Genomic DNA, 144,179 nt, shown 5'->3' with positions numbered 1-144,179 from the left:
GCAAATCAGCCCAATCTTATGCAGGAAAAATGGGTTTGAAAACTTTGATTTGAAATAAAATGATGATGATGATGATTATGATGATGATGAATCAAACAGACTCTGCTCTCTGCTTATGACCATCATCCAGGACTACGACCTGAGTCAGCTGCAGCAGCCCGAGTCTCTGGACCATATTATCAATAAGCCGGCAGGAGTACGCAGGGTGGACGAGAGGCCTGTGATCACGGAGTCGCAGTATCCTGTCAGACCCAGTCTGCCTCACCCAGGAGACATAGGAGACTTCATTAATGATGTAAGTGGGAGAGTGGCGGAAAGTGTCAACGTCACGTCGTTGAGTTGAGTTTATCAGTGCTAATGGCTGACTGGCTGTTTTTTTTTTGTTTTTTTTTTGGAACGTCACACACCAGAATTGATTTTTGCTTCAAAGATCTGAAGTGAGACGTGCAGGGGTTTTACTTGTTTCTCCAGAATAGTATTCCTGTCAGGACGGCCACTGCCTGAAATACGATACATTTGGCCTTAGATTTACAGCTCAATGTCTGGCTCTGAAACACCATCGAGACCGTGTGGGACAGTAAAACTGTAATAGGTGGGTGAGTCAGATTATAACACTTTATTGCAGTTTTTACAGTCTGGCACATCTGATCCTGTTCGTAAGTGAAAATTGATCACAGCCTTTACATTATTGTTGAACCACAATGATTGGCCTACATTCCAGTTTGACCACACCCACCTCCTGAAGGGTCACAGTGTACAAGTCCAACCAATAGACTGCGTCTAAAAATAGATGTCTTTAGGGCTGTAATCGATTAATAAATTATTCATCAACTCATTTTTTAATCGGTTTGAATTTTTTTTTTTTTTGCTTTTTTTTAATAATCAAAACAATTTTGAGATGTTTCAGCTTTTTTAAATATGAATATTTGCTGGTTTCTTTGCTCCATATAACAAAGCAATCATTAAAAATAAACCATTTTGGTTTGTGGACAAAACAAGACATTTGGCAACATCATCATTTCCCAGTTTGGGAAACACTGGTCATGACATTTTCTGGACCAAACGATTAGTTGATTGAAAAAAAAAAGATTGAAAATACCCTCAGTTTTAAAGGGAAAACTCCAGGTGCTGCATTTGAGTGGAAATAATGACACATTTACCCGTATTTGCTTCCTGACTGGTTGTTAAGCCACAACTCAACAATCAGCTGTAAATGAAAGCTTACGTTAGAATTTGTCTTTGCTCTTGATTTTTGTTTTCCTTGTTAGTTGTATTTTCTGAAACTAAGCGAACACCTGCAGAGGACTGAATCCACTTCCTGTTTCCACTGGCACATGCATGCCCAGTCTACCTGACTGGTTATATGGCATATATTTTAGCACTGTTAGAATAGCCTGGGTGAACCCAGCTGAATCTGCCAGAGGTTGATTCAGAGGATGGCGTTTTGGCCAACTTTCAGAAAAGAGGAAACAATCACAATTTGTGCTAGAGACGGGCTTAACATAATAAGAACAGAGAAGCAACATTTAGCAGATTTGGTATATATCCATCCCCTGGGCAAGACGCCATTGCTACATGGCCATCGCTCCCAGAAAACTTCAACAAGCGCATTTGTTGACACATTTTCTGTAGCTCTGCATACATCACTTGGCTCATTGGTCTGATTGGTTGGATCAGAGGCATTTTCACCTCTTGGAAGTGGGAGGTGACTCAACTTTAAACAAGATTGAGATGTGGTCTGTTGTTAACCTGGCCACAGATGCAGATGGCAGTTTTGATTGAAAACAACGTCTCGTCTTTGTGTCCTCAGGGTCTGAGGGCAGCAGACAACGATCCCACGGCTCCTCCCTACGACTCCCTGCTGGTGTTTGACTACGAGGGCAGCGGTTCAACCGCCGGCTCCGTCAGCTCGCTCAACTCCAACAGCTCGGGGGACCAGGATTACGACTTCCTCAACGACTGGGGCCCCCGCTTCAAGAAGTTGGCCGACCTCTACGGAGGAGGGGACGATGACTGAGAACGGAGCTGGGGGTCTGGGCGGGACTCGGGGGGTCGGGAGAGGCAGGGTCAGGTGGATGGATACTCCTCATGAAACCACCGGCCAAGATGACATGACACAGGCTCTACTGGTAGACGTGTGAGGAAAGAACCCTTACATGGGCTGAGTCAGTTTCCTCACAACAACCAGGCCTGAAAAAACACAAATTCCGCTGCAACGCAACTGTATTCTGGCTCTATACTTTTTAGTGGCAAGTTTGTAGTGTGATGTTTTTTTGTTTCTTTCTTTTTCTTTTTTGTTCTCTCAGCTCGCTGGGGGACAAATCAAGGCGAGACACAAGTAGTGAATGTGTGCTTTGATCGATTGTTAAAACAAAATCATCTCCTGCTTTAGTCTTACACTGAAGAGAATGTTTTTTTGGAAAGATGCTCTCTCGACTCTTTCTTGTTCACTCTGTCGACTTGAATTTCCTTAGAACAGAAGCACTGTCGTTTTATAAAGTGCCTTTTGTGGTGTGTTTTTGTATCAGACTCCTGCAATCTCAGGATCGGTTGCCAGTTGTGCAGTAACAGTGGAGGCTCGTTCTCTTGTCAGCCTCAGACCAGCCCTGCCTGTTACTCTACTCCTCTCCCCTCCACAGTGGTGCAAGATGAACAACCCCAGCAGCCAGTCCCACGAGGGAAGGACAAAACCAGGGCAAAAGATTGGATATTGGATATCATAACCCAGTGAAATATGGCCTAAAAGAAGCCAACGACAGATGTTTTTTGGGGTTGAAGGCAACAATCTTCTCCAAGGACCTGCTCAATTTGACTTTCAGAAAGCATCACCTGTCGACACAACGACCACAACTACAGCAACACGCTGACTCTGCGCGAGACCATTTTTTATACTCATGGGTTTTTTTTCTAATTGAGCGGAGAATGCCTGCCTTTTCCTCTGTGGACTCGAGTTAAGGAGCCTTTATGTTGAGATGCTTGCCTGCCCTGTTCAGTTTTGTGTTGCTTTCTCCACAGTGTAAAGCTTACGTAGGCATGATCTGCTCAGTCAGACAGTGTAAGGAAGTGCAACTGGAAATGACACGGAACAAAGACATTGGATAACGTATTTTTTTGTTTTTGTTTTTTGTCGCCTTGAACATTTCCATTTTTTTTATAAGCCAACAAAACTATTCAAAGGTGCATGACTCTTTTTTTTTTCTTTAAAAATGTTTTACTCAAAGCACTTGTTACTATGTGGTGAGAATTTGAAAATAGTCGGCGGAAACTATATGAATATACTCTGTATAAAGACACTGAGAAAATAAAAAAAATGATGTAAGATACCTATTTTCGAAGTATTGATGACATAAAAGTTGCTGCTCTTTTCCTCTAGCTCTTGGCTGAGGGGATTATTTTGGCCTGTTCATTATTGACATGTGGATGTTTTTATTTTTGTCCTCTGTTTAAGCTTCATTCCATTATTTTTTTTAAGATGCCTGTGTATACATTATCATTTGAGTGTTGCTTCTTTTTTTTTAAAGTTTAGGAACGCTTTGTTACATTCCTTTTATACATATGTATGTAAAGAAAAACAAACAAAAACCTTCCCCTCGCACTCCCTGTTGTCCTTGACTGAATTGTTGCTCTTGTTGTCCTCTGGCCTCAGGACAGTGGAAGGTTCATTAGCCATGCCTGCTGATAGTTGTTCTATTATTCACTGTATTGGAATTCTTTTACCCATTCATCTAGATACTGGATGTGTGCTTTAGAAAATAAACAAGACATGTTTTGAAAATGTGCCATCTTTTCCCGAATCTTCCCTTTGTGCATCATGACCGCTTCCATCCATCCATCCATCCATTATCTACCACGTTATCCTCCACCGGAGGGTCGCTGTGCCTATCTCAGCTGACATTGGGCGATTGGGGGTGTTGTGCAGTTCACCAGTCCATCACAGGGCCACATATAGAGACAAACAACCATTCACTCACACTCTCACACCTACGGTCAATTTAGAGTGACCAATTCACCTAATCCCCATATCGCATGTTTTTGGACTGTGGGAGGAAGCCGGAGAACCCGGAGAAAACCAATGCACACACGGGGAGAACATGCAAACTCCTTGCAGAAAGGCCCTTGTTCAGTTGTTCCAAATGGGGCTAAAACCCAGGAACCCGGGTCTTCTTGCTGCAAAGGCAAGAGCGCTAACCACTACACCAACCGTGGGCCCTACAGTGTGTAGGAATTATCTCACAAACTAAGAATAATTGTGTTTTAATTTGTCCATGTCTCATGGTGTGCTCCAATTGTAGTCGTCATTTCTGAGGTTATTGGGTGTTCCCCTGAACTCAGAAACTTGGTTGTACACATGGTGCTTTTCCACTATACAGTTATAGCACAACTTGACTTGGCTCAATTGTACTACTTTTTATTTTTTTTGCTTTTCCATTCGGAATAGTACCTGATACCTGCTCTGGCAAGGTTCCAAGCAAGCGGAGCCAATACAAAAATATGATGTCAACAGACTGCCGGCCACTGATTGGCCCGTGAGTGTCCACACTGGAAGAGTCATGAGCGAGACGTCTGACACAGGAATCAAGCCGAACAATGTGGAAATGTAGATCGGGGGTGATGTCACTCCCAGTTCCGACTTCTGATTTAGGATGTAAATGGAATGCAGCCAAGTCCTGCCCTTTGTGGAGTTTTGTGTAATTGTGACCCGCCACGACCAAGCGGGAACAAGTCGGCCGAGCGCAACACGAGAAAAACGTTTGTTTTTTTTCAAAATTAGGGATTTCCCTTTTTTTCAAAATTACACAAGTTGAAGTTTTGAAGAAGCCACTACATGCTTCAAATCACAGTATTGTGGGTCTTAAAACCATAAACTTTGTGTTTGAATTAAGGTTGTTTTATCGCTGTGAATCACTCCAAGTTTGGGTGTGACGATCTCACATTCCAGAGCCTTTGTTGTTTTTTCAGCCAATCAGCTGACGATCATGGAGAATACACATGGATAATTAATATGCAGCTCTCACTCAGAGAGAGAGAGAGAGAGAGAGAGAGGGGGAGAGAAAGAGAGGGAGAGAGAGAGAGAGAGAGAGAGAGAGAGCATTTCCACTTTATAAATCAACACAATTACAAATATCTACTTCATGAACTACATCTACAAAAAACTACTGGTTGCAGTACCATAAAATGTCTGCAGGTGGAGCCCCAGAGCAGAAAGGGCTGGAAATTTTTTATTTTTTTTTATTTTTTCGGTCCAAAATTTGACAAAAACGTCATAATATATTATGTCGACCAAATTTTTAAAAAACATTTGACCCAATTTTGGTCCAAAATTTTTGGTCCAAAATTTGACAAAAACGTCATACTATACTGTCGGCCAAAATTTTTAAAAAAAACTTTGACCCAAAATGTTTGGTCCAAAATTTGACAAAACCATCATACTATACTATGTCGTTCAAAATTTGAAAAAATAATTTTTACCCAAAATGTTTGGTCCAAAATTTGACAAAACCATCATACTATACTATGTCGTTCAAAATTTGAAAAAAAAATTTGACACAAAATTTTTAGTCTAAAACTTGACAAAACAATCATACTATACTGTCGTTCAAAATTTGCAAAACAAAATTTGACCCAAAAATTTTGGTCCAAAATTTGACAAAAAACTCATACTATACTATGTCGTCCAGAATTATTATATATTTTTTTTTTTACAAATTGAATATAGCATGTATGACCCGCCACGACCAAGCGGGAACAAGTCGGCCGAGCGCAAAACGAGAAAAACAGGAAAACTTTTTTTTTTTTTTCAAAATTAGAGATTTCCATTTTTTTCAAAATTACACAAGTTGAAGTTTTGAAGAAGCCACTACATGCTTCAAATCACAGTATTGTGGGTCTTAAAACCATAAACTTTGTGTTTGAATTAAGGTTGTTTTATCGCTGTGAATCACTCCTAGTTTGGGTGTGACGATCTCACATTCCAGAGCCTTTGTTGTTTTTTCAGCCAATCAGCTGACGATCACGGAGAATACACATGGATAATTAATATGCAGCTCTCACTCAGAGAGAGAGAGAGAGAGAGAGAGAGAGAGAGAGAGAGAGAGAGCATTTCCACTTTATAAATCAACACAATTACAAAAATCTACTTCATGAACTACATCTACAAAAAACTACTGGTTGCAGTACCATAAAATGTCTGCAGGTGGAGCCCCAGAGCAGAAAGGGCTGGACATTTTTTATTTTTTTTTATTTTTTCGGTCCAGAATTTGACAAAAACGTCATAATATACTATGTGGACAAAATTTTAAAAAAACGTTTGACCCAATTTTGGTCCAAAATTTTTGGTCCAAAATTTGACAAAAACGACATACTACACTATGTCGTCCAAAATCTGACAATTTTTTTGAAAAACCTTTTTCTGGTCCAAAACTTGACAAAAACGTCATACTATACTATTAAGTACGTCCTACTATACTGTGTCGTCCATAATGTGACCATTTTTGGAAAAAAAACATTTGGTCCAAAATTTGACAAAAACGACATACTACACTATGTTGTCCAAAATCTGACAATTTTTTTGAAAAACCTTTTTCTGGTCCAAAACTTGACAAAAACGTCATACTATACTATTAAGTACGTCCTACTATACTGTGTCGTCCATAATGTGACCATTTTTTGAAAAAAAAATTTGGTCCAAAATTTGACAAAAACGACATACTATACTATGTCGTCCAAAATCTGACAATTTTTTTGAAAAACCTTTTTTTGGTCCAAAACTTGTCAAAAACGTCACACTATACTATGTAGTACGTCATACTATACTATGTCGTCCAAAATTTGATCATTTTTTGGAATAACATTTTTTTGGTCCAAAACTTGTCCAAAACCTCATACTATACTATGTAGTACGTCATACTATACTACGTCGTCCAAAATGTGACAATTTTTTGAAAAAAAAATTTGGTCCAAAATTTGGCAATAACGACATACTACACTATATCGTCCAAAATCTGAAATTTTTTTTGAAAAACCTTTTTCTGGTCCAAAACTTGACAAAAACGTCATACTATACTATTAAGTACGTCCTACTATACTGTGTCGTCCATAATGTGACCATTTTTGGAAAAAAAGAAATTTGTCCAAAATTTGACAAAAACGACATACTATACTATGTCGTCCAAAATCTGACCATTTTTTTGAAAAACCTTTTTTTGGTCCAAAACTTGTCAAAAACGTCATACTATACTATGTAGTACGTCATACTATACTATGTCGTCCATACTGTGACCATTTTTGGAAAAAAAAATTTGGTCCAAAATTTGACAAAAACGACATACTACACTATGTCGTCCAAAATCTGACAATTTTTTTGAAAAACCTTTTTCTGGTCCAAAACTTGACAAAAACGTCATACTATACTATTAAGTACGTCCTACTATACTGTGTCGTCCATAATGTGACCATTTTTGGAAAAAAAAAATTTGTCCAAAATTGGACAAAAACGACATACTATACTATGTCGTCCAAAATCTGACCAATTTTTAGAAAAACCTTTTTTTGGTCCAAAACTTGTCAAAAACGTCATACTATACTATGTAGTACGTCATACTATACTATGTCGTCCATACTGTGACCAATTTTGGAAAAAAAAAGTTTGGTCCAAAATTTGACAAAAACGACATACTACACTATGTCGTTCAAAATCTGACAATTTTTTTGAAAAACCTTTTTCTGCTCCAAAACTTGTCCAAAACCTCATCCTATACTATGTAGTACGTCATACTATACTATGTCGTCCAAAATGTGACAATTTTTGGAAAAAAAAATTTGGTCCAAAATTTGGCAATAACGACATACTACACTATGTCGTCCAAAATCTGACAATTTTTTTGAAAAACCTTTTTCTGGTCCAAAACTTGACAAAAACGTCATACTATACTATTAAGTACGTCCTACTATACTGTGTCGTCCATAATGTGACCATTTTTGGAAAAAAAACATTTGGTCCAAAATTTGACAAAAACGACATACTACACTATGTCGTCCAAAATCTGACAATTTTTTTGAAAAACCTTTTTCTGGTCCAAAACTTGACAAAAATGTCATACTATACTATTAAGTACGTCCTACTATACTGTGTCGTCCATAATGTGACCATTTTTGGAAAAAAACATTTGGTCCAAAATTTGGCAATAACGACATACTACACTATGTCGTCCAAAATCTGACAATTTTTTTGAAAAACCTTTTTCTGGTCCAAAACTTGACAAAAACGTCATACTATACTATTAAGTACGTCCTACTATACTGTGTCGTCCATAATGTGACCGTTTTTGGAAAAAAAAATTTTGGTCCAAAATTTGACAAAAACGACATACTATACTATGTCGTCCAAAATCTGACCATTTTTTTGAAAAACCTTTTTTTGGTCCAAAACTTGTCAAAAACGTCATACTATACTATGTAGTACGTCATACTATACTATGTCGTCCATAATGTGACAATTTTTGGAAAAAAAAATTTGGTCCAAAATTTGACAAAAACAACATACTACACTATGTCGTCCAAAATCTGACAATTTTTTTGAAAAACCTTTTTCTGGTCCAAAACTTGACAAAAACGTCATACCATACTATTAAGTACGTCCTACTATACTGTGTCGTCCATAATGTGACCATTTTTGGAAAAAAAAATTTGGTCCAAAATTTGACAAAAACGACATACTACACTATGTCGTCCAAAATCTGACAATTTTTCTGAAAAACCTTTTTCTGGTCCAAAACTTGACAAAAACGTCATACTATACTATTAAGTACGTCCCACTATACTGTGTCGTCCATAATGTGACCATTTTTGGAAAAAAAAATTTGGTCCAAAATTTGACAAAAACGACATACTATACTATGTCGTCCAAAATCGGACAATTTTTTTGAAAAACCTTTTTTTGGTCCAAAACTTGTCAAAAACGTCATACTATACTATGTAGTACGTCATACTATACTGTGTCGTCCAAAATTTGATTATTTTTTGGAATTACATTTTTTTGGTCCAAAACTTGTCCAAAACCTCATACTATACTATGTAGTACGTCATACTATACTACGTCGTCCAAAATGTGACAATTTTTTGGAAAAAAAATTTGGTCCAAAATTTGGCAATAACGACATACTACACTATGTCGTCCAAAATCTGACAATTTTTTTGAAAAACCTTTTTCTGGTCCAAAACTTGACAAAAACGTCATACTATACTATTAAGTACGTCCTACTATACTGTGTCGTCCATAATGTGACCATTTTTGGGAAAAAAAATTTGGTCCAAAATTTGACAAAAACGACATGTCGTCCAAAATCTGACAATTTTTTTGAAAAACCTTTTTTTGGTCCAAAACTTGTCAAAAACGTCATACTATACTATGTAGTACGTCATACTATACTATGTCGTCCATAATGTGACCATTTTTGGAAAAAAAAATTTGGTCCAAAATTTGACAAAAACGACGTACTATGTCGTCCAAAATCTGACAATTTTTTTGGAAAACCTTTTTCTGGTCCAAAACTTGACAAAAACGTCATACTATACTATTAAGTACGTCCTACTATACTGTGTCGTCCATAATGTGACCATTTTTGGAAAAAAAAATTTGGTCCAAAATTTGACAAAAACGACATACTATACTATGTCGTCCAAAATCGGACAATATTTTTGAAAAACCTTTTTTGGTCCAAAACTTGTCAAAAACGTCATACTATACTATGTAGTACGTCATACTATACTGTGTCGTCCAAAATTTGATTATTTTTTTGAATAACATTTTTTTGGTCCAAAACTTGTCCAAAACCTCATACTATACTATGTAGTACGTCATACTATACTACGTCGTCCAAAATGTGACAATTTTTTGGAAAAAACATTTGGTCCAAAATTTGGCAATAACGACATACTACACTATGTCGTCCAAAATCTGACAATTTTTTTGAAAAACCTTTTTCTGGTCCAAAACTTGACAAAAACGTCATACTATACTATTAAGTACGTCCTACAATACTGTGTCGTCCATAATGTGACAATTTTTGGAAAAAAAAATTTGGTCCAAAATTTGACAAAAACGACATACTATACTATGTCGTCCAAAATCTGACCATTTTTTTGAAAAACCTTTTTTTGGTCCAAAACATGTCAAAAACGTCATACTATACTATGTAGTACGTCATACTATACTATGTCGTCCATAATGTGACCATTTTTGGAAAAAAAAATTTGGTCCAAAATTTGACAAAAACGACATACTACACGATGTCGTCCAAAATCTGACAATTTTTTTGGAAAACCTTTTTCTGGTCCAAAACTTGACAAAAACGTCATACTATACTATTAAGTACGTCCTACTATACTGTGTCGTCCATAATGTGACCATTTTTGGAAAAAAAAATTTGGTCCAAAATTGGACAAAAACGACATACTATACTATGTCGTCCAAAATCGGACAATTTTTTTGAAAAACCTTTTTTGGTCCAAAACTTGTCAAAAACGTCATACTATACTATGTAGTACGCCATACTATACTGTGTCGTCCAAAATTTGATCATTTTTTGGAATAACATTTTTTTGGTCCAAAACTTGTCCAAAACCTCATACTATACTATGTCGTACGTCATACTATACTACGTCGTCCAAAATGTGACAATTTTTTGGAAAAAAAATTTGGTCCAAAATTTGGCAATAACGACACACTACACTATGTCGTCCAAAATCTGACAATTTTTTTGAAAAACCTTTTTCTGGTCCAAAACTTGACAAAAACGTCATACTATACTATGTAGTACGTCATACTATACTATGTCGTCCATAATGTGACCATTTTTGGAAAAAAAAATTTGGTCCAAAATTTGACAAAAACGACATACTACACTATGTCGTCCAAAACCTGACAATTTTTTTGAAAAACCTTTTTCTAGTCCAAAACTTGACAAAAACGTCATACTATACTATTAAGTACGTCCTACTATACTGTGTCATCCATAATGTGACCATTTTTGGAAAAAAAAATTTGGTCCAAAATTTGACAAAAACGACATACTATACTATGTCGTCCAAAATCTGACAATTTTTTTGAAAAACCTTTTTTTGGTCCAAAACTTGTCAAAAACGTCATACTATACTATGTAGTACGTCATACTATACTATGTCGTCCATACTGTGACCATTTTTGGAAAAAAAAATTTGGTCCAAAATTTGACAAAAACGACATACTAAACTATGTCGTCCAAAATCTGACAATTTTTTTGAAAAACCTTTTTCTGGTCCAAAACTTGACAAAAACGTCATACTATACTATTAAGTACGTCCTACTATACTGTGTCGTCCATAATGTGACCATTTTTGGAAAAAAAAATTTGGTCCAAAATTTGACAAAAACGACATACTATACTATGTCGTCCAAAATCGGACAATTTTTTTGAAAGACCTTTTTTTGGTCCAAAACTTGTCAAAAACGTCATACTATACTATGTAGTACGTCATACTATACTGTGTCGTCCAAAATTTGATCATTTTTTGGAATAACATTTTTTTGGTCCAAAACTTGTCCAAAACCTCATACTATACTATGTAGTACGTCATACTATACTACGTCGTCCAAAATGTGACAATTTTTTGAAAAAAAGAATTTGGTCCAAAATTTGGCAATAACGACATACTACACTATGTCGTCCAAAATCTGACCATTTTTTGAAAAACCTTTTTTTGGTCCAAAACTTGTCAAAAACGTCATACTATACTATTAAGTACGTCCTACTATACTGTGTCGTCCATAATGTGACCATTTTTGGAAAAAAAAATTTGGTCCAAAATTTGACAAAAACGACATACTATACTATGTCGTCCAAAATCTGACAATTTTTTTGAAAAACCTTTTTTGGTCCAAAACTTGACAAAAACGTCATACTATACTATGTAGTACGTCATACTATACTGTGTCGTCCATAATGTGACCATTTTTTGAAAAAAAAATTTGGTCCAAAATTTGACAAAAACGACATTATACTGTCGTCCAAAATCTGACCATTTTTTTGAAAAACCTTTTTTTGGTCCAAAACTTGTCAAAAACGTCATACTATACTATGTAGTACGTCATACTATACTGTGTCGTCCAAAATTTGATCATTTTTTGTAATAACATTTTTTTGGTCCAAAACTTGTCCAAAACCTCATACTATACTATGTAGTACGTCATACTATACTACGTCGTCCAAAATGTGACAATTTTTGGAAAAAAAAATTTGGTCCAAAATTTGACAATAACGACATACTACACTATGTCGTCCAAAATCTGACAATTTTTTTGAAAAACCTTTTTCTGGTCCAAAACTTGACAAAAACGTCATACTATACTATTAAGTACGTCCTACTATACTGTGTCGTCCATAATGTGACCATTTTTGGAAAAAAGAAATTTGGTCCAAAATTTGACAAAAACGACATACTATACTATGTCGTCCAAAATCTGACCATTTTTTTGAAAAGCCTTTTTTTGGTCCAAAACTTGTCAAAAACGTCATACTATACTATGTAGTACGTCATGCTATACTATGTCGTCCATAATGTGACCATTTTTGGAAAAAAATATTTGGTCCAAAATTTGACATAAACGACATACTACACTATGTCGTCCAAAATCTGACAATTTTTTTGAAAAACCTTTTTCTGGTCCAAAACTTGACAAAAATGTCATACTATACTATTAAGTACGTCCTACTATACTGTGTCGTCCATAATGTGACCATTTTTGGAAAAAAAAATTTGGTCCAAAATTTGACAAAAACGACATACTATACTATGTCGTCCAAAATCTGACAATTTTTTTGAAAAACCTTTTTTGGTCCAAAACTTGTCAAAAACGTCATACTATACTATGTAGTACGTCATACTATACTGTGTCGTCCATACTGTGACCATTTTTGGAAAAAAAAATTTGGTCCAAAATTTGACAAAAACGACATACTACACTATGTCGTCCAAAATCTGACAATTTTTTTGAAAAACCTTTTTCTGGTCCAAAACTTGACAAAAACATCATACTATACTATTAAGTACGTCCTAATATACTGTGTCGTCCATAATGTGACCATTTTTGGAAAAAAAACATTTGGTCCAAAATTTGACAAAAACGACATACTACACTATGTCGTCCAAAATCTGACAATTTTTTTGAAAAACCTTTTTCTGGTCCAAAACTTGACAAAAACGTCATACTATACTATGTAGTACGTCATACTATACTGTGTCGTCCATAATGTGACCATTTTTTGAAAAAAAAATTTGGTCCAAAATTTGACAAAAACGACATTATACTGTCGTCCAAAATCTGACCATTTTTTTGAAAAACCTTTTTTTGGTCCAAAACTTGTCAAAAACCTCATACTATACTATGTAGTACGTCATACTATACTACGTCGTCCAAAATGTGACAATTTTTGGAAAAAAAAATTTGGTCCAAAATTTGACAATAACGACATACTACACTATGTCGTCCAAAATCTGACAATTTTTTTGAAAAACCTTTTTCTGGTCCAAAACTTGACAAAAACGTCATACTATACTATTAAGTACGTCCTACTATACTGTGTCGTCCATAATGTGACCATTTTTGGAAAAAAGAAATTTGGTCCAAAATTTGACAAAAACGACATACTATACTATGTCGTCCAAAATCTGACCATTTTTTTGAAAAGCCTTTTTTTGGTCCAAAACTTGTCAAAAACGTCATACTATACTATGTAGTACGTCATACTATACTATGTCGTCCATAATGTGACCATTTTTGGAAAAAAATATTTGGTCCAAAATTTGACAAAAACGACATACTACACTATGTCGTCCAAAATCTGACAATTTTTTTGAAAAACCTTTTTCTGGTCCAAAACTTGACAAAAATGTCATACTATACTATTAAGTACGTCCTACTATACTGTGTCGTCCATAATGTGACCATTTTTGGAAAAAAAAATTTGGTCCAAAATTTGACAAAAACGACATACTATACTATGTCGTCCAAAATCTGACAATTTTTTTGAAAAACCTTTTTCTGGTCCAAAACTTGACAAAAACATCATACTATACTATTAAGTACGTCCTAATATACTGTGTCGTCCATAATGTGACCATTTTTGGAAAAAAAACATTTGGTCCAAAATTTGACAAAAACGACATACTACACTATGTCGTCCAAAATCTGACAATTTTTTTGAAAAACCTTTTTCTGGTCCAAAACTTGACAAAAACGTCATACTATACTATTAAGTACATCCTACTATACTGTGTCGTCCATAATGTGACCATTTTTGGAAAAAAAAAGTTTGGTCCAAAATTTGATAAAAACGACATACTATACTATGTCGTCCAAAATCGGACAATTTTTTTGAAAAACCTTTTTTTGGTCCAAAACTTGTCAAAAACGTCATACTATACCATGTAGTACGTCATACAATACTGTGTCGTCCAAAATTTGATCATTTTTTGGAATAACATTTTTTTGGTCCAAAACTTGTCCAAAACCTCATACTATACTATGTAGTACGTCATTCTATACTATGTCGTCCAAAATGTGACAATTTTTTGAAAAAAAAATTTGGTCCAAAATTTGGCAATAACGACATACTACACTATGTCGTCCAAAATCTGACAATTTTTTTGAAAAACCTTTTTCTGGTCCAAAACTTGACAAAAACGTCATACTATACTATTAAGTACGTCCTACTATACTGTGTCGTCCATAATGTGACCATTTTTGAAAAAAAAACATTTGGTCCAAAATTTGACAAAAACGACATACTACACTATGTCGTCCAAAATCTGACAATTTTTTTGGAAAACCTTTTTCTGGTCCAAAACTTGACAAAAACGTCATACTATACTATTAAGTACGTCCTACTATACTGTGTCGTCCATAATGTGACCATTTTTGGAAAAAAAAATTTGGTCCAAAATTTGACAAAAACGACATACTATACTATGTCGTCCAAAATCGGACAATTTTTTTGAAAAACCTTTTTTGGTCCAAAACTTGTCAAAAACGTCATACTATACTATGTAGTACGTCATACTATACTGTGTCGTCCATACTGTGACCATTTTTGGAAAAAAAAATTTGGTCCAAAATTTGACAAAAACGACATACTACACTATGTCGTCCAAAATCTGACAATTTTTTTGAAAAACCTTTTTCTGGTCCAAAACTTGACAAAAACATCATACTATACTATTAAGTACGTCCTAATATACTGTGTCGTCCATAATGTGACCATTTTTGGAAAAAAAACATTTGGTCCAAAATTTGACAAAAACGACATACTACACTATGTCGTCTAAAATCTGACAATTTTTTTGAAAACCTTTTTCTGGTCCAAAACTTGACAAAAACGTCATACTATACTATTAAGTACATCCTACTATACTGTGTCGTCCATAATGTGACCATTTTTGGAAAAAAAAAGTTTGGTCCAAAATTTGATAAAAACGACATACTATACTATGTCGTCCAAAATCGGACAATTTTTTTGAAAAACCTTTTTTTGGTCCAAAACTTGTCAAAAACGTCATACTATACCATGTAGTACGTCATACTATACTGTGTCGTCCAAAATTTGATCATTTTTTGGAATAACATTTTTTTGGTCCAAAACTTGTCCAAAACCTCATACTATACTATGTAGTACGTCATACTATACTACGTCGTCCAAAATGTGACAATTTTTTGAAAAAAAAATTTGGTCCAAAATTTGACAAAAACGACATACTACACTATGTCGTCCAAAATCTGACAATTTTTTTGAAAAACCTTTTTCTGGTCCAAAACTTGACAAAAACGTCATACTATACTATTAAGTACGTCCTACTATACTGTGTCGTCCATAATGTGACCATTTTTGGGAAAAAAAATTTGGTCCAAAATTTGACAAAAAACGACATACTATACTATGTCGTCCAAAATCTGACCATTTTTTTGAAAAACCTTTTTTTGGTCCAAAACTTGTCAAAAACGTCATACTATACTATGTAGTACGTCATACTATACTATGTCGTCCATAATGTGACCATTTTTGGAAAAAAAAATTTGGTCCAAAATTTGACAAAAACGACATACTACACTATGTCGTCCAAAATCGGACAATTTTTTTGAAAAACCTTTTTTTGGTCCAAAACTTGTCAAAAACGTCATACTATACTATGTAGTACGTCATACTATACTGTGTGGTCCAAAATTTGATCATTTTTTGGAATAACATTTTTTTGGTCCAAAACTTGTCCAAAACCTCATACTATACTATGTAGTACGTCATACTATACTACGTCGTCCAAAATGTGACAATTTTTTGAAAAAAAGAATTTGGTCCAAAATTTGGCAATAACAACATACTACACTATGTCGTCCAAATACTGACAATTTTTTTGAAAAACCTTTTTCTGGTCCAAAACTTGACAAAAACGTCATACTATACTATTAAGTACGTCCTACTATACTGTGTCGTCCATAATGTGACCATTTTTGGAAAAAAAAATTTGGTCCAAAATTTGACAAAAACGACATACTATACTATGTCGTCCAAAATCTGACCATTTTTTTGAAAAACCTTTTTTTGGTCCAAAACTTGTCAAAAACGTCATACTATACTATGTAGTACGTCATACTATACTATGTCGTCCATAATGTGACCATTTTTGGAAAAAAAAATTTGGTCCAAAATTTGACAAAAACGACATACTACACTATGTCGTCCAAAATCTGACAATTTTTTTGAAAAACCTTTTTCTGGTCCAAAACTTGACAAAAACGTCATACTATACTATTAAGTACGTCCTACTATACTGTGTCGTCCATAATGTGACCATTTTTGGAAAAAAAAATTTGGTCCAAAATTTGACAAAAACGACATACTATACTATGTCGTCCAAAATAGGACAATTTTTTTGAAAAACCTTTTTTGGTCCAAAACTTGTCAAAAACGTCATACTATACTATGTAGTACGTCATACTATACTGTGTCGTCCAAAATTTGATCATTTTTTGGAATAACATTTTTTTGGTCCAAAACTTGTCCAAAACCTCATACTATACTATGTAGTACGTCATACTATACTATGTCGTCCATAATGTGACCATTTTTGGAAAAAAAAATTTGGTCCAAAATTTGACAAAAACGACATACTACACTATGTCGTCCAAAATCTGACCATTTTTTTGAAAAACCTTTTTTTGGTCCAAAACTTGTCAAAAACGTCATACTATACTATGTAGTACGTCATACTATACTATGTCGTCCATAATGTGACCATTTTTGGAAAAAAAATTTGGTCCAAAATTTGACAAAAACGACATACTACACTATGTCGTCCAAAATCTGACAATTTTTTTGAAAAACCTTTTTCTGGTCCAAAACTTGACAAAAACGTCATACTATACTATTAAGTACGTCCTACAATACTGTGTCGTCCATAATGTGACCATTTTTGGAAAAAAAAATTTGGTCCAAAATTTGACAAAAACGACATACTATACTATGTCGTCCAAAATCTGACAATTTTTTTGAAAAACCTTTTTTTGGTCCAAAACTTGTCAAAAACGTCATACTATACTATGTAGTACGTCATACTATACTATGTCGTCCATACTGTGACCATTTTTGGAAAAAAAAATTTGGTCCAAAATTTGACAAAAACGACATACTACACTATGTCGTCCAAAATCTGACAATTTTTTTGAAAAACCTTTTTCTGGTCCAAAACTTGACAAAAATGTCACACTATACTATTAAGTACGTTCTACTATACTGTGTCGTCCATACTGTGACCATTTTTGGAAAAAAAAATTTGGTCCAAAATTTGACAAAAACGACATACTATACTATGTCGTCCAAAATCGGACAACTTTTTTGAAAAACCTTTTTTTGGTCCAAAACTTGTCAAAAACGTCATACTATACTATGTCGTACGTCATACTATACTGTGTCGTCCAAAATGTGATCATTTTTTGGAATAACATTTTTTTGGTCCAAAACTTGTCCAAAACCTCATACTATACTATGTAGTACGTCATACTATACTACGTCGTCCAAAATGTGACAATTTTTTGAAAAAAAAATTTGGTCCAAAATTTGGCAATAACGACATACTACACTATGTCGTCCAAAATCTGACAATTTTTTTGAAAAACCTTTTTCTGGTCCAAAACTTGACAAAAACGTCATACTATACTATTAAGTACGTCCTACTATACTGTGTCGTCCATAATGTGACCATTTTTGGGAAAAAAAATTTGGTCCAAAATTTGACAAAAAACGACATACTATACTATGTCGTCCAAAATCTGACCATTTTTTTGAAAAACCGTTTTTTGGTCCAAAACTTGTCAAAAACGTCATACTATACTATGTAGTACGTCATACTATACTATGTCGTCCATAATGTGACCATTTTTGGAAAAAAAAAATTAGTCCAAAATTTGACAAAAACGACATACTACACTATGTCGTCCAAAATCTGACAATTTTTTTGAAAAACCTTTTTCTGGTCCAAAACTTGACAAAAATGTCACACTATACTATTAAGTACGTCCTACTATACTGTGTCGTCCATAATGTGACCATTTTTGGGAAAAAAAATTTGGTCCAAAATTTGACAAAAACTACATACTATACTATGTCGTCCAAAATCTGACCATTTTTTTGAAAAACCTTTTTTTGGTCCAAAACTTGTCAAAAACGTCATACTATATTATGTAGTACGTCATACTATACTATGTCGTCCATAATGTGACCATTTTTGGAAAAAAAAATTTGGTCCAAAATTTGACAAAAACGACATACTACACTATGTCGTCCAAAATCTGACAATTTTTTTGAAAAACCTTTTTCTGGTCCAAAACTTGACAAAAATGTCACACTATACTATTAAGTACGTCCTACTATACTGTGTCGTCCATAATGTGACCATTTTTGGGAAAAAAAATTTGGTCCAAAATTTGACAAAAACTACATACTATACTATGTCGTCCAAAATCTGACCATTTTTTTGAAAAACCGTTTTTTGGTCCAAAACTTGTCAAAAACGTCATACTATACTATGTAGTACGTCATACTATACTATGTCGTCCATAATGTGACCATTTTTGGAAAAAAAAATTTGGTCCAAAATTTGACAAAAACGACATACTACACTATGTCGTCCAAAATCTGACAATTTTTTTGAAAAACCTTTTTCTGGTCCAAAACTTGACAAAAACGTCATACTATACTATTAAGTACGTCCTACTATACTGTGTCGTCCATAATGTGACCATTTTTGGAAAAAAAAATTTGGTCCAAAATTTGACAAAAACGACATACTATACTATGTCGTCCAAAATAGGACAATTTTTTTGAAAAACCTTTTTTGGTCCAAAACTTGTCAAAAACGTCATACTATACTATGTAGTACGTCATACTATACTGTGTCGTCCAAAATTTGATCATTTTTTGGAATAACATTTTTTTGGTCCAAAACTTGTCCAAAACCTCATACTATACTATGTAGTACGTCATACTATACTATGTCGTCCATAATGTGACCATTTTTGGAAAAAAAAATTTGGTCCAAAATTTGACAAAAACGACATACTACACTATGTCGTCCAAAATCTGACCATTTTTTTGAAAAACCTTTTTTTGGTCCAAAACTTGTCAAAAACGTCATACTATACTATGTAGTACGTCATACTATACTATGTCGTCCATAATGTGACCATTTTTGGAAAAAAAAATTTGGTCCAAAATTTGACAAAAACGACATACTACACTATGTCGTCCAAAATCTGACAATTTTTTTGAAAAACCTTTTTCTGGTCCAAAACTTGACAAAAACGTCATACTATACTATTAAGTACGTCCTACAATACTGTGTCGTCCATAATGTGACCATTTTTGGAAAAAAAAATTTGGTCCAAAATTTGACAAAAACGACATACTATACTATGTCGTCCAAAATCTGACAATTTTTTTGAAAAACCTTTTTTTGGTCCAAAACTTGTCAAAAACGTCATACTATACTATGTAGTACGTCATACTATACTATGTCGTCCATACTGTGACCATTTTTGGAAAAAAAAATTTGGTCCAAAATTTGACAAAAACGACATACTACACTATGTCGTCCAAAATCTGACAATTTTTTTGAAAAACCTTTTTCTGGTCCAAAACTTGACAAAAATGTCACACTATACTATTAAGTACGTTCTACTATACTGTGTCGTCCATACTGTGACCATTTTTGGAAAAAAAAATTTGGTCCAAAATTTGACAAAAACGACATACTATACTATGTCGTCCAAAATCGGACAACTTTTTTGAAAAACCTTTTTTTGGTCCAAAACTTGTCAAAAACGTCATACTATACTATGTCGTACGTCATACTATACTGTGTCGTCCAAAATGTGATCATTTTTTGGAATAACATTTTTTTGGTCCAAAACTTGTCCAAAACCTCATACTATACTATGTAGTACGTCATACTATACTACGTCGTCCAAAATGTGACAATTTTTTGAAAAAAAAATTTGGTCCAAAATTTGGCAATAACGACATACTACACTATGTCGTCCAAAATCTGACAATTTTTTTGAAAAACCTTTTTCTGGTCCAAAACTTGACAAAAACGTCATACTATACTATTAAGTACGTCCTACTATACTGTGTCGTCCATAATGTGACCATTTTTGGGAAAAAAAATTTGGTCCAAAATTTGACAAAAAACGACATACTATACTATGTCGTCCAAAATCTGACCATTTTTTTGAAAAACCGTTTTTTGGTCCAAAACTTGTCAAAAACGTCATACTATACTATGTAGTACGTCATACTATACTATGTCGTCCATAATGTGACCATTTTTGGAAAAAAAAAATTAGTCCAAAATTTGACAAAAACGACATACTACACTATGTCGTCCAAAATCTGACAATTTTTTTGAAAAACCTTTTTCTGGTCCAAAACTTGACAAAAATGTCACACTATACTATTAAGTACGTCCTACTATACTGTGTCGTCCATAATGTGACCATTTTTGGGAAAAAAAATTTGGTCCAAAATTTGACAAAAACTACATACTATACTATGTCGTCCAAAATCTGACCATTTTTTTGAAAAACCTTTTTTTGGTCCAAAACTTGTCAAAAACGTCATACTATATTATGTAGTACGTCATACTATACTATGTCGTCCATAATGTGACCATTTTTGGAAAAAAAAATTTGGTCCAAAATTTGACAAAAACGACATACTACACTATGTCGTCCAAAATCTGACAATTTTTTTGAAAAACCTTTTTCTGGTCCAAAACTTGACAAAAATGTCACACTATACTATTAAGTACGTCCTACTATACTGTGTCGTCCATAATGTGACCATTTTTGGGAAAAAAAATTTGGTCCAAAATTTGACAAAAACTACATACTATACTATGTCGTCCAAAATCTGACCATTTTTTTGAAAAACCGTTTTTTGGTCCAAAACTTGTCAAAAACGTCATACTATACTATGTAGTACGTCATACTATACTATGTCGTCCATAATGTGACCATTTTTGGAAAAAAAAAATTAGTCCAAAATTTGACAAAAACGACATACTACACTATGTCGTCCAAAATCTGACAATTTTTTTGAAAAACCTTTTTCTGGTCCAAAACTTGACAAAAATGTCACACTATACTATTAAGTACGTCCTACTATACTGTGTCGTCCATAATGTGACCATTTTTGGGAAAAAAAATTTGGTCCAAAATTTGACAAAAACTACATACTATACTATGTCGTCCAAAATCTGACCATTTTTTTGAAAAACCTTTTTTTGGTCCAAAACTTGTCAAAAACGTCATACTATACTATGTAGTACGTCATACTATACTATGTCGTCCATAATGTGACCATTTTTGGAAAAAAAAATTTGGTCCAAAATTTGACAAAAACGACATACTACACTATGTTGTCCAAAATCTGACAATTTTTTTGAAAAACCTTTTTCTGGTCCAAAACTTGACAAAAACGTCATACTATACTATTAAGTACGTCCTACTATACTGTGTCGTCCATAATGTGACCATTTTTGGAAAAAAATAATTTGGTCCAAAATTTGACAAAAACGACATACTATACTATGTCGTTCAAAATTTGCAAAACAAAATTTGACCCAAAAATTTTGGTCCAAAATTTGACAAAAAACTCATACTATACTATGTCGTCCAGAATTATTATTATTTTTTTTTTTACAAATTGAATATAGCATATATGACCCGCCACGACCAAGCGGGAACAAGTCGGCCGATCGCAAAACGAGAAAAACAGGAAACCTTTTTTTTTTTTTTCAAAATTAGGGATTTCCGTTTTTTTCAAAATGACACAAGTTGAAGTTTTGAAGAAGCCACTACATGCTTCAAATCACAGTATTGTGGGTCTTAAAACCATAAACTTTGTGTTTGAATTAAGGTTGTTTTATCGCTGTGAATCACTCCTAGTTTGGGTGTGACGATCTCACATTCCAGAGCTTTTGTTGTTTTTTCAGCCAATCAGCTGACAGTCACGGAGAATACACATGGATAATTAATATGCAGCTCTCATTCAGAGAGAGAGAGAGAGAGAGAGAGAGGAGAGAGAGAGAGAGAGAGAGAGAGAGAGAGAGAGAGAGCATTTCCACTTTATAAATCAACACAATTACAAAAATCTACTTCATGAACTACATCTACAAAAAACTACTGGTTGCAGTACCATAAAATGTCTGCAGGTGGAGCCCCAGAGCAGAAAGGGCTGGACATTTTTTATTTTTTTTTATTTTTTCGGTCCAAAATTTGACAAAAACGTCATAATATACTATGTGGACCAAATTTTTAAAAAACGTTTGACCCAATTTTGGTCCAAAATTTTTGGTCCAAAATTTGACAAAAACGTCATACTATACTGTCGGCCAAAATTTAAAAAAAAAAGTTTGACCCAAAATGTTTGGTCCAAAATTTGACAAAACCATCATACTATACTATGTCGTTCAAAATTTGAAAAAAAAATTGACCCAAAATTTTTAGTCTAAAATTTGACAAAACAATCATACTATACTATGTCGTTCAAAATTTGCAAAACAAAATTTGACCCAAAAATTTTGGTCCAAAATTTGACAAAAAACTCATACTATACTATGTCGTCCAGAATTATTATTATTTTTTTTTTTACAAATTGAATATAGCATATATGACCCGCCACGACCAAGCGGGAACAAGTCGGCCGATCGCAAAACGAGAAAAACAGGAAACCTTTTTTTTTTTTTTCAAAATTAGGGATTTCCGTTTTTTTCAAAATGACACAAGTTGAAGTTTTGAAGAAGCCACTACATGCTTCAAATCACAGTATTGTGGGTCTTAAAACCATAAACTTTGTGTTTGAATTAAGGTTGTTTTATCGCTGTGAATCACTCCTAGTTTGGGTGTGACGATCTCACATTCCAGAGCTTTTGTTGTTTTTTCAGCCAATCAGCTGACGATCATGGAGAATACACATGGATAATTAATATGCAGCTCTCATTCAGAGAGAGAGAGAGAGAGAGAGAGAGAGAGAGAGAGAGAGAGAGAGAGAGAGAGAGAGAGAGAGCATTTCCACTTTATAAATCAACACAATTACAAAAATCTACTTCATGAACTACATCTACAAAAAACTACTGGTTGCAGTACCATAAAATGTCTGCAGGTGGAGCCCCAGAGCAGAAAGGGCTGGAATTTTTTTATTTTATTTTTTTTTTCGGTCCAAAATTTGACAAAAACGTCATAATATACTATGTGGACCAAATTTTTAAAAAACGTTTGACCCAATTTTGGTCCAAAATTTTTGGTCCAAAATTTGACAAAAACGTCATACTATACTATGTCGGCCAAAATTAAAAAAAAAAAGTTTGACCCAAAATTTTTGGTCCAAAATTTGACAAAACCATCATACTATACTATGTCGTTCAAAATTTGAAAAAATAATTTTTAACCAAAATGTTTGGTCCAAAATTTGACAAAACCATCATACTATACTATGTCGTTCAAAATTTGAAAAAAAAATTTGACCTAAAATGTTTAGTCTAAAATTTGACAAAACAATCATACTATACTATGTCGTTCAAAATTTGCAAAACAAAATTTGACCCAAAAATTTTGGTCCAAAATTTGACAAAAAACTCATACTATACTATGTCGTCCAGAATTATTATATATTTTTTTTTTTACAAATTGAATATAGCATATATGACCCGCCACGACCAAGCGGGAACAAGTCGGCCGAGTGCAAAACGAGAAAAACAGGAAAACTTTTTTTTTTTTTTCAAAATTAGGGATTTGTTTGACAAAGGAAGACAAAGAAAACCGGAGAATAAGTTTGTGTCTGAACTTCTTCACAGAGAAAACACAGAGATTGTTGGTGTGTGGACTGTTAGCATTTTAAGCTAGCGATCTTTATGCTAACGTGTTAGCAGACTTCATCGTCACAAAAACAACAAACAGATGATTATTCAGCGGCTGAAAGAGAACAGGACACACATGGTAGTTGTCTGAGATGATGACGTGACGCCAGCGCCGCCTTATGGGTGAGTTTTCATATACGTAACGTTAGTGTTCAGTCACATACAGGGACGTATTTTCTTGTTATTGTTTCACTTCATTGTGCACGTGTCACCGGCTGTTCTGGCTGTGTGCCTCCAAGTGTGTGTGTGCGTGCAGTGCGAGTGGCGACACGCGTTCCAGTGGAGAGTAAGGGTATTACAACTACACATGTTTTTTCCCTTTTTTTTGCCCCTCATTTTTATTATGGCTGTTCTGATGGTCAATAATGGACATTACAGCCATGTTTTTGAGCCTAAAATGAAGTAGCACAGTGTAGAATAATTTACACCCCCGCATTACTGCTGTTGCTGCTGCTGTAAAAAAAAAAAAAAATGTGGACCTAGACAATCGACTCTAAAAATGTGTGAAATTCCCATCCCTAATTATCAGCTCATTCAGGAACAGACTGATCTTCTTGCTGCAAAGGCAAGAGATACAAATAAGTTGAGTTGAATTCAGAGGAAAAAGTCAGAGCTACAAATGCTCTCTGCATGTGTGTGTATGTGTGATGGTTTTGTAAGTGTGCATGCTTGATTGAACATTAGATGAGTGGGAGCTGATTCTTCCAGCATAGGAGGTTTCTATGGAAGTAAATCTGTGCCATCTGAGTTTGAATTCGAATTTCTAACACTGAATTTTTTTGCATCGAAATTAGACTTTGAATTTTAAAAAACATCAAATTGCAAGCACTGTTTTTTATTTCACATTGATTTTTTTTCAAAGTTGAAATAAATTCAGTGTAAAAAAAATTAAACGTCTCAAAAAATTCAGTTGCAAAAAATTTGATATCTCTAAAAATTCAGTTCAGGGATCGATTGCTTCTCTCTGGTGACCCGGATATTAACTGATGTTTTTGCAAGTGAATTTTTTGCGACTGAATTTTTGCAAGTGAATTTTTTGAGACTGAATTTTTTGAGACATTGAATTTTTTGAGACATCGAATTTTTTGCAACTGAATTTTTTGCAACTGAATTTTTTGACACATTTAATTTTTTTACACTGAATTTATTTCAACGTTGAAAAAAAAATCAATTGCAAAAAAAACAGTGCTTGAAATTTGATGGTTTTAATTCAAAGTCTAATTTCGATGCAAAAAAATTCCGTGTTAGAAAGTCGAATTCAAACTCAGATTGCACAGATTTACTTCCATAGGTTTCAGTATAAGAGGCCTAATCATGCCAACTGCAATGGACTTCCCTTGAACCACTTACAGTCAGACTGTTTGTAGACATTGACGTTTGTTGTTGTACACTTTTACAAGGATGTGTTTAATGTGTTGCTGGTTGTTCTTTGCCAGGTGGGAAGAGGAAGTTCCTTCATTCACTTTGCAATCAGGTTTTCCCCAAGTCCTGGTCATAACAGCAAAAAGACAATTTTATCTTCATGCTACTAACATAAACTTTAGACTCCATTAAATGAAAGCCCAGAGCTCACTCAGCTGTGTGTTTGTTTTCTCTCAACAACTAAACCCCACTGAACTATCAGCTGAAGCAAAAAATGTTCAATTCAAACAGCGATGAACATGAATCCTTGCTGTTTGCAAAGTGAAAACAAAGTAAAAAACAAACTGTCCTGGATCAATTCAAACGTCCATCGATCCCACGCTGTAAGACAATCATTCTCAGACTGAATTGTTACTGACTAGGGAGAATTATTAGAGAGAAGTCTCCAAATAAATTAGCAGAATATAGAGTTATGTGAATACATTTTCAAAAAATAACATTTGTGATTAGTTCAATAATCAGATAAATAAAACTGTAGATACATATTCAGAAAATCATTAGGTGTTACAGAAATGGTTGGTAAAATGCTTTGTTTGTTTGTTATTTTATTTGGGCCTCTTCACCTCATGTTACACCACAAAACTATAAGCAAACTGTCAGTAAAACTATGGTCAGTGGATATAAAACTTCATTACTATAGATGACTGGAGCTTTAACCTAACAGGGTTTTCTGTGTTCATTCATTCATTGTCTACTACTTTATCTTCCACAGAAGGGTTGCTGGAGCCAATCCCAGCTGACATTGGGGTGAAAGAGTGTTCAGTTTACTTTTTGGACTTGTGAGAGGAAACCGGACGAGGGGTAGAATATGCAAACTGCACACAGAAAGGCCGCGAACCAGGTCCCTAACCGGCAACTTACTTGTTGTGAGGCAACAGTTCTCGCCACATTTCCCAACATGTGAGAATTTATCTAAACCAGCTCAAACATAATGGACACGTGGATTTAAAGAATGCCTAATATTTTATTATATTGATATATTTTGTGCAGTGTCACAGACAGGAATTCTGGAAGCTGGAAATGACAGAAAGACAGGGATCAGTTTTTTTTAATGCCAATAGAATCAACTGAACAGATTATCTTCATCATACTCAAAGCTTTTTTACATTTATTTGGTAAGAAAATGAATGTATTTGCACACTCAGACTTTTTGCTTTTCACAGCGGAAACATTTATTTTTAAGTTCTTAAGAGTAGTCATGATGCAGAACAGACTGCCTTTGAATTTACAGCTAATCATTGGATATAACTGAAACCACGATTTTACTCCATCTCAGACTAAGGAGCATTGCAGCAGTGTATGTTGGGTCAGGGAGTATATTTGTGTCCAATCCTGTGATTTCAATTAGTCAGCCAAAGTGCCAAAAAACCCGCTGGGGACTTAAAGGGTTTTAATCCTCTCCGGCTGTGTGTCTATCAATTAGCCACACCATTAATCCCCACGGCGTAATCTCATTAGATAGAAAGCCTTTAATGAGACACCCAGAGAAAAAGCGCAGAGGCAGCCAATAAGAGAGAGAGAGAAAAATGAGGCAGTGGCAAGACACAGGTAGGCCATGTGGAGAGGTGATTAGTAGGATGGAGGAGAGGGTCAGCAGAGGACGACATGAGATTTGAGCACAGCAGGAACAATGCATAACATTTAGGAAGTACTTTTGGGGAAGAGGTGCGGAAAAAAGGTTGATTTGAGGAGGTGAAACAGAGACATGATTCATCTTGTATTGTTCTGTGGCCAGAAATTATAAGATGACAGGTAGAGGTGAGCAGATACTGGAGCGTACGGGACTAGTTAATGAGCAAGGCTTTGATTCCCCCAGTTTAACCCACACCAGAGTATCCCACTAATGAGGACATCCAGTAATAAACCCGAGGTTAACCTTTACAGTAGTGCAATAATGAATTATTTCAGAATTGTGGACCCATGTTAATAAAGAGGGTCATCACAGGTCGGATCTGCTGCTCTGAAATAATAATCACGTTAGTTAAAAAGTCATCTTGGTCACAGTCAGTCGACGGATAAGGAGATTAACTTCAGTGGTGGTTTCTTTGATGGGCTTAAATGAAGTTCACTTGGTTTCCTCATGGCAGACACAGGCAGAAAAGGAAGAAGAACGTAAACTCTAGTTTCCTCCTTGATAAACGGTGTCTATACGTAGACTGAGAGCTTCGCTGCTGGCTCACAGCCAATGCCTTGTGTGTTGTAAATAAAGTTCTCCTCTTCAAACATGTCCAAGCCTGGCTCTTTTAATTTCCTCTCCATATAGCTAGTGGGTCTCTTGGGCCCGGTTGCCGGGAACAATCCAATCTGAAAAACACCAGCTGATGTTGTCTCTGATGCCGGCTGCGTGATCAACTGTTCACGGTTTAGTGTTGATGTTGCTGTTCAGTGGATGAACCACAGCGAGATGGGCTGACTCCGCCGGCTGCTTTTCTGCTGACACAACTCTGAACCTCCTGCTATTTCAGGACTCCGTCTAAAATGAGATCAAAGCAGCAGAATAAATTTGATGTTCCTGCGGCAAGAGGGTGGAAAGAATATCTACTGTTTAATGACCAACTATTTATGGTATGGATGGCTGGTCCAGTGGGAACAGGCTGCTTATCAGTCAGCGCTGAGACGCTCTCTGCACTATAAACAGCCCATGAAAAGAGCTTTTCCTATTCCCTTTCTTTTGTATATGCAGTAAACTTATGTAGTTGTATGTGTCGTATTAAAGGTATAGTTAAATTCTTTTTTATTAGACATTATGTCTATTGCTTTTTTTGGGGAGCAGCCCATCGCCAAGCAGAAACAGAACATGAAGAAAACTTTTATTGTCAGTTCAAGTCCCAACAGGTCAAGGACTGGGCCAACCCTAACCTTGGAGCCCAATCCCCATTGCTCATTGTTAATTAGACATTCTAAACTTACCCACAACCAGTGCACTCTTTGTGCCAGTCCAAATAAATGGATCAGGAAGGGCCAAAGGAAAAGTTTTATTGCTTTCTTGGAATAGAAAAGAACCAAAACATTGGAAAATAAAAACAGACACATGGCATAGAACATAGTTTATCATGTTTAAATGAGCAGAGCATTTTCATAGTAATAGTAGTAATGATAAGGCAGATGCAATAGGATGAGTTAGAAAAATTAATATGTAAATAAAAAATAAGTACACATATACATTTGCACAGTGAGGAATCAAATAGCAGCCACAGTTTGGGAGTCCTGCCCCTGGAGATGGTTCAGTACAGGCTCCCATATCTTGTCTAATAAATCTCCTCTGTCTTTGTCATAAAGATACAGCGTATTTGACATTTCTCTTAACCACGAGTCATATGTAGGCGCAGAGTCAATTTAACAGAAACATAAAATTGCTACAAGAGGGTTGACTACTTAACTCTTAAGGCCTGAGAGTAAATACATTTCCAAAAAGAACATTTGACCAGAAGGAATGAGCAAGATTACTGATAATGGATTTTCATCGTCCACACACAGTTGAGACATTCGGGGTCGAATCATGTGAAGCTTCTCCTGTGAACTCTGGTGTCTATGGAGCATTTTAAACTGTGAAAGGACGTGTCTGGTATTAACTGAACATTTATGAATACTCCGAAGACATTCCTCCCACATCTCATTATTTAGTTCCACATTAAACTCAACTGCCCATGTGCTCAGCGTAACTCGATCATGAAGATACATGAGATAAAAACAGGAAACCGCCCCATTATTGTGCTTTGTGTTTGTCGGCGCCTCAAAGTTTGGTACGTCGTTCCTGTCAATCAATCAATCAATCAATCAATCTTTATTTGTATAGCCCACAGTTTACAAAACATAGTTTGTCTCACAGACTTCACAGGGTTGGTAACATCCTCTGTCCTTAGACCTTCGACCAGGGTAAGGAAAAACTACCCGGGAAAAAACCCTTTTAAAAGGGAAAAAGGGTAGAAACCTTAGGGAGAAGCACAGGTGAGGGATCCACTCTCTGGACGGACAGACGTGCAGTAGATGTTTCCCAAAACATACAATACACAATGACAAAGAATAAAAAGTGAAAAGTCTTTAAATGCCAGGATCCATGTGGATCACTGGGTTTGTCACAGTCTGTAGTGAAGGCTGAGGGTTGAGAAATATCACATATTTATGTTTTATAATACATATTTATGTGTATTATATATGTGCTTGTATCTGTCAACAACTGAAATGTCTGCCTTGTTCACTTTGAATGGGCGCAGCATCAAGCGTGGCCAAACTGCATTGTGGATCCGTTGCGGCTGCAGACTTCAGGGAGATGGAATTCAGACGCTGTGAGCGATGAGACGGTCGAACCCACACAACTCACACATTCTCCTTCTTCTCCTAATACAATCCGGCAGACTGTGCAGCAAGAGGCTAAATGTCGCCCTCCACAGTTTCAAGTCCCAACTTGTTCTTGCCCCTTGAAGCTTGACTTTATCAGCCAAGACACCAGAAAAATCAGATTAAATATCTGATAAACAAGGAAAATATTTCATTGTGTTTCATTTTTCAATGTAGCTGAAGAACTACAACTATGTTGTAGAACATGTGATTTTTTTTTTCATTTCAAATTTGTGTTGTGCAGTTTTTCTATTTTTGATGGATATTATTTTGTGAGGGCCCACGGTTGGTGTAGTGGTTAGCACTCTTGCCTTTGCAGCAAGAAGACCCGGGTTCCTGGGTTCGATCTCCGTTTGGAACAACTTCGGAACAAGGGCCTTTCTGCAAGGAGTTTGCATGTTCTCCCCGTGTGTGCGTTGGTTTTCTCCGGGTTCTTCGGCTTCCTCCCACAGTCCAAAAACATGCAATATGGGGATTAGGTGAATTGGTCACTGTAAATTGAACGTAGATGTGAGAGTGTGAGTGAATGGTTGTTTGTCTCTATATGTGGCCCTGTGATGGACTGGTTAAAATAAGGCATTTAAATTAAGTTAAGTCTTTGGTGTTTGTATTATTCAAAATGTTGAATACTATGCCAAATTAATATCAGCCCTGAAAAAAAACATATAGATATCCTTGAGTATGTCGTCCAAAATGTGAACATTTTTTGGAAAAACATTTTCTTGGTCCAAAATTTGACCATCACGTCATAGTATACTATGTCGTCCGAAATTTGACAAAAACGTCATACCATACTAGGCCGTCCAAAATGTGTCCATTTTTTGGGGAAAAATGTCATGGTCCAAAATTTGACAAAAACGTCATACTATACTATGTCGTCCAAAATTTGGCCATTTTTTATGGAAACATTTTTTTATGTTCCAAAATTTGACAAAAGCTGTCAAATCTTGTCAAGAATCATACTATACTATGTCGTCCCAAAATTGACAATTTTTTGGGAAAAAACATTTGGTCCAAAATTTGACAAAAACGACATACTATACTATGTTGTCCTAGAATTTACTATTTTTTTGGAAAAGTTTTTTGGTCCTAAATTTGACAAAAACTTCATACGTTGTCCAAAGTTTGAAAAACACGGCATATTATTGTATTCCGATTAAGATTTAACCATTGTTTTGGAAAAAAAAATTTGGTCCAAAATTTGACAAAAACGACATACTATACTATGTCGTCCCAGGATTGACAATTTTTTTGGAAACGTTTTTTGGTCCTAAATTTGACAAAAAACGTCATACTTCGTCCAAAATATGACAAACACAGCATATTATTGTATTCCGATTAAGATTTAACCATTGTTTTGGAAAAAAAAATTTGGTCCAAAATTTGACAAAAACGACATACTATACTATGTCGTCCCAGGATTGACAATTTTTTTGGAAAAGTTTTTTGGTCCTAAATTTGACAAAAACTTCATACGTCGTCCAAAGTTTGAAAAACACGGCATATTATTGTATTCCGATTAAGATTTAACCATTGTTTTGGAAAAAAAAATTTGGTCCAAAATTTGACAAAAACGACATACTATACTATGTCGTCCCAGGATTGACAATTTTTTTGGAAAAGTTTTTTGGTCCTAAATTTGACAAAAAACGTCATACTTCGTCCAAAATATGACAAACATAGCATATTATTGTATTGCGGGCAAGATTTGATGATTTTTTGAGGAAAAAACATTTGGTCCAAAATTTGACAAAAACAACATACTATACTATGTCGTCCCAGGATTGACAATTTTTTTGGAAAAGTTTTTTGGTCCTAAATTTGACAAAAACGTCATACTTCGTCCAAAGTTTGAAAAACACGGCATATTATTGTATTCCGATTAAGATTTAACCATTGTTTTGGAAAAAAAAAAATTTGGTCCAAAATTTGACAAAAACGACATACTATACTATGTCGTCACAGGATTGACAATTTTTTTGGAAAAGTTTTTTGGTCCTAAATTTGACAAAAAACGTCATACTTCGTCCAAAATATGACAAACACAGCATATTATTGTATTGCGGGCAAGATTTGATGATTTTTTGAGGAAAAAACATTTGGTCCAAAATTTGACAAAAACGACATACTATACTATGTCGTCCCAGGATTGACAATTTTTTTGGAAAAGTTTTTTGGTCCTAAATTTGACAAAAACTTCATACTTCGTCCAAAGTTTGAAAAACACAGCATATTATTGTATTCCGATTAAGATTTAACCATTGTTTTGGAAAAAAAAAAATTTGGTCCAAAATTTGACAAAAACGACATACTATACTATGTCGTCACAGGATTGACAATTTTTTTGGAAAAGTTTTTTGGTCCTAAATTTGACAAAAAACGTCATACTTCGTCCAAAATATGACAAACACAGCATATTATTGTATTGCGGGCAAGATTTGATGATTTTTTGAGGAAAAAACATTTGGTCCAAAATTTGACAAAAACGACATACTATACTATGTCGTCCCAGGATTGACAATTTTTTTGGAAAAGTTTTTTGGTCCTAAATTTGACAAAAACTTCATACTTCGTCCAAAGTTTGAAAAACACGGCATATTATTGTATTCCGATTAAGATTTAACCATTGTTTTGGAAAAAAAAAAATTTGGTCCAAAATTTGACAAAAACGACATACTATACTATGTCGTCCCAGGATTGACAATTTTTTTGGAAAAGTTTTTTGGTCCTAAATTTGACAAAAAACGTCATACTTCGTCCAAAATATGACAAACACAGCATATTATTGTATTGCGGGCAAGATTTGATGATTTTTTGAGGAAAAAACATTTGGTCCAAAATTTGACAAAAACGACATACTATACTATGTCGTCCCAGGATTGACAATTTTTTTGGAAAAGTTTTTTGGTCCTAAATTTGACAAAAACTTCATACTTCGTCCAAAGTTTGAAAAACACGGCATATTATTGTATTCCGATTAAGATTTAACCATTGTTTTGGAAAAAAAAAAATTTGGTCCAAAATTTGACAAAAACGACATACTATACTATGTCGTCACAGGATTGACAATTTTTTTGGAAAAGTTTTTTGGTCCTAAATTTGACAAAAAACGTCATACTTCGTCCAAAATATGACAAACACAGCATATTATTGTATTGCGGGCAAGATTTGATGATTTTTTGAGGAAAAAACATTTGGTCCAAAATTTGACAAAAACGACATACTATACTATGTTGTCCTAGAATTTACTATTTTTTTGGAAAAGTTTTTTGGTCCTAAATTTGACAAAAACTTCATACGTCGTCCAAAGTTTGAAAAACACGGCATATTATTGTATTCCGATTAAGATTTAACCATTGTTTTGGAAAAAAAAATTTGGTCCAAAATTTGACAAAAACGACATACTATACTATGTCATCCCAGGATTGACAATATTTTTGGAAAAGTTTTTTGGTCCTAAATTTGACAAAAAACGTCATACTTCGTCCAAAATATGACAAACACAGCATATTATTGTATTGCGGGCAAGATTTGATGATTTTTTGAGGAAAAAACATTTGGTCCAAAATTTGACAAAAACGACATACTATACTATGTCGTCCCAGGATTCAAGATTCAAGATTTTTATTTGTCACATGTGGATGTACAAGTACACCCCAGTGAAATGACATTGCAAAACAAGCCCCTCTGTGCAACTGTGAAGCACTAATAAAATAAAATAAAATAAGATAAAGTAAAGTAGAGTAAAAATATAATAAAATAAAATAAAAATAAAATAAAATAAAATAAAATAAAAATAAAATACAATTTAAATTTAGAATAATTTCCAGATAAATATAACAATATTTACAATACACAAGAATAAAAAATAAAAGCAGTAAGATACAATAAAATACAGATCAAATGCACAATGTTCAATATGTTCAATATCCAATATAGCAGCAATGTGGATTTGTGTGTGTTGTGTGTGTGCTGTATTCACGTGGGTGGTAAATGAATATGAAGAATGGGTTGAAATGAGTTAGTAAATCCCTGTCATCCAGCCTGTTGTTACAGATTATATGGTTATTATTGGTCTGTTGCTGGCACGCAAAGCATTCTGGGATGTGGTCGGGATGGGCAAATGTCAGCTACATTTGAAGGAGCCGATGATTCACGTGACAATCGGGACAACCCATGATGCATTTTGACAACATCCGCACGACAAACACACACTTGGAGGATGCAGCCTTGACGACTGTCTCTGACTGAAAACATCGTTTTATGAAGCCTTTGACTTGTGATCCTTCATTTATGTTTGCTGCTCCGTAAGATTCTAATCCAGACACTTGTTATACACATGAAGTGTGTGAGGTTCAGTTGACCTGTCAGAGAGACTATAACTCACTCGCGAGTATAGAGTCCAAGTAATCTCTGTTCCGTCTCGGTCTTGAGGTGTAAATTATGAAAGTAAATATCAGTGTTTACAACCAGACGTCTGAAGCCAGCGGAACATCATTTGGAAATGTTACTGTCCAATCGTTGCGTCTCCCACCACTGACAAGTGAACCATCTAATTGAGAACATTCACACAACTGCTCAGACAGATTTCCATATTCAGGAACACCTGTAATACAATCACAGAGAATGATGGCCGTGCCCGGGGGTTATTTGTAACACGAGCACACAGAAGCTGTGAGCGCTGCTGCTGCTGCTGCTGAGCAGCTCTGCAGAGACGCCGCCTCTTCTCTGTGTGATTACATGCTAGAGTGCTGTGGGATATCCACGCTGCTGCATCCTCAAGCAGAGGTGCTGCTCTAATCAACTGCATATAATTCTTCACCTCAGCCACAGGTTAAACGCTTTCCTCGGGACACTGGCTTCATCTTCAAATGGCAGGAGATGATTCCTTCGCAGCCAAGTCTGTCTCTGATGATCCTTTAAGGTGAAATCAATTTTCCCTTTCCCATCTGCCCCCTGCATTTCCCTCTGTCAGCATCACTCCAGGAAGACAGATCAACAATTACCGTTAATGAAAGATTTACAGTACAGTCATCAGCATACATACATAATTGACTATCACACGTGTAATGGCTTTAGTCTTGTAAATGGAGTGATGATGTTACAGTAAAACAGCAGGTCACGTCATCTGATTAGTCTCATTTTACTACTGATCTGTCTGTATTGTTATTATGATACACAGACCATTTTGTCTGCCTATGTGTGTGTTTCAAGGTTAGGCCAGTTGTTTTGGTCTAAAGTTGTCTCGACTCAACATGCATTTTTATTTTATGCAATATATTTGTCTGGCACAATTTAACCATTTTAAACTGCACCAGTGGTTTGTAGTTTGTGAATCCTAAATGTTTGCTGACCCTCTGACCTTCCTGCTCTGTTTACCCCTAAACTACTCAAGAATACATCGAGCTTAAATGACTGCAGGCGTTGAAGAAACATATGAGAGTTGTGTTTTTCTGTCGCCCAATCAGCTGACTGTCATGGGTGGCCCCGGTCTATAGCTCCACCTGGATCATACCATACCATGATGCCAAAAATGTAATGGTTATTTTGGTAGTATTCCTAATGGAAACACAAAATAACACGCACAGGAATTAACTATTCCACTCAGTGGAAACACTCACACTCACTCAGCATCTTGGCATTTTCAAAATCACACGTCGGTCAGACATTGTCTCAGAAGAGAAGTTTTGGTCAACTTTTATGTCTTCCATTTTAGCTCATCTTGACTATGAAGAACGTCAAGAAGGCTGTCAACTCTTCACTCTGCATTGCATTTTGAATGATCTGGTCATCATGACTAACTGCAGAGTTGTCTCAGTAACAGAGCTCTAGCAGAACTTGACAACCCCTTCAACATGGAACACATTACAGCAGAATCTGAAGCTGTGCATCTTGATTTCAACTGGGAAAAATATGAAACCTCTTCCTGAGTATTTTGATCTGCTAACACTTTTACTTGAATTGACTCAGAATTCAAATGCTTCAAATAATAGGATTTATGTTGAATGTGCATGCAAACGAAGTACATGATGGTTTTGATTTTGAGAACATTTTTAAACTAAGATAGAAAATGCTGTGGTGGCTGATTTAGCCTATTCTTTATTTTTTTTTGGAATACATTCTAAAAACAGCATATAAATCATTAATATCTACCAATATTAATCAATAACTCCACTGTTATACAGTACAGAGACTCCAAAATCACTACACACACCAAGGGTCTCCTCATGGTCATACTACAACAGCTGTTTTGTCAAAATGTGCCTTTTTTCAATTTTGGTGATTTTTTTATTGGTATAAATCGTTAATATCTACCAATATTAATCAATAACTCCACTGTTATACAGTACAGAGACTCCAAAATCACTACACACACCAAGGGTCTCCTCATGGTCCTACTACAACAGCTGTTTTGTCAAAATGTGCCTTTTTTCAATTTTGGTGATTTTTTTATTGGTATAAATCGTTAATATCTACCAATATTAATCAATATCTCCACTGTTATACAGTACAGAGACTCCAAAATCACTACACACACCAAGGGTCTTCTCATGGTCATACTACAACAGCTGTTTTGTCAAAATGTGGCTTTTTTCAATTTTGGAGATTTTTTTATTGGTATAAATCGTTAATATCTACCAATATTAATCAATAACTCCACTGTTATACAGTACAGAGACTCCAAAATCACTACACACACCAAGGGTCTCCGCATGGTCATACTACAACAGCTGTTTTGTCAAAATGTGCCTTTTATGAATACGGACGTTATTCTTCTTCTGCAGTTCAATGTACGCAACCGGATGTGCCCGGACTAGTGCCCGGAGCAGGAGGATCTGCTGTTCAGGAGAACCGATGTTTATGTAACCGGACCAGGTTTTTTCAGAAATCTCGCTGAGCCCGAGATTACAATAAAACACATCGTTCTCAGCAATGGCTTCAGTTCTTCGTAAACATGGTAATGACGCTGATACACTAAAAAAAACAGCATTAATTGGAACTTCCGGTCTAGGTTCACTTTAAAGAAAAACTTTAGATTTGGTTCTGTGGTTGTGTTGACACATGGTGTATTATCAACACTCACATTTGTTCTCACTGATAAAATGGCTGCCAGCAGGAACAGAAGGGAAAACTGATTTGAGTCACTCACTTAGCCACCGAATCAACTCACCAATAAAATCTACACCTGTTTCAATGCATCACAATCTTATACAAACACCCTTCAAAAACTGAATTAAACCCTTTGAGGATTATTGGGTTAAAATGCAAATCATCATTTTGACTTTCAGCCTGTGTGTCTTAACATGGGCTTTGTTTCTTTGTCCAAGAACACTTTATCACCACAGCTGTGCTATATGCACATACAGTATATTCTGCTGCACGGCACACACACATCTATGAGTAACGGCTTTAAACACAACAAGGAGGACCCAAATGCTCCACTCCAAAGGAATTTATTCCACAAACAAAAGAAAAATCTTATCTTAACGTATACTTGATGACATGGTTCTTGGGCGACAGGACTGAGAAGCGAGACCAGGACTATTTATACATGAGGTAGAAGACGACAGGTGAAAACAATGAGGAACGGGATTATCAATCCCAACGGAAGGAAAATTACACAAAGGGAGGAAGTCAGGATCTAAAAAAACAGAGGGAAAAGATGAGTACAAAATAAAACAGGAAGTGCACGACAAGACTTTAACTAAACATAAAGAGACACAAAGGACCAACATCAACGAATCAAGTCATGACGAAAGTGAAACACTTAACATGATTAACATTAACATAATGACGACAACAGCATACATGTGTAGTATGTTCTACCACTTATATTATATTATACAATACATATTGTATGCATACATACACACTCACACACATATATTCTGTTAATACCTACATATAACTATATTTGTATTCTGTTTATAATATGTATATACCACGTATACTCCACCCATTGTCCCACTGGACATTACATCTATACAGACCATTTTCATATATATTTATATTTATACTTGTTTAATTTTACTGCTCCACAGTACTGTATTTGCACTTCTGGTTTAGATGCTAACTGCATTTTCTTGTGTCTGTACCTGTGTTCAGCAAAATGACAATAAAGTTGAATCTCAGAATCTAATGTTGTTGTCTCATATAAAGGAGATGACTTTGTAAATGTTGATGTTTGTCTCCTGTGGGCTGATGCTGTGCTTCCTGCTGCTTGGCCTGATTCAGCTCCATTAAAGAGGCCAACAGGCTGTTAACCCTCATGTCAAAACCTCACAGGTTCAGCCACACTTACAAACCCATTTCAGTGCCGGTCGTAAACAGTGGCCTTATTATAGCATCTCCAGGCCAATGCAGACTGCCCCGGGTCGACCCCATAACAAAAGACGCCTAAAGTCAGCATGAGCCGGGTTGGAACAAGGGCACGGGGAGCACGGGAGGTGAAGGAGGTGAAGGAGGTGAAGGAGGTGCAAACTCATGAACTGGTATTCCATGTTTTATTTCAGGTTTGATTCCTCAGGAGAGAGACGGGAGATCATTCTCTTTCATTTCATGAAAAAAAGTGGTTCTGCTCTACTGGAAGTGTGCATCTAAATGGATGATAAAATGCAACCATTGAATCACACTGCGCCATCATCAGCTCATCCCAATCACATTCACATGTCGCTGCGAGGAGAGACCGTTTTTCATGAGCCTAGACCTTAATCAACAACATGCAAGGAAGCGTTGAAAAGGATGAAATTAATTAACTGTCTTTTAGTATTTGTTTAACTGCATGAATACGTCAGTATTACGAGTGGAATTTTTTTTAATTCACTGGTTTTCAAAATAAAATATCACAACCTTTTTGTTCATCCAGCCCGGGGTCACACCTTAGTGCTGGATTTCATAACCTCTCTATTCATGAAAGAAATGTTAGCTGGGGGAGTTTTCATTAGCCTCTAACCATCATTAAAACAGAGCAACTCCGTGAATGTAAACAAGATTTTTAGACCAGAGACTCATCATTAAAAGTGCATGAGGTGCACACAGCTGAGCAGTCAAAGCCCATCTTAGAATCAGACATAATCTCCCATAATTAAAGCAAAAATGAACAATCACACACACAAATAAACTTGCTACGGATGTGGTTTATAATTTAATCTAACCCTGAGGTGAGAGCGTAAATGACAACACTCACTGCAACAAATTAATAAGAGCTAGCTTTAATTAATGCCATGGAAGGAAACAGTGATGTTACTTAGCCCTTCTTCCCTCTGACAGGCTCAGGGTGTTTACCCAGCACCCTTAGGTGCAGTGACTGAGATGTCGCTATGGCAACGGCTCCATCCCTGTTGTTGCTCTGCCTCTGGCACTCAAGTGGGAGCTTATGTGGTCTTAACTCTGAAAGCGCTGCAGTGTTGAGGAGTGGGAGAGGGATTACCAGGAAAAATATTGGATTGGGATGAGGAATAAAGGGTGAAGACTCACCTGAGTCACTGCTGCCATCACACCAAGACTTCTGTTGAGGACTGTCTATAGACCAATATATGTGATGGGAGTGGAGCTGAGTCATTTTGACTGGAGTGTGTAGAAAATTAAATAAATAATAAGAATGAATTCAATAATAATAGTTACAGTCACTTTATTTTCATTTCTCAATTCATCTTAATCTAATATCACTATAGCAGTGTCTGAAGTAGATTGATGATGGGAGAGCAAATTATCTTATTGGGAATAAATCTACCTCCTAGTCCGTATCGCAAAGTTTGCTCGGCCTATTTACGCCACTGTAGTTTAACGTTGGTGATGATGGTGTTACTTCAAGAGCTCAATATTTTCTCAGGTGGTGTAAAAGGCAAAAGTCATGCTGGTGAGGATTGAGCAGAGAAAAGTATGAACATGTGAGCAATAAGGTTAAAGGTCCAGTACGCAATACTGGAATAATAATAATAATAATAATAATGCATTATATTTAAGGCGCCTTTCAAGACACTCAAGGTCGCCGAATGTCACTAGCTTGGCGGGAGAGCACAAATGTCAAAAACAAAAGCAATTATGGCAGCTAATGCAACAAAGATATCATTCCAGTCGGTGGAAACACAGCTTTTCTGTCATTAGCAAGCGGCCTGTTAATCATGTCTATTGCTGCATTTAGGTCGAGTTCATAATCCTGTGTTGTGTTATCTACACATTCTTTTTTTTCCCCTTTTTATATTGTGAATGATATCAAAACAAACAATTGCCATATTATGATGGAATATTGTGTTATATGTCATATGGGCAGCTGTGGCCTAGGGCTGGTTAGGGCTTCGAGCTCGAGACCGGAAGGTAGCCGGTTCAATCCCCGACCAGTCCGCAGCTGAAGTGCTGTTGAGCAAGGCACTTAACCCCCTCACTGCTCCCCGAGCGCCGCTCACTGGCATGGCAGCTCACTGCGCTGGGTTAGCATGTTCTCCACCTCACTGTGTGCTGTGTGTGTTCACTAACTCACTGCAGAATTGAATTTCCCCTTGCGGGACTTAAAGGGTTCTTAATTAAAAAAAAGGTCATTTGATTCTGAGACCCCAGATATACAAGGTGTAGCATTTCTGAGAGAACCTCGAATGGAACAGCGCGACCAGCTGATACCAAAACCCCGGCCCAAATAAGAGCGTACAAAAAAGGTGAGTGATGTCACTCTCAATCAAGGCATCACTTGTCTTCATTATACTGTATTTGCATGTTGATACCTATCCCCTAATGTATTGAGATACAGTATGTTACACATTTCACCTTTAAACAAAATGTCCAGCTTACAGTAAGTAAAAATAACCTAAGGAGGAACTTTGAGTCAGCTCCAGTTGTGATATGATAAAATATAAAATGACTTACTGCCATCTAGTGACTCTTTAGGAAAATGTTCATTGTGGAAAATAAAGAGAAAGTATGGCTCCTCATCACCACTGATGGCTCAAAATAAATACTTATTGTTTCTCTGTTGGTCGATGCAGATATAAAAGCTGCTCCCAATCATTACAACATCAGGCCACTGTCCCAGCAGCAGAACGGCCTCATTATCTCCAGCCTGTGGTTGAGGTGAAAGTTAGCAGCTGATGCAGCAGCTGCTCATAATGGAGATGAACTCAAAGAATAGTGCAGCCTGCTTAACAATTGTGTTTTCATTTTGTGTGCAGAGCTGTGTGTTGTGCTCATGGGAGTAGATGCCTCAATAGAAGCCTGTAGGACCCATGGGATACTCTGCACTGACTGTACCACATGAGGCTCTGCAGATGTTAGATGACGTGGAATAATCTGTGAACAGGTAGATCATGTGTGTGAACACTTATCAGCACATGAAAAGTCCATCCTTTCACAAATAATGCAATGCTGCCCCCTAGTGCAAGATCAATGAAAACTCCACAGGTCTACTGTAAAATCATTATTTATTCAAACTTTCAATAGAGAAAATGTTTGTTTTTTTCTTAATGTCGTGTGGGTAAATTTTCAACTCTATACAAAACCGTGTGTAAAACTTTAGGTGTAACATTTACAAATGTACAGGAAGAAACTCTGGTTTCTTACGTCTTAATAGGTGCTAAAAAGCTAAAGGGACCATCCTGTGGCACACAAAGCAGGTAAGGAAATGATTGGAGGACGATGTCAGCCACTACTAAAATAGTAAAAATGTGCATTGGAGGGCAGCTACAAAAATACAAATCAGTTTCAGGTAGATGAATGTTTGTTTAGCAGGACAGGTTAAAAAAAAGTGTTGAAGTTTGAGAAATAAACATGTTAAAACAATTCGTAAAAGCATCATTAAAAACAGGTCACACCTCTTTTCACACACCACTGAAATCTATACACTTCACAAAAAGTGTCTTTGAATTTAAGCTTCATAAAAACATCTGAGGTGATTTAAATAAATAACTAAACTAAATTAATTTAAGCTCGAGTTTTAGCAAATAAATATACCGGAGAAAACAAACTCTAAAGAAAGTACTGGAGACGACAGAAAGAGCCTGATGAGCTACAGCAGGATGACTTGTTTCAGGGAGGTTATTATGGCTTCATTATAGTTAGGAAGGCAACTCAGTAGGTTAAACAGTTTAGAGCTCAAACTAATTCATTTGACAAATAATTAATAAAATTAGTTGGTCAAAGAAAACATGATTTCCATTGCTTTACAGTCTACTACTGCACATACAAAAGTCTGAAAATAAACTCTACTGTGTTGCAGTGCATATTTGTACAAGTCATTTGTTCATAGAAAAACCCTTAATATAATTTTTTTTCTTTTTTTTTTTTAAATAAAGGGGGCATCAGTTCACGACTTCTCTGAAAGAAAATAGGCAATTATTTGAGGAGGGAGATAGAGAGACCACCAGATGTATGAAGGCCAGGAATATCTGAAAATGTACCAGGTTGCTGCTGCTGAGTCTCCTCTTCATATATAAGAGGCTCTTACACTCTCTCTTTGGTGGGAGCGGCAAGTCTCTCTCACTCCACACTCTTCATTTTCTACCTCTCACCTCCTCTCCTCCTCCTCCTCCTCCTCCTCCTTCTCCTCTTTCTGACATCAAGCCTATTTGAGAAAGCCCTTGTAGAGGAAATGAGAGCGGCTGGTAAATCTCTCGTTCTCCAAACAGAAGAGCAGGTCCCTGAGATTGACGCGAGTGATGCGCTGCCGTGTGGGTCTGGAGCCCGATGAAGCGCCTCCGCTGGACAAAGAGGGACTTGTTCCCGATCCCTGCAGGATGAGAGAGATGGGAGGGGAATGAAAAAAGGAACCGTTTATATTTTAAAATAAGAATGACCAGTAGAGTGGATTAGTGTGTGCATTGCTTAGAGCGATCCTGGTCCTCAGGGACCCCTATGCCCTGCCATGTTTTAGATGTTGCCCTGCTACAACACACCTGATTCAAATGGTCTGCTTGTCATCAAGCCTGATAATTACCCATTCATTTAAATCAGGTTGTAGCAGGGCAACATCTAAAACATGCAGGGCAGGATTGGGAAACACTAGTTCAGAGCACCGTCTAGTCAAAGTCAAAAAGGCAAAAGGGGGCGAAAAAAAAAGACAATCTAGAATAACAGAGATCAAATGAAATAAAAAAAAATGCTAGGAAAATAAACAGACAAATACTGTCAATAATTAAGAGAACTCTGATTGAAAGCCAGACTAAACCACAATCAGAAACAGGTTTATTGCCATGTATGCTTCAATCGATACAGGGAATTTGCTGTGGTGAAATTGGTGCCAAAAATACAATAAAAAAGTAAAATACAAATTACACACTATATTAAACAATATAGCATAGACTATATATATATATATATAAACAAAATTAAATACTGAGATAGGTAGGTTCTTGAGTTTTTACTTTAAAAGTAAAAAGGATCAAATTACTTGAAATATGATCGTTCTGTGCTGTAGTCGTCGTCGAGGAGGCTGTTCCACTCACTGTGAGTTTTAATTTTTTACTCTTGGGATGATTAAAACACCAGAACCAGAAGACCTGAGGGTTCTAGAAGGTTTATAGTGTAAAAGGAAATAGATAAATAAGAGAACCCAAGACCATTAAGAGATTTAAAAACCAGCAAAGGGGACAGTAAAATCGACTCTGAAGCTCAAAGGCAGAGACTTCAGGATTGGAGTTATACGTGTGCTCACTTCCTGGTCTAATATAATATCCAGGCATCCTCTACCACATCATCCTCCATATGAGTAATAGCTAAGAAATAATGGAAACTTTACTAGAATATTTTAAGAGATTGTGTGAATGAAGCCTCCAGACAGGAGTGTTAATGGAGCAGAACCCAAACACTCCGAGCAGCATCAGTGATGTACTGTGTAGACAACATGATAAGATATCACATTATAACGACTGGCGTCTCATAGTGATTGGATGTGACTTGTTTCAATTTGATCAGTGATAACTCATTAGTCACCTGACAGTTTACCAGAGCCCGGTGCTCTGCCTGAACTAATAAAAAGCCTCATTACAGATGACTGATGACAGGTGTCTGTCACGGCTGTGTGAGCTGTTCTCACTTCTACTATGAGCAGTGGATTTTATTACACAATATAGATTTTTACATGTAACCTTGTGATACAACTGCTTCCACTTTTACTTTAGAGTCTTTTGATGAAGTGTGCGTCATAAGAGGCTCTCAAGTCTGAGTTCATCTAAAGCTAATCAGGTTGAGTAAAGTGCTCTCTCTACAGCAGCCATTTACCAAAGACTGGGGTGGACAAATATTGAATTGCATAACTGCAGTTTTCCCATTGACTAAGAGCTTATGGATGAATGTTTTAGATAAAAAAAAATGAGGTTGTGAATCCTTTATCAGACATGCATCTTGGATTTACCGATTTTAAGTAATATTTGTTATTCCAGAAATGGCTGTAAAATAGTCATTACCGTTTATCATGTTTAAAACGTGGGTCCACAAATAGAGTTTGGCAGACACTGCTCTACTTTGTAAAAGACGAATGTTGTGATTATTACTAGAGTATTTTTGTGGTAATTTTAGTGAGTAATTAAGCTTAAAACAGAACCTACTTTAAAAACTGTACTCAGCAACAGAATGTGAGTAAATTACTTTCAACCTCTGATAGGAACCTAAAAAGCAAAGTCATGTGGCTCAGTTTTTTATACCACATTCTTCAAAGCTTCTGCACAAATGAATAGCGATAGTTCCATTTTCATCGTAATTCACTGCGCACTTTAAAATCCATTTAAGAACCATAAAGATCAAGCAATATTTTGCAGATCCTGAGTTATTATATGATGTTTCCATGCAGTAACTCAATCTTTCTCTCATCCTAATGTGGAGAACACTTAGACAATAAAAGCAATACAAATAATAATAATAATTATTATTATTATTATTATTATTATTATTATTATAATAATAAGGGCGGGTCAAAATATCAATTTGGTGATACTTTTTTTTTTTTTTTTTTTTAAACATACATATCTTCTTACGGAGCCCCCGAAGTGACATGAGAAAAAAAAAATTGAAATCTCGAGTTTCAAAGTGGAGATCTCGAGTTTCCCAAAAAAATCTGAAAAAAAAAAAAAATTGAAATCTCGAGTTTCAAAGTGGAGATCTCGAGTTTCCCAAAAAAATCTGAAAAAAAAAAATAATCGAAATCTCGAGTTTCAAAGTCGAGATCTCGAGTTTCCAAAAAAAATCTGGAAAAAAAAATAATTGAAATCTCGAGTTTCAAAGTCGAGATCTCGAGTTTCCCAAAAAAAATCTGAAAAAAAAAAATAATTGAAATCTCGAGTTTCAAAGTCGAGATCTCGAGTTTCCCCAAAAAATCTGAAAAAAAAAAAAAATTGAAATCTCGAGTTTCAAAGTCGAGATCTCGAGTCCCAGCCTTATTAATTAAAGCCTTACATGAATAATGTCAGAGAGAATTAATGAACAGATGGGTTATAGTATTGTTACTATTAACTAATATTTGTATAATTTAACTGACTCATCGTGGATTGCTGCTAGCATAACAAACCACAACCTATAAGCTACACAGAAAAACTAACACGAGACTATTATCAGTGTCAAGGCTGGGGAAACAAATGTGTTTTTTTAGCTGTCAGACCAACATAAAATCAAGCTAGATACAATCTGTATATGCTTATCTTTGGGATCTTTGGTGATTTGGGAAAAAAAGTCCCTGACAACTATCCATAATTTTATGAATATAGCCCTCAAAGAGACAGATTGCCTTATGTGCTGTGTTGCATGACAACAGAAACCAGCGCTCTATGCTCGACGGTTGTTCTCAGGATTTAGAACACTGTGTCATTAACTTTACCTCAGCTGCAGAAGAGGAGGACGGAGAGTCCAAAATTCTTCTCTTCTTCCTGGGGCCAATGGCTGCCAGTGCTGTCAGGTTGGCCTCCCTCTGTCTCATCTGAGCCAGCTCCTGCTGCTGCATCTGGATAACGCCAACATGGAAACAAGGAACTGAAGCATATGGAGCTTAAACATACAGCAGCAATGACGGGCCGACTGTCTCCTCACAACTCAGCTTACCTCTTTTGCTTTCTGTTTCAGACGAAGCTGCTCTGGGTCCTCCTGCCGAGCTCGAGACTGCAGCACCAAACACAGAATATATTAACAAGTGAAGAACAAAGCATGTTGAGCCAAGTCTTCATCCACACCAACACATACTATTTTCAGATAATAATAGACGATAATACTGTAAATAAACACACATCGACCATGTCTCACCAAGTTTTGTAATGACCACATGATATATTCAAATCCTGTTTGGTAATTCTTAATGTAAGAGTTAATGTAATTAAAAGGGGCATTATTAATTCACCCCCTATGTTTTCTGAAATATTACACTGGACATTTGTTAAAAGTAGTTTTAGTACCATTTTTAACAAGGAACCAAACAGCAAGGCAAAGCGTGAATCACAGGTGACCATACATCAAACTTTTTGGGAAAATAAAAGCTTCAGGACACACAAACACAAAATGCTGCTACAGAAGCCAGCATTCACTTCACGTTAGCTAGCTTTTTAAATAAACAACAAAAGATGCTTGTGCTGAAAGTCTGTCTGAACCAAGTAGTTTTAAATGATGTTCCTGTGCAAAGTTAAACATCAAGGCAACAAAAATTTTCAATTCTCAATAAAGGTATTTGTGAGGACAATAAAAGCACAGTTTAAGGCCATTGTATTTGTAATGGAAACTGCTACATCACTTTTTTATAATACAACAGAAACTCTGTGCCAATCCAACAGTGCTCTATGATTGATTTGATGTTTGTGATACTGTACCTTAGCTGCCTTCAGGAGAATCTCTCTCTCCTGTTCCTCCTTCCGCTGTTTCTCTAACTGGTCGAGCTGCTCAAAGAACTTGAGCTGAGCTCGAATGTCACTGCTCTGATCATGGTTATCATCCTCCTGCCAGGAGAGAATGGTAGTAACGTTACTGCTTAGATATACGAGGTGTAACTTTAATATAGCTTATTAAAGTTTGATGTTGAGATGTTGGTGCTTCTCAAAAGAGAGTGGCAATTCTGCTGTAACACAAATATTAGGCTTAAAATGTATGAAGTGTTATTAATTCACTGATTCTTGGGAATTTGGCTAAAACAGGTTTTACTTTTGAAAAAAAAAAAGTTACTTATATTACCAAATCTGAAGGTATCTCATTATAGACCAAGGTCTTGGCTGTTCAGCAATGTACCAGTGCAACCTCCTCAATTCGTATTTTTTTCATAAGCTTTTCCAGTTATTATTTTGTTTTTGTCAACACCGTCAGTCACAATATAAAGCAAATTATTTCTAAATCATTTGGTCTAATATGTATTGAGAGTTTCTAAATCATTATCTGGCATTCTTAGTTCAAATATATGCTATTAAATGTTGAATATTCACTTTTGTTCATTTTTATACTGTTTCATGTGTACTCCTTTAAAAGATCTAACATCATAGAATGTTTACTTTAAGCCTAAATTTTATTTAAAAACATATTTTGTATTAAAAGAGACTATTACTTTAATATATCAACACTACTGAAGAAACATACTGTAAGCATATTCATTTAAAACAAATAAAACTCCCACTGACGACGGTGACGGTGACACTAATCTGACCGTCGTGACAGTGGCATCATTTCAACATTAATTCCAAAATGTATACCACCCAAGTTTATGGCTTCTTGCTTCACAACTTTATTTAAATATTTGGTCAAAAAAATAACAATCCTGGGTACTGTGTAAAAGAACCCCATCCACATATTGTCAAATATTAAATCATCATAGTAAATAGCAGTAGTCATTACCAGTAAGAATAATGTACAATGTATCACTGACATCTTAAACTGTCATCTACTCATAAAATAATTAATTATATTCTTCTGTAAACAGGAGTGTAAACTGTATATTGGACAGGAAGTACAGACTATTGTGAACACTGTGGCAAACATTCACTAAGAAACATATACTGTAGGTTCAATTAGCAATAGGCTATCATTAATAAAAGTTGAGTGTAATGACTATGAAACTGGTGGGAATTACAGTGAATGTTAGATTTGGTTAAATGTTGTCATGACATTTTCATTTGGCTTTAGTGATTGGAGATGCATTAGCCTACAAGGGATATTGTATACTATGTGCTATGTAGATAGGTAGTAATATAGAAGAAATATAGGAGGAATTACATAAATAAAAATATAAAAGAGGCTAGTGAAACATTACAGGTCATATTGGTATTTATTGTGATCAACAATTATGTCCTAGCCTCCTTTGAGGACTGTTTGGGTTTTGTCAAACCTGACGGTGGTGACAAAAACCTACTCTTTCACATGATTGAATATTCACATTCTTGTTTCCCTTCTGTTACTAGCTACTTCAGACCTCTTATTAAAACGTTTACAATTATGTCATAATCTAATTTAATATTTTTTATACAACAGAGATGGTGTTGACATGTTATGGTTGTGACAGTAGCAGTGTCCAAAAACATAAACAAGTTTAAATAACCTTTCAGTGGATTCCATGTATTTCTTTTTGTCAATCTATAAAAGTTAATTTATAATATTTGCTGTATAAATAAACATCATGATTAGCAATGCAACAGCCTTTTAAACCAGGATATGATGATTTTAGTGTCGTAGCGTCAATTGTTTGTTTTCCAAGAATCTCGTTTAAAATTTAACCAAAATCATTTAAATCCACATTCAAAAGTTATTGCAATAAATTTAAATACATTTATTTGGTTTATTTGTAATTAATATAGTAAATACCCATGAGCTTTTCGAGATGTTCACATTCGAAGGTCTAAGGACAGAGGATGTTACCAACCCTGTGAAGTCCCGTGAGACAAACTATGTTTTGTAAACTGTGGGCTATACAAATAAAGATTGATTGATTGATTGATTGATTCAGATAAAGTAATGTTGCAAAAAAAAGTGTTTGAACATTCTGTAACATTACAAAATCATGCAACAAGGGATTCATATTCTTTATGAACATTGTTCTTTCTTTGTGAACATCTTAAATAAGAATTTTTTTAATTATGAGGTCCCAGTATAACTGAAAAGATGCAGGTTTTCCCACATGGAACTTAATAAATACCTAGGACTCTGTGTTGGCCTGCTAGACAGCAGTTCGAAGTCACTAATGTGAGATATTAATGATATGGTTATTGTCAACTCTAAAACAAGAGGCACGACGCCACATCACTGTGGCTTTGTCCATAATGTAGCTCTGAACAAACCTTAAAGTTGATATTTTTCTGCTGGGCCACGTGGGAAACTTTTTCAAGCAGGTTCTGGAGTCGCTGCTGAGTAGCATGGGAAATGTAATTCACCACGTCCACACCCAGGTCAGTCACAGCATACTTCCTTGCTGGAAAAAGACACAGCTATATGACTTGGTGTTTTTGGTAAAGGTGGAATATTTCACTGAAATAAAATAAAATAAAATAAAATAAAATAAAATAAAATAAAATAAAATAAAATAAAATAAAATAAAATAAAATAAAATAAAATACAATTAAATAAAATAAAATAAAATTAAATTAAATTAAATTAAATGATCAATATTCATAATTGTCTCACCTATAGTCAGCATTCTCCTTTGCAGCAGGGAACAAGATATGAAAGCCTCATCCTTACAGGAATGTGTTACCACTCCCACTAGTCCAGAATTGGTTGCTAGAATATTGTCACTCTCCTCTGACAGGTTCACTCCTGCCATGGAGGCCACATCGTTGATGTCATCATCATCTCTGTGAATAGAGAAGGGAGAAACCAAGTCAATGAACCGATGACAAAGAATCTGAAGCGATACTCTTAATGCAGGTTCGATTGAAACAAGGAAAGAATAGTCTTTTAAAGAGTACATGCATGCAGGCACAATTACAAAAGACAGACACTTTAAACACACCATATAACCTGAGACATAATGTCTCACAAAACATATGTGGTAATAATAACTAAAGTAAAAACAATACAATCATAAATGTAAAAAGGAAGGAAAAATGGATCCCATACCCTGGATATAACACTCTCTAATCATATGGAATGTTTTGGGGGTTGAAGCACATAATTAAGGAAAAGTTGTCAGCTGATGTTTATTTATTATATTTAAATCACCCTTTATGTTTTTCAAATTATGGCAAGTTGAAGGTTTTTTCTAATTCATTTTGCAAGAAAAACTGACTGACTTTGAACTGTGTCCTTTTAGTTCTTACTTGAAAGTGCCACCAGCCTCTTTCAGCTTGTTCTTGTTAGCTGGATTCAAGGCTGCTGCAGCAGCGACTTGTGTCGAGACAGATGGCACGTCTGGCCTCACAGGAACTGTTGGAGACGCACAAATCATAATAAATACTGCAAGACATCCACAAACACAGAAAGGGGTACTTCCATATTCACATTCTCACCTGGTTGGAGCCCTTTAAGCTGGACTTGTTGCTGCCCCGTCATGATGCGGCCAGGGGCCTGATTCCTGAGAGTTACCATGGGGGTTGTCGGTAAAGTTACCTGAGGTCTCAGCATTGCTCTCTGCTGCTGAGGCTGGAGAACCTAACAAGATATCAAATAATGATGTTCTTGATACTTGATGTTTCATTGCACAACTTATATAGTTAGGGCTGGCCCAAGGGAAAATGAACTCTCCCTTAGTTATGCTTCTATAGGCCTAGACTGCTAGCGGGAACTGTGGTGCACTGAGCACTCACTTTCTCACTCTCTCATTCTCTTTGTATTCAGATGGCATTAAGATTTGACAAGTAATCTTGTACTTTCTCTCCCCAGTTATGTTTTTCCTCTCCGTCCTCCCTCTTTCTGACTGTGTCTTCAGTCTGTAGATAATGGACATATCCAAGCCTGATTCTGTTGTTATTATTATTATGATTATTATTGTTGTTATTGTTATTATTATAATTATTAATAACCTCTATGCTCTCAATCTGCAGATACTTGTGGCTTCAGGGCTGCAGGATCCAGACCCAGTTACAAGGCTTTTACCATTATTAGTAGCAGTATTGCCAAATATTAAGATTAAAATTGAAATCAGTGTACATTTTTTCCTTTCACCCTAATCGGCCAAGGCAGATAAGATGGATGAACATTTTTGAGTCTGGCTCTGACAGTTTTTTCCCCCCTCTCCTCTGATGTCAAGTGCCTTGAGAAAATGTATGTGGTGATTTGATGCAAATCAAATTTGAGGTTTACCAGTGAGGGGGTCTGTCCTGGCATGCTGATGCCTGGATGGAGTTGCGGTCTGTTAATAGGGGCAGTGAGACGAGGGGTAGGGCTGCCCAGGACCACTGTGGTCGGTGAGGTGGAGGACACCGGGGTTTGGGTCGGCAGGGGGAGAAGACTCTCCTGGATGAAAGCTGTTGAGTCTGGAGTGAGCTGCCGCAAGGCTGGGAGGCTTCTCTAGAGATGACACAAAGGTGGACAAAGAGTACAGAATTTTAACCAGAGTAAACAGGATTGAACACATTGTCTGGGTTTAAGCCCAGTTCCACAATTTAATTTTTCTAGGACTGAGATTAAGGTCCTTTTATTTACTTAAAAAGCACTTAACTAAGCTCCTCAGTAAAATGCGGATCTTATATCCACATCCAACCCTGTTCGTACCTTGACATTCTCTGACACAGGCCTTTAAACTGTTTCAGATTCTCAGCTGAAAAGCTAGGCCTTCTTTAGCCTGCAGCCCAAATCAGACTTTCAAGCATATCCAGATTGTATCCAGCTTGATTTCATGTCAGTCTGGACGGCTAAAAAAACATGTGAGATCCAATTTTCCTAAAGCTGATTCAAACCAGCTTTTCAATTGGGATTCTAAACAGATTTTTTACAGATCTGTTTTCAATGTGAATGTCGCTCAGAAGTGTCTGTTACTCACAAACAATGACATAGATCCGGAGAGACAGAAGATACTTGGAAGTTCGACACAGTGGAAGATAATAGTTTAAAAATCAGAATAAAGTTTACCCCACAGCTCCACATAACCATTTGGCACAGGCACAGAATTATGTCGTCTATTTTGTTTATTTTGTTTAGACTACTTGTTTTGCCGGGTTAGGGCTAAGGTTAGGAGAAGAAGAAGAGAACCAATGCCACGCCTTGTGTAGCTAACGTGACGAGATTCTGGAAGAAGCGTTTGAAAAACGGCGGAGGTGAACACAGATGGGAACAGTTGCAGAGAGAAAAAATGTACGACACAATTCGTCAAAAGTATGAGAGCACTTTACATTAATGCCTTCAAAGAACAGCGCTGGGTGCAAAATGTGCACAGTTGATCTCGCATTGCAAGGCAGCACAACATCGCCATGAGCACCTGAAGAGCATGTTAGAGTCATGGGTGAAGGAGATTCACGGTCGTAGTTAATTTATCACTTATCTATCAACAAAACTGGAGAAAATAGAGGGTATTTATGTCCATTAAGTTTGTTTTTAAATTGGCCTGAAATCATTGTCTGTCAAAATGGACACACATTTGAAAATGTGTAGGTACATTTGATGATAATTAGCTGAATAACGGTGTATAAGGGGATGTTCTGGAATCAAACTGTTCTTATTTGACATTTTATCCGATTAATAATCAATTAAACAAAAAAATAATCGACAGATTAATCGGTTATCAACATAATCATTAGTTGCAGCACTAACTGACAGCAGAACATATGTTTTCTCACCTTTAGGAAAGGCACAAGGTATGGTTGGGGTGAAGAATTAAGCTCTTTGTACAATCTGCTGGTGAATTCCTCAGCTTCAAGTTTGCCCTCCTAAAACAACACAAAAACACATTTAGCTGTCGTACATGCAGATAAAACTACAAATGATATAACTACAAATGATGTGTCTCTTTGTGGAAGGACTTTTCCAGTCTCTTACGTCTCTACGTCTTTGATATGTGTGGACTCACTCACCAGCAGCTCCTTGACCAGCTCTCTAACAATGGCCGCAGTCTCTGTCGACTGCTTCCCACTGGAAGCCAGCTTTATCAATGTCGCCAGGAAGTTCTTACATTTCTTTACATTCTCCATTGTCTCCTGTCAGAAACACAAAACATCTCATATTATATACGGTTTTAATTGTATGCAAGTTGCATAAACTTAACTCGTCGGTGAAAGGTTTGAGTCATCTGTGTAAAACACACCTCCAGTTAATCTCTCACTTTGCCAGTTTACATTGTGTCATCCTGATCAGTACTATCATCTTGTTTATTTGTATCTGTGCTGCTTTGTCTTTGTTTGTTGTCGATATACAGCAGAGGTAGTCAATTAGAATCTAGAGAGGACCAGATAGAGAAAATGTCCTCAGGCCAAGGTCCAGAACATCATGTAGTTGGTTAAGTGGTTAAGTCCAACCTTGTTTACTTTAAAATAGAAACAGGAAGTGTTGTATTTGTGACATGTGCGAAAGATTACAATGTTGAAACTGTGGTAAAGGATCATTTTTGCTGTGTATTTCAGTGAGAGCAAGAGATCTAATGCCAAAAAAACGAGTATGGTTCACTCATTGTTACTGCTGTACCGTGTACTGTCTGAATGAAATGAATGAAATGAAATGAAGCAAAACGTTCAGCAGTGGAGGCTTTCTACTCACAGGCCAAATGTGGTCCCAATTCACTAAGCACTACACACACACCCTCTAGCCAGGTACTGGCTATAAGATCAAGGCAGCGATAGCATTATTTTAGACGTTCATCATGGCAGAGCTGGCGAAAAAGAAGCAGAGAAAACCATTGTCGGAGGAAGCAGAAACGACCGAGCGAGGGGCCGCACATAAGTAAACACCGGAGTGGCCTTTTTCCAAATGGCACAGAAGCATGCAAAAACGGATGCCAACCGACATGGACATGGCTCCATGGCTTGTGTTCATCGGATCCATTGAAAACAAATGCACATGGCCAGGAGAGGGGAGGGGGAGCATCAGTGGGGAATTTTTAAAACAGTGAGGATAAAGCGGTAGACAGTGGATGGATGTTTATGGTGGTGTCATAAAAAGGTGTACTCTGTAAAGAAAAAGCAGAAAAAGCGCCCAAACCTGCAAAGTTTCACATTAAAATCCAAGTGCTACCTCAAAACGTGAGACAAAACAAAGATGAAATATATAGATGTACAAAATATGACAGTGTCTGCAACACATAAGATGCACCACAAGAGGAAAGTCTTGAGCAGAGCAACACAAACCCTTTTTACATCAATTTCATTTAGCACATTTATAAATGCCATGCAAAGGAGAACAAATCAGGCTTTATAGTACATGTGTGTCTCTTGGACCATGCAGGACTCACTTTGCTCACTGTTACTGAGGTAACAGTAGTCCCAGCTGTTTGGCTGGCAGTCCTGGGTGTCATTCCTTGTACTGGAGCCCCAACTGAGCTCTGGGAACAGATACATGTAGATGTTGAAGTTAATACAGAGGTATCACAATTACATGTTATTATGTTTCTGTATGTATGTTATGTTTGGTGAAGTCAATAATAGAGAATGTGGTTTTATAGTAGTTTCAAAGTTGCTCAGTCATATTAAAGAAACGTTTAGTTCCCTATAGGAATCAGGGGTCGTTCTCCTGCACTGATCGACAGTTTTCTTTCTCAAAAGAGGATTTCAATCTTTTTATGTCCCACTAACACGCTAGCAACAAGGTAGTGGTTGAGTGGTACGACCAGCAAACTGAGGTCTGAGGTTTTGAAACATTAAGCCTACTTTAATAAAAAATGAAACACATCAAGCTCAGTACCATGGGGCAATAAGCTGTTAAACCATGTTATTGCTAGACATTTTATTGAAAGCCACAATGGTACTTAATATATTGGATTATTTCTGAGTATAGCTTATCCTGAGCTCTCGAGCTGAGAGCGTTGATACAAATATAGATACATAAGAACAGTTTGAATGTGGTAAATTCAGGTAACAAGGTTGAAGATAACCATTAGACCCAGGCAAAAGAAAACAATATAAATTAATAAATTTTATATATTTATATGTAGACAACTTATTGCACTTTTTTTTTTTTTTTAATTTTGCTATTAGTACTTTTACTTTTTAAGAGATGCAATGGGCTTGGTCCTGTTGTTCATGATAAAACAGTAAATAGTTTTAAAGTGTTTTTATGTTTGTTATGTGAAATCCATTTATTACATTTGGGGATTCTTGCGCCATCCCATGCCACCCTGCCAAGACCTCTTTGCCCCCGCTTTGCCACCCCATGTAGAATTTTTTCTAGATCCGCCACTGAATCAGAGATGTTAACTTTCTGTGTGCTTGGTGATAGGCGATAACACCAGGATATAAAATATATATCGATATATTATATCGATATATATATAATGTGACAACCGTTTACCTGAAGAATAGGAGGTCTGTGAAGAGTGGTGGTTGCAGGGAGTGTCGTTGGAGCCGGGCAGCTCTGTCGAATGATGGTGCTGGGAGCCACTTGTCTGCTGATGTTTCCTGGAGACTGAGAAAGAAGGCAAAAGCAAACGTAAAATGTAGCAAAACATCTACTGTTTCCATTTGTACTGATCAATCACTGAATGTGACTTATTATATTATGCATTATATATATATATATATATGCTTTAAATACACCTAGCTTCAACTGATCCAGTTTTACACTCAACACTCACATCCAAACTGTTTCAGTGTTCATTTGAAAACCGTTTTTTCAAATTTAAAAAATGAAATGAGCATTTCAGATTCGAGTCAGAAATTATCTGCTGTGACCATACAGGCACACGTGGCGAGAGCTGATTTGCTCCTCTGCTATTTTAGAAAGTAAGTAAGTAAATAAAAACAATGGCAATAAGTATGAGCAAGGGTTTCTCTTAAGAACGCAACATCGAAGTGAAAATGAAAGTACGTTTTAATAGAGATTTTCATAAGAACCTATAAGAACCTTTCAGGAAGTGAATGTGGGAAACTGCGTTGATATTTCCAAAGGTCTGCTGCCATCAAGAAAAAAAACGTCAGCAGCAACATTTTCAACTGTAAGTTTCAGTTTAAAGGTTTTGGGGCTCTTATGTCGGCAGCCATATGTGGAGCTGAATTTATGCATTGTTAAAAAATAAGAGTGATACAAATGTAGCCTGTGATATTGACAGGAAAGCTAGTCGACTATGGGCTTTAATGTTGCACATGGCACCTAAGCTTGCAGAGATAGAAAACCTTTCCTGGGCAGACTGTAGCTGGATTCACTTGAACTCCAGACATTCTTTGAAGATTGTCTGGAGTTGCCGTGTGTGTAAATGCAAACATCCGCACATGTCACTCTGGAGTCTCTGGGCAGCTCCCTAGTTTGATTTCTGTTTATTATCTAACTCAGTTCATAATAGAACACGTGAGATGTCACCTCCTTGGTCTGGATTCATCTGCTATTTTAAACACATCTCACCTAGACAATGTGTGCATGTGAACTGCAAACTTGGGAGAAGGTCTGGACTTAATTCTCCAAACATTTTCTGGAGTTTGTGTCTGAAAAGGGGCTTGTGGGACCTTACCTGAGCAGGTGACACATTGGTGGGCGTAGCGGTTCGAGGAGCCATGCCTCCCTGTGCCTGAGCTTGAGCCTGCATTTGGGCCAGAGCCTGCTGCGGAATCATCAGCAGCTGTCCACTCTCACTGCGTACAAGCACCATCCCTGAACCATGTCAGAAAAATACATTAGACAACTGGAAAGTAATTTTCTTTATGGCAAGTATTTGCCATAAATCAGTGGTTTGGTTTCATATAATTAGTGTGGCATGATACTGAGTATATACAAAAATGGACAGTGTTTTATATGTCGGATGAACAACGATTTCATCATCTATTCAAAATTCACAGTTATTACATTCTTCTCAATCTTTTTTTTCCCTAAATAATAACATACAATATACATAATTTATTTAATGGTCCATCTCTCCATGAAACATTCTTTATAACGTTTCTCTCCAGACTGAAGGGTAAGTTATTACTAGGGTTGCAACTAACGATTATTTTCATGATCGCTTAATCTGTCAATTACTTTCTCGATTATTTTGTTTCGGCTATAAAATCTAGTAAAAATATTGATCAATGCATCTCAAACCTGGAAATTATAATGCTCCAAATGTTGTTTTTTTTGTCCACAACCCAAAATGATTCTGTTGTAATTATGTATTTGCTGTATGGATGGATAATTATTATTGTATTATAATTATTATTAATAATTAAAAAATACACACTCATACCCTGCCCAAAATAGTTGACGATTCATTTATTAATTGATTAATTATTGCCAATCCTTGCAGCCCCAGTGAATATTGTACTAATTGTCTTATTCTTGATGAGCAATTGAGTTTTACTGAAATGTTGAGACACAATGCAGCACTCTGCGTTTGTTTACATTTGTTATATATTATGTTTGTTGTATATGATTACGCAACACTGCTTGTGATGCATTTATTTATTTATGGTTTGATTTATTTATTTATTTATTAAAATAAAAAAACTAATAAATGTGGATATCATAAATCGTCTGCTTCTGGTATATTTGAGTTTTAGGGACAAGTTTAAAAAGTAAATAATAAGTTGAACAACATCAATAACAAAAAATAAGTTTGTAAACGCGATGCCTTCACTCACCGGGGGGCAGCTGGATGTTGTGTATGCTGGGCTGACCCGGGTTCGTCTGCTGCAGCCTCGGGGCCAACATCTGAGCACCGGCGGCAGCCACAGTCGCCGGACTCCGGGGAGAGCTCACAGCCCCGGCGGTGACAGCAGCAGCAGCAGCCGGCTGCGGTGTTGACTGTATTATGGTTGTGGGCGGCTCCGCCTTGATAATGTGCGACCTGTTGGACATTATCTGGCCGTTGTTTACGACACCCGACTGTCCTGTTGTGTGAGCAACCATGACATTATTGTTCCCATTCAGAGTTGGCGGCCTGACCAGAGTCACAGTGGCTGGTGCTGCTGCTGCTGCTGCGATGTGGCTCATAGACCGAGCTGAGTTCATGAGAGGCGTCTGGATGACAGTGTTAGACGCACCGAGCAGCCCTTTATTAGCAGACACTGATCCACTGTTGACGGCTGCGGGACAACCGCTGTTGCTTGTCGCTGTCCCCCCGTGAGGGACAGCAGCAGAGGCGGCGGCAGCGGCGGCGCTTCCTGCATCGCGAGGGTTCATCACAGTTTGGCTCCCGTTGAAAGTCTGCGCCGAGTGTGAGTCTACTTTCCCCCGATGAGGAGGCAGAGAAACTGAACCCCCGCCGCCGTCAACAGGTGCTTTTTTGCCAGGGTCGAGTCCAGTGGTGGAGTCCGTGCTGGCCGTCGACGCGTCCATGGTTTGACCATGGGGGGGACCTCGTTATCATGTACGATGAGACCCCCAGCGCTTCAACTTGTTCAAAAGTCACACAAACAACCGTGTATGTGATGGAGGAGGCAGCGGGACTCTGACACTTTCCTTTCTCCTGCGTGTTCTTGTGTTTACACTCTTTTTACGAGGCACAAAGAAGGAAAACAAAACAGAAGTAGTTTTTACAGCGTACCTGCTTTTAGCAAGACCGTCTTGACCAAGTAACACAGCTGGACATTAGCTCCCGCAAAACCCCCCCCCCCTAACAGTCCCGGAACTATAACTGTATGTAATTACCGGCTATTTCGCGCCTACCCCGAGTGGTTGTTGTGACACAAGACGGACAGTTGTGACTCTACAGCCCCGGGACAAGATGACAAACTACCGCTTTATTCAGGTTTGTGTGTCCACGTCCGGGGGCCTGAGTGAACCGCCATCTTCACTGTCCTGAGAGCTTATGGTGACAAGTGAGGTACTTACCCAGTAAGCGTGCGCATGCGCACATCAGTCGGACGCCTCCGCGCGAGGGCCTTTCTCGAGCTGTGATTGGCTGTCGCGCGTTCTAAAAGGCGGTACCAATGGCTTCAGCTGTCAGTCCACGCGATGCACGAGACGGAACAACATCGTCGCCGAGACTTAAAATATTTCCCCGTCAAAGTTAACGCTCCCGCCGGCGTCTTTACCGCCACGCAACGACACGTTCCGACTCAGAATCGCACCGACTAACTTTCGGCGGAGAAATAACGCGGTTCGCGGCGGGATAACGATCCGGAATGGAGAGTTAATTCGCTGCCGCTGATCCGCGCAAGATGGCTGCACTTGTTTTTGGTCACAGCGAGAGAAGTTGATGTAAAGAGGCCCCGCCCTTCTCTGAAAGAGAGAGACACACACACACACAGAGAGAGAGAGAGAGAGAGAGCGCGGGGACACTGCTGTGTTGTCAGTCGGTCATGGGATTTAGAATGTGTCTATGGAAGTAAATCTGTGCCATCTGACTTTGAATTCGAATTTCTAACACTGAATTTTTTTGCATCGAAATTAGACTTTGAATTTTAAAAACCATCAAATTTCAAGCACTGTTTTTTTTTTTGCCATTGATTTTTTTTTAACTTTGAAATAAATTCAGTGTAAAAAAATTTGATGTCTCAAAAAAGTCTATGTCTCAAAAAATTCAGTTGCAAAAAATTTGATGTCTCAAAAAATTCAGTTGCAAAAAATTCGATGTCAAAAAATATTCACTTGCAAAAATTCAGTCGCAAAAACGTCAGTTAATATCCAGGTCACCAGAGAGAAGCAATCGATCCCTGTCTCAATTCATCCAACACCAATCAACGTACGCTCCATTGGCCATACATGAATTACAGTTTAATACTAAATCTCATAACTTGATTTGTGGCGCCACCACTGGCTGCTCCTTGTTGTCTATCAGACGAACTGAGTAAATGCAATAAGTGCCTGGCTGACTGCAAAATGTCATCATGCTGACGACCCTGTCATCACAAACGGCACAGAAAAATTATGATATTACAAACCAGTCGCAAAAAGATGGTGATTTAAACAGATAAAAGTTACTGGACTTTAATTAGAATGACCATATTTAGAAAGGAGACTTGGCTCTGCTTCGAGATACTTAAGTTATACTTGGATGAATTGAAAAAGAATCAAGCCGAACAATGCCAATCTGTAGATTAGTTAAAAATACTTGATCCCAAAAATGTGGCCTAATCTCCAACAATTACCAAGGAAGTGTCTAAAATATCAGTATTTAACAGAGGAGTCTGGTGTATTTAGGGACATCACAAACCATGCGTTTCACTCCAGTGACTGTGTTGGATGGAGTCTGTGCTCTGGGCGTGTTATTTGCTTTCATTTTGTAGTCTCTTTCAAGTATTGACAAGCATGCTTATTAAACGTCTACTAGTTCTCAGCAAATGCAATGTCTGCTGTTGTATTTTTGTCATTTTTTTAATTCACGTTCAGTATCACCTCAATTTTACTTTTGTACAGTTATAGCACTACTCGGCTCGACTTGATGGCTTTCTTTTACACCTGTGGTTCTATGGTTTGAAGGGACACTTGAACAGACTATACCTGTTACTGATTGGTCAGAGAGTGTCGTCACTGAAAGAGTCATGAGCAGTCTGTGACGTCTGACACAAGAATCAAACCGAACAATGCCATACTGTAAAAATACTTAAAAATTCCAAAACATCCATTACAGGTGAAGTAAGTAGTTTATAGTGCCATCTAGAGGAGAGGCTGAAATTTACAACAAAGACCTGCTGCTCTGCTCACCCCCTCCCTTCCCTGAGCGCTACGGTATCCTCAGCCTGTCAAATGTCGCCCTCGTCGTCTTTCTCCGTGTCAGCAGATGAGGTTCGTGAGGCGAGGGAGAGGGCGGAGCTACCGCGGCCGTATCAGACGAAGCGGAGAGAGAGGAGGCGGGACTTCAGCTACAAGTAAAGAGACGCTTGATTTGTTCTCTCGCGTTTGTCCTTACAGGCTCCTGTAGAAACATGGCGTCTCTCTGCTAACAGTGGCTATGCAACCGCGGCCCGCGACCATGTTATTTTACATGACTTTTTGAAACACTACGAAAATGAAACAAAAACTATTATACAGCGACTAGACAATGCAGGAGCACATAATATGTATAAAAAGTGGATTTTGGGTTATATAAACCCATAAATACTACACAGTGTCCCTTTAATATCCAACATTTAGCAAGAAAATCGCATGCACATTCAATCGCACTGCTGAAAACCACCAATGGCGTGTCAATCACAACCTGTTCAGCTTTATTTCAGTTCAGTGACTGTGTCAGACTTCACTCTGCCTGATACCAAACCAAGTAGAGTCGAGTCGTGCAAGAACTGCATAATGGAAAACGTGCCGTTCATGCTCCACTTTTGAATATAACATTAAAACTAAGCAATTTTTGTGATTATCCTATCCTCTTGTGCAGTGTGCAAAATACCCATTAATAATCAGGGGGGTCCCATCGCCCATTTGTTGCCCAATACTGTCAGATGTGGGCTTGTGTGTGAGCCTTTTCCACAGCGCCGTTTGGAAAGCAATTCATTAAAACATTAAAAATACAAAATTACAAATAAAATAATTTACATTTTGTCGTGTTATAAAGGATAAGAAAGCATGCAAAGTGTATTATGTATGTAGATCGTATATGTAAAACTGAAATGACAAAGATCTTTAGGGAAAAAAACATGTTTTTCAATGACACTGTAACATGTTTACACTAGGGCTGAACCATTATGGCAAAATAATAGTCACAATTTTTTTTGGACTGATATTGAAATCATGATAGACACGATATTCTTTGATTTCAAAACTTGAGTATTTATTGAACCACCAAAACTCAACTTTAAATATAATTTTAAAAAACAGCCAGAAATACATTAGTAACAAACAAAATATTATAATAATAAGGTGTTTTTCTAGCATATGAATTTGCATACACGCCGCGGCGTGCAGTGCATTAAACGTTTTTCTTCGATTATAATGTTTTTATGATCGTGAGAAGCCAAAATCGAAATCATGATTAAAATTCAATTAATCGTCCAGCCCTACTATAGACCCCCCTCAAATTTTGCCTTTGAGGCTTTCAGGGGGTCTTGAATCTTAATCAGGGGGGTCTAACCCTAACCCAGACCCCTCTGTATTTCGCACAGTGCTCTTGTGTTAAAAAATACAAGACTGACACTGGTTTGTAGTAAATAACATAATGTAATTTATGGTGTTAACTTTGTATCAATAATAGTCAAGCACAGGTGACTCCAAGGTGGTGATGGGGGGGGGGGGGCAATTTCAGCATAGGGCCTCATAAAGGCTTGGGCCGGCTCTGTGGAGAGTGAACACCATTTATCAGATAAACTGTGGCCAATTCATAATCTTCAATATAATAATAGCCCACGATAAAATGACCGTTAATTAATAATCTTTCAATTGTTTTGTCTTTTTCTGTGATACACAGAAGGTTAATTCTTTCATCAATATCCACAGACAAAGGCGGTGTCTGTGTGGCGGTGTCTGTGGCGTCGGTGTGCGCCGACAGCCAATACAAACGAACAATTACGCGCAGGTGATCCAGCGGCACAGAGGAGCGCGCGCAGCTGTGGGCTATTTATGCTCATTACTGAATAAAGAGCGGGTCTAACGATTGCTGCGGTAATATCAGTCTGAAGACATTTCCACTGCAAACATGAGCACCGGAGCGGGGACTCCGTATATCGGCAGTAAAATAAGTTTAATATCCAAGGCACAGATTCGTTATGAGGGAATTCTGTCCTCCGTGGACACAGAGAGGTCTACGGTTGCTTTGGCTAAAGGTTGGTTTAAATGGCTGCTTTTGTTTGATACATGTGAAATAAGAGAGTTGAAGTTGAACTAAATGTCGCCTTTAACGAGTCAAAGAAACCTCAAAGGCGCTCTTTATTGTTTAAATAATGAAAATGCCTTAAAAGCGTGTCATGTAGGGCAGAACCATGCAGAACCATGCAGAACCATGCTGTAATTAGACCCTAAGCTGAATTTGATTGGGGGGTTTACTTCCAGCATGGAGTAACCACCTCGACTGTTATTGATACCAATGTAAATTGTTTTGAATATATTTGTGTTTACAACAAATTCAGTGTCACTCCCGTTTTTTCATTATTATTTTTTAAAGTTAAGAGTGCAGTAAAATTGCCAAAGTGGCCGAGTATTAATTTGCACTTTTGTATACAAAGTAAAGTACATAAAGTGTGGTCATACTGAACTTGAATTAAACCGGTTTAATGACTTTGGCAGCCGCGTTTTAGAAACTCATTTAATGTCCTCTAAAATGACAATCTCAATCTAGAAAAATAAAACCAAATAACTCTATTTACATTAAGATATCTGCATGTTTTTTCCACACAAATGGCCTCAAGCAGCTGCTTGGTTCACATATGCCTTAGGCTTTGTGGCAGAATCTAACTATTCCACTGCATTACAGGTACTTTTTAATTGAAGAGTGCCTGAGCATTTTCTTTAAAATTGCACTGTGTCACTAATGAGATCATCTCTATCCAACCATGTTATTGCTCCTTTTATCAAATGCATGTAATCATCTTTTTATTCTCTCAATAGTCAGATCCTATGGTACAGAGGACCGACACTCTAACAGACCAGTGCCGCCGAAGGATGAAGTTTACGAATACATCATTTTCCGAGGAAGTGACATCAAGGACATCACCGTGTCCGAACCACCGAAACCGCACCACGGGCTGCCTCGAGACCCTGCTATTGTGCAGGTTGTGTGGCTTTTGTTGTCTAATTTATAATAAATCCCCTTGAAGTATGGCAAAGAGGTTTAAACGGTGAGTTTTTCTGTCCTAACTTGTGTTTTCAGTCATCTGTCGGCGGCGGCTCATCACTGTATCACCCTCGATGGAGTCCATACAGAGACATGATGCCCACGTACAACCAGCTGGCTGCTAGTTCTCTCCTCAACCAGCAGTATAATGCAGCACTTGGTCTCGGTACAGTTAATAACATCACAGTGGTCATTCTGCCATACTTGTGTTGCCTTGTTTTTATCCAAATGTATTAATTAAGTTAATCCTTTTGCTCCCAGTACCAGGACTTCATGGCATCCCAGCCAGAAGGGCCCCCATGGTCGAGCAGGCCGTTCAGACCATGCCATTGGCCGGTGCTGTCCAGAAAAGGGGAAAGGCTTCCACACAGTCTCAGAGCAGAACGCCCGTTCGCCAAACCCAGCAGCCGGGCCGCGACGGTTCCCGGCAACAGAAGGAGAACGTTCCCACCAGTGAGTCACGCTTACTCCACGCAGCTATCATCTATTTCTTATACTTTTATTTTTACCAACACAAAATGAGAAAAACCTCTTCATCGTTTGATTATTTAATGTTCAGGTGCAGTGCCGTCTCAGCCCACTGCAGCCAAGATTCAAAGTCCAGGCACTGAAAACCAGAGGCAAAAGCAAGGTATCAAATTTGTCTAAAATGTTGTCAGTAGGTCTGGGAATTGTAGCCCTCGATGTTATTTTAAAATAAAATTCCAAATCTCAACTAACGTATCAAAATAAACTATAAAATGTATCAACATAATTGTACTTTCAAAATACTTTCCCACCCTGAGGCAGCACGGCCTCTAATGTAAATACAACCAAAAACATCAGGTAATCACATTTAAATGCAACATCTTATTACATCCAATGTAATATGGGATAGGCTATGCTGAACAAATGAGCTTGGAGATGTGATTTGAAGGTTGATCATTTGGGATATAGCTGAAAAATATCAATATTTATTATCCGTATTGCTCAGCCTTTTATTGTATGTCTTGCAGACAGAAGCCTGTGCTCTGTTTCCATATTGTGGAAGAAGTACAGTGGGAAATCAAGATGTAAATTTGTCTGAACTCTGTTCCTGGTGATGTGTAGGCAGTCGCAGGCCCAGGAACCGACGCAGAGGACTACTTATGGTGAAGAACTCAAAGACGACCACTCTGCAGTTTGACTCTGACTTTGATTTTGAAACGGCAAATGCTCAGTTTAAAGATGATCTCACAAAGGAGGGTGACGGTACGTTCCCGTCGGTAAACCAACCAACTTAAGTTTCACATTTTATTTTAACACCATGCGTTTTTTTTCTTTTGTGAACGGTTGCAGTTGAAAAGGTGGATTCAGCCGAGGTCCCTGAGAGTCCGGTCATGGAGGACGAGGAGGAACCTCATGGTGACAAATACTACGACAAAACCAAATGCTTCTTCGACAACGTCTCATCAGACCTTAAACCCAGGTGATTACCTCGTGAGTTTGCCTTACAAGACCATGCTTGTTGCTCTCTTTCATTGAATGTTCAGTGTTTTTTTTATTTGTGCATCCTCAGGAGAACCACATGGGCAGAGGAGAAGAAGTTGAACATGGAAACCTTTGGCGTGCCCGGACGCTTCTTGAGAGGCAGAGGATTCAGAGGTCGAGGACAAAGGAAGGAGGGCGTCACTGAGCAGCGACCCCTCTCTAAAGTGGGCAGTGGGAGGGTGTGAAGGCTTTTCTTTACTTTTTTTTTTTTGAGATTTTTTTTGTAAATAATAAATTATGGTTTTTGTACTAATTTAAAAAAAAATTCTCCCTGTTTTCCCCCCCATTTGTGGCAGTTCAAGCACTTTTTTTTTTCTCCTATTTTGGGCCCTTGTATGGGAGAGCTATTTATTTTTATCCAGCTGTGAACTCAAATGTATTCATTGGTAGCTGGTTTTTGAAGCATGTCAATGTGGAATGTCATTGAACAGGTCAGCAGGCATGCATTATTATTTTTTTCCCCTGTCAGAATGTATTGTCTACTTGACTTGCAAATGTAACTCAAGTTTGGTGTAGGACTGTCTTTACAGAATAGACATCCAGCTGTGCTTTATTTTCCCCCCCATTTGTAAAGTGAAAACTGTGGAGAAGCTTAACAGTTGCTATTAAATAACATGATTAATGGACTGATTTCCTCTCATTCTGTTTGCTCTCATTAAGAAAGGAAATAAAAATAATATGTATTATATACTATTAAACTGAACTAAGATCCCAGGGTCAAGCGTTCATGGGACCCTGAGTGGAATTTGAGCTGGGGGCGTCTCCACCACCTTAGAGTAGCTGGTGCTAATGATGCAAATATAACATTTTAAATTGCATAAATTATATTATTTGCATTATTTATGCCTAACGCGTGTCTTTAAAAAAAAAAAGTGGCCTAATATTAATTTGCATGAGCAGCATTAAGGTGTTTGGACTGCAGCCCACAACAGATTTGTAAACATGTCCAATAACTATCTGATCTTCTAACTGTTCACATATTGCAAGTGATCAGCTCCAATCTCAACGTGTCACATGGATTTGTAAAATGAATAGTCTGCTCAAAATATTATTCTAATCCTTTATTTCTTTGTAATTGGTTTTAAGTTTATTTTCTGCTGACATTCTCCTAAACCCCCACTCCTCAATGTGTCCCGATATGTGTTTATTTCTGTATGTCCCTTCTAGTTAAATATATCATAACACTTCCTATAGCTTCCAATTAGAGTCTGGATTCTGGCAGAAGGTGTTTTGGACCATTCTTCTTTACAAAACATCTCCAGTTCAGTCAGGTTTGATGGTTTCCGAGCATGAACAGTCCACTTTACATCACACCACAAATGTTCAATAATATTCAGGTCTGGGGACTGAGATGGTCATTCCAGAACGTTGTATTTGTTCCTCTGCATGAATGTCTTAGTAGATTTTGAGCAGTGTTTACGGTCGTCCAAATGTTACTGTAGGTAGCAAGTGTTTTTCTTGGAACGCTGTGGTATCTTAGATATCTTAGATTAATAAAATAAATTCTCCTCACTACTGCGTCGCCCCCTGCTTAGTTCGCTTTTGCCTTCAGCTCTGAAAGATCTTAAGCAATTCATAGTCTGATTATTTCCACCACTCACCTCTAACACCATGTATGAAAACCAAATGGTCGTAGAGTAGCCTTTCATTGTTTTGTATGTGGTGGCTTGCAAATGGAAGCCAACTGGTTGAACTTGGGGTCCCATTGTTGAAGTGCTTTCAAGAAGGATGTTTCATCATGAGTGGTGATCACGGCCTCCAGCTCTGAGAGTTTGTCAGACTCTCCCTCATCTGCGTACAGGTGTGGACCATCGTCTAGCATCTGGTTCTCCATCTCCTGGAGTGTGGACAGCTTCTGCAGACAGTAATATTAACAAGTATTTATATCAGGGGTGTGATTTTTCTGTCACAGCATACTCCGTTATTTTAGCTGAAGTGCCATCAGGTGTATACTGGGCAATGCCCGTTCACGTGCCTCCCGATTGTCCGGCACCGTTTAGCAGTTAGCTCTGTTAGCTCCTTGTGTCGTTTAGCGCTGGAGCGACTGTTTAGTAAAGGAAAAAGAGCAGCATGCCTGTGTATGTGTATGTGAGCCTGTTTTTAAAGTTCAGTGTTTCTTTAGAGACTCATTTTAACAACCTGGGGTCGGTTTCACAAAGCAGGTTTAGTGAAAACTCTGAGTCTGTTAACCCTGAAATGAGGGAAACGCTGAGTTTTCCATTTGACAAAGGGAGGTAAGTCAAAGCAGAGAAAGAGGAGTAACTCTAGCCTGTTTCACAGAGAGAGGTAACTTAAGCTCTCGGTCAGTTACCATGGTAACATGCTCTTTGAACCTAACCTTGAGTTTCTCTCTGTCTCCGCCCTCTTTCAGACACACACGGTATTTGATTTCCTCATTCATTCAGTCAGCAGAGTTTTAGCGTAGTATAGTTCTGCGTCTGTTCTGCGTTTACATTACAAGTTATATTAGGTGGAGACTATTTTCACTACCATGTCTGTGGATGAAGGTGCAGCATTACTGCGCAGAGAATTAAATATTCGTCTGGAGATGATTATCAGACCTCATATATGTTCTTACATTTACACACACTTTTCTTTTTGAGCGGAACTGTTTCCTTGGGGTCCCGTCCCCAAATTGGGTCACGAGATGCTTTCTGGGGGTCGCCAAATCATTTTGGAAAAATATATATAAAAAAAAAATATATATTTTTTAAAAATATATTTTTCCAAAATGATTTGGCGACCCCCAGAAATCATAGAAGAAAAAAGAAAAAAAAGTAAAAAAGAAAATAAATAAAAAATAATTTATTTTTTTATTTTTTTATTTTTTTCCAAAATGATTTGTCGACCCCCCAGAAGTCATCTGGGTCCAATAGGGGATGCTTTCTGGGGGAGATGCTTTCTGGGGGTCCAAATCATAGAAAAATATATAAAAAAAAAAAAAAAAAATGTAATATATTTTTTTTTAAATCAAAATTAAACCGAGCGGTTTTCCAAAATGATTTGGCGACCCCCAGAAATCATAGAAGAAAAAAAAAATAAATAAAAAAAAATACATTTATTTTTTTATTTTTTTCCAAAATGATTTGGCGACCCCCCAGAAGTCATCTCGCGACCCCAAGAATTGGGGTATATATATATATATATATATATATATATATATATATATATATATATATATATATATATATGTACATATATTATAACTTGTATATAATTTTAGTGCAACAAGCACATCATGTTATGGCCAGAGGTGGAAAGTAACTAAATACATTTACTCAAGTTACTGTATTGAATACTTTCTTGTGTATTTTGTATTTTTTAAGTGCAATTTAAAATCAGGATTTTGTATTTTACTTGAGTACGTGTTGACTCAAGTATTGTACTTAGTTACTTAAATAAATCCTATCCGTTACTGAGTAAAAATAAGAATTCAGCACCATGAAGAACTACAGGGAGAAAATATACACCAGAACCAGACGAATGATGATGTGATTATCACCAGCACTGGTGTGTGAACATAGAGGCCAAAAGTGACGTAATATCCTGTGTCGCGTCGGGCGTGAGCTACAAAATAGTTTTGGATTTCTGACCTTGTCATATTTCTACTACACTCTCACCCCACGCAAAGTAACTAAGTAACTTTGACTTAAAGTACATTTCAAATGAACTACTTTTTACTTCTACTTGAGTAATATTTCATCAAAGTATTGGTACTTTTACTTGAGTACAATGTTTTAGTACTTTTTCCACCTTTGGTTGATTGATTGATTGATTGTATTTTATTTGAAAGGGACCATGTGCAATTAAAACATAAATGTCACCATTTGATGTATTGCACCAGAGTTAGCCTTAGGCTAATTCACATCTGCAGTCCCGACCTTAAAATAAATACAAATACAGCACAGATAAAACATCAAATATTACTCTGCAAGTAATGTCAAGTAAGGGACAAATAAACAGACTAGTTAGTGGGAGCATTGTTGTGAGAGTTTTAGATGGGTTTTTTTATATTAGCTTTAAACCCACCAAGCAGGTCACAGTTTTGTATAATATCTGGAATAGTGTTCCATTGTGTGACAGCTTTAATGGAAACGGCTGCCTGTCCAAATGCTGAGTGGTGAAAGTGTTACAGTGCAGCTGTGTACAGAATGTTATTCTTGTGGACCTTACGGAGCCACGGTAACAGACAAACCTTTGCAAACAGGTGGGAGCCAAGGCTGTTAGGATTTTGTAGACTATACAGACATTTGAAAGAAATGTGACATTTTCAAAGCTTATAAAATTGTGCCTATGCAGTATGTCACAGTGATGGTACCTAAAAGTCTTTTTGTCAAATACTTTCAGTGCCCGTTTGTATAGGGATTCTAAGGGCCTGATTGTTGTTTGACTCTAGCCTGCCCCCTGCAGGTGATACAATAGGAGATGTGTGAGAAAATAAGAGCATGCAGAAATATTTTTGCAACCTCTGTAGATAGAGAGGATCTAATCTGCCTGAAGTTAGCCAAGTTGTATTTGATCGTTTTTGTCATCTTTTTGATGTGTTTCTTGAAACTCAGATTTGGATCAAGTAGCACAAGCACCAATATATTTAAACTCACTGACAGTCTCAATCTGTTCACCTCTGAAGCAGATGTTTACATCTGGGATGTTCAGCTTGGTTTTGGAGAAGAACATGCCTTTTGTTTTACTAACATTCAGGGTGAGACAAGATTGGTCGAGCCATTCAGCAACATGAGGACGTTATGATTAACTCCAACCAGGGCGTTGGTTAGTTGAGTTGCAGCTTTGCTGGGCTGATTTTGCATGTGCGTATAAGACAGTGTCGTCAGCGTAGAGTTGTACCTCTACTTCATGACAGTACTGTGGGAGGTCATTGATGTATAAACTGAAAAGTAGTGGACCTAACACAGATCCTTGAGGTACACCCATTGTGCACCTCAAGTTGCTGGAGCCTGCATCTTTAATTTTCACACACTGCCTTCTATCAGATAGGTAAGACAATATACATGCAAGTGTGTTGAGTTTAGACATGAGGAGGTTATGATTAACTGTGTCGAAGGCTTTACTTAAGTCTAAGAACACAGCTCCAACAACTCCACCTTTGTCCAGACCTAGTCTGATTTGCTCCGTTAGGTGGAGGATGGCTGTTTCTGACTCTGTATATCTGTTCTTTATATACCATTGTTATATGTTCTGAAAACAAAACTGCACACTTTTCTATATGGACATACATTATACTCTTGTGTATGATGTTGTTGATATATCATTGTTACAATGTGCTCTAATAAAATATATTGAAACAAAAGGATGGCTGTTTCTGTAGAGTGATGTTTTCTGAATCCAGAAAACATGGCAATGGCCGTAACAATTAAATACTGACCCTATGCAGCAGGACGCGGAGAGTGTGATCCACCAGATAGCTTTCTGTTTGGTTGAAGAAAGTCAGTGTCCCCATGTCCTGGCACTGAACACAAAAATGTCACACAATTAATTTTCTCCAGCAGCTTCCACAAGGTTACATAAAGCAAAAGCCGTCACTCTACCTGGTGGGTGTGGTCATAGTCATTGGCTGTGAAAGAATTCCAGGTTGTCTGTGATTGGACGAGAGTGTGATTGAAATGAAAGGAACAAAAACAAGTTCGTATTTGAATGTAAAGCTGTAACTTTACTTGTTTGCAGTTGTCGGCAAGTAGGTTCAAGTGATTCTCTCTTTGGTCGTCCACTTTTATAATGTGTCTGCTCCTGAAGCTTTGTCTCATTTCCTGTTCAACATAACAGGGGTAACACATGTGATTAAAAAAACATACATGCACATACATGCAATGGACACTTTGACATTATACAGTTTTAGCAGCACTTGGCTCTCGACTCTGCTCAGTTTGGGTATCAGGATTATGGTTTTCCAGTACTTCATAGTTCCTCCTCAGTCCGGGTCGTAATGTTACGGCTGCGTGGAACTGCCATGAAGTCGCTAAATACACTACACAAACACAATGAAGGACATCAAGGCGATGATGTACTTGCTTGGTCGGTGGCTTTTTGTCACACACACAAAGAAAGAGAAGAGAGCCAGAGAAGGCTGAAAGCGGGTGAGATGAAACACGCTTGAAAAGTACAGTAGACCCTTTGACCAATCATTGGCCGGCAGTTTGTTGACATCACATTTAAGAGCAGGTTCCAAAAAAAGCACCAGGTCCTATCTCTAAGTACAGCTGAGTAGTGCCAGAACTGTATAAAGTGATAGAAAGGTAACAATAACTAAATGAACCACTTGTTTACAGACCATTTCTGAAAGTACAATCATGTCAAAGGTCTCAAACTCAGGGCCTGGGGCTTATGTCTGATGGTAGTGTCACTGAGATACAGTATATACCATGACGTCGTACCGATTGAAGAAACAAAAGTCGCAAGGGAGTTAGGTTTTTCTGTCGCTCAATCGGTTGATTGCTGTTGGTGAAGCCGGTCCAGCTCCACCCGTATCGTACGGTACCATTAACTCTGGAACCCCAAGGAAAGGGTACCAGTGGTAAAAGTGGAACAAGTGTAGGTGAATTTTGGTAAAACAAATCCGTAATGCATCAAATCGTTCCACTCAGTGGAAACATGACTTCGACAGGTCATTTGACTTTGAGTGTCAAGTGAGTGTGCATGCACGCAATCCTATCATTAGTTATCTTAACATTGTTAAGTGAAAGAAAACTTACAAAACACCAACTTCATGTTCAATTAAAAAAAGTATGTCTCACAAATTTGGTTTTGCTTTACAATTGAACAATTTAGTTCATATGAAATCAATGATCACCCACTTTTGAAAATTCTCTATGTTGCGTCCTATCAAGCAGACAAGTGGAATCTCGACGCTTCTTTTCAGAAGATCCTGTTAGGACACTGTCAAGAACCTAGAAGGAAGAACAGAGTGTGTTAATCATATTTGAATGAAAACACGTCAGTGGTTTGTTTTGACAAAGTGTTCGAGCAGTGATGACCTGACAGTCTGTGCCGGGTTTCTCTGTGTTTGATTCAAGGAGGGTTTGCCCAGATGATTTAGTCTCTAAAGTGATGAACTCTTTTTTGCAGGAGCAGGCGACTGCCATCAGCAGCAGAACTGTCAGAGGGAGGGAGGTAACATTTCATGAAGAGAAACAAAATCGCAGCAACTCATCAGGTTACACTGTACCACAGGGGTCTCAAAGTCAAATGGTCTGGTCAGGAATATAATAATATTTGAATACATTTTTTGGGGAAAAGCAGCTGTTCAGTTGTCGTGGGTGATAAAAACTTAAAATGATATAACTAATATAATTACAATATAAATAAAAATATATATATTTATGATGCAAAATGAATCCATCTATCCATCACCCACCAGTCCATATAGGGCACTTTTACACACGGCATAACAAGGCTTTTTCTGTGATCAGATAGTAATCTTAGCAATATTTACATGCATATCAGGTGTCCACATCAAGAAAAGATTACTATCTGATCACAGTCATTCCCCTTACACCACCTCCCCCTTTTCTTCTGCAAATATTTCCAGCAGCAGACTACGGTGTCACATCCTGTGTGCTATCATACAACCGACTTTAGCCACATGTGAAGCCACGCGATGGAATCCTCTTTTCTTTTCAAAGCAGGGGAAGTCGGCGCCTTTGACAAGCAGAAAACTGATCAAAGCAGAGGAGACTGTGCAGTTTTGTTGCTGCTTACACATTAGCTGTGAAATATATTTCCTCCTCACATAGAAGTTGTGGGTTGAGCGCAGATGCATCGGAGACTTGTTGCATTTGCAGCTCTGTTCAATGCAATCACAATGCATCTGTGACTGCACCTCCCATTATGGTCTGCACCTGTACTTACAAGTGGTCAGACATTATCTGATTGCAATCCAATCACAGAAGACACATCTTAATGCCAGGTGTAAAAGCCATAGAGTTGAATTGAACAACCATTCACTCACACTCACAGGCAATTAACCTCTGCATGTTTTTGGATATAGGGAGAAGTCCTGGACGCAAACCAGCAAACTTTTGCTGTGAGGGAACAATACTAGCCACGTGTGCCACTGTGTGGCCCCACAAAAGGACTATATTAATTTAAAAAAACATACAAAAATATCTTATTTTAATTTGATATCAATCTGGGCTGCACAATGGCACGCTAGCCACAAGTTTGAGACCTCTGCTGTATAACAATACGACTGACAGGCAGCAACATAGTCTCTTACATAGGAGTAAAACCAGTGAGGCAAACACTAGCCCTGTAGCACCAAAGGCAGCTCTGGTGGCAGAGTCTCTGCGAGTTCTGCAGTTTCCCGTCACAGAACAGTCACACACGGTCACGCTGAGGTTGTAAATGCCAAACTCTCCCTGCATGTCAGAGATCTTCACATCGACTGTGTGCGGTCCAGCATATACACCGGGCTCCTTTACCAGACCTGCGGTGTAACCTGTGAGAAATAATCAACAATTAGGTTCTTGTATGTTTTCTGTGATATTTATAGATGTAGAGTAGTTGTTTTTCTTTTTTTTTTTTACCATATGAAGGATTCAGTTTCCATTTTCCTCTGAAATCTCCCAGCAGTTCAAATGTGAAAGGTCCTCCGAAAGGATGTTCATCCAGGTCAAAGGCTGTGATGTTGGCGGTGATGGGGTCATCAGACACACACACATCCAAGTAGTTCTCTACTGGCTGTGGTGTGTTGTCGTTCCAGTCTGTTATATGGATTTGCAGTGTAGCAGTGCCTGTCATCGGTGGCTCTCCTTTGCAAAATGTCAAAATAAAGTGGAAATATGAATGAAACATGAATATAAAGCTCCAGTATAAGTTCAGTCAGGATAACTGAAGGACTCCATTGCTTCAAACATAATTTATTGATTGAAAATGGTACGTATTGATTTGTATCCACATAATCTTGAAACACTTTAAGTCTTACCCTCGTCCACTGCATGCAGCAAGACGGTGTAGACACCATTTACAACATGATACGATTCCCTGTCTGGTGTTTTGACTGTTGTGATGTCGCCTGTGTGAGGATCCACTGTCACCCAGCCTGCAGGGTCGTTGCCCACTTTGTACCTGTGGACAAATAAACAGAATCACTACATGGAGAGGAGATTCTGCAGAAACACTCAGATACACATACTGGACACTTTATTAGAGTTCCCTCTTCCTCCGTTTATTACATGTTCAGTCTTACACATCGTGTTTTATTTTGAAACTCACACCTTGTCTCATTTCAGGTGCCTTCACTACCCGCCTGTGTTTCCCACCTCTGTGATTACCTGTACCTGCCCTGATGGGTGATGATACACTGTGATGTTTCACCTGCTCAACTGCTTAACACAAAGATGTTAAAACATGGTCAAGGCCACCTGCTGCAGCTCAAATTGAGCATCGGAATGAGGAAGAAAGTTTGAATGTGACATGGTTGACGATGCCAGACAGGCTGGTGTGAGTATTTCAGAATGTGAAACTCTAAAGTTTATAAAGAATGGTCCAAAAAAGGCCCAGTGGTTAGTTCTGTACCACTGCAGCAAAAAGACCTGGGTTTTGAGACCTGGCCAGAAAAGGGCCCTTCTGCATGGAGTATGTGAACAGCACTTCTTATGGAGGTAGATTTGTGTCTTTATTATTCAATAAAAAAAACATTCACTTCAATCAAAAAAAAAAACCTTTTCAATCAAAATAAAAAAAGTGTTCAAATGCAATGTTTTGAGTCTCAATTTTTTTTGCAGTCAAACACTTTTTTTCTTTGATTGAAAAGGTTTTTTTTTTTTATTGAAGTGAAGGTTTTTTTGATTGAAAATATATATTTTGATTAAAGCAAACTTTTATTGATTGAATAATAAAGACACAAGTCTACCTCCATTAGTTCTCTGCTAAGAAAAAAAACATGCAAGAGTACCCTAAAACTTTCAAGAGTGACCTGGACAAAAAGGCAGCATTTCAACAATACAAAACAGACATACAAATGTCTCACACATCAAAAAAGTAGACCTGTACAGGATCAAGGACAAAACCAATTATGATACAGGCGAGACTTTCTAAAAAGATTTGCTGTGATAGATGCTCCAGGACACAATGGCAATGGCCATCATTAGATTATCAACTGGCACGGATTCTTGCCACTGTGATTGACAACAACACTACAAGTATGATGTCAACCAATCATCGTTCAGAGAGAACTTGAACAAAGTTATGTGTACAGCTTCTTTGCCATGTTAATGTCTGTATGTCAGGGGTCTCAAACTCAAATGACCTGGAGGCCAATGCGCATCTATTTTGGTCAAGAGGGGGCGGCCTAGAGAACAAAAAGTGGGAAACAACAACAGACATTTATTTAAAATTACATAAATAATAGTGTTGACAACTGTAATTAAAATTCGTACCAGGAGCCGTTTCGGGCCACTGCCATTTGTGGCTCGGGCCCTAACAAGTGTATTTATATGTGTAATTGAATGTTGTATATGATACATTTAATAATGGGATAATTATGACCAAATATCTTATTATTAATAACATTGCTAGCAAACATATATTATATTCTATAACCTCGCTGGCTGCTGTGCCTCAGCTACACACTGTGTTTAAAAGACGGTGAGGTTGTGGGCCGTGTTTTCATTATAACATGATATTAATTGGGGGGCCGCATGTAATCGATTGGGGTGCCGCATGTGGCCCTAGGGCTGCCAGTTTGAGACCCCTGCTGTATGTTACCTATTGGTCAACATCCAGAGTCATGTCGTCAGACCAGGCAGGGAAATAGAAAACAATTCTAATATGCTTCCAAATCTCTGTTCCTCAATTAAGTTACAGTGCTGACATTCATAATCGGGTCCGACACTGGAAATGTGTCAGTCACAACCAAATAGTAAATAGTAGTACAATCATGGCATAATACTCCCCCAGAGTTCACTTTAGACTATTTCAAATCACTCTGTAAGTTATTCCGTGTCAAAGGAGCAGAATATTTAAAATCTTTTTTTTCCGAGCCATGTTCTCACTCTCTGGACCGTCATCTGTACAATACTCTGTGAGTGACGGCCTTATTGATATTGGTTTCCACACATGTAGGAGGACAGATCAGGAGGAACATCACACTTACACAAAATCTCTTGCGTGATTGGAGTCTGGATCAACAGCGGTGACCTTCTCGACCCAGGTCCCGATGGGGGTGTTCTCCTCCACTGTGGCCTCTTTGACGTCCACACTGAACACTGGGGGGTCGTTGGTATCCTCCACATTGATGATGACTTTGACAGAGTGAGGCTGAGCTGCACCAGGATCATTCTCTTTAATGGTATCAACAATCCAAAGGTCTGAGGACGTCTTCTCCTTCACTTGGCAGGAGAAATATGGAAGCTCATTTTCCACAGAGATGGAAAGTTCCCTCTGCGCTGCCTCCTCAAAATCTAAAGGCTGAGATCAAACACAGTTAAGTAGCATTTGCATTATGACAGACATGCTTGTAGCTACATGTCAGAGGGAGGTGGGTGTCACTGTAATGTAAGGCATGCTGACAAATACCACTTACTTTCACTACTTTCAGGATTCCATCATTGCTCTCTGGGTCTGTTTCAATTATGAAGTGTCCTCCCTTATCAGCATGTATGGTGAACCTGGCTCTCCATGCAGGGGTGTGTGGGGTGTCTTTGTCTGTCACATGAAGCCGCAGAGGAGAAAACCCAATCTGCCCCTCGTTCACTTTCCCAGTTCCCTGTTGAAATAAGAAGATAAAATATGAAAAGTTAACTTGGAGTTGATTATACTGTTGTTTACTGACACAAATGGCTCCTTGGAAGAAAATGATAAAATCTCCCAGAATAAACACTGGCATAAAGTGGACAAATCAATGATACTGTCATATTAATAGTATCACTTTTCCTTGTCTGCTTTTGAGAATTTTATTCCTGTAAATGAGTCCCAATATTACAATTATATGAATAATGTCTGAATGTTAGCATCTTAGTTGATTTTCATTATTTTAATATACATGTCCTGTAATGTCTTACAAGACATTGAAAAGGTAACAACAAAGGAATTGAACAGAATATAATTCCTGGGCTGTGAACTGAAAATATTCTAATGTTAAATGAATTGTTCAACTGTAATTTAATCTCCCATTTCCTCATTTTTCTTTGTTAGTTTTATTTAACTCTTACATTTTATTGTCTCATGTGCATGCATGTATTTTTCCAAGGGTGCAGAGCTGTGATACATCCATGTAGTGATGTTATGGTGTTAATGCAGCTGCCTCAGACATCTAGGAGTTCCCTAAGAAAGGTTTATTCCATACAATTAATTGAAAGTAAATTATTTAATGAGAAAATGTCACTGAAGTGCTGGATCAGCTTTGTCAGATCCTCCATTCTGTGGCCCAGGTCATGTTGAGGGGCTCTAAGTCCAGTAGTATGTAGTTTAAAACTCTTTTCAGTACTGCGCGTAGTTTTTCAGTGATTATCCCACATCTCTTTATTTTGAAAGAGCCATGTTGATAAGGTGTTAAGTGAATGACGACAGGATACAGAATGAAAACCTCAATATTATAACGAATTAATGATTTTTCCGCAATTCTGCTTTACAAGTAACATAAGCAATTATCACATTTGTTCTTTTACTATTCACTGTAGGTCAGTGGCGAGAGTTGGTTGTCTATACTGGAAGGTCGAGAGTTCAGGTTTTAGTATACAGTATAAAAACGACGAATAGTAGGCGTGGTATTTTATTTGCTCAGCCTTTTGTTAAGTGGCTTAACTCTATATGTTATTGTGTTTGTCATGGCAGTGATTATTTTAGAAAGACCAGTTATTTGTGTCTCAGTGAAAAATATTTGAACAATCCCTTTAATCTGCTGCGGGCTTTACCGTCTGTCCAGTGATGGTTGGGAGGTGGTTGTTGGCGTCCTGGACATGAATGACAACGGTGGTTGAACTGGACAGTTTGACTACGTCACCGTGGTCTTTGGCCTCCACCAGTATGGTGAACATGTCAGCCGCCTTAATAGAATCAATTAGAAAAATGACAGTGAATCAAATTGTGGTTTTTTTTACACTACATACAGAACAGGTTACTCAGTCTGTCATAGAACTATCATACACCCCTATATCTGATATAGAGATGGGATGATACCATTTGTGAACTACAGTATGAAGCTGTTATCAACACATTTGTCATTTCAGAGACATAATTCTCTTACTGTGTAACAAATATTCTCCTCCCAAATAGAAGAAATAAACAGCCCAAACACGACTCAGCTAAAGCATGAATTATATTGGAGTTTTTGGATTTAGTATCGGATTCTACATTTTTATCTGTCTAATATCCGATACAGTGATTTTGACCGGTTTCGGACCGATACAGAATCCCATCCCTAGTAAGCTTTGTATGATTTCATCATTTTTACACACAATCCATGGTTAGTATAGGTATTAATCTTAAGAGTATGATGTAACTACTGCTACATTCATCTTTCAACTCTGTTCATTCACATAGACTTAATGTTTTTTGCACTATAATTAGTGCTCTGGGTTTGGGACATAATTACTGTAGACGTCATACCATACAGTCTGGTGAAGAACTAACTGAACAGGTACATACTTCCATAAATACATGTCACACATTACAGGTCATATATCACAGTCACTAACAGAACTGGAAATGCTACGACCTATTTTGCATTTTGGTTCTCTCAGGTCACACGACTGTTATTAAGATGTTAAAAGCAAGACACTCTTACGTCATGATCCAGACATCCCTTAAATGAAATAGTTCCAGTCTCGTCAATGACGAATTCAGTGTCTGGAGTGTTTGGAGACACAGATTTGATCTCATAGTGGAAGGTGGAATTCGCTGTTCCTTTCTGGTCTCTGTCATCAGCCACCACAGTCAGGAGATGGGAGCCTTTTGGGAAAGTCGTATTGTCATTTATTAATAAACAGTAAAATAAAGAAAGAGAAGAGCAAAGAAGAGGCGTGTCTACCTTGAATGTCTTCCTCTTTAACACTGATTTCATACAGATCCCTCTGAAAGTGCGGTGGGTTGTCATTGATGTCCTGTATGGTAATCTCAACTCCTAATTTAGTGTCAATTGATACGTCTGTCCTGGCCTCAAATTGTAGCTGTGGGTTGAAAAACATTATATACAAGAATGTATAGGATAAAGTGGCAAAGAAGAATGAATGACTTCATTAGATAAAAACAAAGATACCTCTCAATATGTGTCACTGCACTCTTGTGTAAATGTGTCTAAGCATTGGTTAAGTCAAACCTTTAGAATCGTTCTCTCCTCATAGTCCACAGTCTTGTGGACATAAATGGTTCCAGAGTCTTTGTGAATGGAGAGGACTCCCTTTGGCTCCTCATCCACGCCTTCCCCATAGAGATCAAAGTAAACTCGATAGTCGCGCTCAATGTTTACCTACAACACCAGATTATTGTCAGTCGCACTGAGACTTGGATTCAGTGTTAAGATGTTTTAATGATGAGGAAAAAGAAAAAAAAAACTTGAACGATAGCTCTGGTTGACCTCTCTGTAGCCCATGACATGTATGTCTTTAAATACCTAACGGTCGATATTGGCTTTCATGGTCTAGTTTTAGACTGTTTGCCTCTTTTTCTTTTTAAAAACAACATAAAAACCCAGACAATTCTCAGTCGATATTGGAAAATACCCATCATGCTCTGCTCCCATCAATTACGGTATACCTCAAGGTTCAAGTTTAGGTCCACTCTTATTTTTACTACCCTGCCCTTGGATTTATCTTTCAATATCATATATTGTTATGTAGATGATGATGAAGTATTATTGATCAGTCCCACATAAGTAATTTCTCACAATTGATACATTTTTTAATCAAATGTATCTGATCATTTTTCTGATAATTATGATGTACAGTACAGACCAAAAGTTTGGACACACCTTCCCATTTACTTGAATGAGGAAGTGTGTCCAAACTTTTGGTCTGTACTGTATGTATGTCACCACTTTGATGTTATTTGTACTTCATCTAGTTTTGTGTCTGTTTTTCTTGCCTTGTCTCACTTTCTGCCTTGCAAAGCTCAACTCTGTTATATGTTATATGAATAAACATGGCTTGCACTGACTTGCACAGCAATAATAAAGAGTGAACCAAATGATTACATGCAACCACAAGTCAAACTATAGCTCTGAGTGAAATATTTTACGGTGTGATTTTCTCACCTTTCCCAGCACATAAGGGAAGGGCCCTGGATGCTCCTCCTCGATTGTGAAGGAATCAATGATCCAAGACCTACGCTGACGACTCAGCAGCTCTGAACGTGTTGCACTTGACAAACAGCAAAACTGAAAACAAACAAACCCTGTGGTGTGCATTCTTAAAAAGGGTGTTTTATGTATAGTGTGTTTGTTTAAGTCAGTAGCTGTGGGCTCATAATTCATGTCATTTTTTTCTACTTTGGAATGAACTGGATCTATTGTCCTTATAGTTGGTAAACCAGTTCCTCACCCCATACTTTACACTATTTATTGTGACCATACTGACTATTTATATCTTTAGCGTCTGCAATAAATTCACACCAATTCATTTTGGATGTCAACACTAAGAAAGTTGCAAAGAAACATCCCGCTGCACAAAAACTATATCCTCAAGCATCACTGCCTGCAACGCTGGAATTATGTCAAAATGTTTTCCTTTACAGATAATAATTTACAAATTGCGACTATAGTAATGTTAACATATATAATTACACAGAAAGATTTAGTGTGGCTATACATACCAGGAAGAAGCAAAGCATGATGCTTGTTCTGCACATCCAGCTCCGAGTGTCTGACGATTGCCCTGTTACACTTGAGCAAAGGAGGACAAGACCATGCCCTCTGTGCTTCACACACACACATCAATTTAGTGTGTGTGTGTGTGTGTGTGCGTGTGTGTGTGTGTGGGTGGGGGGGGGGGGTGCGTGCGTGTGTGTGTGTGTGCGTTTGCATACTGCCAGTGAAACACTGCGTCTGTGACTCATGAGTTACAGATTTGCCAAGTGGGTTTTTCTTCATTCATCCTGCAGATATATAGTAACACACGGTTCTATACATTTAAGTGTCGGCACTCTGGAAACATAACACTCCCTACATTATATAAGGGCTGTTTATGATGAGTGCTCAGCAACCTCTGGTTGTAGCAAGCTACCACTGAAGCATATTCTTAATTTGCAGTGTGGAATCAGCGACACACTGGTTTTTCATCATAAAAGCAGCTTGAAACAGTTTGGAAGATTTGAGTAAACACGTCTTTATTCTTCATCTTTGATAAATCAAAGAAATATTTTTAAAGAGTCCATTAAAATTGGAGTTAGGTAACATTGTCAGCACAATGTTCAAAAACAGCACATTTAACATTTGGGTGACTTCATTTACCACATTTTACCTGAAGTAAAAGTCTTGAGGTTAATATTTGCTGTAGTACTCTCCTATGTGTTAACACTGTACAACATGAATCATCCATCCTGTGAGGGAAGTAAAACAGGAAGAGATTTTGTCTGTCAAACATGCCAGAACAAGAATGAAGCAGGTGATAATTAATGGAAGCAATCGTATTTACACTCCAAAACACACAGCACCCAACCCACAACTCATAAATCAAAGTCAAGGTCAAGAGCGGTCGTAAGAACCAGTTCGTGGAAGATTGAGAAGCCCTTTTCTGTAGCTGTCATAACAAAACCTCTGCCCCATCCCAGCAGTTAGCTGCCATCCTGCAGGTGGAGATCCATTGTTAGGAGGGTGCGTCCTAGAAAGGTGAAGGTGAAGTCTGAGCTTTCACTCTCACTGTCTCTGAAGGTGCGGCTCTCCTCTTGACGGTGCCGGTGTGTGTTTCGTCATCGTCCGACCCGACTTCAGGTGTATCTTCCCCGTTGGCGTTGGTACTCTGGCTGTCAGAAGAGGAGCTTGAAGATGTGGAGGACATCCGAGATTTTGCATCAAGACCCTCAAGGACGTGTCGAAAGAGCGCATTACTGATGACTTCCTCGTTGTTATTGTTTCCTTGGACTGTGAGTCAGACGAAAAATGTGGTCAGGGATGTGGCTTTAATATTAAAGAGATAGTTCTGTTTTTTTTACGTGTGGTTTTATGAATTATTGACACATTACAGTGACTTTGCCAAGCACGCTGCCTAATGTGCAACCATTGCTGTGAACTGACCTGAGGTCCAGACTCTCCCCCTCACTGATAACAAACCAAAGTCCATAAAGGTAATCTACATTTTTTACTGTGAGGACACAGGAGCTGCGGGTCAACTTCTGCCTCGTTTGGTGAGTTTGTCACTTGTGCTGTGTTTCCATCATGGAACGGTTCAGTTTGGTACGGTTTAGAATGGTCGACTGAGAACATACTTTCACTTGGTGTGTGCCAGCGAGATATGTAGTGTGATGTCGTACCAGTGCGACGACAACAAATGACAACAAAATCGAATGTGACACAAAAGAATGGAACAATGGAAGACATACAGGGAATCACAAGGGAATTACATTTTTATGTCCCCCAATTAGCTGACTGTTATGGGTGGAACCGGGTCGAGCTCCACCTTGACCACACAGGGATGGACACAGATGAAACCAGGGACGGACTGGGACTAAAAAGCCGTTGTGATGATCCGCTTTATTTATTTATTTATTTACTTATTGACAAAAAAGTCACGCATCCATTGAAAGTAGACCTATGTGTCATCTTGAGAGAAACAGTAGAGCGCCCCCTGGTAGCTGTCAGTGAGCTGCAGGTGAGTCAGGAGGAGAGTGCAGCACCTTCTTTTTTTTACGGCAACATCCGTAGTCCATAGTTGTCTTTGTTTGATACATCAGGTAATGATGGAGCTGTCCAAAATACAGACGCAGGATTAAAATAATAATAATATAAAAAGGTTCTATGGACCCGGGGAACAAGGATGTCATATATGCCTCGATCTCAGTTATCTGCTCATCGCAGAACGTCAGCTGTAGTTTCTGTTCAGTGGCTTCAAATTTCATTCTGCGTTTCCGTTGAGTCTGCTCTTTCTCCATGTTGACAACTCTTGACTAGAGCAAAATCCTCATTTAAATAGGGCGGTCTTAACCACTTCTGCGCCTGTAGTCAATTGCGGTCGCAATCTTAGTAGTTCACCCGCAAAACGTAATCCAGTAGCAGGCGCAGTCTTTAAACTCGCGCACGCAATTTAGCGCTCTCTATTTGGAATCGTAGTAAATCAGGCCCTGATTGTCCTAGGCTGGTTCATGGAAATGGCTGCAAACTCTGCAATGCACTTGGCGAAGACAGCGTTAAGGAATAATAGCAAAATAATCAGCCCCACCCATTCCATTCTTTAGGACCAGAGTAAAAGAGGCGGGTATGGCTGCAGCCCGGAGCCTCCTGTTGCTAGACCTCCAGTCTCAGGCCTGGGCGTGTACAACAAGCACACGCAGTCCAAAATACAATTCGCGGATTAGATCTCAGGGAGATTTACCGTTAGGTGGCGGTATTCCACTAACCTAAGCAGTAGTGACAACCAAAAGAAAAGGAAGAAAAAGTTAATCTTTCGTGATGACTGCTGTTGAACAATACATTTTTTTTGGCACTATTTACTATTCATTTTATGTTCTGTATATTTTTTCCATTCCATTTTTTCGTCTGGTATTTTTATAAGTATTAGTATACGTATATACTAATACGTATTAGCATGATTGCTTTTACCCTTTGATTAAAACACAATTATTAACAATACCGAACGCAAGCTTTTATTTTGAAATTATAAAATAAGCTGCAGCTCGTAGGCACGAGACGAGAGGCTCCAGACTGCCTTTACTGAGGCATATCCAGGCAGGTTAAAGTGTGGAGAATACATCTCATGTTGAACAATACATTTTATACAATTTACCAGTGTCATTTTATGTTTATGGCAACAGACGAGCAGTTCCCGACGCAAGCTTTCATTTTGAAAATTATTTTCCTTGGGGGCGTGGATTCATGGCTCAAATCGGGAGGGCTCGCAACGAGGGGCTCCGGTCTGCAGCCATACACTCTTGAAGTAAAATGGTGCGGTAAGATCTGGGTGGAGCTATAGACCAGCTCCACACACAGTTGATTGGCAACAGAAAACATCACTCCCTTGCCATCAGTGTAAATATCCCATAGAAGTCGAGGCAAATGATGAAAAAAATTAAATTGAAATATCCCTTTAAAGTTCGTATACAATATATCTTACATTCGTTTTTTGTACCTGGCAGTGGGGACGTCAGCACTCCCTCCTCTCCCCCAGAACTGAAGAAGACATCCAAAGCCTCCTGGTCAGAGATGTCAGTCAGATCCAGCTGGTCCAGCATGTCCACATTCACCTCCATGGATGAGACACTGCCAATGGGTGCTGCAAGAGGGTGGTGAGAAATGATCTGCGTTATTGTCTGAATGTGCAAAAGTTCACAGAGATGCCACCAGTCCAGCTCACGTCTCCTGTAGTCTCTGATGCAAAGGTGTGCTGAGGACAGGTAGACGTCCGCATCGTGTTGGAAGACCTCCTCAAAGAAACGCTGCCTCTCTCTCAGTTTGAGCTGCTGTGCTGCGTCCACATCAGGGAGCCTCTGGCCTCGCTCAGTCTCCGCTGGCAAACATAACATAGGGACACAATGTTAGAAATCAGTTCAGGTAAAGTGAGGCCAGACATCATTAAATGCTGCTTTCAAATCAAACACTGGAAAAGGGGCTTTTGTATGTTGAATTGTATGAATTGTATGAATGAGTTGCAGATGGGTTTGAAGCTTAGAGATTTAATTTCTAAACTTGAAACTCTCAATTTACAATATGTTCTCCTTCATTAAGAGTTAACTAAAATTTAGATATTTAGAAAAACATTTTACAGATTTGTGTGCAACTTACTACTTAGTGTAGTTTGACTTGGAGACCAAATGTTCCAGTCAAACAGAGGTCAAATGTTGGTGGCCAGAAGGGGGGGACATTGAGCTATTAGAATGTGTTGACTCACTGGGAACTTAATCAGGCAACAAGACAATATTATGAAAAGTGAATATTTTATTTTTTAACTTATAACTTACTGTCAATGACACCATTTTCCAGTTTATCCAGATCCTGTTCCATACATTGATTTGCCACAACAAGCTCTCAGGTCATTTTCTAGGCTAATTTTGTTTTGTAATGTCACACAATTCCATTTCCTCCTCATTAGCATTGTTGTAAAGATTAGTTTAGTGCAAGTCCAGTGTGTGAGCAGAGGGATGATCTGCAGTCTATGACTGTCACTTAGATGGAAACCACTGAAATCTAGATATCTTAAGATTATTTAGAATCTAAAGAGTGCTGAGCTTAAGTTATTTGGTTTTATTTTGGAGTTGAAGATTGTTCATTAAGTGCACATTTGCACATCTGTTATAAGTTTTTAAAAAACAAAGTCCTGAAACGGGTTTACTTGTCTTTAGTATCACATGTTTGGTACATGTGATACTAAAGGTATTTTACTGAAAATCAGTTCTAGGCCACTTTTGTGATTTTACTGTGCTCTAACATTAAGAAAAACAAGAGTGACACTGGTTTGGTTATAATTAATTAGGGTTACATTTGTATCAATAATAGTGAATCTTCAATTGCCTACTAAATTCACATTAGGGCCCCATAAAGGCTTGTGCTGGCCCTGGAGCCTTTTGATCAGTGTTTCCATCATGTTTTTTTTTCACAGATTGGGACCATGTCTCTCTGATGCTGGTTCTATGCAGAAGCCAGCAGGGGGCGCACACAGCTCAGGCAGTTGTTGACTTTCATCATTACCTCTTGCAACCACACAGAGATATTTCACCGCTGGGAAATTGAATGTCTATTAAAAATGGGTCATCTATGGAGTAGAAATGTGAAATAATATATGAAGAAAGTGGAAGGCAGAAAAATGTATTTATCGCCCATGTACACAAACGACAACAACTCCCAGAATGCTCTGCGCGCCACGCTCACTTCCGGCTGGAACTCTCGCTGCAGCGCTACCTTTAATTTGTACTCTTGAATATGATGGTAAAACATTTTCCTTTGTGAATAATAAAGTTACTTTTTCACCTTCACACCCTGTATCCATTTGTACACTTGTGTAAAGTAAAGACTTGAAAGGAGGCTGAATAGTTACTGATTTTGTTATATTATTATACTAGACAAGATAGATTTACACAATTAAAAATGATGCAGTCGTCATCAGTTAACAAAGTAGCTCTAATTCTGAAGTGTTTATCAACCCTTTTCTCCAAATTAAATCACTTTTCATCTAATAATACTGTAATGGAGGAACACTAAGGGCTAGAAAATAAACCACAACATATATGAATTTACATTTTTAATATTAATAGTCATAAAAAGAAAAATCAGACTTATTATCAACAGTCTTCATAGACACAGTACTGTTTTCAGGAGCTGTGTATGTTCTTCTGAACAACACACCAAGTCAATCCAGCCAGTGCCAGGCCAAAGTGCATGCAGCTCCACTCCGCTGCGGCCTGGCTCTGGCTACACTCGGCCAGAGCTTCTAGCAAGAGCCCGCGGCGGAACATTCAAGTGCCCACAAAAAGTTCTCCAGGTACCCGGTTCCAAAAAGTAGGTATTTTCCCTCACAGCCATATCAGTTTGAAAACTACATTCTGTCATTGTCTTCTCAGTTTACAAGACCAAATTAAAGAGAGCCAGAGCCGGTGGTAACTTTTAGCAAAGATGGCGGACACTGTGTTTACATTCTGGGAATGAAGTCTCGTCCATTCTGGGAAGTCTCGTCCCCCTATGGGTGAGTCGAATAAGTGCAACTAGTGTTGTAGTTCAAATCTCTAATTAATGCGTCACCTCCAAGGACGTCATATGACGTTACTATTTTTTAGAAATCAGGGGAAAACTGAGGGAGGGAAGCACACTATTCTAGCAATACAAAGCCACATGCTAATCACTGAAGTATTCCTTTAAAAAAATAGAACTGTCCCTTTAAAGCTCAGAAACACGAGGTCATATTGTCTTAACCCTAAACCCCTGTGGCAAGAAAGTGGAATACCTTTGCAGTGATCAGTAAGCTTTGCTTCTCCCGCTTTCCCTTTCGGTCATTGTATGAATTTAAATGTTGATGTGTGCAGATGTTGGTTAACTGTCATGCCTGAAATAAACAAATCATTCATTCATTCATTGTAGAGTGTTTCCACTCAATTATCTTCATTATTTAGAATCCATATGTGGCACAGTCATTACAGCAAAGTCTGAGTTTTGAGGAGCCATTGCTACTTGCAGTGATAAAACTAATTAGATGAGGCTTTTAAGCCGAATGAGAACAGGGTGAAGATTATCAGTCACAGTGGCTCTATAAATACTCAGCTTAACCATGACTACAGAAAGGATGCCCGGAAATATTTGTCTCAGACAAAAGAGAAGATTGTCACATCATGAACTGACTGCAGCCAGGAAACATCTACCAATGTACATTCAAAAGCATATTCTGTAGATGTTATAAGCATCAACTGGTTTAACTTCTTCAGACGGCTGCATCAGCACTGTCCTCCCTCCTGAGTTGGGGACATGTCTGTGGTGAAAGCAGGACACAAGCCTGTCACTGCAGCTCTGCTCTGTCCTGTGTGACAGGTTTGCCTCGTGGGCACAAGGACCTCACAGGCTCAGCCATCAGAGAAAACAGAATAAAGACAGTCATGTGTCTGGTTAATATAATGGAGCTTTTTTTATTGTTTCCATGTCACATATGAAAGCTTAAATCATTCCCATGCATCATCCTTACAAAAGCAGGTGTCACAGTATGAGCCACGGGTGCAGTATATACACCCACTGGCTTATTAACACAAATTCACATGGGAGCAACTCAGTGCATGAGGAGGTAGACATGGTCAAGACCATCTGCTGAAGTTCAAACTGAGCATCAGAATTAGCACAAAAGGTTATTTAAGTGACTTTGAACATGGCATGGTTGTTGGTGCTGGTCTGTTCTGCCAATGAACAAATATCATGTTATCATGATGTCGTGATCATCATGATAACCATCCTTGGCCAACACAAAGGGGGTTTTGGCAGGTCATTAAACACAGTTCATACCTTGAGTGTGGTATGATTGGTATGAATGTGAGTGGTTTTGGTGACTTGATCTTTAAATAAATTGGTGAAACCGGTTATCAGCCCATGCCTACACACAACCATCTCTATGGTTTACAGCACACATGGGCAACATAAGGCCATGGGGCCAGATCTAGTCCACCATCAAGTTTTATCCAGCCCATAAGGTATTCACGGGTTACCTCAAATTGTCTCTTTCTCGGCAGTGACACCATTGTGATATTAGCATTTATGATGACTGAATCAGACCTCAGTTGAGAAACAGCCAAATCAGAGGGGTTGCTCTTGAAAATATTTGAGTATTTGAGCTGCAACCTTCTCCAATATAATGATACGGTTCATCCCAGCTATACAGGTTTAAACAAACTGCTTATCCTAGAGTTCTTTCCTCCACTCACTAAACTCACACCAATCGATCACATAATTGATTGTTTCTACTTAAAGGCTGAGGCCTGTGGAGAGCAAAAGGTTAGCTACAGATGCATATCGCTACATCGATTTTGCTTCCCTATCCAGTTCTCTCCTTTTTTCCCCCCTGGTGAATCACCTTCATCGATGCGTCTGTCCTGATCTCAGATGACCCCAGTGACCTCTGATTAGTTCAACCACTCACTTGGGACAATCCTCAGTCACACACACACACACACACACACACACACACACACACACACACACACACACACACACACACACACACACACACACACACACACACACACACACACACACACACATTCTTGTACTTGCTGCATACTGAGGACCAGCATTTCCACTTTATAAATCAACACAATTACAAATATCTACTTCATGAATGACATCTACTATATATATCATACTATACTATGTCGACCAAATTTTGAAAAAAAAAATTGACCCAAAATTTGACAAAAACGTCATACTATACAGTCATCCAAAATTTGTCGCAAAATTTGACGCAAAATTTTTGGTCCAAAATTTGAAGAAAAGATTGACGCAAAATGTTTGGTCCAAAATTTGAAAAAAAAAATAGACCCAAAATGTTTGGTCCAAGATTTGAAAAAAAAATTTACGAAAATATTGATGTAAAATTTTTGGTCCAAAATTTGAAAAAAAAAATGGACCCAAAATGTTTGGTCCAAGATTTGAAAAAAAAAATTACGAAAATATTGATGTAAAATTTTTGGTCCAAAATTTGAAAAAAAAAATGGACCCAAAATGTTTGGTCCAAGATTTGAATTTTTTTTTTACGAAAATATTGATGTAAAATTTTTGGTCCAAAATTTGAAAAAAAAAATTGGACCCAAAATGTTTGGTCAAAAATTTGAAAAAAAATTGGACCCAAAATGTTTGGTCCAAAATTTGAAAAAAAAATTGACGCAACATGTTTGGTCCAAAATTTGAAAAAAAAAGTCATACTATATACTATGTCGTCCAAAATTTTAATTTTTTTTTTTACAAATTGAGTATAGCATGAAGCAATAGCAAGAACACACACACACACACACACACACACACACACACACACACACACACACACACAAGTCCATGTGCTACCGTCTGACCACAGTCTTTTGTTTCATGTCACAAAGTGTCTAAGGGTCTGAGGCTCAGGAGAGATTTTGGAGACACAAACTGATAAGAGTTCTGTCATTCCTGTGGACCAGGTGCAATTAAACTGTTCAGCAGATGATTGTTGTCTTTCAACTCATAGGTGGTGGGTTCCATTCCCTGGCAGTGTGTGAATGGGGATGTATGATAGAAAATGCGGCTTTGGGTGGACTAGACTAAAACTAGAAAAGCGCTTTATAAATATAGACCATTTACTTCCTGTCAAGTTTCCTGCTTCTGTGATTGTGTCCTCCACTCTAATGTGTTTCACCTGTGCCTCATTATCTTCCCTCCCCCCTGTGCAAACTCAGTTAGTGTCTAATCCTCATTCTTTGCCAGATCTTCTTTGTCTTGTGTGTTGTTGTTTTGGCGTTTTCTTTTTTAGTTTTTTTGACCATAGCCTGTTTTAGGATGATTTCCCGTGTAACAACTATTTTTTCATTAAACCACTGAATTGCTTTCCTGTCTCAAGTCTGCTACCCGAGTACATTATCTGGTCATTTTGTTCAGTGTTACTCGTCTTTGTTTGATTCTTTCTTTAAACCTCGATCCCTTTCCCTGCCCTTTCTCTGTTGTTCCTCTGTGAGGCTTGAGGAAGAAGAAAAGGTCACATGTAAGGTGCTCAGAAACCCACTGGATGTGCAGAAAGACTGGGACAGAAGGAAAAGCAGAGCAGACGGAGAGGGCAGAGCAGACAGGATGTGTCTGTGTGTGTAACACTCTATTCCTTCCCACACAAAGACAAACCCAGATCCTCTGCTCAGGGGGCAGAGAGAGAGAAAGAGCTCATTCAGATCTGGACAAAAGCAGAGATGTCCGGGAAAGGGACTGACCTGGACTCATTTGACATAATTACGGAAAGTCTTCTTTTTTTTGGATGCAGTGGAGGGGGACACAACTTTACTCAGCCTCAGTTCTTATGGTGTTTTACTTTCAAAGGTATGTGTGTAAAAATAATTCGACATTTAATTGGATTGTGTAATTGGATGACTCTCATTTCCAAGTGCAGCCATTCTCAAACTTAACTAAGATTGTAATCTGAAAATCCTCTGAGGCCCACTCAAACCATAAATCACAACTCTGATCAACACATGAGACTAGGATCAATAATTCCCATATTATTGTTTTCCTGTGAACACGAGGATGCAAAAAGTATTGTTGCAGAATAACACTCAGTCCACTTCACTTGTCTGAGCTTGCATATCTTTCAATGCATGTGATTATTACAGCTGAGCTCCATGTCATATTTGAAGGTTTAGCTTCAAAACAAACTGCTCACTCTATCCATAAACATAAATAACTATTTACGATTTAACGACTGCAAATGCTGAATTGTTCAGCCTACTTATATAATGTCATATATTCAACCCAACATCAACATGAAGAAGCCTTTAACATCATTTAAATGCACATGGCTTTGTTTTATAGCTTCTAAGTGTTAACCCTAACCCTAACCCTGCCCCACACTGGAGGATTTTAAAATCTGCCTTGATTTTAAAGACATGGGAGACCACAGACACAATACATTTTGGAAAAAGATTTCAATGTTTTTAAGACGTAGGACCACACACTTTAATCACATGTGATTTAACACGAAGTCAGAATAGCAACAGACATGGAGGTGGACTGTCAGCGTTGTCAGTCAGTAGCTGTTGTGTGTGCAATTTTTTGTGCTGACAAATGCTAACAACTGTGGATGAAGTCATGGCTCAGAAGACGGAATCAACTTGTACAAGTTCAATTCTAAACAAAAGTATTCAACATCCTTTCCCAGTCAACTCACTCTCATTGGTTATTGTGGGGTTCTGCTCACGCCCCAATCACTGTTCAATCATTGTAAATACAAACATGTTTATTACTTAAGATTTCAAATTGGTTATTAACCACTCACACTACAGGATAAGTTGGCCAGATAATCTGTTCAAATCATCCTAAAATCAGAAGACAGCCAGATCAAGACCAAAATCTGGCTAAATATCCTCTAGTGTGGGACAGGCACTGAAAGGCAATATGAAACAGAAATCACAAGGATATATCTGTGAATATTGTCAAGGTTTGCAGCAGATTTCTGAATGAATGTTAATGTCTGTGAAAACTGTGTCACTATGAAACAGACCCTCAGAGGAATGAGGCACAGCTGCCAAGAGATTCATCACATCATCACCACATGATGACACAGACACCATTACGTGATCTACTGACCTCAGCTTGACTGAATCTATAGTATTGAAAACATGATATGAAAATAATGCAGTCACCCACTTTCTGCATGTCATGTGCTGGAGTAAAGGGAACACATTGATCTGGAGGTTAAATGAAGCGAGAGGGAAGGGCTTGGTGTCAGTCACAGTCTGCCATTAAGCCCAATTTATACTCCTGCGTAAAGTGCTCTGCGTAGGTTACGCAGAGCCTGTCGAAGAGTCTCTGCGTCGTCTCCGACTGCACGAAATATTTTTTAAGTGTCCGTCACTCCGTCAAGGGACAACGGAGACGGCAAGAGCTGCGATTGGTCCTCAGGACAGGCCGAGCTAAGCTGCTCTGTGCCGGCTCTCAGTGCGCACCGAGCGTCCACAGACGCGGAGCTGATCACCGCCGATAACGCCGCTGCCAAACTATAAATACGTCATGTCTTAACACACACAGCACATGTTTAGACTCTAAATGGACAATTTCTCGCCTCAAATTATCTTAAAACTGCGTTCCGTGACACAGAAAAGTGAGAAACGGCCACTGTTTCAACAACAACAGTCTTTCTCTCTCTTTCTTTCTCGGACGCCATTGCTCACTGTAGCCTGAAGCAGAACAACCTTGCGCAGCGACCCCTACTGATCGGGCAGGAAACTGCAGCTCCGTGGTGACGCAGACGGATAACGCATACGCAGTTTAGAGTCTAAACATGTGCTGTGTGTGTTAAAATATGACGTTTTTATAGTTTGGCAGCGACGTTCTCGGCGGGGATCAGCTCCGCCTCTGTGGACGCTCGGTGCGCACAGTGAGCCGGCACAGAGCAGCTTAGCTCGGCCTGTCCTGTGGACCAATCGCAGCTCTTGCCGTCTCCGTTGTCCCTTGACGGAGTGACGGACACTTAAAAAATATTTTGTGCAGTCGGAGACGACGTAGAGGCTCTTCGACAGGCTCTGCGTTGACGCAGAGTCTCTGCGTAACCTACGCAGAGCACTTTACGCAGAAGTATAAATTGGGCTTAAGTCCTTCACTGAGCTAAATGAAAATGTGAGCTCACAGGCAGCCTCCCCCGTGGCAGGGAGGAGGGAAGGTCAGGACAATACACAACTAAGAACATTGCCTCTGCAGATGATAAGCTGGTTCAGGTTGTCGGGGGAAGCCTGATCCTCCCAACTTATCAGTAAGAAGTTGTTGAACAGAAAACCTCCTCCCAGTGCTGTTTTTTCAAAGAAGTGAGTTCCTTATACAAATAGATGAGGTCATCCTTTACATAAATGCCTCTGGTGGCAGCACATACGTCCATGTGTTGCCTCAGATACTGTATTCACATTTGAACAGCAGACACTGGTTTTAGCTACAATAAGAAAAAGAAAATTGCCATGAATTGGTTTTCTCATAAAGCCATGACATAATTGAATGTAGTAATGAATAACTGTCAGGCAAACCTGACTGTAGATGTTTTAACTGCTCTGTTTGGCAATTTTATGACATGTAATAATTAGGGCTGTCAAAAGATTAACATTTTTAATCAGATTAATCACAGGGTAGCTGTGGATTAATCACGATTAATCACGATTAACTACCATTCGTAAATATGCCCAAAAAAATTGAATTTTCTCTTTATATTGTTGTAGGAACGGAGAGATAAATAAAGTATGTGAAAATATAAATGTAAAGAACAATAAAATACTGTAAATAACTTGTAAAAACCTATACAAACTTAGTAAAAAATAAACATTACATTGTAAGAAAAAACACATTATAATACAATATAAATAAAAAGAAAAAATTAAATGCTATACATTGCACTGTAAATAACTCACATTATAAACTAAATATAAAGTATAGAAGTTAAATAGTTTTCTTACTAAACCACAGCAAGAAATTCCTCATCAGCACTTTGAAGCACTGCTGCTACTAGTTAGCGTTAGCGTCAGCTAGCATTCTGACGCTAATGTTAGCTGCTGTCTGTGTCCCCGTTAGTTAGACAGTGACTGTTAATGTTATGATTATATCATTATCTGCACCAGCAGCGCTACTTACAACTGTGTGTCTTTCTTTCTTTTTTCTTCCTCCTCTCTTTTTTCTTCCTCTTCTAACGTCCTGATTGATAACTCCTCTTCATTTTCCTACAGCTTCACACAGGTTAACGTGAGGTGACGTGGGGTCCTAAGCAGTTGCCCGCCGCCTTGCCTGTTCATAAACTGCACGTCTACCCCTAGCGCGATGAAAGTAAGAAAGTGCGTTAATACGTAAATCATATGCACGTCCAGGGAGTGGATCCCTCACCTGTGGTTCTCCCTAAGGTTTCTTATTAATCATTAATTTAGTCATTAGAAGAAAATCTAACTTTTAATTGTGATTAATGTAGATTAATACATTTCGAAATGAAATAATCTATTGACAACCCTATAATAAAGTAAGTAATAAAGCAATAAAGTAATAATAATAATAATGATAATAATTGTTTTGGTGTGAAATAAAGATATTTTCTTCTGTAGAATATGATGTGCAGGTCAGGACAGATTTTGATCTAAAATGGTATTTCAGTATCTCATCCTCTTGTGATTTGAAAATTGCAGTGTTGTGATATTTTTGATAAATTGCTCAGCCCTAATATGTGAATAAGCAATAAACAGTGTGCATTATATGCTGGTAACAGCCGCAGTTCCACCCAGACCCTCATAGCACAAGTAGGAAATAAATTAAATGAATGAGTCATGAGACATTTACTATAATTAATAAAAACAATGTATTTAAGCATGTTAAATGAACTTCCTGTGTTTATTTATGGATCAATAAGGTATTTGTTTGCCCCCATATTCAGCACTAATAATAGTTTTTTCTCTCTGTTTAACAAGGTCACGAGGTTACAATGAACAGCAAAGGTATGATGACCTGTTGTCAGTGTAACTCGTAAACACCACGATCGACAGGGAACTTTGTTTGGAATGTCGAGTTGAACACTTTGGCTTGTCATATAGGAAAGGGATTTTATTTCACATGCACATGTTCCCAACAAGAAGTGGGGGTGACACAGAGAGAAAGGAAAGGTCAGGAGCCTAAACATGAGGATAATGTCTATGATGAGAGAAAGGTGGGTCAGGGCTGTAGAAATAGACACCAAGAGACTTTATGTAAGAGCTCTTTACTTATAGTTCAGGTGCAATTGTGGTCACTTCACACACCTCTGTCTGGGCTGCCAGCAGGTACAGAATATATTTATTAACTATTTAACAAAAGGCTCACTTCATGAAATCTGCACCTACTACAGTTTAAAAAAATCAGAATTTTCTCTGTGGATTTGGTGCAGAGAGTGAACTCTTTATAAACTTTAGTTTCCAGCCAGGAAAGGTTGTCAAACTATGAGGTAAAGCAGCAGACATTATCTTATGATATACTTAAGTAAACATGGGTTTTATTGGGTGAGCCATTTCTTTAAGTGGATATAATATGTCATTCCTTCTGTCCCTGCCACATGGGTGGGTTAGAGAAACAGGCATCACTGGCATGAGCAGCGGCAGAATCAGAAGGCTGTCATTAATGGACCAGCTGTTGCTAATACTGGTTCATTAATGTTGCGTCTCAGCAGTTGTAAATGGTTGAGTGGTTAAATTGTTATCCTGCTAGTTCCTGTAAGAGCCATGCAAATACCAACAGCTACACAAAACCATTGCATTCCCTGTTTACATCCAATTCTCAGGAATTTGAGCCGGGCAGGTGGCCACACTTAGGTTAAGAGGACAGGGTCAGAGAGAATGCAGCTGCTCTGTTGCTCTCACACTTTTATTTTTGGTTTCTTCTCTCACTCTCTGCTTTCTTTCCAAATCTGCCATTTACTGGGCTCCAGTTGCAAGGGCAGTGAATTATTAATGGTAGCAGTTGATGTGTCTGTGTATCTATCTGGTCTATTTTCCAGTGCGTTTGTACTTGTATTTGTTGCCTCTTAAGGACATTTTCTGGCATGGACACTGACCTTGTCAGGACCAGTAATCCCTTAAAGCTGACCTAGACCGGAAGTTCCAATTAACACTGTTTTTTATTGTGTATCGGCGTCATTACTTTGTTTAAGAAGCCCTGGAGTTTCGAAACAAACAGACCCGGTACAGTTTCGTGACGAAGCCCTTGTTAAACATTGTTAAAACAATGTTTTGATCATGAGTAGCAGTGCATCCACCGTTCCAGAGGGGGGAGCCGCGCTTCTGAGAGCGGGTGTGCTGATTATGTCACTTCCGGGTATTACTCTCTAGGCTCTACACTGGCTGGCCAATCACAACACACTCTGTCTTCTGGGGGTGAGATTTATGTCTGAAATATCGCGGCTGACGAGAGAAAGAGAAAAGAGAGATTTCTATCGGCTCGTTTACAGCAACTAGGAGGTTTTTGACCATAAAAACAAGTTAATGTATGTAAGTAGACCTCCATAACTAACATATATGTGCAACAGGACCTTGTTAAGTGTTAGGCCAAGATTGAATTGTTAGGGTTAGGCATTGACTGGTTATGATTAAGGTTCGGGATAAGGCTTTGTTTAAGCTGTTTGTGCAGTGCAGTGTGTGTGTGAGTCTCTGGGTGTGTGTGTGTGTGAGTGCCTCTTGCACATTAGATCTGGCAGTTTTCCTTGGAACAAAGCCGTGTCCAGCACCATTAGCCCAGTTTGTCAGAACAACAGTGACATCAGTCAGTCAGTAACCCTCTGAATCCCCCCTCGCCCAACAAAGAGACTGTTTGTTGGCCAGTGTCTTGTCCTCCTGCCGATCACTCACACAATAAGCTTCACCAGCTCACGTATCCACATCCTCCTCTAACCTAGAATGATTATTAGTGAATAGAATTATTATAAAATGAAGAATATACAACAGCACATTATATGAAAATCTCAACCAGGACAATAGAATTATTCAACCAGTTAAGCAACGTCACATTTAATTTCAGTAACCAGCATTAATGAGTTTGTTTTTGTTAAGACAAAGTGCATCTGGCATGGTTGTCAACATATAGTAGTTCTGCTCAGAATCTCCCTTTTTAGTCTGATAATTAAATTTGTAATCATCCTCAAAAACAATAAATTATTCAGTGGAGATTGGACGAGCCTTTGGTCAGTGTCTAAGAGTTAGTGACTGTCCCAATTCCCGCGAGGGGGGAGGGAGGGTGTCCCGATTCTTTAGGGAGCAAGGGGAAGTGCCTATCCTCCCCTAAAAATGCCCCTCGCCACCAAGTCAGTTCTGGACCAGGCTTGCGGGCAAGGGAGTATCCCATGATGCCTTGCACACTCAGCCAGTGGTGGATTTTCTGGAACAATATGGCGGCTACTGGTGCAAACGACTATGCAAACGGAATATATTCGCAAATACAAATTAAAAAAAATATTCTGTATGGTGGTATTGCAGTTCACAGGCAATGTGTATCACCGCCATCTACTGGACTGGGGTAAAATCAGACACGTCGATGATGCGCGTGACGTAGGGAACACGTTCGCTGCGATAATTTGCATACTAGTGGTGTCCCATTTCTTAGGGGAAAATCTTCCTTTGCTCTGCCTCTGCCAGTATAAGTGAGAGACAGGTTTAAAGCTACTTCCCCCATGAACTGGAAGACGTGCTAATCTGTTTATTTGAAGCAAAACTTCAAACAAAAACAAGTAAAGTACATGTTTTTTGATGACAACCGTAAACATCCATATATCCATTTTTTTCCCCACTTTATCCTCACTGTTGTAAAGACACACTGCTGACGCTCCCCCTCCCCTCCCCTCTCCTGGCCATGTGCATTCCAAGATTCAGGATTCAATATAAACTTTATTGTTCCAGAGGGAAATATGTCCAGGACAGCAGAGCCACTTCAGGCAGACATACTTAAATCATAAGAATTGAAAATGTAATCATACAAAATCTTACACATAAATATATAGTGCAAGGCAGCAATTGGGGTGTTGTCACAGTGCATTTGGATTCCTGAGTACAATCCGTGCATTAAAATGCAATATAAACATTCTGAATTGGACCCTAGGAACAGTAAGAACTGTACAAGAATTTCCGTGAGCTAACAGACACAGAGCAGTTTGTTTATTAAAAAATGTGATGGAAGAAAGGAGCGCTTGTACCGATTGTGTCTCCTGTCGCATAAGTGTGTTGATCTACCTCTCCCTGAAGGTAAAAGTGCATATTCTGGATGTAAAATATTTGGAATCTTTCATTCAGAATTCTTAGTACGTGGGTCAGTACAGCTTTCTCATAGATTGAGTCTAGTGATTTCAGTTCCTTCTTTCAAATAACTTTAACGGATCCGGTGAACATAAGCCGTCTGAGCCATGTTCATGCTGGTTTGTATCCATCCATTTTCAACCGCTTTATTCTCCACATGAGGGTCACGAGGGGTGCTGTGTGTGCTTATCTCAGCTAACATAGGGCGATAGGCGGGGTTCACCCTGGACAGTTCGCCAGTCCATCGCAGGGTCACATATATGGCGCTTTTCCACCGGCCCGACTTTCAACGGCACTGCGCTACACGACACGGTTTAGCGAGTGTTTCCACTAGCGTAGTACCTGGAACTCGGCACTATTTTTAGTACCTGCGGTGGTGAGGTTCCATTCAGTGGTGCCGGTACTATGCGCAGGTACTATGCGCTGATTGGTCAAAACTGCCGGCAACTGATTGGCCAGAAGTGTCGTCACTGAGTGCGTCATGAGCGCGACATAAAATACAGGATGCAGGAGTCTATTCCACCATTTTTTAAAAACATTTGAAGCGAGCCATGGCAACAGTGCGAAAAGTCGTTCCCTGGACAAACGAGGAGGTCCAGATTTTCTTATCTTTGGTTGCCGATGAGAAGATACAGAGTGAGCTGGACGGGGCCACTCGGAATGAGAAGATTTATCAGGAGCTCGCCGTGTCGATGTCCACTCACGGCTTCCAGCGTACGCTGCAGCAGTGTCGGGACAAATTGAAGAAGTTGAAGAGTGACTACCGGGCCATAAAGGACCACAATGGTCGCAGTGGGGCGAACTGCAGGACGTGGAAGTGGTTCGACGACATGGACGCCATCTACGGGCACCGGCCGGCAAACCGAGGGAGAGAGGGACAAACATCCATTCAACCATTCACTCTCACACCCACGCCTACGGACAATTTAGAGTGACCAATTTACCTAATTGGACAAACACGCACACGGGGAGAACATGCTAACCCTATGCAGAAAGGTCCTTGTTCCATCCAGGGACCGCTAGTTTATATGCTTTTATGTTTTTCAATTGTCACCATTCACTTTTTCCAACAATGGTTTTCTGTGCTTCTTTTTGCCAACTCCAATGAACATCTACATTAATGCTATCAATGCCTCAATCTTATAGCCAATACCTGACTTTTAACCATCGCAATGACTCCAAAGCTGATAAATTAGGGTAAAATGCATAGTTTAGTTTTTAACACTCAGATGTTTCTTCTCGACTCGATGAGAATGAGAGCAATCATTAAATCATATTACACATCTGTTTGTCTTGTTTTATTTTTTGTTTTTTTGCATATAAATAGCTTCCAAATAAAATTAAACACATGGCTTTTCAATTTGGTGCTTTGATTTTCTTGTATTGCTGCCTTGAACAAAAGCAAATTTAATTTGTGTTTTAAAATCTTCTTTCTTCATTCTGCTATACAAATCTGCCCCAACCCATATGTGTGTTTTGCCCTCTATCGTAGCTTCCATTACAGATGTGACAGGTCACACTGACTCACAGCCTGCTGACAGTAGGTGCTTCTCAAAGTCAAGGAAGTCCATAGAGAATATCAGCAGCACACACAAGCTGCTAATCCACTGCTGCCTCCATCACTAAGTTCGTGTTGCTGATGTGTTGTTTTGGGGGCTTCAGTGTTTGAAATCCTTGGTTCTAATGAGGCATCAGACGACCAGCAGCTCTTGTGGCTCCTCTGGCATAAGATTTTCTCTCAGACCTTTGGTTTGGTAAAGGAGGTGATTTATAGGCTTCAGTTTCCAGTCAGAAAAGCCTGTGTTATGGTGAGATAAAGTAGCAAACATATGTTCTGAAGATACTGGAACTTTAGCAAGCTTAGATTTTAGGTGGTCAAGGTGGCTTTACTTTGTTCATATTCAATATTAATCTATTATAGAAGTATTTCCTTCTTTTTTCTTCTTTTTTTTCAGGTGTTTTCACTTATTGGTTAATTAGATTTCTGTTCAGGTGAGGAGGTAGGTGGAGCTATGCAGCAACAACATCTAATACTCACTCTGTGACCTTCAGCTCAGGTAACTTTTTGCAGGTTTTTTCAGTCATAATAAGTTATTTTCTATTTCACATGTTGGTATCAATTCTGTTTTCTCAATTCGATTATTACTATATACTATTTTTGTCATTTCAGTTTTTCTTTGTATTTTTGGAATACAATATTGTCTTCTCAGTCTACATAGACAAATTAAAGGGAGCCAGAGCCGGTCGTAACTGTTAGCAAAGATGGCGGACACCGTGTTTACAGTCTTGTCCCCCTATGGGTCTATGAGTCTAAAAAGTCCAGAACTAGTGTCTCAACAGAAATCCCCCCTCTTACACTTCCTGTGTAAGAGAATACAGACTTCTCCCGTCTCGGGGAGAATGAGAGAGTATTGAACGCCCAGTCAAAAGTATGACTGGGTTTCTAACAATGCAAAGTTTAATTCAAATGGGTGGAGTGTTCCTTTAAGCTATCAGAGACTTAAGCAGGTGTACATTTCAGTGGTTTACAGTGAGAAAACATGGTAAAGACAGTGCAAGATATGGATTTTAGCCTCTAACCTGCTCATTAAACAGCGTCTATCTCCAGTGGCTCACAGCCACAGGGACTGAGGCCATGGAGAACAGAAACATTTCCCTTTACACCCGGTGCCCTGCTGAGAGTAACATGCTTGCTGCAGCTGGTCAGTCCTTCACTCCACAGCACATGCAGCGATGTGCCTCTCCCGGGCACATTGCCACAATAATAATAATGCAACATGACAGACTATAAGCACAGACGCCAGGAGGTGGAAGGGAGGGGGTAGAGCTAACAACAGGTGGGAGGCGTCTTCTCTGGAGTCCAGAATGTTTTTAGCATCATGCGATCACACACTGATCTCACCGGGACTAATGCTGCGTTCCAGAGCCCATCCAAACTAATGGGATGTGGGACTTATCCTACCTGAATTTTACTAGCTCCTACTTCAAAGAGTTCCAGCAATTGAAGTCGAATGTTAGAAAACATGGACGATCGCGACGCTTTAGGTTTATGTTTGAAGAGGCATTTTGACTGTCAGCAATTCACTCTCTACTTACATACACAAGCAAGCCGTATATGTAAAAGCGTTACAAAACACTGTACAAGCTGTGTAACACAAGCCCGCTATCAACAAAAGTGAAACATGCCAGGTGGTCCATGTTCGGACACATCAACGCAAAAGCGTTCACAAGTCTACTTCGGGACATATGGAGTTATTTACAAATTCCAAAAGTGTGATTTCTAAGCTTGCCAACAATGTCAAACACATGTGAATCTGATATGTTTTGAAGAAGATGTGACCATTTGAATGTAGGCACTCCTCAAACTGCTTTAGGGAGAATTTCAGCCTCAAAGATTTACACCTTCTGAGAGCAAAGAGACAGAATCATCACATTTACATAGAACAACCCCCTCCTGGTCTAATCTGTCAGTGAAACCACACCCTGCTCTGTATGAGCACAGATACTATTGTTGTGAGCTACACTGCTACACAGAACATGGACATTGTTCTCCAGAATCTGCTGATATTGTACACTTTCTGTAAATCATATAAACTTTATTTCACTTCTCAAATATCACTGTGTTTGTCTCCTATATGATATATTTAACTGAAATTTCTTATCCAAACAACCAATAATTTATAAAGGAAAATCATGAAAATTTACAGGGGTGCCCAAACTTTTGCGTACTACTGTATTTCCATCATCTGTTTTTGTTGTTTCATGAAAACAAAATATACTTTATATACTTAAGAGAGAAGGATCAAAGACACATATTTCTAATATCAAATGACACTAATGAAATACATTGAAGTGGCTTCTGTGGTGTAGTGTGAATAGATCAGTCTGTTCCTGAATGAGCTGATAATTAGGGATGGGAATTTCACACATTTTTAGAGTCGATTGTCTAGGTCCACATGTTTGTTTGTTTTTTTACAGCAACAGCAGTAATGCGGGGGTGTAAATTATTCTACACTGTGCTACTTCATTTTAGGCTCAAAAACATGGCTGTAATGTCCATTATCGACCATCAGAACAGCCATAATAAAAATGAGGGGCAAAAAAAAGGGAAAAAACATGTGTAGTTGTAATACCCTTACTCTCCACTGGAACGCGTGTGTCGCCACTCACACTGCACGCACACACACACACACACAGCCACTCGAGAGAACAGCCGGTGACACGTGCACAATGAAGTGAAACAATAACAAGAAAATACGTCCCTGTATGTGACTGAACACTAACGTTACGTACATGAAAACTCACCCATAAGGCGGCGCTGGCGTCACGTCGTCATCTCAGACAACTACCGTGTGTGTCCTGTTCTCTTTCAGCCGCTGAATAATCATCTGTTTGTTGTTTTTGTGACGATGAAGTCTGCTAACACGTTAGCATAAACATCGCTAGCTTACAATGCTAACAGTCCACACGATGAAGTCTGCTAACACGTTAGCATAAAGATCGCTAGCTTAAAATGCTAACAGTCCACACACCAACAGTCTCTGTGTTTTCTCTGTGAAGAAGTTCAGACACAGTTCACTTATTCTCCGGTTTTCTTTGTCTTCCTTTGTCAAACAAAGCTTTGATGATGACTGCTTTGATGATAATCACCTTTAATTTCGCACTGCACACACACACACTGGACATTCCACACACACTCTCTCTCCCCCTCCCTCTTCAAAACGTCAACTTGTGTAATTTTGAAAAGAACGGAAATCCCTAATTCTGAAAAAAAAAACGTTTTCCTGTTTTTCTCGTTTTGCGCTCGGCTGACTTGTTCCCGCTTGGTCCGTGGCGGGTCACATATGCTATACTCAATTTGTAAAAAAAAATAATAATAATTTTGGACGACGTAGTATAGTATGACGTTTGTTGTCAAATTTTGGGTCAATTTTTTTTTTCAAATTTTTAACGACATGGTATAGTATGATTGTTTTGTCAAACTTTGGACCAAACATTTTGGGTCAAATTTTTTTTTTCAAATTTTGAACGACATGTATAGTGTGATGGTTTTGTCAAATTTTGGACCAAAAATATTGGGTCAAATTTTTTTTTTCAAATTTTGAACGACAGTATAGTATGATGGTTTTGTCAAATTTTGGACCAAAAATTTTTGTTCAAATTTTTTTTTTAATTTTGGTCGACATAGTATAGTATGACGTTTTTGTCAAATTTTGGACCAAACATTTTGGGTCAATTTTTTTTTTTCAAATTTTGAACGACATGGTATAGTATGATTGTTTTGTCAAACTTTGGACCAAAAATTTTGGGTCAAATTTTTTTTTTCAAATTTTGAACGACATGTATAGTGTGATGGTTTTGTCAAATTTTGGACCAAAAATATTGGGTCAAATTTTTTTTTTCAAATTTTGAACGACAGTATAGTATGATGGTTTTGTCAAATTTTGGACCAAAAATTTTTGTTCAAATTTTTTTTTAAATTTTGGTCGACATAGTATAGTATGACGTTTTTGTCAAATTTTGGACCAAACATTTTGGGTCAATTTTTTTTTTAAATTTTGGTCGAGATAGTATAGTATGATTGTTTTGTCAAACTTTGGACCAAAAATTTTGGGTCAAATTTTTTTTTTCAAATTTTGAACGACATAGTATAGTATGATGGTTTTGTCAAATTTTGGACCAAACATTTTGGGTCAAATTTTTTTTTTCAAATTTTGAACGACATAGTATAGTATGATGGTTTTGTCAAATTTTGGATCAAAAATATTGGGTCAAATTTTTTTTTTCAAATTTTGAACGACAGTATAGTATGATGGTTTTGTCAAATTTTGGACCAAACATTTTTGTTCAAATTTTTTTTTTAATTTTGGTCGACATAGTATAGTATGACGTTTTTGTCAAATTTTGGACCAAACATTTTGGGTCAATTTTTTTTTTCAAATTTTGAACGACATAGTATAGTATGATGGTTTTGTCAAATTTTGGACCAAACATTTTGTGTCAAATTTTTTTTTTCAAATTTTGAACGACGTATAGTATGATGGTTTTGTCAAATTTTGGACCAAAAATATTGGGTCAAATTTTTTTTTTCAAATTTTGAACGACAGTATAGTATGATGGTTTTGTCAAATTTTGGACCAAAAATTTTTGTTCAAATTTTTTTTTTAATTTTGGTCGAGATAGTATAGTATGACGTTTTTGTCAAATTTTGGACCAAACATTTTGGGTCAATTTTTTTTTTTTCAAATTTTGGTCGACATAGTATAGTATGATTGTTTTGTCAAATTTTGGACCAAAAATTTTGGGTCAAATTTCTTTTTTCAAATTTTTAACGACAGTATAGTATGATTGTTTTGTCAAATTTTGGACCAAACATTTTGGGTCAAATTTTTTTTTTCAAATTTTGAACGACATGTATAGTGTGATGGTTTTGTCAAATTTTGGACCAAAAATATTGGGTAACATTTTTTTTTTCAAATTTTGAACGACATAGTATAGTATGATGGTTTTGTCAAATTTTGGACCAAAAATTTTTGTTCAAATTTTTGTTTAAATTTTGGTCGACATAGTATAGTATGACGTTTTTGTCAAATATTGGACCAAACATTTTGGGTCAATTTTTTTTTTCAAATTTTGAACGACATAGTATAGTATGATGGTTTTGTCAAATTTTGGACCAAAAATTTTTGGTCAAATTTTTTTTTTTTATTTTGGCCAACATAGTATAGTATGACGTTTTTGTCAAATTTTGGATGACAAATTTTGGACCAACTTTGGGTCACATGTTTTTAAAAAAATTGATCGACATAGTATATTATGACATTTTTGTCAAATTTTGGACCGAAAAATTTAAAAAAAATCCCAAAAAATGTTCAGCCCTTTCTGCTGTGGGGCTCTACCTGCAGACATTTTATGGTACTGCAACCAGTAGTTTTTTGTAGATTTCGTTCGTGAAGTAGATATTTGTAATTGTGTTGATTTATAAAGTGGAAATGCTGGTCCTCAGTATGTGTGTGTGTGTGTGTGTGTGTGTGTGTGTGTGTGTGTGTGTGTGTGTGTGTGTGTGTGTGTGTGTGTGTGTGTGTGTGTGTGTGTGTGTGTGTGTGTGTGTGTGTGTGTGAGACAGACTGCAGAGACCCCACTGCAGTTAATCAGTCAGCTCTGATGAGATCTGCAGGCACAATAAGAGATCTTTGTCTGGAGCTGTGCAGTGGCCTCAATCCAAGCCTGCCTCACTCACTCACACTCTGTGTGTGTGTGTGTGTGTGTGTGTGTGTGTGTGTGTGTGTGTGTGTGTGTGTGTGGGAAAGAGTGTGTGACCAATTCACTAAGTATTAGTGAGCATTACTCAGGGTGATGATTCAAAATTCCTGACTGATCTTTGGCTGACATTGTTCTTGGAGAAGTCACTTTAGACAACATTAACACGACAACACACAATTGTTTTATATCTTAGTGAGGACACATCGTAGACATAATGCATTCCCTAGCCCATTAACCTAAACTTGACAATCACAACTAAGTGCCTGACCCTAACCCTAAAAATCTGTCTTAAACCTAAGAAATCCCTTTTAAGTTACAGGGACGAAATGTCCCGACAAGGTCAACATGTCCTTACCCATACAAGAACACACACACACACACACACACACACACACACACACACACACACACACATACACACACACACACACACACACACACACACACACACACACACACACACACACACACACACACACACACACACACACACACTCTAAATGGTCTGTATTTATGTAGAGCTGTTCTCATCTGGTCTTTATGGATCCTAAATGTTGCTTTACACAACAGTTTTCCCATTCAACCATTCACTCACACTTTCATACAGCACTATTCACACACAGGAGAAACATGGGGTTAACATGGTGTCTTGCCCAAGGACAGGGACACATCGGGAATTTAGCTACAACTTTTTCATTAATTTCTAAATTAGGTGTGAATTGGTGAAGGGCAAACACTGTAGTGTAAAGCAGCTGTGAGTGGTCATCAAGACCAGAAAAGTGTTATATATATATAAAAAAAAGCAGTTAGTTTTTAAACTCACTTGAAATGACTGTGACACATTTTATTGGAATGTAAACAGTGGTGTTTACATGTGGATGAAAAAGGTGGAAAAACTTAAACCTAACAAAGTACTTTTTGTGTTTTTTTGCCTTAAGTGTTAAAATGTGTGCGTGTTCTCTACTCCTGTCAAACAAATATGGAGAAGAAATTCCTCCTCTCGCTGGAAAACTGTGGAAATGGCGCAAACTACAGGTCACATGTCCAAATATCTTCCTTAAACCAAAGGCTTAATGAATGGAAAAAGTTGTCAATGAATGAATGAATGAATGAATGAATTAATGAATTAATTACTCACAGGGCAGGCGTCTGTTGTGCAGGCTGTTGGATGAGGATGAGGAGCTCATGTTGCTGGAGAAGGATCGTGGGAAATAAACGAGCGTTAAGCAGAGAGATGCCAGTCGTCTCCTCCTCCTCTGATCCAGTCACTGATGCTGCTGTTGCCTCCTCTCCTCTTCCCTCTCCCCCCATTCACTGGACTCTAAGCCACTTGGATCAGGCGAGAACAAGTTTGTGGAGTCGACCAGCTGACCAATGACAGGGAGGAGGAGGGAGGAGCTGAGGCCGGCGACCAGAAAGGGATTGAGGAGAGGGAAGAAGGAGGGATTCTGTGAGAGTGGAAAATACCAAGGAGAGACAGACACATGCCTTTGTTATTTTTATCTCCCTACTCTCAACTTCCTGCCCACTGTGTCTTATTAAGACAGAAAGACTATGTATATATTTCAAGTTCAAGAAACAAAGAAATCTCTAATTCTCTAAAACACAAATGAATGAAATTAAATGGAAAAATACAGTTAACTTTGTTACACAAATACAAAACAGCTCAGACAGACACGTCATAATGATACAAACAGACTCGTGATGAGAACCATGTGCATTCATTATCTGAAATGTCATTTATTAATGATTACAGATTTAAAAACATGTCTAACTCAGTTATAGTTACTGGGTCCTGCTTCTGTAAATAGAGAAAGAGAGTAAAACTGACAGCGAGACTAAAGTTAAAAACCACAAACATTTGCTCAAAGATGGAAACTGATAACTCAAGTGATCTCAGCGACAAACACTTATGTCTTTTTATATACAGCCCAGATTTAAAGCTTTACTTGGGGAGTACGACCCCCCAATGATTCCTACCTATGGGTGAACGGCTGTCTGCCCTTGATGTCATATGTCGCAATGGATTGTGTGATGGCAACAGACACGCTGCGCGAGTCGGCCAAAGAGTAGTCGGCTTGCGAAAGTACAGCCCAATTTATACTCCTGCATAAAGTGTTCTGCGTAGGTTACACAGAGTCCTCTGCGTCGACGCAGAACCTGTTGTAGAGTCTCTGCGTCGTCTCCGGGTGCACGGAATATTTTTTAAGTGTCCGTCACTCCGTCAAGGGACAACGGAGACGGCAAGAGCTGCGATTGGTCCTCAGGACAGGCTGAGCGAAGCTGCTCTGTGCCGGCTCACAGTGAGCACCGAGAGTCCACAGAGGGCGGAGCTGATCACCGCCGACTTCGTCGCTGCCGAACTATAAATACGTCATATCTTAACACACACAGCACATGTTTAGACTCTAAATGGCCAATTTCTCGCCTCAAATTATCTTAAAACTGCGTTCCGTCACACAGAAAAGTGACAAACGGCCACTGTTTCAACAACAACAGTCTTTCTCCCTCGGACGCCATTGCTCACTGTAGCCAAAAGCACAACAACCTTGCGCAGCGACCCCTACTGATCGGGCGGGAAATTGCAGCGCCTATCCGTCACCACGACGCAGAAGTATAAAGGCTCGAGTGGTCTACGTGGTGACGCAGACGGATAACGCATTACGCAGTCGGAGAAGTATAATGTGGCCTTAAGAGTCAATGTTCTGTTTTGAGTGGATGGCGAGCGATGTGCGTTTCTCCGCTAGCTCCTTCATCTCGAATTAGCTTGTTATGGCAACAACACATTAAACCACGAGACTTCGTCTGCATTGAAGAACGGTTCTTTATTCACAGAACTACGGGGTGATACACAGCCTCTCTTATTATTATTATATTCCTCACAATAAGAGGAATAACGGGGGAAATATACAGAGTGACATAGATATTCACCTGCTGCTCGCTAATGTAAACACACGGAACACATTACTTCCTGCTTCACCTATACACACCTCTCTGACGTCACATTACGCGAACGTCTCGTACCTCCTACAGCACACACACACACACACATACACAGCTACTCACACACACACAAGTTACACTCACCAGGTTTAGCCTAAAATTAGATTTTGGCTTGAACAAATATTATATTGTAAATATTGTGTAATTTAGATAAATTTCGATAAATTGTTCAGGCCTACACTACAGTATATGCCAAATTATGCAAATAACATTTACACAAAGACAATCCACTTTTCTATGTTGATAAGAGTATTAAAATGAGGAAAAATAATGGTACAAAAAGAAATCAAGGGACATTTAGAATAGATAAATAGATAATGTGCAATTAATTGCGAGTTAACTATGACATTAATGTAATTAATCGCGATTAAATATTTTAATTGTTTGACAGCACTATTATTTTCCTGTTTATTCAGAACATTTTGTTCAGAAAAAAACCCTGACTTTAGGCTTCACTTCATATAAGTGTATTAAAAAGATTAAAACAAGTTGATGGATTTTACTGTGGCCGATGCCAATCTTGTTGATGCCAGTATATGATTTACATATTCATTTTTGGCTAATATGTTTAGCTGACATTTTCCTCCCTTCCCCTGTATAAATATGATAAATTACACACAAAGATGCCAAACTCAGATACATATTTATAGAAAACTCTCATGGTCGATCTCTCCAATCAGTATTTTGTGCATGTATTGCAGTGCTCTTAAATCCTTGAAATATAACTAAATATGGAAACTAAATATTTAATCCTTGAAACTGCCAATCAAAACCTTGTCAAATAAACCTTATGTTAAAATGTGTCTTTAACTGTGACTCAGTAATTTGGGGCAATGCTGATTATTGAAAATGTCAAAAAAAATTGCTTTTAATTAAATAAAAGCAATAAATAATATATTTTTTTAGTACTGTAGGCCTATATCAAAAAATCAGTCTATGAAACATATTTCACATAAAAGTAAATCCTTTAATCAGAGGGCTTTTAAATGATGGAAAACAGTGGTTTACTCATACACATTATCTATACATATACAGTACATATGGGTGTGTATGTGTTTGACACCATCTAGTGGTGAACGGCTGTCAGCGCCACTTCCTCTGAACCAGGGGTATCAAACTGGAGTCCAGGGTGGGCAAAATTTAAATCTGCGTCTTAGTCGAGGGCCAGACGAGATCAAATAATAACACACAACGCTTATAGATTAAATAAAGAAACAAATCAGAGATCAAATTTCAAAATTTCAAATTACAGTAATATGCACATCAGTTGGAGTAAAGAGTATTATGAGGTAAATAAATTATGAATGATTTCCAATGAAATCTGTTGTATGGTAATGCAGTTTCCATCTCTCTGTCCTGTGGTCACATGTACAGTATCTTAGACAATACATGAAGCTAAAAGAGAAAGAGCAAAGCGAAGCTGAGCCCCCTTGTACCCCCCTTTTGTTCCGGCTCTGTGTTTTCAAAGTCCACATTTTATTTGTCTATTTCCTTCAGGGGAGATGCAACTTGATGTGTGCTAGCAGTTTGTCTACTGAGGAGCAGGAAAGACCTTGAGGTTGACACATCTGCTCGAAACTGTAATTGGTGGTTAGGCCTTCACAGTATTTACATGCAGAAGTCTCACAAAATAGCATTAGCATTTTTGCAAAACTCATTGTTTTACAGAGGCTTTTAAAAAGTCAAGTCTGCCAATAGTTTGATATTATGAAGTATGTTTTATTGTTGGTGTCGCCTACTGAGATAAATTTCACTTACACCACTAGAGTAAAAAAGTTGAAGTCATTACTTGAGTAATATGACATTTACTGTACTTAAGTATCAAAAGTAAGTGTCTGATATAAAATGTTATGAGTTTGAATCATCACATTAACATAGAACAACCCCCTCCTGGTTTAAGCTGCCAGTGAAACCACACCTCTCTGTATGAGCTACTCACAGAAACCAGAGCACAGATTCTATTTTGTGAGCTACACTACTACACAGAACAATACATATTAAAAAAAAGAGTAAATAACTTGAGAAATATATGGGGGGGGGGGGGGGGGGGTGTTATTCTGTTATCATTTCTTGTCCTTACACTACACCGTGTTCCAAATTATTATGCAAATTTGATTTAAGTGTCATAAACATTTTTTTGTTTTGTTTTTCAATTAAACTCATATAATTGTGTCTCAGGGCTCTTTGGATCATTGAAATCAATATCAGTGATAGTGATAATTAGTAATAAGAAGGATGTTCCACATTATTACGGATTTGCGTTGACGCTGATCTACTAACAGGGCGCAACGAGGAGTGCGTCCCTCAGACAGGCAAAATAGCACTCGCAACCCATTTAGCGTTCTTGTCTTAATGCATATGCAATATGGGGCGTTTACACACAATTTAGCGTGTGATGGGAGGAGAAAATGTAAATATGTTATTTTAGCACGCGCAAAGTTCGCAGCTGTGATATCACCACACCCTTACAAGGAATCGACATCACAGGTTCAATTTAAAAAAAAAAAAAAAAATTATTCTTTGTTTACTGGGTTTACTCGAATTGTTGCAACTTTTGCCATGCTTTGGCCGACTATATGTGCCAAAGCCACGTAACTCCATGTTACTTCTGTCGTCTGTGCTGGAAGTGTGTGAATGGGTATGAAAGATGTGTGATAGATGTGCTGAGTGAATGGGTGAATGGCAAAACTGTAGTGTAAAGCAGCTTTAAGTGGTCATCAAGACAAGTGGGTCTTGTCATGGTTTCTAAATCCTCATAACATTTTTCTGTTTCTCTGATCACTAACTCTGCTGTCATTTCAGACCCTGTCACTCACTCCTGCCACTGTCACCTGATCAGCTCCACCTCTATCACACACCTGTTCCTCATCTGCTAATCACTCTGCTCACATATATACCGGCCACTTTCCTTTGCTCTCTGCTAGATTGTCTAGTGTCAAACCTAGTTATCCAGCGTTGTTTTCTCTTTGATCCTGACTTTGCCTGAACCTGTTTCTGACCTGTGAACGTTCCCGTTTTTCCTGCCCCTTATTGGATTTGTTTGCCTCTTGGACTGATCTCCTGGTTTTTTGATCCCTGCCCGTCTTCTGCAGTGCACTTTTCATGTTACACATTTCACTTATTTTTAAAGTCTACTTACATAAATAAACTTGTCTTTATGGTCAAAAACCTCCTCATTGCTGTAAATGAGCCGATAGAAATCTTTCCTTACTGACGCTCTTCTTAGTTGCGCTGTTTCAGACTGAAATCTCACACCCAGAAGACAGACTGTGTTGTGATTGGCCAGCCAGCGTAGAGCCTTCCCAACTGTCTTGTGATCGGCCAATACCCAGAAGTGACATAATTAGCACACCACCTCTATGAAGCGCAGCTCCCCCCTCTGGAACGGTAGATGCACTGCTACTCATTATCAAAACATTGTTTTAACACACTGTCCCTCGTGTCCACAACGGACGTTATTCTTCTTCTGCGGTTCAATGTACGCAACCGGATGTGCCCGGACTAGTGCCCGGAGCAGGAGGATCTGCTGTTCAGGAGAAATGCTGGTTTCGTAACCAGAAGGGTTTTTTTCAGAGATCTCACTGAGCCCGACATTACAATACATCAAAGAGTTCTCAGCAGTGGCTGAACTGTTTGTTTAGAACCTTCAGGGCTTCATAAACAAGGTAATGTCGCAGATACACACCAAAAAAACAGCGTTAATTGGAACTTCCGGTCTAGGTCTGCTTTAAAATTAACAGTGACGAGTTAATTGAAAGCAAGATGTTGATAATGTCCCATCACTTGCTCTCGTCTACCTGCCCCAAAATGAGTGCATGTCCTACATGTGATATGGCTCTGCTCTCCTTCTCACACAGTAAAAACCTTGAATTGCTGTTTAAGACAATGAGTTGACACCAAATCTGCTTGTGTCTGTGTGCGAGCGAAACTCGCACATTGGCATCTGTGCCCAAACGACTGAAACTGCAAAACAAGCTGTAACAGAGCAGTTGGGAAGTGGTGGGAGTGACCGGTGATTTCGAGCCATAAAAAAAGCTCATGCTCTTTGTAAATGTCAGTGGTTGTGGTTTAACCTAAAATGTGCGAGATGTAGCAAGCACTGCAATGCAGCGCCTAAACATACCATGAACTTTCACCAGAATGTGTGTGTATGCATATTTTTGTCAGGTAATGAGGACAACATTTGGTCTGAAATTGAAATTGTGTTTGTGCCATGTTAGCAGGTCTTTACAACATAAAGCTCATTGTCTATGGAGGAGTTTAAACTGTGTTTTTGTCTTATTTTATATAAGACAAAACCCACGCTGTGTATAAGTACACCACAAAATTGTGTGGTGTACGAACCTCTTTAGTTTCTTTTTTGTGTGTGTTTGATTGGATATTATTTTTTGTTGCTTGTGGATGAAACATATTAAAAAAAGATGTTACAGGGGCAATGGGGAATGCATTGTCTCTAAAAGTGTCCTTACAACTGTGGCAACACAAGTGTGTCTGTGAAAATGCACACAAACACACACACACACAGAGAGAGAGAGAGAGAGAGAGAGAGAGAGAGAGTGGGCAGAGGAAGTATAATGTGACTCAAAGTGAGAAATCCTCTTCACCTCAAACTAAACTATGCGTGGGCTTTCTCATGACTGAGGGTTCACCTGCTGAGGCCTTGCAGAATCAATAGCTGGGACCACAGCTGCTGTGCAAAAGCCTATGTCTATTTATTTGTGTGTGCGTTTCAGAAAAAGCTAAAAGATATTGGCAAGCGAGCAAGAGGAAAGTGAGGGAAAAATGTACTGGGAAAGATGCAGATGCAGGATTAGCTGTTTACATGCTCTGCAGAGTCACTACAGACAGTTATCTTCACTACTTGATGTTGACCTTTGAGCTTGTTGGTCTGGAGCAATTACTGACCATTTCAAAGCAATCATCAGGACAAAAAACCTTGCTCACATAATGCCCTCAAGGTGAGAAATGCAGGACAGGATGAATAAGTGAAGGCTCAGGCCAGATGTGGCAGATGTGGCCAATTATTGTACAAGTGTGTCCATGCTAGGAAGTCTAAAGTACACAGTTTCCCGCCCTCATTCCAGCAGGCGAAACGCCAAAGCCATCAGGCAGTCGTACGCCTATACCGTCAGCTGAGGAGTTGCACAGCAGTCTCATTTCTAATTATACACACAACAACAGAGAGCTACATGGAGCTGGAAAGGAGAGAGAGAGAGAGAGAGAGAGAGAGACTGCATGGAATATGGAGAGAGAGGAGGGTGATTACAGATGGAAGAGAGAGAGAGAGGCTGAGAGTGCTCAACAGGCAAACACCGCGGGTGAACAAGTTCAGATGTGAGAGAGAACAGAAGAGAAGGGAGAGGGAGAAACATCAAATCTGTCTGAGAAAGGTTAACAGGACTGACTGACTGAGCAGAGTGGGAGTATAAATGTGAAAAGCGAGTGGGAGGGAGATAGAGAAGAGAAAAGGAGGGAGAGAGTGTCTGATGATAGTCTGTAGAGCTTGTCTGGATGTTTCTGTTCATTCTGCTGTGTGGTGGTGTTTTTTTTGCCTTTTTACCTGCGAGGACGACACCAGGCAGACAGGTGTGTGTGTGTGTGTGTGTCGTCTGTGTTCATGTTGTGGCTGAGTGTACGATGTGAAGATGGATGTGCAAAAATCATGGATGGATGGAGAACCATGTAAGTCTCCCACACGAAGCTTATCTCATCTCATCGTTTTTAACTACACTAATAGAGCATGTGATGATGTGCAGTATCTAACTCTGGATGCTTTTTTTAAGATAATGTAGAATGTACTTTTATTCATCCTCTACAGGGAAAACTGTAGCAGCAAAATGTATATAATGTATAACAGTTAAAAAAAAAGAAGAAGAACAGAAACAAAATGTATAGGGTAAAATATAAGATAAATAACAAATAGAAATAGTATATAAAATGTGCAAATGTGACCATATGTGTCGGTCTGTGTTTTGCTCAATTGCAGTTTGTGTCAAAATCAGTCTTTTGGGAGAATTAAGGTCTGGAACTAACTCTGAAGTTGAATTTCCAAAGATTAACACGCTGTTATGAAGTGATCACATCATAAGACACTTACAGTCGTGTCTGGGTCATGATGCGCTCATGCAGTATATATATATATATATATATATATATATATATATATACTGCACCTGCCTGTGAGTTAGTCATTGTGAGTAAGTAACCAATACCTGGAAGACATTTGAATGAATTTACATTTACACTGCGGGCGTTTATCTGACTAAACACTTATCAAGTCATGTCTCGTGGTATAATGTGTTCATACAGGAATGTTCTGTGATCTATGTCTCACACACACACATAAACACACAGAGGTTCGCACAGCTATCCTTTTAAGGACTCTGCATTGGCTTCTATTCATTTGGATAATCATCCAGCCTTAATAATAACCTAAACCTAACCACAGATCAAATCTTAGCCCTAAACTTAACCAACTCCTCAGATAATTAGGTTCTTCCTCATTCGGACAAGACCACGTTTTTGGTCTCCACGAGGACGACTGCTCAGTGTCAGAGAAGGTTCCAAAGAGGTGACAAATGTAAGTTTATGCACATACGCACATCCTAGAGAAAGCGCTCTTATCATAGACATGTCAGTCAGAAAGAGTCAAAGAGTCCATTCAGTGACAGACGCTCAGCTGTGATGATGTCATCGTTAACTGAGACATTCAGTGAGATGAGCTTTGCATTGACTGACTGTAAAAGGTTTCCTGTTCTTCTCTTTACCTTCTACATCACCATGTTTCTGCAGGGTCGTTGAGTAGGTAAGAAACTGTGTGTGTGTGTGTGTGTGTGTGTGTGTGTGTGTGTGTGGTGCTTATATTTAGTCCTTCTGAGTGCACTGACTCACTCTGCGTTCATGTGAGGAGGATGATGGGGTTTCAGTAGCTTGAGGTGTTGCAGACCAACTTAAATCCCACAAGAAAACCAGAGAGAAAAAAGTGGAGCGATGTGTGTTTAAAGGGATAGTTCAGGATTGTTTTTTTTTTTTAAATGTTCTCAAAGCCTCCAGCCAACATCGGAAATGAAATGAAACGAAGCGTCAAATTCAACAAAAATAGATAATAAGACAAATGTGACTTTATTGTTATTTGTGCTTATCCTGGTTCAGGGTTTGGAGATTGGTTGTATGAGGCACTGACGTTTGTTGCTTTATCTAACTGTTAGACTGTCTGGAAACCAAACTTTATAAATGGCTCTCCTGTATCATGATCCTTCATTGCTTGATCTATGCAGATTATGGCCTATGCAGAACAAATGTTGAATCGTAATTACTAACGGTCATATGGAATGTACTGTACACTGTCTCTCTGCACCGTTGGCATGAGATTCTGTGCAGAAAAATGAGTGAAGGTCTCTGTCTCACCAAAGAAAATGACAAAGATTGACTTGCCCAAGATCCCAATGCCAATCACTTGGCCAAATGCAGATCGTGCAGCAAATCAATAAAAGTGGACGCCATGGGCAAAGCAGCTTCCATCGTAAGCTGTGTCAGCACATTCCATCCTTGAATTTGAGGGAATCGGTCCTGGAAATTCTTTGAAAAGTCATTTAATTTGATGTCAACCGAGGTGTGTGACCCCTGTTTGAAACAACAAAGTCACAAAACAACACTTTTGATTTGTGGGTAAACAACTCCCATGTGCCGTGATGTAAAATTGTTGATTTACTCTGTGGACTTTGGTGCTTTGAATGAGTCATTTACAAACTTCAATTTGACTGGCATGGCAAAAACTGGCCGGAAAAGATAAGTAACTAAGTTAGTTAAGTGACTGAAATCATTTTTTCCTTAATTGTGCCCCCTACTGGCTGCCGTGTTTGTCTCATGATGACCTCCAAACTAGTCTATTTATTATCTCATTAAGCAGCACTTAAAACAAACGTTTAATATGATGTAACTTTTAGACACAGTTTGTTTCTGGATGAACCTTTTACCTGAGGACTAAACTCAAAGATCCTTTCAACCGTGAAGTGAATTTACCTGTAATTTTACATCCACGCTCGACCTTTCAGTTTGTCTTACCCTCGCTATCACTCCTTCATCACACTGTGCTGTACTTTGTTACCATAGTAACTTTTTCCTTTATAGACTTGGAGACATCAATCAAACTAAACCCCCGTCAATATAGAAATTGGTGGTTGGAAAGCCTTCATTTGAAGCTGATGGCTTGTTGTTGCAAGGGGATAGTTACAGGCAGAGGTTTCAACAGGTGGTATGCTGAGCTGGGAGAGGGTGGTTTGTGATATATAACAGAGGAAATTGAAATTAAGGTGATTTCAGCTATGGAGGTATGATATTTGTAAAAATGTTGGTTACTTCTACATTCCAGATTGTGATGACCCTGGACCTCATAGCTGCCCTGCACTGCTTGCCATGAGACTAATGGAGTCAGTATCAAATGATAACAACACCACCTCAACTCCTGGAGGAGGACACACAGTACCAGTGTGAGTGACAGGCAGTGTGAGCCAATGAGCTTCACACCGACCCCAGCTGCAGCCCCACACAGGGACAACCTTCCACTGAAAAAGAGGGACCAAAGACTGAGCTCACCATCACAGCAGCAGTGTGATGCTGCAACATTTAAGGCACCGTATCCGTACAAAAGCCACTGTGACTTTAAGACAACACACACGGGCCCATTTCAGCCAGTTCCGAGGCGCGTTCCTGCTCTTTACCAACCCTGGACGCAGCTTCACACGTCCAGCAGGTCCACTCCTCATACGCTATCTGCATTCAGGGAGCATCACGGCTGGACAGAGTGGAGAGAGTTCAACCCCCTGCAGGCCGGATGGCACTTTTCCCGTCACTATCAGCACAACAGACACTCGTCTAGCACACCTTTAGTTCACCCAGGCCATCCACACCAGCCCTCTTTGGTCTCTGGTGGTCTCCAAATGGGTGAAAGGTACGACTGGGAGCAGCTGAAGATGGTAAAAGACAGAGAGAGGCAGAGTAATGGCAGATATAAAGGACCATACGCAAGGAGAAGAGAAAGGAAGGTTGATTTTTGTCCTAGGGCTGAAAAAATAACTCCACCATCGTCGAGCATTAGCCTACCTCACTCTCCACACCAGGACCAATTTGATTTGTTGCACAAATCGGCAGACTTTGTCAGGCACTCTGTTTCTGAAAGACCCTTCAGAAGAGTTTCCCCTGGCGATGACACAAACACTTTATATACCTCCATGAAAGAGGATGCATCAATATCTCCACCGATGCCCTCTTCCAAACATGCTTCTTCTTCTTCTTCTTCTCCCCCTCCTAATCATTTCCCTTGGCTGCTCCCTCACTTTGTGGCCGGCTCGCTCATCGAGCTCAGAGACGGGCGGCTGAGACGAGTGGAGCACCTGCAGACTGAGGACTTCCTGTTGGGGTCACTGTCCTGTCCTGACCTGCGCCTGAGCTGCTGCACGGTGCAGAACATCTCGACGCCAACCTCGTCCTCCTCCATCTCACGCCTCCTCGTCCTGCTGCATGACCTACAGTCGCAGGTGATGGAAATCTTTTCAGTTCAGTTGTTTACTAAACATATGCATTCAGGTTATGTGGGGAATGGGCTCAGGGGACAAAGAGCACCCCTTCAAAATCAGGGGTAGTATGTATATATGTGTATATATATGTATATATATATAGAGAGAGAATTTGTAGATTTGTCAGAGAGCAAACACCATGTTCACAGTGCATATTGCATATATTACATAACTTGGAAGTGTTCTTGGCACTTTTACCTTCATGATGGGAAATTTACTTTGACAATATTCAGTGCAGCCGCTGTCCAGTTTGACCTGAAATTGTTTAATTGATTACAATAAAATTGATGATATCACATTTGAACTTTCAGAAGTTACATTGATATTTGAGACAAAGGCTCTTTTATTTGCATACTCTATTGTAGACATACTGTAACTCCAGCATCAAATCTCCCCCCAAAAAGTCAAAATCTTAATGGTCTCAAACACCTCTGAAATAAATAAATGCTTCCAAGTGTATTCAGTGGTGTCTTTGCTGTTGCTCCTAATAGGAACTCTACCACTACCTAGTGGACCAATGTGTCAGCTGCACGTGTAATGGTTCTTAAAAATGACTGGCAATGATGTGATCAAGTAATTGACAATAAAGACTCTTGAATCCGTAAAATAAAAGGCAGTGTCAAATATGAAATAAAAAACAAAATATCTCTTTTAGGTCCATTGTTTATTGGCAGAATTACAATCCATGAGAATGATGCGTTGAGCATGTTTTTATAAGTGTATTATAAGTGCTTTAATATTTAAATGTTCGGTTTTTTTTGTAGCCTTGGAATAAGCTTTTCTCAGCGTGTTTTTGCCCAGAGGCCTTTGCTTTATGCAGATCACCATCTTGCCCCGACCACAACAGACAAACCAGAGAAGGCATTTCATGTTTTGAAGGAGCATGAACAATGTAAATGAGGAAAAGTGACTTCACCCTCATACGTCTGATGTATTAAACCAATGAAAGGGAGAAAGTTGAGAGTTGTGAAGAGCGTTTATATGAGTTCTGGTGTGCAAAGGCCACCGTAGTTCCCTTAGTGCAGGAGTCCTTTGTTTGTTGTTGTCTCACTATAATTCTCACACATTGGACCTTTTACTGATTGTATGTATGTATCATTCTATATGTTTCCCTCTGTCAGGAGTTGGTGGATGTCTACATGGAGTATCCGTTCTTTGTGCGTGGTCAGGGCTGGTCCTCATGCAGCCCTCAGAGAACTGCCCGTCTCTGTGGCCTGCAGTGCCGTCAGCTCAGTGTGGGTGACGTCTGCCTGGCCCTCACGCCCGTCTCAGCCACACAGACTCCACCATCAGCCTCCACCCTGGAGCCAAACATCTCAGCCGGGAAGTCAGCGGGGGGGTTTGAGCCCATAAAGCTATCACAACCACAGGTTCTCCCAGATCCACAGGAGCCAGCAGAGGTGGAGACGAGGGTGACAGTGACAGGGAGGAGGAGACACTGTTCAGCCCCTGATCTGAGACAACCAGGGACTAATTGCATGTAGAAAGGAAGACTATTTGTTTCAGGGCAGATAGAAAGTCAGTCTCTGTATTAAGCTCTGCTATATTCAGCCTGTATGTTTTCTGTTTCTCTCTCTACCTCCTGAATCTGTGCATGACTGTATTTATGTTTTTAAATTACATCTAAAGCAGCACAATAACTGACATGATCCTCAGGAGGACTCATGAGCATTTACTGCCCACATTATTAGGTACACTTGACACTTTATCAAGTGTCAGGGGAGGCACCTGGTGTTGTCTTCTGCTGCTGTAACCCGTCTGCTTGAAGTTATGATGTGTTATGCATGAAGAGATGGTCTTCTGCATACCTTGGTTGTCATGAGTGCTTATTTGAGTTACAATTACAGACCATTCTCCTCTGATCTCTAGCATTTACAAAGCAATGTTTCCTCTTTTACAGATCATTCTCTTTCAAATCTCGAGATACTTTGGTGTGAAAATCCCACAATATCAGTTTCTGAAATACTCACCATGTCTAGGTTGCTGTCATGTGAATGACTGATGAGAGATTTGCGTTAACATGCAGTGAGACAGTTGTACCTAATCAAGTGGCCATGGGTGTATTTGTAAAGGTAAGTAAACAATGATTGCATTAGTTGAAGTTAAACTAACCTCTCCTATAACATACATAACCTCTGTAAGACGAAGCAGAGGGAGTAAATAATATTGTTTTAATTTTCAATTGGTGGACCTATACCTATATAGTTTAGACAGAACCAACCCATGTCCTTTAAAGGTACAATATGCTCCACGAGTTGTCACATTTAATCACACATCAAACCAAAACAAGAGTTATCTTGACAGCAAAAGCTAATAAACAAACAAGTCTGTTCTAGTTACTTGTCCATCTCCAAGTCATACTGTAGAGCTCTGCGTATACAAATATAAACCCAGGTCTCTCTCGTCTTTCACAGGATGCTTTGAACTAAACGCTTTGCCATTTTTGAGCAGCTCATCTCAATGTGTCATTGCTGCGTCCAAGCGGAACTCAATAGATCACGGCATGAACGTCCTAAACAGGACATTCTGAACGCTGAGCATTTTGAAAACTTGAGTAACTTCAGTAACAGGTCATGAATATGGTCAGGTAGTGTTTAAATGTGCTTGATTCTTGCCTGACAAACAATCCCATCTGAATGCTGCAAATGTACATAAAGGGTCTGGTGTTTCTTGCAATGTCAGATGGAAACAGCAGACAGAGAAGGACATCAGTGCTGTACTTTACTCTCTATCCACCCTAACCCTAACTCTAACCCCATTATATTCATCTCTAACATCTGTTTCTTGATATCTTTTGAGGCAGAATGTTGCATAATATTGCACCTTCTCTCAGGTTGTTGTTGGTTGTCTCTCTGGTGATGTCGCCTAAATTTTTTCTCTCCTCTGCCTCACATTAAAGAGTTCTTCACTTTTTGAAATTGAGTGGGAACTTCACAACGACAATCAACACCCTTTGATCGTGTCAGGAGGATATAATTTCACGCTTCTACCTCTATTTTCTATTTGCAATGACAGATGTAATTGTGTGTTTTTATCAGTGTGGGCTGTGATGTAATGGTCGAGCTTCTCTGTGAATGTCAGTGTAAATGATTTGTTTGCCATGTTATTATATGCAAACATTGTGTGGAGGATGTGCTTTGCCTTTTTAGCCTGTGCTATTCTGAATACTTTTAAAGGCACAATCTGTAATCACCTCACAGCGTCCTGTGTCAGTGCTGTGATGTCATTTCCTCATGAGTGCACAGTTCAGGTTCACTGTGTAATATTAAGGAGGGATTTTTGGCAGAACTTTAATGTAATACCCATGTTTAATTGTTTTAAAATGAAATTTGTTTGGTTTTTGTAGCCTTAGGGCGCTTTCACACCACTAGTTGGATTATTTGATCCGCACCAGGCAATACAATTGTTATTATGTAACATATGACTCCAGTGTGGTCCACTTTCACACCAGCAAACCAACCAAAATTGGCCCGATTGACGTTTCATCAATGTGTTTATATCTTCCGGTAGAAAAGCGCCAATTTTGACTCACTATGGAGCAACACGTTCGCACATTGCTACTTGCTCTGATCTTCGTTTATTACATTCTCTGTATTGGCCATTTTTGGCAAAATATCCAATTTGAGAATGAGTCGCGGCTGCGTCTGGAGAACAATCAGCTGATGCACTGGAGTCGGCGAAGACGTATATCGCGTCATTTCAGGCAGAGGAGACGCGCTATTTTCATGAATGTGGTCGTGCTAACTATGAGACGAAGATTGCTCCAAAGACCTACAAGGTAGACTATGTCCATGGCATTTACTGCAGAATATGGTTTGGACCCGAGTTGGCGTTCTCACCAGAGGGACCGACCGCACCAGAGTCTGACATTTGGTGCGGAGTCAAGCGGACCAAGACCACCTCTTTTTGGCGGTCTCGGTCCGCTTGATTTGGTGCGGACCCGAGTGCGATTGATGCTTTCACACCAACGAAAACGAAACCAACAAGAGTTTTTGGTTCGAATGGATCGTTTGGTGCGCACCAACTGCTGTTGTTGTGAAAGCGCCCTTAGAATGAGCCTAATATGTAATTTAGCCAAATGCCTTGCTTTACTCCTCGAACCCAAATGGACCAGCCAGCCAGAGCTGAAGCAGAAGTTTATAAATCCTTTCCAATATCCTTTCTGCCACTGTGGTTCCTTGACACTCTTGGGAAATAGAGGGGAGACCAAGAAGTCCGATTCAACTCAATCTGCTGGCTCACCATTAGATATCACTAATTCTTACACGCTGGACGTTTAACCCATTAAGGCCTGAAGCGCCTAAAAAAATGTCTCTAAAACCTGAGCTTCAATGTCGACTAAATGACTGATTTCTCAGCCTCTGTAGCAGATATAGGAACACAATTCAAAAATAATTTGAAAGCTCACACCTGTGGCTTTCCGGTGAAATTTAGTTTATTTAGATACAAAAATGTAAAAGTAAAGTGAACAACTATTTTCAATTAAAAAACAGTAAGACAATAAAGTCATATCAACTTGTGTCAGTGCCTTGATTTATTCCTGATGGAGTGTGAAGCCCTGGTGCGCGGTTGTAAACACTCCATCGATTACGGTGGTATTTATCGTCATTATCGCCGACCTCAACCATAATTATGTCTTAACCATAAATCCTGGTCGATATGTTCAGCGCAAGTAACCCTTATATCCCCCGGAAATTGACGTTTTATCCGCTTTACCGGCCTCTATGGTAGAATAAAACGTGCAGCCGCTCTCTTGGCGTCAATGGTAGAAATGCGGCAATGCTTTTCCGGCGTCAATGGGTTAAAGCAGAACTTTAGCCTGGTCGCTTTTTCGCCGTTTTCTTTATGAGCTTGACAGTTTTGTCAAGGAGTACATATTTTAACGACACCACCACGAACATCCATCCATCCGTTGTCTACTGCTACAGCTGACGCCGCCCTCTCCTGGAGTTTTCGACAGCCAGTGAACACAAGCCATGGAGCCATGTCGATACTGGTTGGCGTCCATTTTTCATGCTTCTGTGTTTTTCAATTCTCAAATGAAAGGTAAGATGTTTACTTTGTGACTGTCTGTGTGGCAGACAGTCAGTCGTTTCCTTTTCCTCGCTTCCTCCGACAATGGCTTTCTCTGCTTCCTTTTTATCGCCGGCCCTGCCATGATTAATGGGTCTGCATTGATCTTATAGCCGCCGTGTAGAACCGTGAAGCAATTCATGTTTCTCACAAGGCTGGTTTTCCACAGGTGGAGTGGAGACAGCTCCATATCTACCCACAACAAACCATTTAACCATCACAATGACTCTGAAGCTGTTGAATTAGGGCAAACATCCAGCATATGAGGACCATGTCGTCTCAAATATGATGTCATAGTTAGGACAAGCAGCTGTAAGATCATAGAGCAGGTCTTGTGGAAAACGTTTCTCACTGTTTAATCAATATGATGTTATGCAGTGTGTTTTTATTTGTTTGTCTAAAAGATTGGATACACCCAAAGGACAAGAACTTATTAACAAAGGTTCAAAGTATCACATTTATTAGGTACAGAGTACAGAGTGTAGCCCTTCTGCTGCTTTGACGTGTTGAGTGTTCAGACATGTTCTTCTCATACCTTGGTTGTAACACATTCTGCCTTTCCATCATTTTTTTAACCAGTCCATCCATTCTCCTTTGACCTCTGGCATGAACAAGGCACCGCTACTCTCTGGACAGTTTTTCTTTTTTTGAACCATTCTCTGTAAACAGAGATGGTTGTGGTGAAAATCCCAGTAAATCAGGAGTTTCTGACCAATCACTCTGTCGCCAACAACCATTCCTTTTTCAAAGTCACTAAAACCAAGTTTCGTCCTCATTCTGATGCTGTTTGAACTTCAACAGATCATCTAAATGCATTGAGCTGCTGCCATGTGATTGGCTGGTTACAGGGGCGGGCGGTGTATAGGGAACGATTTGGGCGACGCCTTCCCAACCAGGAGGAGAAAGATAAATTTTTTTCCTCAGCAATTCCAAAGATCCTTAGTACTATTATTCATTTCAGTCGTCTCTGCTAACAAAGGTAGTTATTATCAGTGTATCTACGATTTGACTGACGTGGAGAATCGCCCGAAAATTCTCCCATTGACTCTCATGTTAAAAAAGTTTTTTTTCGAAAAACATACCCTCCAATGCATTTTTAATGAGGATTTATGTGCATGCACTAACGTGCTTGTGTCATATGTAAATTGAGCAAAGAGAGGAGGGGATAACTTCTCTTCACTTCACATCACGTCTCTTGTTAGTTGTTCACCTCTCTAGTGATGGCGTACAAGTACACGTAGTTTGACCAGAGCCACAGAGTTCACGCTTTCATACATGTTAGCTGTTTATGGCTCGTAGCAGCGGACAGCAGTCATTTGAACCTACGTTCGTTAGCGTGTTTGCTAACATTGTTGATGTTTTTATCGCTCAGGTTTTAACTGCAGGTTAAACTTCACGCAACTCAGACAATCGGACTATTTTGTGTAAGAGAGTATTGTAAGATGCCTTTGGCAACACATCTAAAGATCAAATTCTTTCCTTTACACTTAATGAATAATTTGATTGTCTTGTCATATGTTTGTTGTTTGTATCTGGTAAAAGTCGTGAAAACTCTTGATCCTTATTGGTCAGTTAATAAATACTTGACTTAATAAGCTGCCCCTGTCTTTATGTGGTTGCTGGACACATCTTGTGTCCTGTTTAGCTGTTTTACATCATACATTAGATTCATGTAAATAATATTTGTTTATCAAGTTGCCATCTAGTGGACACAAGAAGGACTGTTAATCACCTAACAAACACAATGATACTGTCTTTCTTTATGCACCTATTGAATGGATCACCTTAATCATTATCAGAAAAAATGAATTAGCAGTTAAATGTGTACCTAATGGCTGGTAATTGTATGATCTCTGCAAACAAAGGATGGTTGAAACCTTTTCTATGACTTTTTTCAGCAAACTGTCTTTCAAGTGACTCAACGCTGCTGAGATTCCTTTTAGTGCATTTGTACTTGTCGCACTATAACAGTCTTTCATTCAGGCCTTTTCTCAGTGACCAATAGTTGTGACTGGTCCGCTGTAGTTGTTTATACTGCATGTGCGGCCCCAGCTGCTGCTCATAAAAACAGTCCTCCAGAATAAGAGTTGGTCATCTCGTCCCTACGTCCTCCTCCTCTGCCAATGTAAGCCCTCCAAGTTCTTCAAAAACTCACAGGAGGAGGATGAGCGATCAGTGGCAGCCGCAGGCTCTGACCACCATGTTGCGGTATTTCTTGAGGATGACGTTGGAGCTGTCGTCAAAGTAGAGCACGGAGATGCCGTGTAGTTGTGTGGGAGCACAGCAGGGTTTAGGCACCGTCTCAGGATTGATAAAGTGCACCTGAGGTTAGAAGAATCATACATGAGATAAAGTCCTCCCAAACAAAATGTTTTAAGTGAAGAAGAAACAACAATGGACAGGAACATGTGAAATACATCAGGCGTTATGGAAAGAGTTACATTTCCATTTGAGGCTAGACAATGAAATGTTGATGTGTGTATATATATATACATTCATTAATAATGCCTGTATACATGTATATACATATACAAGTTATAGATATTTTGGCTTGATGAATAATCACTAAACTTCAAAATACTTGTGTTATACTAATACTGATATGAATACACTTAAACCTAAAAATATAATAATGTAATAATAATTGAAACCAATGTTTAAAAATGATTTAAATATTAAATAGTTTCCTATTGGTTGGTTGGGTTAATATGTTTGTCTTAATTTAGAAATGCAATTCCTTGATTTGATTAGGAATAACACATTTGTATGATAGAAGTCTCAAAAAAGAGGTGATGTCATTATTGTTTGTGTGGAACGTACCAGAGTCTGCACTATAGCATGATTTGTGGCGTTCATGTAAGAGTTGAGTGGGAAAGCACATTCCCCTTCACAGTAGTATGCTGCATATCCCTCTGGTGCTATGATCCAGTCCTGAGCAGAGGAAAACAACAGTGCAAAAGGGGTTTGTTAATCATTTATTTTGGAAATTAAAAAATAAGCCTAAGTAAATAGAGAAAAATGTACTATACCTGCCATCCCAGATCCCTGAAACTGACATACAGCTCGTGTTTTTTACATCCCTCTTTAGAAAAGCCCAGGTTCTCTGAAAGTGAAATAAACAAAGATGAATACATGCAAAGCATCAAAGTACACAGCAAAATATTGTAGACATAGATCTAAACAGTATAGTCACCTGTTGCAGCTTCAACTGCCTTTAGTGCATCCTGAACAGTCCTCTGGGGTTTGGAGCGGTTCGACTGGCGCCCCTTGTGGCCGTGGGCCGAACGGACGCTGCGGAATCGAACCTCGCTGGCTTTGAAGAAGACGACCATGAAGGGCTGCTTGTCCTGGGGTCCATTGCCCGTCACCAACCCAGCCAGACGGGGGTTCCTCCTCCGGCCTACAGGGGGAGACATGGAGGGGAAAATGTGTGAGTCGAAAGCAGCCGAATAAAAATGACAAAAACTACAAATGAATTAACAAACATCGGTGTTAGTTGTAAAGTAAGTTGTTAGTAATGTCTTATTCTATGTCTGTGATCTATCTATCTATCTATCTATCTATCTATCTATCTATCTATCTATCTATCTATCTATCTATCTATCTATCTATCTATCTATCTATCTATCTATCTATCTATCTATCTATCTATCTATCTGTCCGTCTGTCTGTCTGGCTGTCTGGCTGTCTATCTAGCTATCTATATGTCTGTCTATCTGTCTGTCTATCTATATATCTGTCTATCTATCTGTCTATCTGTCTGTCTGTCTGTCTGTCTGTCTGTCTGTCTGTCTGTCTGTCTATCTGTCTGTCTATCTAGCTATCTATATGTCTGTCTATCTATATATCTGTCTATCTGTCTGTCTATCTATCTAGCTATCTATCTGTCTATCTGTCTGTCTGTCTGTCTGTCTGTCTGTCTGTCTGTCTGTCTATCTATCTGTCTGTCTGTCTGTCTGTCTGTCTGTCTGTCTGTCTGTCTGTCTGTCTGTCTGTCTGTCTATCTATATATCTGTCTATCTGTCTGTCTATCTATCTAGCTATCTATCTGTCTATCTGTCTGTCTGTCTGTCTATATATCTGTCTATCTGTCTGTCTATCTATCTATCTTTCTATCTGTCTGTCTGTCTATCTATCTGTCTGTCTGTCTGTCTGTCTGTCTGTCTGTCTGTCTGTCTGTCTGTCTATCTATCTATCTATCTATCTATAGTCATAATTTAAACTCTTTCATAGTGTCTACTGAGACTTTATTCAACATGTGGTTTTCCTTTTTTAACCACAGCATTTAACAATCCTTCATCACAACAGTTAATCATAATTCCACACAAAGACTCTCTTCAGACAGTTAATGCTCCAGTGGATCCTTCAACGCGACCGTGATGCACAGACTGACCGTGTCCGTCCTCCAGGACCAGGTGCAGACCCAGGTTCTTCTCAGGTTTGACCAGCCACAGGTTACTGGTGGGGGTCAGGTCAAAAACCAGCCAGCCGTCCTCTGCAGCCCAAACATCTCGCTGGTCGAGCAGCAACAGCTCCACTTCACTGTGGAGAGAGAATAACACACGGTCAACGTGTCGAAGCGGATGTACACGTCCACTGTGCAGACAGAATATATAGGAATAACTGGCTTTGTTTATAATAAAACCTTTAGAATAAATGATTGACAACCTGAGATTCATTTTAAACGGACAGTTCAGGTAAGGGTTGTATAAAGCCCAATTTATACTCCTGCGTAAAGTGCTCTGCGTAGGTTACGCAGAGTCCTCTGCGTCGACGCAAAACCTGTTGTAGAGTCTCTGCGTCGTCTCCGGCTGCACGGAATATTTTTTAAGTGTCCGTCACTCCGTCAAGGGACAACGGAGACGGCAAGAGCTGCGATTGGTCCTCAGGACAGGCCGAGCTAAGCTGCTCTGTGCCGGCTCACAGTGAGCACCGAGCGTCCACAGAGGGCGGAGCTGATCACCGCCGATAACGTCGCTGCCGAACTATAAATACGTCAAAAAAGTGACAAATGGCCACTGTTTCAACAACAACAGTCTTTCTCCCTCGGACGCCATTGCTCACTGTAGCCAAAAGCACAACGACCCCTACTGTTCGGGCGGGAAATTGCAGCGCCTATTCGTCACCATGACGCAGAAGTATAAAGGCTCGAGTGGTCTACGTGGTGACGCAGACGGATAATGCATTACGCAGTCGGAGAAGTATAATGTGGCCTTAAGGTTGTGATGACATAAGAACTCTGCAGAACAGTTTATCCAAGGAACCCAGATTAGAACCCTCACTGTCAGTGTGTAAATCGTATCTAAACATGTGCTTCTATTGTAAAGCTTCAACATATCTTGTATTTAACTAGTTTTACATTGTTTCATGTGTTTGATGTTGTATTCTTTATTTGTACTTAGGACTGAACATAATATATTGCTTTGTCATTTTCTTCAATATTTAGGTTCAATATATAGCAAATGAATGTTTGTGCAAACACATAATCGCTATCAAATGGTAAATGTAATTTAGATATTTGTTGGGTTTTTTTGTCCGTAAAGAATTTTACTGTAAATAATAAACTGGTATCTTCAACTTTCACTCGGTAGCTAAACTTAATCTTACTCTATCTAAAAATGTATCAACTGATACGTTTTATCGTGATGTCTATTTATCTTGTAGTATTAAACATTATATACATCGTATTTTCAGGTTTCAGATGTAGACTATTCACTACTAAAATGAAATAAGATTCATTTTCAGTCAGTCTAAAATTTAAAAAAATATTTCTAAACACCAAGTAACAACCTGAATGTTGGAGACGACTCCCCACACGTTCACACCAAAGCGTCACTTAGGGGCAAATTTCACTGACAATAGATTTGTTTACAGACTCAATTTGAGACCCACAGACGTCTCTCCTCAGGTCCTGATGCCTGTTTGTCTGTGTGTAATAGTCTTTGTGTCTGTGAATGACAATGAGGGTTTTGCCCTGAACACCATCACCAAACACACTGTCACAGTTAAAGGACTTAAAACGGTAGTTCAACATTTTAGAAGAGACGATCTGACGTAATGACACAAAATCCACACTGACTGTCGATCAGCTACCAGTATCTCTGGTAGCTCTGTTATTCACTCACTCCCCACACCAAAGTCCATAAAGAAAATGTGTTTGTGACTTCACTTTTTTGAAATCATTATAGGCAGATAAATCCAGATTAACTTAGTCACCCTAAATTTACCAAATGTGGCCGTAGTAGACCAACAGATCCTGTGTCGCCATATTTGATTTTCTTTGGTTTTGTTGTTTTCTTTAAACTTAGCTTTTTAGTTATATTTGTCTGTTTCTGTTCCTTGTTTCATTTTGTAGTTTTTCCTTGTGTCCATACATTAATAAGTTGTTCTTCCTGACCTGCTTCACTCTTGATTGTCTGCCCCGACCTAATGTGATTCACCTGTGTCTTATTAGTTTCACCTGTGTCTTCTTACTCATGCATCTCTAGTTTATTCAGTCTTCATTTGTTTTTGTTTGTTACTGCTTGCATATGATTCCTCCTCTTCATTAACTTGAGGCAGACAAACAGGAACAGAGCATCCATGATTTGGGTTGATGGTGGAGGTTTGATTTATGAGGAACAGTACGATTGTTCTTCATTAGAACATCTGTCCTGTTTTTATACACTGTCAGATATGGTGTGAAACAAGAGAGTTACACGGAAGCTGACAGACAAAACACTGACAGTCAGTGAGACGGACACAAACACGGAGGAACAGCCACCTATGTACAGAGTAAAGACTAGAATGACATGTGGAGGCTTGACAGTGTTATTTGTGGTTATATGTTATAAATGCAGGTCTTATGGGGACCGTCCTGTTCTAACTGAGTGAGACTGAACTTTACTCTTGAGAGAATTGTGCTGTTTCTGTAATTGAGACTAATGACTGTGCAAACAGCTCCAGTGCTGACACTAACAGCAGAAATAATCAGTGGGTAAAATGAAGGACAACACAGTTGGCTGGAGGATTTCTTTGCCCTAATTTAACAGCTTCTGGGTCATTATAATGGTTAAATGACTTGTTGCGGGGAGCTTGGGGGGCACCATACAGTTATTGTGGTGTTTTATATATATATATATTACACTTTATTGAATCCGTTGAAGTTGTGTGTTACCCCGAGAACCTTATATGGAAGCTTCTTTTTGTGTCATGTGGTGGCTTGTGAAATTCGGTTTCTGAGTGACATAACAGCAGATGTGGTGGTGATGCTGCAGTAGCATATATCTGTTATAATGCACAGTGATGTGCGCTATGGTTGTTGCAAATCAACTGTCTCATTCGTGTTGGTGCATATAGTGCATGATAATGTATTTTGTGTGTGGTTTTGTTTGTGTGTGTTCTCTTTTTTTACTGAAGGCCCTGCCTGAAACCCCGCGGTACACTACTGGATGGACGCTAGTGTTGAATACCCATTAACGCTCTCTGGTCGCTATGGTAACACTTAAACGTGCCTTCAAAATAAGATACACAAAACAGCTGGTAATGTTGATATATTTGTTTCAATCACTGAATGAAGTCTGTCATATTTGGAACAAGAGTTGTGAACTCAAATTGCTCGCACAAAACTGTTGATCAGCGCTCAGCATTTGTTTGTTCATCAAAATCAGTATGCGCCGAGAGCGTGGACGGGCGGGAGAGAGAGAGGTCTTGGCCATTAGTTCATTTACTTATTTTTGTGTAGGTGTGTCGGCTGAATACGTCGCACAAGTAACCCACTCCTTGTCACTGAAATGTGCTGCCAGTGGTGACTTCTTTTCTGAGAGAAATCTCTGCAGCGGCTCTCGTAATTCAAACACTCTGGCCAGCGATCTCCCTCGGGAGGGAATCTGGTCATTTTTCTAAATAAAACATTGTTCAGACCCCGATTATAAATAAAACGGAAATAATGTTAGTTAGTTATTCTTTCTGTGCAGCCCGGTACCAAACGACCCACAGACCGGTTGTTGGGAACAGCTGACATAGGATACAAAGGCAGTGTTTCCACTGAGGGGAACGTTTGCAACGGTAAAGCCCTGGATCAGGGTTACACGTTTTGACTGAGAACAGTAACTTTACTTTGTAGCCGGGGTGTGTGGGCTGTACCTGATGGCTGTGTATGAACCATGACATAAATGGTGACACAGCACACAACAACACAAAGTACAACAGACGTCCAGCAGCTTGTTTTTTTCTGCTCAGTTTGTGGCCGTTCGTCTCAACAAGACATCAAGCTTTGTATAAGAACAGACTGCAGGTGTTGAAGATGTTGCTGCTGACTGTCGTGGATCTAGCTCCACTGGTATCGTACCATTACTCTGTTACCCCAAGAGAAGAGTGGGCTGGTTCAGTACCCTTGTTTTTGGAAAAGCAAAAAATACTTACTGTACTGAACTGAAACACGCCATAATGCACCAGTGCATCATCACACTGCACAACTCACTGACGCAGCCATCGGTCACAGCCCACAGCCCTAGTAAAGGTGCTCTACTCAGTCAAAACACAAGCATGATTAAGGGCTTTACCATTCCAAAGCATACCATACTGTACCAAACCAAACCGTACCATGATGGAAACACAGCAAAAGTCTCAGACAAATAAGGGGTTGATGTCAGCATATGCTGGAAGCTGAAAATAATAATAATAATAATAACACCCATACCCTTTTGAACGCTCCTGTAGGACCTGGTAGACGCTGACTTTGAACGTCTCATTCTCAAAGCGTTCATGGATGAAATCCTTGTAAATCCTGAACTCTGCTGCCGTGACAGCCTCTCCTTCTGGGATACGGGAAAGGTCAAAGCGAAACTCTCTCCGATGTTGCTGGTAGAAGAGATCCCGATCCTGGTCCACTGTGGGGGGAATAAGAGGAGAGGATATGGTGTAAGAGCAGGTCTGAGGAACAGGTGGTTTATGTGAAGGATTAGCATCTGTGAGTCAACTCTTGATTTGATCGAGGCTTTTTCTTCTGCCGTCCTCAAACCGTCTGTGGTTAGTGGTTGATTGTTTTCTCCCCAGCTGACACACACACACACACACACACACACACACACACACATACAATGTAATAATATCCTACGCCTCACAGGGAAAGTTTGTACATATGTGGAAAAACCAAGCCGCAGAGTAAAATCAGATGGTAAACCAGTCAGTGTCTGTGTTATCTGACTTAATTGTCAGGGATTCTCTGACGTGTGTCGCTCTGAACCACATCTCTGAAGTACTGAGATAGGAAAAAATCTGGCTGCCGACGGCGAAGGGGTTGATCTAAACATCACGTCGAGTCTGCCATACATGCCGTTGTGGGGGGAGGAAAAAAACATACTGAGTTTGAGCTGAGTTTGGTTCCCTGTTTAAACTGCACACATGTGCTGACCACAAGAAAAGGCCCGTTAAGGCACTGCCCGGAAAACCACAGCGCCCCGTGTGCTTCTACAAACACACTCACATAAAGTAACGAGAGCCACACAAATGCGTGTGTGACTTAGCTAACAAGGGCCTGTGCCACCCACACCTCCCTGATCATTCTGCCATGTATGTACCGTCCAGTGATTTCATTCTGATTGTAGAGGATAAAGTGAAGCAGCGGTAGCGGAGGCCGACTGTGTAGTAGTGGGGTTTTCCGGGCCCGCCCTGAGCCAGCTGAAGCTCACCCTCACGCTCAGAGTTTCCAGGAGAACGGTGGTCAGAAAAGACCCCGGAGCTCCCTGGAGCTTTTCCAGTGTCGTGTTTTTACAGCGTCAGTCGATGTGTTTGTCCTTGGAAAGAGCAGTGGAGGTCTCTGGTGAAGGTGTGCAGACCAGAGCAGGGCAGCGATTAGCCACTTTAAACACATCCTGCCCAGTGGCATTCACCATGACATCATCATGACATCAACCACAGTTCGTCTCTGCTCATCGTTCGCAAGTGTTTTACTAAGCAGAAACCAACGGTTATACATAGTCGTGCCCTGACATCGAAGCACGTACACACACACACACACACGCACACACACGCACCAAAAGACTTCTAAAAACACTTCTAACGACACACAATCCGCTCGTCGTTTTAAGAGCAGTGCATTCTGAACCCTGCGAGTCATTTGTTTGACCGCAATTAAATGCTGGAAGCGAACCAGGGGTGTTTTTATGAAAGCAATAATTGCTGGTAAGGACTTGGTCTGTTTACGTTAGAGACCATTAGCTGCAGAGATCAGACCTCAGATATGCAAACTTCCTTCAGACGTCCTCTGACGCTGCAGGGCCACACAACGTATCGCTAACTTACTGTTATTTTAGAGTAAGTGGGAGTTTTTACAGCGTGGGTGGTTTCAAGATGCAACACCTTTTCAGCAGCGACACAACTTTGAAAATGGATGAAAAATGGGATCTTGAAGAATAATAATACTTAAAAAATTTATTATTCAGCATGACAGCCATGTGTTTTGCCTTATTTTATTAAAGTAAATATTGCATACCTGAATTCAGGGATTTTTGCACCCTAAACTGTTTCTGTTCTTTTGTGCTATTTTTGAAATCCATTGCAGAGGACGGGGGGGGTGAAGAGAACGGCCACACGATACTCATTTAAGCGTAAAGTACAAATAATGGGAAAAAGTTAATGAGATTTTTCGCGTTGGGCAAAAGTGATTCTTCTTATCTCCTTATGCTACCTACAGATCAGCTTAGCAGGACAAACACATTTCTCCAGCTCTTTCTCACCACTACAATGCTCCTTCTGTTCTTCCATGAAGTGGTCATTCTTCCACCATTTGAAAGAGTTTAATGAAAGCCAGTGACTTTTCTTCATCTTTAAACCCTCCCCATGTTCTGAAGGTATGTTGTGATGAATTAAACGTGAGTGTACTCATCTCCAGGCAAAGGCTTCAGCAGCTGTAGCCAGGGGAGACTTCGACTACATCCACAGCAGTTCCAGTTTTTAAAGTTTCCTCAAAAGCAGAACTGTGCAGGGTTTTTAACTCTAATTCAACAGCTTCGGGCTGACGGTTAAATGTCTTGTTGCGGGGAGATTGGCGGCTGTCACCTGTCCTCTTACTGTCTGTTAGTGGAAAACCAGCCTTGCGAGATCAGGGCCACTAACCCGGACTCCTCAGAATCAGGAGGTCTTGCGAAGTCTCAGGTCTCATGAGAAATTGCTCCATGACGTGTGTTCGCCAGCTCCGTGGAAAACGAAGCACAAATCCATGACAGCGAGGATAAAGTGGTAGACAATGGATGGATGCTAATGGTGGTGTCGTAAAAATATGTACTCCACAACTGTAGGGGGAGCTCTATAGAAAAAAAGGCAAAAAAGCAACTAGACTTAAGCCCAATTTATACTCCTGCGTTAAGTGTTCTGCGTAGGTTACGCAGAGTCTCTGCGTCGTCTCTGGCTGCACGAAATATTTTTTAAGTGTCCGTCACTCTGTCAAGGGACAACGGAGACGGCAAGAGCTGTGATTGGTCCTCAGGACAGGCCGAGATAGCGCTGCTCTGTGCCGGCTCACAGTGAGCACCGAGCGTCCACAGAGGCGGAGCTGATCCCCGCCGATAACGCCGCTGCCAAACTATAAATACGTCATATCTTAACACACACAACACATATTTAGACTCTAAATGGCCAATTTCTCGCCTCAAATTATCTTAAAACTGCGTTCCGGGACACAGAAAAGTGAGAAACGGCCAATGTTTCAACAACAACAGTCTTTCTCTCTCTTTCTTTCTCGGACGCCATTGCTCACTGTAGCCTGAAGCACAACAACCTTGCGCAGCGACCCCTACTGATCGTGCGGGAAATTGCAGCGCGTCTGACGCAAACGGATAACGCATTATGCAGTCGGAGAAGTATAATGTGGCCTTAACAAACACCTTTCTCCAGGCAAGTGTTTCAGCTCCATATAAGAAGTAATCATGTGACCATTTCAGGTACACTGGGCTTGCCTGTGCCGGTATAAGCAGGAAGCTGATGCTCTGCAGTTATGTACATAGTTTCAGGGGATACTACAAACAAGCAACAGCAATGTTGACAAGTAAGAGAAAGGATATCTGTGATGAAACCTCGAACATGGTTGAAGTAAAACTGAGAATTCGTGTTGGTGTCTGATCTTCTTGTTCTCAGCTGTGAGTTGTGGAAGATGACGGGTCGTCATTTTTTTAAAAGGTCTCTGTCTCTGCATATCCTGCTATATCCACATTAAACTCTGTGCCACATACTCCACCGTGTGATCACTATTTGCCACCTTGTCTGACTGTTCACAAGTGTTGTTTCTCATTAATAGTACTTTGTAAAACAAAGCAAACAGAGATGTTTTTAGGGCTGTTATTACGGACTCAAATTACATCTGACTTCTGAAGAAAAAACAGAGCTAGTTTTATTTCAAATGCCTTTGTTTGGTCTTGGAAATGGCGCGATAGTATGTAACAGATGTATCTGGGGCAGAATTTATGCATTTTTAACACAAATTGGAGTTTTGATGATGAAGCTTTAGAGCAAACGCCTCAGAACTATATTCAGCACATTTTAGAAGCAACTGCACAACAGCAGCCTTGTGTCTTGTTGTTTGCTGACAATGAGACTAATGTTTTCTGCTGTGATGCTGAAGCACAACCTGTGGTTTGACATTCAAACTGAAGTAAGCATGTGCAGCCGTGAACATGCATCTCTTTACAGGGCGATGACACAAGCTCCCAAACACAATCTAACACACGGAAAACAGGGTCTGAATACGTGATGCCAGAAATGTGGCTGTTGAGTTAAAAAACAATTAAATAAGCTCTTTAAAAACCACTGTCTCCGTGCACTTTATACCTAGTCCAGGCAGAAGCTGCGATGGCTCAACGACAGCTCTCCCTCACACTGGAAGTTGTGGTCTTTGCTAAGGAATAAAAAATCCAGTTTAGGCTTGAAGCGATCACACGAGGACCACCTAGACTGAGCCAATCCAGCACAATGTGGGAGCATGAGTTAAAAACTCCGCTGATCACCAGCACCGGAGGCCGTGGTGAGCTTGAGAGAGAAATAATACAAACACAATGTGTCCTTTTTCCTCCTCCTTCTGCCTTATAATCAAAGTCTTCAGATGTCGAACCACATAAATCTGTTACTCGTTTCCAGAAACAATGTTTCCAGATCTCATTAGCTACAGACTGTAAGTCAGAAGTTCACAGCTAAGGACATAAAATTTTATATAATGCATTTTAGATTTTTTTTGTAACAGTTTCCAAATGTTTAGCATTAATTACGTGGTTAGGGCTCACTTGACAGATCCTCCGTTAAAGGCTTCATCTCAATGTCAATGGTAAACAGATGGGTTAAGATTTCATAGAGACGTCTCCTAATGTACAAACTTTATCTCCTCACGTTGACCTATAACCTCCGTCCTGGGACCTGAGGCAGAGTAGAGCAGTAAAGAAGACAGTTTGGTTCTGGATGTAACCACATCCAGCCATGAGCCACAGGCATCATGACATCTGCCTGTTTCACCGTAGCAACATTGGAGTTGCTGCAGGATCTCCAAGGGAAACAAAGGCAGGAGTTGTATTTAATTAACTCAATAGCATGTGAGTAATTCTTAACTTCCACCTGTGCTGTGCTGATCCTTTTTTTTTTTATCATAATTCATATCATAAACATTTATCTACAACTTATATAGGTAGTAAGAACGTTTTTTCCTGACATTAGCTGACATAACATGCACGTCGTGATTTAGAATTCTCACATTCCCATTATTCACATTATTATAGTAAATAAACGTTCTGTTGATCTGTAAAATAGAGACCGATCAGTCCTGTCTTGGTCTTGACTTCGTCTCAGTAGTTTCTTGGTCAGCCTCAGTCCCCGTCGTTTTATGTACTCTCTGGACCTAGATCTCTGATCTAGATCAGATGGATCTAGATCTTTCCTAGTCTATAAAACTCTTGGTCTTGCCTTGTTTCCCTAAAGTCTTTGTCTTAATACTCCCTCGTCTTAACTGAGCCTCAGTCCCTAAAAGTCTTAAGTCTGGTTCTCTGTACTCTCTGGTCTTAATCCTGACCTACTCTATATAAAACTCATGCTTTTGTCTTGTTTGCTGTATTCTGTGGTCTTGACTCAGTCTTGGTCCCTATAAGTCTTGGTCATGATTTGTTCTCATTGATCTCTGGTCTTGGTTGTGACTTGGTCTCAGTCCCTAAACGTCTTGTTCTTGTCTTGCTCTTTGTACTCTCTGGTCTTCGTCTTGACCTGTAGTCTCTAAAGCTCTTGGTCTTGCCTTTTTTGCTGTGGTCTTAAGGCCACATTATACTTCTCCGACTGCGTAATGCGTTATCCGTCTGCGTCACCACGTAGACCACTCGAGCCTTTATACTTCTGCGTCGTGGTGACGGATAGGCGCTGCAATTTCCCGCCCGATCAGTAGGGGTCGCTGCGCAAGGTTGTTGTGCTTTTGGCTACAGTGAGCAATGGCGTCCGAGGGAGAAAGACTGTTGTTGTTGAAACAGCGGCCGTTTTCTGTCACTTTTCTGTGTGACGGAACGCAGTTTTAAGATAATTTGAGGCGAGAAATTGGCCATTTAGAGTCTAAACATGTGCTGTGTGTGTTAAGATATGACGTATTTATAGTTCGGCAGCAACGAAGTCGGCGGTGTTCAGCTCCGCCCTCTGTGGACGCTCGGTGCTCACTGTGAGCCGGCACAGAGCAGCTTAGCTCGGCCTGTCCTGAGGACCAATCGCAGCTCTTAAAAAATATACCGTGCAGTCGGAGACGACGCAGAGGCTCTTCGACAGGTTCTGCTTCGACGCAGAGGACTCTGCACTTTACGCAGGAGTATAAATTGGGCTTTCGTCTTGACTCAGTCTTGATCCCTAAAAGTCCTGTTCTTTTTTGCTCTATATATATATATATATACGTCCTGGTCTTGGTCTTCACTTAGAAATACCCTACAAATATTGTCCCTGTCTTGTTCCCAGTACTCTCTGAGTCTTGATCCAGTCCCTGTCCCTAAAAGACGTGGTCTTGTCTCTGTCTCCGTACAGTCTGGTCTTGGTCTTGACTTGGTCTCATTTACACAAGTTGTGACTGCTGAGATTTACACCCTCCAGACAAACAGACACAGGAGGGCACACACACACACACACACTCACACACCTGCAATACCAGAGATAACTATGGCAATAAACGTGTCTCTCACTCACGGGGGGATTTACAAATGCCTGTTTAGTTCCTACTCAGGCAAAACAAAGCCATGGCAAATCCTCCCCCTTGAGCTTTGAAGAGATTCTGGAGAAATCAGATACAACCACATGGTCACAACATTTACTCTGAATGCATGAAGCTTGATTTCACGTGTAGAAATTGACCTAAAAGCCACAATGTCAGACATTTTCACAATGACATACACTTTCTCAGTGCTACCGTGGCTATAAAATGCTTCACAAATAAAGCTAAAACTTTATTATAATTATAATTATCTTCTTGCATCAATTCCCTGTGCTGCAGTATTAGGGTTACTTTGTGAGCGGTGGTAATGAATGAATGTAAAATTTCTTACAAAACGATGTTACTTATGTTCTTAAAAGACGATGTTACCAAAGTGTAAAGTGTTATTTTGTGACAAAAACATTACACAAAAACATGCAAAGGATATCATAGTGAACATTTTTAAACAAAAAAACAAAATAAGATCATATGGTCCATTAAATAGTTTATTGGCTTGATAAAATGTTAATTTCTCTATTCAAACGTTCTTGATGAATCAATTTGTTATTTGGTCCAGAAAATGTTGAAAAATATTGATCTCTGTTTCCCAAACCTCAAAATTTAACCTCAAACAAACAAACATCAAATATTTGTTTGTTTTCTGGAGCAAAGCAGCCAGAAAATGTTCACATTTCAGAAGCTGAAAGATCAGGGAACTTATTTTAATTCTAAAAAATGAATTATCAAAATAGTTGGTATTTAATTAATTGATTATCCATTATTCTTTGTCCTTAGAGAGAATAGAATTTTAATAAAAATCCACGCTCATTACACTGACGTTATTCTCATACATGTCATATAATAACTGGAAAACTTACCAGTGTTGACAAAACTCATCACCATATCCGCGTCCACTAAGAAGCGGCTGTCCTGAGTGGTCACCATGGGCGAAGCGTGGGTCGGTAACACGGGTTTGTAATAAGAATAACCGTGTGGTCCCGCGTCAGTAGAGATGGTGTTGTACAGGTCCAGCATGAACATGGGGGCAGCGTTGTGTTTGGTGTGGAGGTGCAGGGGCCGCGGACGGTGCGGCAGCCCCAGGATGGAGAGGATCTCCCGCTGGATCTCCCTGCGCTCCTGGCTCCGCAGCCGCCGCTGGATGAAGCTGGATCGCACCTCGTTGTCCGTGGAGAAGTTGGAGAAGGCGACGTGTGTGGCCAACGCGCAGTAACACAGAGACACGAGGGTCGTCACTGTCGCCAGGGCGCTGCTCACCATTTTTAAATCCAATTTTTACGCGCGGCTGTTACACGTCGAGATGTAAGATCGGAGATGTGGTTGTTTCATAAAATGTCTTCTCGATGTGAGAGAAGTTAAAAACACTCAACTCTGTTCACTCAGATTATCATCCATTCACAGTTTGCCGCTGCGTTGCGCACAGCCTGGTGCCGCCGTGCGCTTTTCCTCTGGATGGCATTTTGGGAATTGGTTTTATTGCGTGTGTGTCAGGGGAGGAGCAGGAGGGATCGAGCGAAGCTGGGAAGCCTGGGAGAACGAGTGGGAGTGAGGGAGTGAGAATGAGGATGGATCGGTGTCCTTTCATGAAATCCAATTCTCTATTTCAGTAATGAGATATTTGGGGTGTGGACTTTAAGTGTCCAATCACTGGGTCCTTTGTTTGGACACGACTGATGAGCCACTGATCAAAGTGGGCTTCAATTGACCATTAAGGTTTTAGACCAATCAATGCCGATTTTAAAAAGTCAGGGCAACCATGTCATATTTTACTTCAAAGTTTGGTTGTTTTTTATCTGATAAAATATTATTCAGTTTCTTATTATTTTGGAGTTGATGACTTGCACATTTGCACGTCTGTTCTAAGTCATTAAACAGGTTAACAGGTTTAATTCAAGGTCAGTATCGACACACTTAGAGCTGAAGTGCAGAAGCCAAAGTGCAAATTAATACTTGCGTGACACTGGTTTGGAGTAAATAACATAACTATAATTAATTCAGATAATACCGTTACTGTTTGTATCGATAACAGTCAAACATCAGTTCCGAGGTGGTGGAAGTGGAGTCCCCCTAAAACAAAGTCAGCTTAGGGCCCCATAAAGGCTTGGGCCGGCACTGCTTTGTTCTATGTTTGGAAGTCCTGTTAAATCAGCTGCTTTTTGTTGTGTTTGTTTTTTGGCTCTATAACTGCGGCTGGAAGGGTTGACAATTATTTCTACATGTTTTCATACAATTGTATGATTTTGCAAACCCCCAATAAACAAAGTTTCCAAAAAATATATTATTGTTCAACAATGATATGACAGCACACGCACATTCAGTCAAAGATTCATAAAATGATTAGGTAAAATATCTCCCATTCCCCATGAATGGTCAACACTCATTGACTCAATTTTGTGCCAGTGCCAGATAAACACAAACTCAAAGGACCTGGAGGAAAATGAGCGTCTGATCAATAGTTGAATATATCACAGTGGCATTATGACATTGCAATAACAATATTTTTGGGCCAATGTTTCACAACATTTCAAAGGTGGTGACTCGCATTAAATTGAGTTTGAGACCTGAATAAATTTGACGTAAAAACTTAAACGAATCTTAAACGAAGAAGGTTGTAAAAGAAGTAAACTTTGTCAAATTAACATTCCATCATGATATTAGAAATGATAATATTTCACAGAATTTTTAAAAGAGGTATGGAATCGTGTATATATAGTTCACAATAAAACAAATGATTCAAATGTATTTTTAAAGAACAAAAACTGATGGTGTGCCACATGGAATCGACTGGGGGGAACATTTGTATCAATAAAATGAAGTGTTTTTTTAAACTGTTATATTAAACAGTTTGTTAAATTAACTTGTTAAAGACAAAAACATATTTAAAAATAAGTATAAATGCAGCATTTATCAAGTTTCTGAAAATAAAAAGTTTAAATATGAGCAATATTAGCCAAAACAAATCCCAACATTGTCCCAGTTTTACAGTTGAATGATTTTTTTGATTTATCTTTGACATAATTATACACCAATCAACTCCATTAAAACTGGAAACTGTCTCTTATATTGTGGCGGATTTTCTTTCTTATATTTACAGAAAGGTTTTTGGTTTTCAGAATCAAGTTGTTTCCAATGATCACATGTTAGGACACATGGATTTTAGTAGGCAGTGGATGTGCCTCAACACTAAAACGGTCAATCTAAGGTAAAGAGAGGGAAATCTCTTAATCCCTTCTTCAACTCAGACACCTTTGAACTCAAACAATAAACCTGGGCCCACCCTAATTGTTGGGGGGTCTGAGAGTAATCATCAGCAGCAGCAGCAGCAGCATCAGATACAAGATGGGACATGCCAAAGGCTCCTATGAATTACTACAACAATGCGTAAAACACTCCACTGATAGAGATTTAACGGGGTGGAGGAGGAGGACGGCTGATGAATGACAAAGGAAGAAAGAAAACAGATGTATGTGTTTAACCTCTGCTTTCACAGGACAGTGGTGACAGTGGAGCAGCATGTAAATCTGTAAAGATTATTGTGGCGTTCATTTCTTCAGACTTAGGTTGAAATGTTCAAAAACAAAAACACCCACAGAGAGAGAGAGAGAGAGAGAGAGAGAGAGAGAGAGAGAGAGAGAGAGAGAGAGAGAGAGAGAGAGAGAGAGAGAGAGAGAGAGAGAGAGAGATGTTTGTAGCAGAGGTCACTTTACGTGAGTCATTCCCGAAACCGATATAAACTCAAGAGACTTCACATCCACGACAAAGACGCGTAAACATCTTAAGTCTTAATTAGTATCAATGTACGACTGTAAAAACTGACCTATAAAGCTGCAAACATACCCTGAGTCATATATATATATATATATATATATATATATATATATATATATATATATATATATATATATATATATGTATAATATGGAAAAAATAAAAAATGGTTAGCAAAAATGGCTTCATGGCTTGATACCACTGACATGAGTTAAATTCATTCAAAATAAAGTTAGTGAGTTATAAAGACAACTTGCTTACTTTAGTCTAAAGGTGAAATAAGTAGTTTATAGTGCCATCTAGAGGAGAGGCTGAAATTTACAACAAAGAACTGCTCCTCTGCTCACCCCCTCCCTTCCCTGAGCGCTACGGTGTCCTCAGCTGGTCAAATGTCGTCCTCGTCGTCTTTCTCCGTGTCAGCAGATGAGGTTCGTGAGGCGAGGGAGAGGGCGGAGCTACCGCGGCCGTAGCAGACGAAGCGGAGAGAGAGGAGGCGGGACTTCAGCTACAAGTAAAGAGACGCTTGATTTGTTCTCTCGCGTTTGTCCTTACAGGCTCCCGTAGAAACATGGCGTCTCTCTGCTAACAGTGGCTATGCAACCGCGGCCCGCGACCATGTTATTTTACATGACTTTTTGAAACACTACGAAAATGAAACAAAAACTATTATACAGCGACTAGACAATGTAGGAGCACATAATATGTATAAAAAAAAGTGGATTTTGGGTCATATAAACCCATAAATACTACACAGTGTTCCTTTAAATAAACTTAATAATGGCGACAATCTGGCACACTAACATGTGTATTTTGTTTTTTAGGTTTGTTCATTAATTGGCATCAATCATCAACCACCAAAAATATAAATAAAAACAGTATGTAGATCAATCCTTTTTTTACATTTTGTATTCAATAACCCATATCGTTCAGATTATGTGTGCAACCTAAAAAAAAGAAGACCTGGCAGTAAATATTGTCGTAAAGTATAGAATATTTACTAAACTATACTGAAATGTTTCAACTAACTACAACCGTTTATTTATTTATCTGTCTTAAATCCATTAAAGCTAAGTTATACAGTGGATAGACAAAAAGAAAGAAAATAACACTTTATGTGGCACTGATTTTCATAATTTGCTGCCATTAGGCTTACAATAAAGATGTTTTTCATTTCTTTATATACATTTAATATTGAGGTATGTAAAATCAAATTTGAAAAGTCATAATTCTGAATAAACTGCACACTTTGAGTCTTGAAAACCAGTTTGGTGATGAGTGAGGTCACCACATCCCAATCTGTTATCTGACATATGATCTTTATAAAAGAACTTGAGAACAGATTTCTAACCACAAAATGTGGTTAAATCTGATCTTAAATCTGGTCAAACAGATTTAAGATCGTGACTTTTGATTTATTTATCCATAAGCGGTGCACAATGTTTTCATTTCAGTTTTCACTGATGTGCTACACAGTTGTTTGACGCTTTATAGAATGTAATAAAAAATATATTTAATAGTAACAATAAGACATAGTCTTATTAGCTTGTAATTATCACATTATTCAATGTATTACATTCAACATTAAGTTATGCTTCTTTGGTGTTTTTTAATTACAGTTGTCAACATTAATATTTAATCAAGTTCAGAGTTATTTAATAATACATTTTTATGTTGGCATCATAAATGTATTTTATTGTGAAGTATGCATGATTTCGTATCCAGCACTTTTTCTTTACTTCTGTTTAATATCATCATAAATATCTTTATTTTGCGATATGATGATGTAATATTGTGTTATATAGTTTTAAGCTCATATTATTTCCTCACTTTTTTCTCCAGACTG

At 38.8% G+C, this 144,179-nt stretch overlaps 6 protein-coding genes across 6 annotated transcripts in view; 2 read left to right on the top strand and 4 right to left on the bottom strand.

Annotated features, from left to right (window-relative positions):
• Positions 1 to 2,017, top strand: part of cdh4 (cadherin 4, type 1, R-cadherin (retinal)) — a gene marked incomplete at both ends in the record, with an annotated part of 306,806 nt that extends 304,789 nt beyond the window's left edge. The window contains 2 exons of the mRNA XM_083888036.1: positions 131 to 295; positions 1,811 to 2,017. Of these exons, the coding sequence (XP_083744162.1) occupies positions 131 to 295; positions 1,811 to 2,017 (372 nt within the window). The remainder of the gene's footprint in view (positions 1 to 130; positions 296 to 1,810) is intronic.
• A 40,794-nt stretch (positions 2,018 to 42,811) lies between these two features.
• On the bottom strand, positions 42,812 to 58,621 carry taf4a (TAF4A RNA polymerase II, TATA box binding protein (TBP)-associated factor; the record flags this gene model as incomplete). The annotated part of the gene is made up of 15 exons (XM_083887881.1): positions 57,825 to 58,621; positions 56,720 to 56,859; positions 55,567 to 55,680; positions 54,512 to 54,601; positions 53,142 to 53,264; positions 52,908 to 52,997; positions 51,436 to 51,642; positions 50,643 to 50,784; positions 50,454 to 50,559; positions 49,819 to 49,988; positions 49,476 to 49,606; positions 47,031 to 47,156; positions 46,276 to 46,332; positions 46,055 to 46,177; positions 42,812 to 42,976 (listed from the first exon to the last, which is right to left on the bottom strand). The coding sequence occupies exons 1-15, from the start codon at positions 58,519 to 58,521 to the stop codon at positions 42,812 to 42,814; spliced, it is 2,481 nt and encodes an 826-aa protein (XP_083744007.1). The 5' UTR covers positions 58,522 to 58,621.
• Positions 58,622 to 62,755: 4,134 nt separating this feature from the next.
• LOC310926597 (protein LSM14 homolog B-like) lies at positions 62,756 to 65,583 on the top strand (the record flags this gene model as incomplete). The annotated part of the gene is made up of 8 exons (XM_083888765.1): positions 62,756 to 62,882; positions 63,664 to 63,827; positions 63,926 to 64,055; positions 64,151 to 64,342; positions 64,449 to 64,520; positions 64,979 to 65,119; positions 65,207 to 65,336; positions 65,427 to 65,583. 8 exons carry the CDS (start codon positions 62,756 to 62,758, stop codon positions 65,581 to 65,583), a joined length of 1,113 nt encoding a protein of 370 aa, XP_083744891.1.
• A 1,460-nt stretch (positions 65,584 to 67,043) lies between these two features.
• On the bottom strand, positions 67,044 to 80,756 carry cdh27 (cadherin 27; the record flags this gene model as incomplete). Its single annotated transcript, XM_083887724.1, has 13 exons — positions 67,044 to 67,253; positions 70,782 to 70,865; positions 72,388 to 72,506; positions 73,629 to 73,850; positions 73,939 to 74,163; positions 74,337 to 74,479; positions 76,509 to 76,822; positions 76,938 to 77,120; positions 78,268 to 78,399; positions 79,140 to 79,303; positions 79,383 to 79,521; positions 79,671 to 79,820; positions 80,604 to 80,756. 13 exons carry the CDS (start codon positions 80,754 to 80,756, stop codon positions 67,044 to 67,046), a joined length of 2,238 nt encoding a protein of 745 aa, XP_083743850.1.
• Positions 80,757 to 81,721: 965 nt separating this feature from the next.
• LOC310925698 (dysbindin) lies at positions 81,722 to 106,925 on the bottom strand. Its single transcript, XM_083887704.1, has 4 exons — positions 106,866 to 106,925; positions 84,853 to 85,005; positions 84,628 to 84,771; positions 81,722 to 82,427 (listed from the first exon to the last, which is right to left on the bottom strand). The coding sequence occupies exons 1-4, from the start codon at positions 106,912 to 106,914 to the stop codon at positions 82,168 to 82,170; spliced, it is 606 nt and encodes a 201-aa protein (XP_083743830.1). The 5' UTR covers positions 106,915 to 106,925; the 3' UTR covers positions 81,722 to 82,167.
• Positions 106,926 to 125,550: 18,625 nt separating this feature from the next.
• LOC310925920 (bone morphogenetic protein 7-like) lies at positions 125,551 to 139,828 on the bottom strand (the record flags this gene model as incomplete). The annotated part of the gene is made up of 7 exons (XM_083887986.1): positions 125,551 to 125,700; positions 126,199 to 126,309; positions 126,408 to 126,481; positions 126,572 to 126,778; positions 127,772 to 127,920; positions 132,059 to 132,248; positions 139,429 to 139,828. 7 exons carry the CDS (start codon positions 139,826 to 139,828, stop codon positions 125,551 to 125,553), a joined length of 1,281 nt encoding a protein of 426 aa, XP_083744112.1.
• Positions 139,829 to 144,179: the final 4,351 nt, after the last annotated feature.

The sequence above is a fragment of the Microchirus variegatus genome (genome assembly GCF_963457635.1).
Source record: "Microchirus variegatus genome assembly, chromosome: 4".
Taxonomy (NCBI): Eukaryota; Metazoa; Chordata; class Actinopteri; order Pleuronectiformes; family Soleidae; genus Microchirus; species Microchirus variegatus.
The sequence above is the reverse complement of the archived record's forward strand: the minus strand, read 5'-3'. Positions and strand labels throughout refer to the sequence as shown.

Bases quoted from the DNA above. Each gene is read 5' to 3' on its own strand.
- LOC310925698 (XM_083887704.1), bottom strand. From the start codon at position 106,914: ATGAGCTCCTCATCCTCATCCAACAGCCTGCACAACAGACGCCTGCCC. The intron at 84,772-84,852 runs GTGAGCTGGACT...ACCCTCTTGCAG, and splicing joins CATCAGAGACTACAGGAGAC to CACCCATTGGCAGTGTCTCA. The intron at 82,428-84,627 runs GTACAAAAAACG...TCTGACTCACAG, and splicing joins GCTGACGTCCCCACTGCCAG to TCCAAGGAAACAATAACAAC.